This window comes from Furipterus horrens, unplaced genomic scaffold (assembly GCF_987537825.1).
Source record: "Furipterus horrens unplaced genomic scaffold, mFurHor1.1.pri manual_scaffold_4, whole genome shotgun sequence".
Taxonomy (NCBI): Eukaryota; Metazoa; Chordata; class Mammalia; order Chiroptera; family Furipteridae; genus Furipterus; species Furipterus horrens.
The window spans coordinates 67,107,849-67,216,126 of NW_028327174.1; the positions used below are offsets into that span (position 1 = coordinate 67,107,849).

The 108,278-nt window shown below is 40.2% G+C and overlaps 1 protein-coding gene and 1 long non-coding RNA gene across 3 annotated transcripts; one reads left to right on the forward strand and one right to left on the reverse strand.

The window, feature by feature from the left end:
* Window positions 1-9,866: 9,866 nt before the first annotated feature.
* On the reverse strand, window positions 9,867-59,116 carry BEST3 (bestrophin 3). 2 transcript variants are annotated; one of them, XM_090273600.1, is made up of 10 exons: window positions 58,965-59,116; window positions 57,188-57,357; window positions 53,658-53,752; window positions 52,979-53,212; window positions 42,579-42,733; window positions 41,424-41,501; window positions 41,169-41,321; window positions 33,742-33,822; window positions 31,864-32,015; window positions 9,867-13,321 (listed from the first exon to the last, which is right to left on the reverse strand). In XM_090273600.1, exons 2-10 carry the CDS (start codon window positions 57,337-57,339, stop codon window positions 12,382-12,384), a joined length of 2,040 nt encoding a protein of 679 aa, XP_090129726.1. In that variant the 5' UTR covers window positions 57,340-57,357; window positions 58,965-59,116; the 3' UTR covers window positions 9,867-12,381. The 2 variants fall into 2 exon arrangements, with proteins under 2 accessions (XP_090129726.1, XP_090129728.1); XM_090273602.1 differs by lacking the exons at window positions 53,658-53,752; window positions 58,965-59,116 and having other exon boundaries at window positions 57,188-57,238.
* Window positions 49,627-105,360, forward strand: LOC150012149 (uncharacterized). The gene is made up of 3 exons (XR_016510497.1): window positions 49,627-49,745; window positions 104,818-104,882; window positions 105,267-105,360. It is a non-coding gene; the product is annotated as an uncharacterized LOC150012149 (long non-coding RNA).
* The last annotated feature ends 2,918 nt before the right edge of the window (window positions 105,361-108,278 follow it).

Below are 108,278 nucleotides of genomic sequence, written 5' to 3' on the forward strand. Positions count from 1 at the left end.
TTCTGGAAGTGTTCCCCAGGTGTCCCTCCCAAGTTTTTTTAATGTGTAACTGTGCTTTCCACAAGCTGGCCACAGTTGCTGTTGCTGCTGTCACTGCTGCCGCCCTCACACTGCATCATTTCTGCCCCAGCTCCGCCCCTCCTACCTGTCCGGATGAGTATTTCTTCTTCATATTTTGCTGGATTTCCATGCAGCTTGATTTTCTGGAACTTCTGATTGTCTCCAGTTTTGAGGTAGTTGTATTCCTTCTTAGTTGTGGAGGGAGATGAAGTATGTCTAACTATGCCCCCATCTTGGCTAGAAGTCCCAAGCCATTATTATATGAAATATTAAGGGAACTTATTTAAGAAAAAGAAGATCAAAACTATGAACATTAAAATGACAACAAACTCACAACTATCAATAACAGAACCTAAAAAAACAAAAAAAAACCTAAGCAGACAACCAGAGTGGGAACAGAATTATAGGTATGGGGAGCAGGTGGAGGGGTGTCAGCTGGGAGGGGGCAGGGGGAGAAGTGGGGGAATGGTGCAGGGATTAAGAAGCATAGTAGGAGGGTGCAGAATAGACAGGAGGATATTAAGAATAGTACAGTAAAGGGTAAAGTCAAATAACTTCTATGCATGACCCATGGACATGAACTAAGCGGGATGGGACTGCTGGAGAGAGAGGAGTGCTGGGTGGAGGGGAGCAAAGGAAAAAGAAATTAGGACAACTGTAACAGCATAAATAAAATAAAATAAAAATCTTGGTTGTTGGATTTTCATACAGCTTGATTTTCTGACAGAGCTGGGTGATACTTGTTTTGTAGTCTAGTTGTAATTTTTGCTGTAGTTGTGAAAGGAGGTGAAGCATTTTTACCTGCACCTCCCTCTTGACTGGAAATCCCAAGTAACTTCTTCAATGAAGAATTTTTATTATAGCTAGATTCCAGTTATGGAAAAAATATGGAAAGGATAAAAGAAGATTGGAATGAAGCATGTTAAAATGCTAACGGTGGTTTTGATAATCGGCTATTTATTTTTCTTTCCATTTTTTTCCAAAGGGTTTACTTATATAATGAAAAACATATATATTTTAATCCCCCCTTTCCTTCTGAGATGACTTATTTCTATTTTAAGGAGTTAGAAAGGGACAGATGACCAGATGGAGACCAGCCAATCTCCTCTCCCCTTTGTGATTTTGAGTAAGTCTCCCAACTGCTTTGATCAGTTTCCCCATTTATAAAATTGTAGGACTTTATAGAGTTAGGATGAGCATTAAATAGGACAACCTGGGTTAAATTTTTATTACAAGGCTGTTCATGATAAATGCTCACTTGTTAGCTATCATGATCACTAACTCACTGATGGTGTTTTCTCATGAGCATCAATGTTATTATGACCACTGGAGGGCACTCCTGGCACAGAGAGTCCACCATTTCTCAGGGCACCAGGATTCCTGTATTGTGCTACCCTAGGTTAGACAGATGGGAGGTGAAAGGACAGAAATGCCCCTTCCTTGCTCGCTGACCTATAAATTTCCAGCCATGTGCTAGGAAGGAAATCAGCTTTAGAGTTGGAAGTGGCTGACTTTCTCTAGCAGTAGTAGAAGTTGACCCTGTTGCTCCCAGGAATGCACATTTGATTCAAGTCTTTCCTGTGGAGTTCCTATGGGCAAGGAGGGCAGGCATTCTTGCCTCAGGTTGGGAATGGGGACTCTCCTAGGGATGGTGGGGCTAGAGAAGGGAAAGGTGGGTGAGCCTGAGGTCTCTGCTGCTTGGTTGGGGTGTGGGGGGTGGAGGAAAGGTAGATGTTCTCTGTTCTACTGTCACTGACTCTGCCAGGCAACGTGGAAAGAGGGTGGGATCCTGGACTAGGCAAATTCCTAGGCAAGTTCAGTTATGTGGCTTCATTGTCAGTGAACTGAAGATCTGTTATTGGACTGGGGGCCTGTCCATGAGCGGGTCTGCCTAGGGCAGGCTGTAGTGTGTGGGTTCTTGACTTCACGTAAGAAAGATTTCACAACACAAGTCCAGGTGACCATGAGGGTACATTTATTAAAGCTGGGGACAGTAAAACAAGGAAGGCTTAGCATAGAAGCAACAAGAGAGCCTGGGCTGGGCTGCCTTAGCTCACTGGGAAGTCAGAGAAAAGGGGGCTTGGAGGACAGGTTCAGGGGATTAGGCTGGGATGAGGTGCCAGATGCCCATTGCCTTAGAATTTAGGAGACATGTGCCAGTGAAGAAAAAAGTGGGGGAAGAAGAGGGGAAAGTGAATGGCTGTAGCTGCCCCCCAGAGGGAGAGCATGTGCCCTAGGTCCTTTATCTTGAGGCTTTTCTCTCTCCCTTGCAGGTGGGGATCTTAGGGGAGGTCTCAGAGTGGGTTTCAGCAGAATATTCATCAGTTCTCCAGGTTCATAGTCTTCACTGATTGGTCAGTGGCAGGGCAGGGGTCTTCAGTCATTGCAGTTGGTTCTGGCATTGTCCACCTGGTTTTGCTGCTCTTCTGGGCCTGGAGCTGAAACACAACTGACGCCTGATGTTATATCCAGGGAGGAAAGTCCAGGGGAGGAAAGGTCACCCTTGTTTTCCCAGTTTTGTCCCTGCTGGATTTTCCACCCTGTTGACCATCTGCACCTGGCTGTAAATTGCTCAGCCATTATATTCAGCTATCTGTCTCAGTTTCCCTATTCCATTGCCAAGAAATTTCCCTAGCTTTTCACTATCCTGTCTCATTTCAAACCCTGACCTCTCCTCTAAGCCCAACTTGTCTGCAAATCCAGCTGTCTCTTTGATATGTCTACTTGGATGGGGTTTAATGTACCCAAAATGTAACTATTCCTCCACCAACAGTAACTATTACGACAAGTAAAACATAACAAATAAAAATAAGCCTACACTCTCAAAATGTCATCCACTTCTAAAACAAGTACTCCAGTGCAGACAGTGGGCCCACCCCTGGCACACAGCAGTGACAAAGAGGCTGATTCCCTCCTCAAGGGGCCACAGGAATAGACGCTGAGTGTCTGTAACAAGGAAGCTATGCCGCTCTGCTGTGCGCTGGTGACCAAATAAAACACAAAAAACATGAGAAGTATTGTGCTTACTTCTGGACACACATTTGAGTAGGCCCATTGTGAAATTATGACACTCCCATTAGAGAAAGATCAAGGTGGTGAAGAGTCTCAAGATCATGAGACGTAAAGAACAATTTTATTCTCGGTTTGGCAAGATTTGGTCTCACAAAAAAGTGTGTGTGTGTGTGTATGTGTGTGTGTTGGATGCTTATAAAACAGCAGCATAGCCCTGGCTGGTGTGGCTCAGTGGATTGAGCACTGGCTTGTGAACTGAAGGGCTGCTGGTTCGATTCCTAGTCAGGGCACATGCCTGGGTTGCGGGCCAGGTCTCTAGTTGAAGGCGTGCAAGAGGCAACCGATCAATTTCTCTTGCACATGGATGTTTCTCTCCCTCTTTTTCTCCCTTCCTTTCCCTCTCTCTTGACTGGCTCTGAGTGTGGGAAAGCATGAACTAAGCCAGTATGGACCCACAGGAGGAATGAGAGCCATTGGGGTTTGGTTGCCAGGAGGCAGCTTTCAGCTCAGCATGCAGTGTGATGTCACAGCTCACAGTGGTCACTGGGAGAGGAGAATGGTCTTTCACTGGAGTGATTCTTGCTGGTTGGCTCTTGGCAGAGCTAGTGTAGAGAATTCAGTCACACAATGGGCCACTGAATGAGGTGACACCAATATTTCCTTCCCACCACAAGGTTCTAGGAACTGGCAGATCACTGACATGAAGGCCAAATGTGAATGCATTTCCTGTAACCAGCCTGGTGCCAGTGGGCTCTCAGTAGCCTCTGAGGCCTGTTTCTCAGTGTCCTGCAGGTGAAGGGACTCTGTATTCCATAATGTCACATTGATTCAAAAAGCGGATCAGCTGGATCTGGGGGGCCCAAGATGTGGTGAAGGTTGATGCTCCTTGGCTCTGCTCAGACTGGTGTGGCAGACCTAGTGCTGCAGCCTTGCCTTCTGTCCCCGTCCTGACCTTCCTCCTCAACCTGACTTATATCCCCAGGTATTGAGCATACCTGGGAAGGTCACGTTGCATCACTTCCTGGATCTCAGATAACACGCTGGTCTTTATTGCATTGTTTTCTCTCCTGATGAGATTCTGAGCTGCCAATTTCTTGGAGTCTCTCTTTGATGAAGAGCCTATTTGGTAGAGATTTTAAATGTTAACAAAAAATTTAAGAATGTGTGTGTGACTGGGCTGTCCTCAGTCCCAATGTGGTAATGCCCTTGGATTGCAGGTCGGTGTTTGGGCCTTCTGTCTAGAATTTAAGGAGGAGATAGGCCACCGTGGCATAGGGGCTACTGAGTGGGCTTGGGAGATAGTGTCGGTCACCCCTCCCATCTTTGCATTTTCCCCTTTCCTCCTACACACAGGGAAGTAGGACCCAGACCCCTAGCAAGCCTTGCTCCCATCCCTCAAGCTCCTCCATTCTTGGAGCACCTTCTCTAAAGTTTTACATGTTCAAGCCCCTCCCTGGTGTTGGGGCTAGTGGGGGTTGCAATGCCATCCTGGCAGAGTATCTTGAGGCTCATGGGGTTGTCCTTTGGCCTGCATCAGCCCCCGGTTCCAGGAGGGGCTTGTCTGGTAAGTGGGTCACTCCCAGCGACCACTGTGGTTTTTAAGTTTTTCTTCTTTTTGTGTGTGTGAGAGTAGGTCTCCAGATAGGACATGCTGATTTGGGGTGACTTAAATTGTTTATGTAGACAGGGCCCCCAACCAAACTAGGGATGGTCCTGATCAGTCCCTAGCTGTGCCCATGTTCCAAATCTCCTCCCCCAGGGGCAATTTCTAGTGCCTCTGAGAACCTGTGACAGCCCTGAGGGATGACCATCTCTTCACCCTCAGTTTAGGTGCATGAACCTGGAGGATCCTCATCTGGGGCTTGTCATACTCAACATGCTAAAATATTGTCACTGGGAGGCAGGCTGGATGGGACCACTTGAGAAAATCCCACTTCTGTCCTCACTTTGGTCTTTGCTTCTGTAAATAGAGTTTGCTACATTCTGTTCCATCAAATTGGTCTAAGACAGAATATTTAAGAAATCATGTACCTAGAGCTTTAGACTCAGCAAAAGAGTCATTTTTATACCTTCAGGGAAGTAACATTAAACATTCTCAAATTTTACTTTTGCTCTAAAGTCAGGCTCATTTCATTAACTAATAATAAAGATAATGAGTAATCAGTTACAACCTTGCATCAGACAGTGTTAATTGCTTTATATCCACTGTTTCATTGGCATAAATGCATTTTATTGTTGATAAAATTGAGGCTAAGGCACAGCAGGTAAGTTGTCCTAGGTCACTCAGCTAGGAAGTGTCTGAGCCTGAATAGAATCCAATGTCCTGGCTCTCAGTCACCATACAATTTAATAACATAATGACATAATAATAACAGCAAGCATTAAGTGCTTACTACATGACAGGCCACATACTATGAGTTTTGTACAAATGAATTCATTAAATACCCACAACAATGGGGATTACTATTACCTCCATTTTATCTGTGAGGAAACCAAGGCGCAGAAAGGTGAAGTAACTTTTCACAAGCAGTGGCAAAGCCAGCACTTCAGCCCATACAGCCTGGTTCCCAAAGCTCACACTGTTACTCTTCTTGTTCAGAAGCTTCTTGACAAATGCTGGTTAGGCCATGTTTGGCATGTGGTTTTATGAGTGGAATATAAAGTGAAAACAAGTCCACTCTGCTCTCTGTGCCCCTGGTACACGGAGAACTCCAGAAGACTGTTGATTCATCTTATGTAACCTTCGCCATTGAAAAATACGTGGGGACGGTGTGTTCCTGGTACCCAGCTGGCATCATGCAGGGTGGTGTAATGCCCGCGTGGTCCTCACCTGCTCTTCTTGATTCCAGGAGGGATGGGACTGTGTGTGTCAGTGGTTTCAAGTTCTAGAGGTTGCCACCCACTCTGGACAGCAGCTCCGGGTCTTAGGAGCTGTGCTTATACCCCAATTTTACTGTGTGTTTGATGGGGTAACAACAGAGTGGTGTTTGCAAGAGCTGTGCGTGGAGGTGGCATGGATCCCCCTTGGCGTCAGGTCACAGAGGCAAAGCAGCTGCAGAGTGCTGTCCTGGCGGCTGGAGGCCCGCCCCCGCAGTGCGGATGGGACAGCTGAGGGGAAGTGTCGTTTCTGATCCGATGCTGGGCTTCCTGCTCTCTGTGCTCAGACTCCTCAGTGCCCCTCCCTCAGGCTCTCTGAGCTCCCCTGGAAGTGTACTCTGAGGAGGCCAACTCTGGCCTTGGTGTTGGCTACACAGGGCCAGTGTTCTTTCCTTTAAAGAAAAAATGTGTTCATTGATTTTGGAGAGAGAAGAAGGAAGAGAGAAAAATATCAATTTTTTCCTATACGTGCCCTGACCGGGGACTGAACCCGCAAGCCAGTTATGTGCCCTGACCGTGAATCAAACCGTGACCTTTTGGTGGACAGGATGACACTCCAACTGACTGAGGCACCCTGACCGGGACAGGAGTGTTCTTGCCTCTGGTATTTGGTGTTTCTCCTGAGATCCTGTCTTTTATCAGCTTCTGATCTTTTGTGGCTTTTAGAGACTCTGTTTCCCAAGCACTGAGAAAGTTTGATCTTCTTCCCAGACATCCGTTCCCCACAGCAACAGGGTTTACCAACTCTTAGCTGTTTTTAATTTCTCTACTTACTGACTCACCTTTTCCTTAGGAGAATGAAACTGGCTTTTAAAAATCACATATTTTTTCATTTCCCCACTCTTCACAGCTGCCCCTGCTATTCAGCTCCATGCCACTTGCTCTGAAGCTGACTCCAGAGTGACTGGCGGACCCTGAGGTGGATGCCTTGAAAATAGGCTCTGGGCTGCCTTTACCCATCGCAAGAGACCAACCAGCCTGCCAGTGACTGTGAACAGCAGCTGTGGCTACATGAACCCGAGTGGAGAGGCTCGAGTTACTCCAGTGGGAAAGACACAGAAATGACATGCTGTTCCCGGGTTGTCTGGGATCTGACATCCCTGCAAGGTCTGCTGCCAACAGGACCTGGTCAAGGGAGGTTATTAGTGCAGGGAGTCCCTGAGTCTCAAATGATTTGCACTGTCATGGAGCCAGGGAGAATACTAAGACTGTACAGTTCGGCCAGAGAGGCGGGTCAGGAAGAGAGAAGAACTCAGGTTTACATGTCTGAGTGGCAGCATGGGCTGCTGGGAGATTACAGCAGTAAGTAGAAAGATGACCTGAGGCTTTGGCTTTGCCTCTTCTTATTCTTTCCCTTGTTGCACAGTTAGGGAACAGACAGAGGTTGAGGTCTCCATGGAACTGGTGATGCTTTAGTAAAAGAATTGAAAATTCAAGATACCCACCAGGATCAAGCAGGGCACAAGTGAGTGAAGCAGGCCTAATGGAGGGCTGTAGGGAGTGGCAGAGACTGTGGTAAACTGGAGAATCCTGGTGAGGCGAGAGCATTCAGAAAATCAGGTTCAAACTACCAGCCACCAGTTTCCCACCAAAGACCAAAGTTTTATATCTAATTTTGTCTCAGATCACTAAGTAAAGGAATTGATTGGTAAGTATTATTCTTCTCAATGTATAATAAAAAATAATAGACAAAAAAGCACCAAATTCAATAAAACTGCTTTAAATACTTCTACTGTCCTACTTCTTCTCCATTGAAGCTGGTACTTCTGGAATGCCCAATATCAACTCTTGGGTAATGAACATATCAGTAACCTTGTATAGGGGTTACGCCCTACATTCAACACATTATGAGAAAATTAGTAGGGTGAAAATTACCATAAAAATATCTTAGAAGGGTACTATGTTGGGCACTAATAAAGTATGTTTCTCAGGAAGTCCCTAAGCCTGGATGCAAAAAATCAGTGAAGATTTTTTGGCAGAGAGGCAGCTAAAATGGTGAGCTTGCCTTTAGGAGCCAATCTGTTTGAGAAATTCTAGTGTTGTACCTTTAAATACCAGAATCTCTCTCAGCACATCAGAACTGAGGCTGGTTGAGTGGGATTCACATCTTCCACCTCCCTCTCACTCTGAGGTATGTGTTCCTTGGCGAGAAGGGTGGACATGAGGAGGCTTTTTTCTTTATACATGTATGTAAGTGCTTATCTTTCCTTTGTCAAGGTCATAGTTGAATTCATATAGGTACACACATTTAATGTGACTCCAGTGCTCTGAGGAGTGCACTGATGCATCACATGTGCACAGAGAAGGAATTCATGGTCTTGCACTGGATGTACAGACTAGTTTCAGGCAAATCAGCTTTGACTAATGACAGAGTACAATCCTATATTATATCCAAGAGTTTAAGTTGTTCCTGATGAAGGAAGGGATCATGTGAACAGGTATAACTGTATGGAAGGTGTTTATAGAGAAAGAAGCTCTAGGGTTGGGCTAGCCTTCAGGGAAATGATGTGTTTGCCTCATGGTTCATGTGCAGACCTGATTTTAAATCCCAGTTCTGCCGTTGAGCTCTGTGAAATGAGCACACTATTTCACTACCCTGAACCTCAGTTTCCTTACCTGTAAAATGAACAGAGTGACACCTCATAGTTTGTTATGAGAATTGTGCGATCATGTGTGTATAGCACTTGCCATAGCACCTGGCACATAATAGGTATTCAATAAATGTTGGCTTCCCAAGGTTCCCTGCCACCTTCCAAGGCTAAGTCAGTGGAGTTGGTTGGGTGACTGTGTAATTAACTGCTAATCTGTTCTTCTAGCTCATTGTTTTTTGGATGCAACATGGAATCGTAGAATCATCAATGAGCCTAAGAGACCTGGGTTCAAATCCCAGATTAAAACTTCAACTGTTGTGAAACTTTCAGCAAGTTATTTAGCTTTTCTATTTCCTCCCATGCAATGAGTGAGTACTTTGTGAAGATCGATTGAAGAAAAATATAAAAACACTTGGTATTAATTCTGCCCATTCCTTACCACATTCTTCTTTTTATTTCTTTCTCACCATTTGGGTCCATTTTCTCAATATTCATCATAACCTCCTTTTCCTTCTTCCCCCATATATAAAATCTCCAGAAATTGATTGGAATCTTAAATCACTTAGTTCAACTACTCATTTGAGAGCTAAGCAAGGTGAAGTCCAGAGTGTTCAAATAACTTGGTTGAGACCTCACAGCTAAGGTTGTGGTCATATTTGATTGAGATTTTAGGTTTCCTAACTTTGGATCTAGATAGTTTTATTAATCCATTCATTCATTATTTCTTTCAAGCATTCATTTATCTAATTTATTTTATTTTATTTTTGAGATGGTCAGGCACTTTCTGCAGCATGGGGTTGAACAAGACAGTGAGCAGAGTTTACATCCCAGTGGAAGGGACATGTCTGCTCCCTAAGACAGGAGAGAGTACATGCCCCACTTGTACTGTCCCTGTGAGCACTAGGTATCTCACCTGTTTCCCTCAGTCACACCTGGACCTTCTTCCCTGACAGAGCAGCAAGGGGCACATAGCTTCTGAATCCAGGCCAGCAGGAGCAAACTTGAAGAGAGGCGACTGTGTCATTAGTAATAAGAGTAATCAAAATCCATTTTTTACTGGGAAAAAAATCTGGTCCTCTGTTTGAAAGTGTTTTCTAATCTTGAAAGGTATTTTTTCCCTTTGGAATTTGTAGGGTCCAATGATCATGTGAATAAATAGTTTATTATTAATATCAAGAATGCTGCCAATTTCAGAAAGCTTCATTTCTTGAGGAATAAAGAGAAGATGAGATCAGTCTCTTCTGAAACTATCTGCAAGTATCCCAAGCATGGTAGTAAACACCCAGCATCTACCCGCCTTTGAGCACAGCCTGTTATAGGAGAGTAGAGACTGCGGCCTTGGGAAAGTCCCAGAGACCCAGGATGGATCTCAGCCAGAAAGAACAAGTGATGCTGGCCTTCTGGTATTTCTCCTCCACCTCTGTTGATTCCAGGCCCTAAATATAGTTTGATGGTGGACTCTACCTGTCTGGATTCCATTCTGCCTTCTTTTGAGTGTTGAAGGATCCTAAACTGCCCCTGTAACACCATCACTGTTTCTTTTTTAGCAAGAGTTCCTTATGTATCAGGCTTTACTCTTGCAGTTTAGGCTCAACTGGATCACAGAAAGTCCTGTTTTTAGTGGGTTTTTGCGTAGAGGAACATAAGAAGTTGACACACTCCAGGCACTGAAAGGAGAAAAAAGGTCACCAACTGGAAGATAAGAGAGGATGATACATTTAGAGAAATTTTGTATTCATTGGGGAGAAACTAGAGTTTTATGAGGTTAGGACTCAGCCATCTCTTTTCCATTCATATCACCCTATTTTTTAGTCTCTCTGATGCTATTTTATTTCATACCAGTGTATCTGAGTTGAAAGAAATTCATGAAACTTACAATTGGTCTTTTAGAAGTGTGATACTGGTACCTGATTACATAGTGTATTGGTAATGCTTTGGAAATATCAGTGCCTTCTGTTGACCAACACAGAAAACCATCAATGTATAGCATTTCTTCCAATATTATTTCCTTTCAGTCCTTGGAGAAAAGCCAGTTAAAGTAAATGAGGTGGTTTGTTTGGCTGCTGTGATGCCTTGTAAAAATGGGCTAATTATAACATCTCATATCAGGAGGAGTTGAGGAGGGGAAGGGAGGGTCCTGTCAACTTTCTTCTTTCGGAGAAACAAAGAGGACTATGGCTGGGCCTCCAAGGTGGAGCAATGCCCTCTTGTATGCATGCATAAAAGATGCAGGTAGACTTCAGCAGGGAGGCCTCCTGGGCTGGAGAGATTTAGGCATGGTTCTCCTAGGGTGTTCTCCTGAATTCTGGGCAAATTGATGGCAGATTCAGGGTCTTGCAGACAGCACAGTAAGGGAGCTCACTGGCTAAGTGTTTGTGCTCTTGAATCAGATAAATCTGGGTTTGAATTTGAGCCCTGCCACTTCCTGGCTCTGTTTTTAGTCAAAGTATTTTACCTCTCCAAAGCCTCTGTTTTGTTCATCTTGAAAAAGGAGACAATAGTATACCAACTTATAAGATTCCTGGGAGGTTTGATGAGGTCATCTGTGAGCCCTGCATGCTGCTCTTGGAACACCAAGCATGCAATAAATGGAACTATTAGGGTTCTTTTATTTCTTAAATCATACGTAGTCAAGCTTCACCGTATGACAGAAATATGAGAGCAGTGCTCATAAGACATGGCCTTCCAGACAAAATTGGGTGCACCCCCAAAGAGCCACCCCCAGAGCTCCTTGGGATGAGTCCATGCCCATCCCCACCGTGCAGTCCTGGACCTCCTTAACCTCCCAGCTCCAACATCCTACCTCATCCTGAACAACCTGGCAGGCACAGTAACTGGTCCCATGCTGTGACATGATTGGGATTTTTGCTTTCAGAGTTTGAGTTAAATACATTCAAGCTTTTGTTATTCTTTGGTTCCATAGCGTTTGGTTGTACAGGTTTCATGCCCATCTTGGTTTCAGTGTTCTCCAGTGCTCAAGATCTAGAGTGCATGCAGAGGGTGTGGCGGGATACCATCGGAACCCACATCCTTCCCACTGTGAAGCTGGAAGTGTATCAAGTTGGATTTTCTGACTCTATGGTTATTCTGTTGGAGACTTTGCCAATGTCTCATGTTTTGAAAGTCATGGCAAGAAGTAAGCAACAGGGTTGGCAGGAGAAAAATATTATAACCTGCAAGGTGGTACAGATTAGAGTCATTAGAGAAGGAGCAAGACTAAGAAGAAGGAAAGGAGAAGAGGACTGGAGAATAAAGGGGAAGAGAGAAAAATGAAGTTGTGAAAGTAGAAAAGGAAATTGGAGAGAGATGAAGCTTTCTGGTGCTGATAAAGCTTAAGAGTATGGAAGTAATAACAACAGTTTAGAGAGTGGGAGTGAAAACGGTTAGAAAGCCTCAGACAAAAAAAATCATAATTAGAAGTGGCCTCTGAGGCATTTTATGATCCATCTCCCTGTCATTACAACTGAAGGAAAGAAAGAAAGAAAAAAAAAGACAAATAGGAAATCCTTTGTCTCCCTATTGGCAAAATTAGGGGATTGGATTATGATCTATAAGGTGCTTTCTAAAGCTAATAATCTATGAACTTATAAGTCATAGACATATTTAAGATTGCTTATTAGGTTAAGATAAATCACTGCGGTCAGTGCAATGTCCATGAAAGCCACTTTTGTGACAAATGACATGAATGAGCTTGATTTTCTTAGTTCTGAAAAAGTCAGGATTATAATGCCCTTCAAAATTTTAAATAGCTTATACAGTATGTGCGTTCCCAAGAAAATTAACCAGTCCGCAGGTATGTTCTAGAACTAAGGTTGAACTTCTGGGAAAGTAAGAATTTAGACTAGAAGCAGGTCTTAGACCTTTCCGGCATTCCTCTGGGCGATTCCTCTGTTTGCTCGATGTTAAAGTCTATGATATCTGTTTCCTTGGTGTCCAGGTTTTCCATTAAATAGAGCACATCAGGAGAGACCTGAGAGGCAGCCACAAAGCTGATTCCACTGGTCTCTGAGGATGTCTCTGTGTCAAGTAAAAGAGTTGGCTCAGGATTCCTGGGCTCCAGGCCCTGGTCTGCCAGGGAGGTGTGGCTGGACTCCAGGAACCCCGGGAGGCTCCACCTTTTCGGAAACTTGTCATTCTCAAAAGGGTCTTCCTCCAAGGCAAACTTGAAAATATTTTTCTCAGCTTCTGCTGAAACAGCCTGGGGTCTGGGGCCTCGAGGAGGTGTCCCCTCCCCAGAGGGGAACAGGATCAATCTCACAGGGTCCTCCTGCTGCCCAGGGCTGTTTGGCTGAACCCCAGTGAACTTGTAGCTTTGAATGGAGGGAGTGGAGTCACGGTGGTGGTCATCGGATGTGGGCCCCGGTGCTGTGATCAGTACCTTGGGGACCTGTGGCATTTTGGTGGGGGAGACCCTCACACTGGACTGTGGGGACAGGCTCTGTAAGGTGCTCGTCCGGCTGGTCTCCCTGATCATGGACAGTTCCCCCAGGCTGGAATACAGCTTGGGGTTCACCTCTGGAGAGAGTTGCTTCCGGGAGGCTAAGACACGGTGGGAGCTTCTCAAGGGCACGTTCAGCAGGTGCTTGGCTGGGCTGAGGGATCTCTGAGGGAAGAACATGGAGCTGTCACTGGCCTGCCTCCCATAGTCTCTGCTCCGGGGGCTGGAGGGGTGCTCGTGGGCACTCAGGAATCTCTTGACTTTTCTAATCATGGAATGGCGATGGCCGTGCTTCTCATAATCCCACTGCCACTCGTCACTAGGGAAATCGGACCCAGACAGCCTGAAACACAGAATGACAGCTTCAGGGGCCTGTCTTTGGGGGAAGAGCTTCAAAGTTCAGCACAAGTGTGGTATTTTTGCACTACAGATTTTGAGATGGGTGGGGAGGGTGACTTTGACCAGAAATGATCTAGCACAGGTTCTCATAATGTTTGGTCTCAGGATCCTTTTAAACTCTTAAACATTATTGAGTACCCCAAAGAGATTTGTTAATGTGGGTTATAGCTATTGCTATTTGCTCTGTTAGAAGTAAAAATTGAGAGTATTAAAAAATGCATGAATGTACAAGTACACATTCCATTAACTGTTAAGTGATGATGTCATCATGTAGCATGTAGCCTCTGGAAAGTTCCACTGTACACTCATGAAAGAATGACAGTGCAAAAGGCAGTAACATTTTAGTATTATAAAAATCACTTTGCAATAGCTAGCACTGCTGTATGACATATAGGGAAGTTGTTAAGAGAGTGAATCCAAAGAGTTCTCATCACAAGGACCAAAAAAGTTTTTCCTTTATTCTTTTCTTCTTTCCCTTATTTTTATTGTATTTAGATGAGAAAATGGATGTCAGCTGTATCTACTGTGGTAATCGTTTCACAATATAAATCAAGTTCCAGAAAATAAGTGGATGTCCAACGTATGAAGTTATAAAGAAGTGGCACTCATCCAGACAGGTAGGAGGGGTAAAGCCGGGGAGGAGAGGTCAAGCTGTGCTGTCCACGGCAGCAGCAGCGACGGAGGCAGGACAGCAGTAAGCACAGACACCCGTATTTAAGGGGAGGCGAGAAGTGCCTGGGGAGCACCCCTGGCTGCAGACCAGACCCGTCAGCTAGCGATTCCAAAGCTGGGGAAGGCAGACCCCCATTGCCTTAGACTGTGAGGCCTGGTGTGGGTGGGGATGGAGGAGGAGGCTCCCGGTCTCTCAGCAGAGATTGAGTGATAGGAATCAATCTTGGACCCCCACCCCCGCAGAAAATACCTAGTTGTAATGAGTGCACAGGGCTCCCCCCACCCCCATAGCGTAAGAGGTGTGACAGCCCTGCCCAGCAAGCAAAGGTAAACACAAAACTGTTCAGGATGGCACAGATCATGATAGAGATCTCAGTGACAAAGCTGACCAGACAGCAAATATCTAATCTAATGAAGCAGCAGTTAGGAAATCTTTCTGAGGCACAGTTCAGAGCTTGGCTTATAAAAGCGCTTACAGATCTAACAGCAGATCTTAAGCAAGACAGGGAAGGAATGAGGGTAGTTATGCTGAAATGAACAAAAAAACATATGAAACTAGTGGTGAGAGCAAGAAAACCAGGGATCAAATCAACAAATCAGAACATAGGGAAGGAACAAACAGTCAACCAGTGCAGAAAGAGGAAACAAAAAAGTGAGGAAAATGAGGAGAAGCTCAGAAACCTCTGGGACAACTATAAGAGAACAAACATCCAAATTATAGGATTGCCATAAGGTGAAGAAGAGGAACTAGAAATTAAAAAATTATGTAAAAAGATAATGAAGTAGAACTTCCTTAACTTGGGGAAGGAAATAGACTTACAGGTCCAGGAAGCACAGAAATTTCCAAAAAAACTGGACCCAGGGAGAACCACACCAAGTCACATTATCATCAAAATGTCAAAAATTAAGGCTAAAGAGAGATATTAAAAGCAGCAAGACAGAAGAAGAGAATTACATACAAAGGGGTCCCAATAAGACTCTCAGCTGATTTCTCAAAAGAAACTCTGCAGGCGAGAAGGGACTGGCAAGAAATATTCAAAGGAATGAAAAGCAAAAATCTACAACCGTGATTACTCTATCCAGTGAAACTGTCATTCAGAATAGAAGGGCAGAGAAAGTGCTTCCAGGACAAAGTAAAACTGAAGGAGTTCATCAGATCCAAACCACTGTTATATTAAATGTTAAAGGGACTTCTTTAGGAGAAAGGACCAAAACTATGAACATTAAAATGAAAGTTATATCACAACAACCAACAACAGAAACTAGAGAACCGAAACAAAGGCAAACTAAGTAGGCAACGAGAGTGTGAAAAGAATTATAGGAATGGGGAACATATTGGGAGGAGGTCAGCTGGGAAGGGGAAGGGGAGAAAGGGAGGGAGATGGTACAGGAATTAGGAAGCATAGTAGGAGGGAGTGGAGTAGACAGGAAGATGTTGAGAGGATCTATATGCACAGCCAATGGGCATGGACTAAGAGGGAGTGGACAACTGGAGAGAGGGGTGTCACTGGGTGGAGGGGAACAGGGGGAAAAGAAATTGGAACACAACTGTAACAGCATAATCAATAAAGCATATTAAAAAAATATATATATATATATAAATCAAGCCATCATGCTGTCTACTTTTAACTTATATGGTGATACATAGCAATTATTTCTCAATAAAAGAAAATAACAGTTTTGACCTTAAGGACTTGGGTCTTGGGGATCTGTAGGGGTTCCCAGACCACACTTTGAGACTCACTGATCTAGAGACTTGAACATTAAAAGGAAGACATAGTATGTGTTCTTTCTCCCTTATTACAGATGAGCTTAGGTCATATTTTCCCAGGACTCATAAAACTCCTGAAACAATGGATCACAGCTAAATTTAAGACAGTGCAAGTAAGAGCCAACATTTACTGACATCTCATGCATTAATTCATTTAATTATCACAGTAATCCTGTGAGCTGGTATTGTTATTACTATTCACACTTTATGGATGAGGAAACTGAGGCCCAGAGGAAATCATTGAGACTGTGTAGCTAGTGAGGGCCAAACCCAGAAGTCTGACTCCAAAGTCTTTGTCTTTCATCACTTTGATACAAAGCTTGCAGAAGAAATATAAACCTTGAGGAAAGAGGACTTCCATCGAGGTGGTATGGACTCACACTGTGTGTGTGTGTGTGTGTGGGGGGGGGGGGGTGGGTGGGTGTCCCTGGGGAATTAAGTTTGATGGATTTCCTATTGCTGAGAATATTTAACATTTAAGACACAAAAAATTCAACCATTTTAAAACTTTTTCAAGGCTTAAATAAATGGATAATGGAGATGACGATAAGGGCTATTGGGTAGTAAGGCCTCCTCCAGCCTCCGATTACATGGTTATTTGTCTCACATCTCTGTGGGTTTACAGTCTTAACGAGGTTTGAAAAACTACTTACAGCCTTGCCTTTAAACTACAAGCGCTTATGTTGGCTTTGGGAGCAAGGTGATTGGGCTGTTTCGGTCCAGTGTTCATATTGACATCCATGGTGACTACATGCTTTAACTATGCCTGGTACATTTTGTGTGACAAAAGGAAAAAGTAAGGATGGCTTAAAATAGGTGTAACCTGAAAGGGCAAAGGGAGCAGTGAAAAGAAAACATCGTTCCTCATGTTGATGAATAAAAGATGGGTGATTGAGATGGTTCCTTGGCTAAATGTCTTGGGATGGCATCCGATTACAACCTCATGCTATTATTCTAAAGCCCTAGCTGTGCCCTTGGCTACCAGATAGCCTTCTGGCCCACTGTCTGCTGTGCATGGCTCAGATTCTGTTACGTTGACTTGAGAAATGCAGACTCATGCTTCAGCGGCCCTGTGACCCTGCTGGTTGGGTTTCATTAGGTCAGACCTCTGGTGACACCTCAGGAACCCATGCAGGCAGAGAGGACACTGAGGAGCAGCAAGCACAGCTGTTCACTAAGATTGCATCGCTGACATACTCTGGGAAGCGAGATGGGCAGGCCTCTAGCCTCCATTTGGGATCTTGACTTTATGTTCAGGATTTGTTTTCCCTAGCTCCTTCTAAACCACACAACCTTGTAAGAATGAAAAAACCTTCTAGGAAAAAATGTATTATTATTACTTCAAAATTTCAGGAGTCCTAAAAAAATTAACTCCCAAGTATGGTAGTTATGCACATTCAACTGAGGCAAAATGATTAAGGCCCCGGGTCACAAAGTGGGGAAAAATAGACCACATGCAAAGAGCAAACTGCGAAAAGGCCAATGCTCTTGCTAATGTTCTGCTGATTCTAGACCCTAATGCTCCTTCTTGCCTCATGAGAGAGTAGTGTGGACACATGAGATTTACCAACTTACCCAACCAAATTTATTAAGCATTTAGTATGAACAAATTTGTTGCATTAAGTACTGTATAACACAATTTAAAAGGAGGGTGAAGGCCTGTGCAGCTGACCCTTGAACAGCGTTGGGGTTAAAGGCACTATAAATCCACCTATAACTTTGAACTCTCCAAAAACTTAACTTACTAATATAATAGCCTGCTGTTGACTAGAAGCCTTATTGGTAACAAACACTCAGTTAATATATGTTTGGTAATGAAGTAAGCTAAATAATTTTATTAAGAAAATCATAAGGAAAATATATTTACAGTATTTATTGAAAAGAAATTCCCATATAAGTGGATCCATGCAGTCCAAACCTGTATTGTTCAAGGGTCATTTGCATATAAATAGCTACATTAGGAGCAAAGAAAGTTTTTGAGTTGAACTTTTGACACTGAGTAGGAATCAGCTAGGCAGAGAAAGGACAGAGTACTCAGGTGAAAGAAGTGACAAGTAAATAAGGTAGCAGGAGAGTTTAGGGTGTTTTGAGGAAATACTTGAGTTGGTGTGAAACACACAGGATAGTGTCAGGCCTAAGGTGAGAAAGGCAGCCTCGGACTGTGCTCTGAAGAGTCTTACATTCTAGATAGAGGAACTTGGACTCTGTCTTACAGACAGTGGAGAGCTCTGGACTGTCTTTGAGGAGGGAGAGCACAGTTAGACTTGTGCCATTTGGTGGTAGTGTCCAAGCAAGGAAAGCTACATGGAAAGCAACATTAATTATCATCAAAGAGAAATGTTTTGAATAAGAAATATGACTTGGAGACTTCTGGTCAAGATGGAGGCGTAGACAGACATGCGGTATCTCCCTTCACAACTAAGAAGAAATACAACTACCTCAAAACTAGAAAAAAGCAGAAGTTCTAGAAAATCAAACTGCATGGAAGTCCAGTAAACAAAGATATAAAAAAGAAATACTCATCCAGACAGGTAGGAGGGGCAGAGCTGGGGCGGAGAGGACGCGGTATGGTAGAGGCACCAGCGGCGGTGGTGGCAGGTCGGCAGAAAGTGCAGTCACACGTTTTAAAATCAGGAGGGACACCAGGGGCACATTCCCAGCTCCTCATCGGACCTAGCAGCTCATGGTCCCAGCACCAGGGAAAATCAAACCTCATTGCTTCTGACTGTGCAGACCAGTGGGGGTTGGGGTGGAGGCAGAAACTGTCAGTCTCTCAACAGAGTCCTCTTGTTTAAAGGGCCCCCATGGTCACAGAACATCCGCAGACCCACCCACTCTGGGAACAATGGCAAAGGCAGCAGCTAGAGGGGCACCAGTGGGAGAAGTGCCTGGAAAAGGGGCGAGTGCTGGGCAAGTGGCACTGTTCCCTCTTGGACCCCTCCCCCACATATAGCATCACAACGCGGTGAAACAGGTCGCCCTGCACTGACGAATCCCTAAGGTTCCACCCCGTATAACATAACAGGAGTGACAGCTCTACCTGGGATGCAGAGGCAAACAAACACAGAAGCCTGTCAGGATGAGGAGATAGAGAAGTATGGCCCAAAAGGGGGAACAGATCAAGGTTCCAGTGGGAGAACTAAGCGACGAGGAGACAGCCAACCTAATAGATGAGGAAATAGACAACTTAACAGATGCAGAATTCAAAACACTGGTGGTAAAGATGCTCACAGGCTTGACAGATATGCTTGAGTACGGCAAATGCATAAGGGAAGAAGTAAAGGCTATGCTAAGTGAAATGAAGGAAAATCCACACAAAACCAATGGTGAAGGGAGGAATCCGGGGTTCAAATCAACGATTTGGAACATAAGGAAGTAAAAAACAGTCAACCAGTGCAGAATGAGGAAGCAAGAATAGAAAAAAATGAGGAAAACTTCCCAAATTTTGTGAAGGAGATGGACATACAGGTCTGGGAAGCACTGAGGGTCCCAGGAGAGCTGGACCCAGAGGGGACCACACCAGGACACATCATGATTGAGATGTCAAAGGTGAAAGATAAAGAGAGAGTCCTGGGGGCAGCAAGAGAGAGGTGGAGAGTTGTCTACAGGGGGGTGCCTATAGGACTATCAGCTGATTTCTCAGAGGACATTTTGCAGGCAGGAAGGGACTGGCAAGCAGTATTCAATGTGATAAAAAGCAACCTACAACCAAGATTACTCCACCCAGCAAAGCTATCATTTGGAATGGAAGGGCAGATCAAGTGCTTCCCAGACAAGGAAAAGCTAAAGGAGTTCATCGTCATCAAGCCATTATTATATGAAATGTCAAAGGGACTTAAGAAAAAGATCAAAACTATGAACACTAAAATGACAACAAACTCACAACTATCAACAATTGCATCTAAAAAATAAAAACAAAATCCAACTAAGCAAACCAGAATAGGAACATAATCATAGGTATGGGGATTGATTGTTTGGGGGGTTATCAGCTGGGAGGGGGTAGGGGGAGAAATGGCGAAATGGTGCAGGAACTAAGAAGCATAAGCAGTTGGTACAAAATAGACAGGGGGGGGGGGGTGTTAAGAATAATATAGGAAAGGGTGAAGCCAAAGAACTTATATGCACGACCCTTGGACATGAACTAAAGGGTGGTGGGATTGTTGGAGGGAAGAGGAGTACTGGGCAGAGGGGAGTAAAGGAGAAAAAATTGAAACTACTGTAACAACATAATCGATAAAATATACTTTAAAAAAAAGAAATATGACTTTGGAACTTTCCACACCATCAGTCAGAAAATGGGTCTTTAGAAGAACATTCAGTGACTGAGATCTGTGATGCAGTTCTATGAATCTCATGCTGAAGTGATGAAGGAAGCTCTCGAGTCTCTATGCTACACAAGAGCAGTGTGATCCCCCATGATGAACCTCATGAACTTTCTTCTAAATGAAACCTTACATGAAGGACTCATTGCCAAGACTCCATGTCCATTCTATTTGTCTGGTAGTCATGTTTCCCGATCTGACAGCATAAACTGTGTTTTAAGAACAAGATTGTTTAAGGCTTAGAGCATACAGAATAGGATATGTAAATCTCCACTTAGCACCATCAATAGGTTCCGTGACTTTAAGTGAAATGACAAAGAAATCAATTTACTATAGGCTAATTGATATAAACACAAATCAAGTTTCTATAGCATCTCATTAACATTATAATAAAATGCTGCTGAATGAGATAACAGTATTCAAGGACTTGCTGTACTTGAAAAGATTTTTTATTTTCCAGTTGGGAGGCTTGGGTGTAACTTTTAGGTCCTTTTAGACTTTCTATTTCTCCTTATTTGATTTTCAAAATGTCCCCTTAGTATAGGCCCAAATATAATACCACTTAAAGTACCCCCAAACAATTATAGCAGAAATATCATATGATAGAATGTCAGCACCCTTATTATATTGCTATATATATTAGAGAAGGTCAGCTGAAAAAGCTGGGTCTTATATTCTGGAAGTTACTGAGCTAGGCAGGTAATCAGAGACAAGGGGACTTTCATGGCCAGTGCCATGCAGCCATTAGTGTCAAGAAGATGGAATTTGAGAATTGCCTCTGTGGTAAGAAAGAGAAGTCATTTATTGTGGGAGCTTGCAGGTTCAGAATGGCTGCTGCCCAGGCTGACAGTAACTAGCTGTGTGACCTTAGGAGACCTACTTAACCTCTCTGTGACTTAACATCATACTTGGTAAACTGGTGACAAGTTTACCTTACTCTACCTGCCCTACAGGTTGTTTGAAAGTTCAAAAGGAGTAATCTATATGTGGGAAAACTTTGAACAGTAGAAAGAGTATAAAAAGAACTCTTTCAATGACTGGCAAACTTTCAGAGGTGGTTTCCCACACCACGCGACTTCTCGCACGTGATTTGAGGAAATGACAGTGTCTGCCTCAGGGTCAGTTTCTCTTCTTCAAGACTGTCCTTTAAAAAATGTTACTACACCTTGGAGCTGCCACCTAACAGTGACCACATTTGACGGGGTGCTGCGACAGCCTTTCAATGGTGAGACCATGGCACTGGGTGAATGAAGAGGAAATATAAAGAAGAGGGGATGCTGGATTATTTGAGGGAAGGGAGAGAGGGCCAATCAATATTGTGTTTTGTGCCATTTGCAGACATTGCCAAACCCTGCAGTATACTTATATTGCACAACATAAATCAACTCTACAGAAATATAGAAAAAGTGGGCATCAGAAAGTTTGTACCGTGTATTGGGCTAGTTTTGAAAGGGAGAAGGGTCAGTGCAGGAGGGAGAATAGGTTGCATTAAGCTCATCAGGCTAGTTGGTTATAGTTTAGTCTAGAAGGATGGAAAGTATTAATTATTTCTACAGGTCATATTATTGTCTGGATTGGTATCTGTGTTCTTATTTGAATCTCAAAGTGTTAAAAAGATAACCACCCAATTTTTCAAAATATCTCTGGAGTCCCTACAAAACAGCCCCACAGTCTTTCTTGCCAATGACAAATCTCTGAGAGCAGGAGCAGCAGTGACTTAATTAAAGGCTCTTACGAGGATGCTTGGGCTGGTAAGGGGTGCAGAATACTCTTTGCATCTGGTTGTCATAACAAAGAAGAGGCAGGAGATAGGACAGTGGCAGATGGCAGCCCACTCTCAGACTTCCTGGGGTGTGTCTTAGATGGAAAGACCAAAACAGCCCCAATGACACTCAGTAGAGTGAATGCATTTTTTTTTTTTTTTTTTATTTCAAACAAGCTTTTTGCGAAGCAACCCTGTTCTCTAGTGTGATCAGGTAACTATAGGGCTTCAAAAGATTGAGGGATAAAATTTGATGATGCTTGCCTTTTTTTCCTCTGTGCCACTTTGAAAGCAGTGTTTTGACAATTTAGATTCAAATAATAAGAGGGCATTTTAACAGAATTGAAGTGAGAAATTTAGGAAAATGATATTTAATATGAGTTCTTTTCACATCAGATTTATCGTTTGCAAATTGCTAGTATACACAAAGTCAGGCTTGGAGAGAGCCTGGTAATTGGCCTGAAAATCTGTCAGGACAAAAAGGTAGAATGTGTGGAGGACCATTTATTCATAGGCAAAGCAAAACGTACTCTTCAAACCCATTAGAGTCAAATGTTGTTATTTTTAACTTTCTGCACTGCAGAATCACCATCAAAGCTGTAGTCAAGGGTTTATAAACTGAGCAAGGTAACCCTCAGGCTGAGCTGGGAGGTGGGGGGCAGAGCATTGTGAGGAAAATCCAGGGGACACAAGGCTGTATCCTCCCAGCCCTCCTCTCTGCTCCTTTACTGGGGATGCTTTCAAGCTAGTGGAGCATCATAAGAGGGGTGCTTAGCTCAGAAAGCTGCACACAGAGCTGGAAACCCTACCTCTGTCTCTCCGTTACAGCTCTGCTGGTTTGGACCAAGCATCACGGCAAATCTGGTTCAAGAATAGGCATAACTAGCCTCATGTTACCACTCTGGATATAGGCTTACCTAGTCTCTACTGGTCAATGCAAAGAGAAATTTTGACCCAAAGTAGGGGTTCACATACTGTCCACCACCTTTCAGTACTTCTGTGTTCTATAGTTCTGTTAGAAAAGAAAAATTAAGCCATCTATACCTCTCATACCTTTTAGATGGCTATATCTCTGATGGTCGCCCCACTTTAGCATATGAGAGAACCCCTGAGTAGGTTCTAAAATTATTAACTTAATGCACATTCATCTTGGGAGGTTCCATGTCTCCTTCCTTTCTGGCACATTAAGTGAAAATCAATGTTCCAAGAATACATTTTTGTTCAAGTCGGTGATTCAGAATTCAAGATATTTTTGGTTGTTTACGGCATATGCATGCAATGTTATATCTTTCTTTGTAGTTGGTTAAGAAAGAATTACTGAATAAAACATCCACCTAGAAATATATTTAACCATGCTTCAATAAAATCTTTCCTTGCAAAAATACATATTTTGGTATAATTGAACTAATATCACTAAGAATTACATCTGATCTACTATATCATTCTAAATGCTTTGTATACATTAAATACGTATTTGTGTAACTTCAAAAATGTAGTGGTATTGTCATATATTTTTAGAACTTTTGGAATGGGGATAGATAAGTAAAAGTCATTGTTTCTGGGTAAATAGTTATGGTTTTACATAAATCTTAAATAAATTCCTCAACTCTTAAATAGGAGAAACTTACAAAAACTGAGTATTTCTCCTCTTTACTAAGTGGGTCCTTAATTGACTTCATGGACACATTCCTTACAAGCACTGTAAGTGTGAGGAAATTCTGACATGTTTGCACCATGGCAGAAAGCCCAATGAAACAATGTTCTTTAAACAGGATGGCAGTCAGCAGTTTGAGGCTTCCAGGTGGAGCATGTGCTTTTGGATTAGGGCACTTAGAGTGCCTGCCCTCATACCCTCATGACACACTTGCATAATCCATTTCATAATTCTCCAGGATTCTGAATCCTTTAGTTGCTATGAATGGATATTTTTATCAGGGTTTTCCAATGCCTTTAAGGGATTATTGCTTCTTTGCTGTTGGCCATTTTGATTTTCAAGACAAAATTAAAGGGAGTTGAGAGACTTCAGGTCTTTAATTTCCATGTATTCCATTCCTCAGAGACTTTACAAGTTGTGTTAATGGATAATTCCAAATATTTAAAAAATTATAAAAATTTTGGAGTGACTCGTGATGGTATAATGTGAAGATAAGCACTCTACTTCAAGCTAGCTCTTGGTGGTTGGCTAGGTCTGGACCTCACTTTTTGTTTGTTTTAAACAGAAATTTATTTTCAGCAATGCTGCCTCCAGCTGAAGCATTCTAAGTCTGTTTCAGTGAAGTGAGGTTTATCAAGCATAGTGTTTACTTTTGCCCCGAGAAGACCCATTTTCATTCCAGAGCTTGGGTATGTTTTCTTATTGAGCATCTTATGGACACTTCTTCTGATTTTTTTCAGGAGGTTTTTTAAACCTTGGTTAATAGTGTCTCCATGGTTAAACTAATGAAAAGATGCCTTAATTAAAACAGCAGATCAGGAAGTGTTTCACATTATGACAAAAGAACATACTAATCAGATTCAAATAAAATCATCTCAGCTGTGTAATGAGGAAAGAGTTCAAGTAGGAAAGGTTTTTTTCATTGCTCAGTCAATTCATAGGACAGTTTATTACATGGACAGTACCAGCCATCACACTCCAGCGTCATCACAAGATGTCGATTCAACACGGGAGGAGACAGATACCGTGTCACTCCCGAGTCGGACTGCACAGCCATTCTCGGCGGTGCAGATAGACTCTTAAGAAGCTACACCATCGTCTCTCGAGACGGACGGCTGCCGACGACCAGCCATGCGATAATCAATACTATTTGTTAAATGCTCAAGACAGGCATATATATGAAAATAAATATTTTTGTAAATAAAAGTTTCTATTTTGGGTGCTCAGTTCAGATTTTCAACTGTCCTCTTTTCATTCAAAGGGGGCATTCTGAAGTTGATTTTTAATTCATGCCATACAAAGACTGGGAGATAAAAATTCAGCACTAATTTAGTGTTAGAAATTATAAAATATAGTTTCAAAACAGAATGTTTTTTGGTCTTGGATTGGAGAGAGAAAGATGGCCCTTGTTGAAGCTTCCTTTGGGTTAAGACGTGATGATAAGCAGATGTGGTGAGAACGTTGAGTCCCCCTTCACTAGCTGTGCAGGCTCCCGCTCCCACCGCCCCTTGCTCTCCATCCTCAAGTCCCTCCCTCCAGCTCAGGCGCTGAGGCCCCTCCGGGTGACCAGCCCCAGCCCCCCGTACTCCCCCATGTTTTCTCTGGGAATTTGCTCTGTCAACCCCCCAGCTCCCATGTCTTCCTTATCCTTCCGTGGGCTCATTTTGCTCAGCCTGTCCTTTTTTCCTTCCTTTTCGAGAACAAAAAAACTTATAATTTTATTTCTTTATTACATATTGCATCATCTCATAAAGGACTTGAGATGGCTTATAAAAATACATACAATACAATAATATATAAAATTAGGCTACTACAAGAGAGATAAATTAAAGAACAATGACAAGATTAGACCAACACAGTACCTAGAAATACATGTCCCCAAATCCCACAGACTTACTAAAGGTGGGCTACAAATTTGATTTTCAGCTTTCAGCAGCCAAACAAAAAGGAGACCATCATCAATGATAAAACTCACATTCTGTAAGATAAATAGTGATGTAGTTGCCTGAAAGAGGCAAAGCTTTCTTTATTTTCCTACTAATGTCTGAGATAAATTTTTCCCTGATGAAAGGTATGCTAAGTCACACAGTGGACAGTTCTACAGTAAATACTGTAAGGAATCTTCATGATCTGTCCAGACAAGACCAGGGCATAAAGTGAAATTTAGCAGAGATCATTAGAGAAATTCTACGGAATGATGGCAGGGTTGGGGAGGGCAGCTTCCCCTTTTCCTTTAAAAATGCATAATGTACTCCCATCCTTAAATGTTATTTAAAAAAATACAGCCCTGGCTGGTGTGGCTCAGTGGATTGAATGCCAGCCTGTGAACTAAAGGGTCGCCAGTTCAATTCCCAGTCAGGCATATGCCTGGGTTGCGGGCCAGGTCCCCAGTTGGGGGCATGCAAGAAGCAACCACACATTGATGTTTCCCTCTCTTTCTCCCTCCCTTCCCCTCTCTCTAAAAGCAAATAAATAAAATCTTAAAAAAATATATATATGCTATTACCCTTGACTTCATGTCTCTTATTGGATACTGTCTAGTCTGCCTCTTCCCCCAATCCAGATTTCTCCCTTCCAAAAAGTAGTCCATATTTTTTAATAAATAAAGGAATTATTGTGAGGTTAAATTTTTGTTTTATTTTTGCCTTTTAGTAAATGGACTTGTGACTATATTTGCTTCACAATGATCCAGAGGCAGGGAGGGTGAAGGTGCTGGGATTATGGATAAACCAAGCTTGACCATAATTTAATCATTGAAGGTGGGTCCCTGAAATTTTATGATGATTTGTTCTCTACTTTTATATATGTTTGAACTTTTCCACAATAAGATAATATTTAAAAACTAGTTTATACTGGCAGCCTCGATCTTCTTACCTCCTAATCATGCCTCAACTTACTGCCATTTAACTTCTGCCCAACACTCTCACTTGTCTCTCATGACCTTAAAATGCAAACTTCTATGACATTTGTCAGGCTTTACATTCAAGCTGTGCACCCTTGCCCTCTACAACAAGGGATTCTCTGGGTTCTTCTCCTGCATCCTTACTGACCATTTCTATGCTGACTCTTTCAAGGACTTCTTTTCCTCCAATCACCCTTTAAGTATTATTGTTCTATCTTTTGTCCTTGACGCTGTTCCTGGGTGCTCCCACCCACTCTTATGGTTCTAATAAAAACCCATGTACTGATTACAGTCAAATGCATTTCCTGCTGGTCATCTGTGAATTGCCCAGAGATGTCTCAAATTCAAAACAAGCACAAGGGAGCTCATCATCTTTTCCTATGAGCAGTTCCTATTTTTCTTCTCTCTGCCATCCTTTGTCCATCACCAGTCACACAGTTGTTCTCTCTGTCCTCCTTTCTTGAACCTGCCCCTTATGCTATCTCCACTGTCTATATCCCTTCTAATGCCAACCTAGTTCAGGCCTTTCTCTTCTCCTGTCTAAACTCTACTCACAGGCTACTAACTGTCCCTCTGGCTATAGTCTTATCCCCAGCCATCCATATTTTAGCTGGCTGCTAGGCTAACCTGTCTAAAACACAAATGTGACTATGCCATTTCATAGCTTTGGAAAAAGGCTGAAGCTCTTTACCCAGACTATTAAATTCTCCATTATCAGCCCTTGCTTCCCTCTCTGGATTTGTGTCTTGGCTCTTCACCTTTGCATAACAAATTGTTACTCGAATAGAAACAGAGAGCAGAAAATTGGTTGCCAGGGCCTGGGGTGAGGGTGGGGCAATGGGAGACATTGGTACAAGGATATAAAATTTCAGGTATCAGATAAATAAAGTCTGAGGATCTAATGTAAAACATGGTGGCTATCATTGATAACACTGTATGGTATAACTGAACTTTGCTAAAAGAGAACTTAAATATACTCACCCTCCCCTAAAAGAAAGGTAACTAGATGAGGTGATAGCTGTGATAATTAATTAGGTGGCAGAATCCTTTCACAATATATATGAATATTAAACCATCACAAGGTATACTTTAAATATCTTACAGGTTATATGTCAACAATACTTAAATAAAGTTGAAATTTTAAAGAATGCTACTCTAAAAATATTATAATTCCTTTCTGTCTTTGCTCACATTGGTCTGGAAGGTGCCCTCTGCTAAGTCTCCATACTTCTTAATTAGCTGCTAATTAATTCTTATAGATGCATATTAGGCCCCTCAACTCCAAGAAGGCTTCTCTGATTCATGAGGCTGGGAGAAATGTATCTTCACTGTGCTCCCATAAGACTCTTAAGCATTTCTCATTTACCACATTATAACTTGTCTCCTTGTTAAGAGTTTAAGAGATAGTTTTATTTTTTGCCTAACTTGAGCATCTGGCATGGAACCTACCATATCATAGGCCTTGAAAAAAATTTTACTTTAACGAATAAGTACATTCCATATGTGAAGATATAAGGGAAAACATAATATGTTAAATTTGTACTTGAGATGCAAAAGGGAAATAACTTATTTTATTTCAGTAATGTATATTTGATACATGCATAGAAAATAGGGCAATATTTTGAACATGTTCCTGAATATAGAGAACAAAAAAATTACCTCCAAGGAGTTTCCTTTTTATGTGGAAATGAATAGTCTGCTGAATGTGAAAGGAAAATGAGGTAGAGTAATTTCTCAGGTTGCCCTTGAATAGCACTTTTGCTCAGTTATTGAAGGGCATTAGCTTGATTTTAGAATTTCTGGGTCATGGGAATTGTAATTATAGATCTGAAATGTTGATATGAAGAGAAGGGAAATTTGATTTCTGAATTATATGTGCTGGAAACATACACTTTAAATAGAATAAGAAAAACACTTTTGTGAAATGTTTGCATCCATACTATGTTGACACCTTGTCTTCACCTTGATGCTAAGAGCTCAGTGGCTCAGTCACCGTCAGCAAAACCACCTGTGTTACAGTAATCCTCACTTTTATCTTCCCTTTCACCTGAGCCTCAGTCAGATGAATCCACTGATATTGACCTTGTATTTGATGAGTGAACAATTCAATGCTAAGGGAATTATATTTTATGATTTTAGAGGACATCTATTGTTTTGCCAGCTCAGCAAACCATTCACCCCTTTCCTGGTAATATCACCCTGATTTTTCCTAAGACATCATCTATTCCATGTGGTTGGTTGGGGCTGACCACACCCCTTGGTCCAAAGATGGACAGGGAAATCAGCCTTGGCTAATCAGAATGCTGAGTCTCCCTGCCCAAAGTGATTGGTTCAGAAATGAGCATGTTAGCCAAGCCCAGCCAATCACTGCAAATCCAATACTTTAGTTTTAAGAGTTGGACAGAGATGTGCTCTTTCCATCGGATTTGCTAAGAAGAAAGGTGTATACCTGGAGCTGCTGGCTGCCATCATGCCATTTTACCATCGAAAGGGGACAGCTGCCTGAAAGCTGAGCCAGTGGCGAGAAATGCAGAACTCAGAGACACTCACAAGTTAAAGAGGGAATTCCTGTGTACAGTGCCTTCCAAATGCCTGTATTCCTGCAGGGATCTTCCCTGGATTGTGAGGTTGCCCTTCAGTGGTCCTCATTCACACAGAAAATTGAGATCAAGTGAGCATTTGCCTAGGGTTTCTTTGGTTACTTGGCCCTAGTGGAGCTCATTTAAATGTCTCATGAAAACCTCCCTCAATATGCTCTGGCCTTGCTGGTGCCTGTCCTTGTCATGCTAGTAAATAGGCTGTCTCTGACAACTGATAATTTCTTGCTGCCTTCTTAAATACTGTATCTCCTGATTTTCTCTCAAGCATTTGTTTTCTGTCCCAAATTTCCAGCTTCGTTTAATCTTTCTGTACTTAAGTTTGATATCCACAATTAAGAGGCCTGGACTAGTTGATAATGCTCTATCGTTATATCTGGAGTTTTTATGTTTATAATCTTGTTTAATTTTCCCAACAATCTTTTGGGGTAGATATTTTCTCTGAGGTCTTGTAAAGCCTTAATTCTATGTTTCTATATTTAGATATAGGAGAAACACATATTTTAATACTTGCTAAAGGATGTGAACACTTAATAGGATTGTAAAATTATGATGATTAGGATGAATATGTAGATCAAGATAAAAAAAAACCTTGAACCCAAAAAACAACATTTTAACCATCATGCAAGAACAACTAAGTGGACACTAGGTCTGGAGCACAAGTAGCACTTAGAGACTAAACAGTCATCACTCTAGTTAACTGACCCCATCAAGGATGCTGGTGTCTCTTCTGTTACAAGTTAGATTACTTCTCATTAATCAATGATGGGAGTGGAGGGGAAGGTTAAAGAATATTTAATAATCTAAAACCAAACTCACAGAAAGAATCTGTTAATTTCCAAAATTTGCAAAGGCTGCCAGGTATCCATGAAATTGCCACTGCAAAATGCATTAAAAAATGCTGAGTAGTGCAAGCAACAGGAAATGACTATTGATAGAGACTGTGCCATCTGCTGGGGTGAGTATGAGCTCCCTGGCTGGTAGAGGCCCTGGATGGGAGAACCCAGGCTCAGCAGTCCTTCTGGAAGCAGAAGCAAGTCTAGCCTGGAGTAGGCGACCTTCTCTAAGATGTTCTTGGCTCCTAAATTGTCTTAATATATACCACAGCTCCCAAAATTTTACTTGTCATCCTTTTCTTTGGGCCTTGAAGGACTTTCAGCTTCAAGGCTCCTTTGGAGAATGAGCACTACAAATCACTATTTATGAGGGTTAGGAGACGTTAGGCTAAGAGTAAAGCCTTAAAGAAATAAAATTGAAGCTAGATATCCTGATAGTAGTGTTAAAAACAAGACAACAAGCCCCAAATGAAGGCCCTTTGCTAGGCCCCACATCACCACACGGAGACTGAAGTATAGTTTTGGCTCTCCTAGAAATGCAGTCTTAAGCCAGTCTATCAGAAATCTCCTAAACAGCCCCAGTTAGTTATCTGCCTGATAGGCCCCTGCTACCCCTAAAGAAAGTAACCTTGCAATAACCAACCTGCTTATGTTCTTCCTGCTGCTTTTGGCTTGTAAGTCATTTTGTACAGCTCCTTGGAGCTCCTGTCTCTCTGCTAAATTGAATGCTGCCTGATTCATGAATCATTGAGTAAAGCCAACAGAATCTTTAAGATGTTCTCAGTTGTGTGTGTGTGTGTGTGTGTGTGTGTGTGTGTGTGTGTTTTATTTTTATTTTTTTATTTTTTACAATAGGTAAAGAGAAGGGCTGAAAACTGTAGGGGCAGAGAGAGGAAGTGTCACACATGGCAATTACAGAATGCAAACTTGCTTTACAAATCTGCTTAGAGCTTGGCCTTAGGGAACAACAGGCCATAGTTTTTCCAAAAGTTATAAAACACATTCCACAAGTTTAAAATTTTTCTGTAATTTGGGAAGGTTTCTTCGTACTTTTCTAAATTTGTCCATATTCTTTTTAAGTTACTTGGAAACTGTGACATCTGTCTTCCGCAAATATACTTTAACTTCCCCCATATTCACACATTCCTCTAAAATCAAATACATTATCAGATTTAATAAAATTATTCAAGAACTGTGCATGATTTACTTCAGGCCTCAGCTCATTTATTTAAAGCTTGCTGTACATAGGGACAGATTGTTATGTTAAAACCATGGAACAGAGATTAATTTGTACACCTTAGGGAAAACTTTTGGTAAAACTCATCTCATTCCTTAAGATTCACTTAACTCCAAGTAGTCTAATACCATGCCTGCTCATGGTACATACATGCTCAATATGTGTTAAAAAATAAATTTAACCCTGGCCAAGTAGCTCAGTTAGTTAGAGTAGCATCCTGATATGCCATGGTTTTGGGTTTGATCCCAGGTCAGGGTACATACAAGAATCAACCAATGAATGCATAAATAAGTGGAACAATAAATCAATCTCTCTCTCTCTCTCTGTCTCTCCCACTTTCTCTTTCTAAAATCAATAAATGAAAAAATGCACTTAATTAAATAATAAATAACTACATAATTAAATAATTAAACTACTTTTCAATTTGCAAGAAAAAAGGGAGAACAGTTATACAACTATTGGAAAAGTTTGCTGTGGTATAAAAGCAATGTAAAATGCAAATTACCTGAAAACAAACATGCTCACATGCGTGCCCACACAAACATATACCAGAAAATACATCTCTTTACTCTCTAACTCCCTTGAGCATATTAATTATATCTGAAATTTATAAGATATTAATAATCAAAAGTTGTAATGAAAGTAACTTCAAGTAAATTATTATTTAATTATTATTAAAAGAGCAGACTTACTTATTTTCTAAATATTAATGATTTTTTAAAAATGCACTTACCCCATTTCGACTGTTGACCCCAGAAATGAGGGTATGCAGTAGTCAGCAGCTGCCAGTGTATACGGTGGTCGAGCAGCAGAATCGTCCCAGTAAATGTCCTTCTTCATCTTGGGTAAGCTCATGTGCATTTCATCCACAGCTAAAAGAGAGACCTAAAAATAAGTGTTACAGTGTTAGAATGATTCAGATGTGAACTGCATAAAGAGAATAAATTCCACAGGCTGGATGGGATTTGTAGTGGGACGGAACACAGCCTGATGAGTGTATACACAAATGTCTGTAGTTCTTATTTGCTGCAACCAGGGCACCCGCAGAGAGTTGCACATGTTGTTTACTGTATGAGAGCATTTGACAGCGGAGGGTAAGTGGGGCTGTGAAACTGCCCAGACTGGTTCATCAAGCCTCATGCCTCAAAGTGGAGCTGCTTCTTACCTGGAGGCATGAAAAGAACCTTTTTCTTCTTTGCTCAAAGTTACCATATTGTTCAGTGGCTATCCTGAGAGTCACCTCAAATCCCAGGCATTGCAGGAAGCTGAAGATTCTTAATACCCCATTCTGTTGATTCCATAAACACATTTATACTTGATACACATTTATACTTATGTGCCTTGAGCTTTTGTTTTGTTTGGAAAAGTAAATCAACACCCTATACTGCTTGGGGCTATCGTGGTCTCTCCTCTTGACTTTGACAAACTGATACATGAGTAAATGATATGTCCTCTGGGAATCCAATTTTTACAAAGAGTGAGTGGTGTAAGCATTATGCTTCCTCAGTAGCAGGCAGGCAGTGTGATTATTGAGGGAGATGATGGAGAGGATGTGGCCACCATTTGACCCAGGAGTTGGACCTGGAAGATTGGAGGCTCCTCACCCTGCTGTCTTGTCCTTGGAGGGTGTGTTCTGGTCACAGGGGGATCCCTTTTCAAAAATGCAGGCTTGAGAGAACATTGTGTTCTTGAGATCATCAGGACGATAGATTACACATGACTGAACCCAGCCAGTGAAGCCCTCTGTGTAAACTTCTGAGCTTCTGTCCGACAGGTGTGGAGATCTACTTATCTTGTGGTCGCCCAAGACTAGCCTTGTGTTTGAGTGACCCCCCTGCTTATTAAACCTGCCACCTGCCATTGTTTTCAGTCTCTCCTCCCCGCTCCCTCCCCTCCCCACACCATGTACAGGGGCCAGTTTGCGAACCAACAGTGACCGATGGTGAAATGTTTGAACCTGTTTAAGAGCTGAGTAAAGGCCTGAAACAAATCGACAAGCTGAAGGAAGACCTTTTCATGTCTGTGGTTCTCACGGTAGAGAATGATCTGAGGAGAGTCTTGCCTTAAAGAAAATTTATCTTATGCTGGTTCATCACAGAAAACCTCTCAGGAAAAATGCTTCGGGGTACAGGCCATGAAGTCCTTTGGGTGCAATTCAGGTGGATTAGAGATACAGGCCAGTGTGGCCCCTGCTCCCAGGGTCCAGCTGATGGACATCTGACTGCAGGGACCTATATGAGAGGAGTTTGGGAACTTACATCAGATCAGATCTGGCTGCCATTTTATGTCACTATTAACCTCTTTGGGTGGCAACAGAAAACAGATTAAAGACTGAATTAAAATATTGTTCTGTATAACACTAATAACAAAACTTACAAAAAAAAAACTGGCTTGAAATTCTACTTTAAAGGGGCTAAAGTTCACAGGTCACTGAGACCTAGGACCTGTGAGGCTCCAAAGGGACCTTAGACAACATACTGAAGGGCCAAACCTTCTTCATTTGTGGTTAGAGCTCTGAAGCTCAGGGCTCCGTTTTCAGAGTCTGTTTAGATTTAAAACATCACAAATAACTTATTATTAATGTTTGTAAAGGGAAAAATGTTCATCTCACCTGCAAATTTCTGTCAATGCACCAGTTAGTTTCAAAATCATCATCATCTTCTCCAAAAGGGTTGATAAGCTGCTCAGCTACCTGCAGCGGAGAACACAGAATAAGTCAGTCATGATGCTTGTGAAGACTAGGGATGAAGGCTGAAGATGTTTCCTGTTTCCCTCTCTGCTTTCTTTAGCTACTTTCATAATATGATGCCTAGAGGGGAGTAGGTTACTCTATAGACACAGTACACGTTATTTCTCAGCAAATGAGACTCGACTCTTAGACCATGAATGATGCACCTGCATGAGCAGGCTCTCCAAGGGATCTGTCTCTAGCTGGTGGCAATGCAGGCCCTTTGCAGGAGAAGCCATGTACTGTTTAGGGGTCAGATAATTGATTTTCAAATACAAATCAAACCAGTGCCTATTGAAGGAGCACTGACAATGTGTGAGGCCTGCACCAAGCACCTTGAGGGGTGCACAGTCTGTGCTCTTAAGAAATTTACAAAGGCCCAGGTGACAAGACAAAATGCAAACATGGGAAATGTTGAAACAGCAAAGGAAGGTTTAAATCACAATTAAAGAAAATAATACAAGGAGATTTCATAATTATTGGACATATGTAACTGTTAAATGAATGAGTAAGAGTGCTAGTAAGTCATAAAACTGGAATTTGTCTTAGTGTTATCCTAAAAGATCTACTGTTATCTAGTAGTTAGTTCTCCCACTGGGAAAACTTTAGGTAGCTTCTTATCATATACCTTCTAATAGTTGGTCAATATTATGTGTGCTTACCAGGCCTCTGAATTGAATAGACTTTTTTCTTTTAAGTATATTTTATTGATTATGTTGTTACAGTAGTCCCAATTTTTTCCCCCTTTTCTCCCTTCCACCCAGTACCCCGCTTCCCTCCAGCAAACTTACCCCACTTAGTACATGTCCATGGGTCATGCATATAAGTTCTTTGGTTTCACCCTTTCCTATATTATTCTTAACTTCCCCCTGTCTATTTTGTACCAACTGCTTATGCTCCTTAGTCCCTGCACCATTTCCCCATTTCTCCCCCTCCCAGCTGATAACCCTCCAAATGATCTCCATATCTATGATTCTGCTCCTATTCTGATTTGCTTAGTTGGATTTTGTTTTTATTTTTTAGAATCAGTTGTTGATAGCTGTGAGTTTGTTGCCATTTTAGTGTTCATAATTTTGATCTTCTTTTTCTCGAATAACTCCCTTTGACATTTCATATAATAATGGCTTGGTGACGATGAACTCCTTTAACTTTACCTTGTCTGGGAAGCACTTTCTCTGCCCTTTCATTCTAAATGTTAGCTTTGCTGGATAGAGTAATCTTGGTTGTAGGTCCCTGCTTTTCATCACTTTGAATACTTCTTGCCAGTCCCTTCTTGCCTGCAAAGTTTCTTTTCAGAAATCGGCTGACAGTTTTATAGGCACCCCTTTGTAGGTAACTCTGTTTTTCTCTTGCTGCTTTTAAGATTCTCTCTTTATCTTGAACCTTTGGCATTTTAATTATGTTGTGTCTTGGTGTGGTCCTCTTTGGATCTAGCTTGTTTGGGACTGTCCATGCTTCCTGGACTTATATATCTATTTCCTTCACCAAATTTGGGAAGTTTTCCTTTGTTACTTTTTCACTTAAGCTTTCAAATTCTTACTCTTCCTCTTCTCCTTCTGGCACCCCTATGATTCTGATGTTGGCATGTTTAAAGTTGTCCCAGAGGCTCCTAAGCCTCTCTACATTTTTTTCAATTCTTTCTTCCTCATTCTGTACTGGTTGACTTCATTTCTTCCTTATATTCCAAATCATTGATCTGAACCTCGGTTTCCTTTCCTTCACCATTGGTTTTGTGTGGATTTTCCTTCATTTCATTTAGCATAGTCTTCACTTCTTCCCTTATGTATTTGCTGTACTTAAGCATATCTGTCAAGCCTGTGAGCACCTTTATCACAAGTGTTTTGAACTCTGCATTGGTTAGGGTGGCTATCTCCTCATCTGTTAGTTTGGCTATCTCCCTGTCACTTAGTTCTCCCACTGGAACCTTGATTGGTTCCCTCTTTTGGGCCATACTTCTCTGTTTTCTCATCTTGACAGGCGCCTGTGTTTGTTTGTCTCTGTGTCTTAGGTAGAGGTGTAGCACCTGTTATGTTGTAAAGGGTGGTGCCTTAGGTATTCATCTGTATGGGGTGACTCGTTTCACCATGTTGTGTTACTGTATGTGGGGGAGGGGTCTGAGAGGAAATAATGCCGTTGCTTAGCACTCACCCCTTTTCAGCCACTTCTTCCACTTCCATATGGGACTGACGGCTCTCTAGCTGTTGCCCTGGCTGTTCTTCCCAGAGTGGGTTGGTCTGTGGACATTCTAGAACCATGGGGGCCCTTTAAACAAGCAAACTCTCCTGAGAGGCCAGCAGTTTCTTCCTCCACCCCGACCCCCACTGGTTTTCACAGTCAGAAGCAATGAGGCTTTATTGTGCCTGATGCTGGAACCATGAGCTGTGCAGTCTGGTCTGGTGCTGGGAACATGTCCCTCCCTACTTTTTAAAACATATTACTGTGTTTTCTCCTGGCCTGCCACTTCCACCACTGCTACTGCTGCTGCACCACATCTTCTCCGCCCCTCCTACCTGTATGGATGAGTTTTTCTTCTTTATATCTGTGTTTGTTGTACTTCCATGCAGCTTGATTTTCTGGAACTTCTGGTTGTCTCTAGTTTTGAGGTAGTTGTATTCCTTCTTAGTTGTGGAGAGAGACACAGCATGTCTGTCTAAGTCTCCATCTTGGCCAGAAGTCTGACTAGATTTCTTGATGAGAGATTTATAAGCCAAATGACCTGTTATTCTCATTTTTGAGCAATTCCTTTTGATTTATACTATTTCTGTGTGTGTGTGTAATTTTTCATTCGGCCTAGAATGGAAAAACTTACAAGTATAGAAAGTAAAGGCACCATTGATTAGTAGTTTCTAGATTCTGAAACTATTTGGTAGAAAACATGCCTACTTGTTTTTTAGGATTTAAGTCTAACCACTTAGAGCAGTGGTTCTCAACCTTGGCTGAACATCAAAATCACCCGTGGAGCTTTTAAAATAAGTAATGTCTGGGTCCCTCCCCCAGGAATTGGGGTTTAATGGATGTGAGGCTGAACCCAGGCATAGGTACTGGGTAAAAGACCCAGGAAATTTTCACGACTGGCCAGGGTTGAGAACCACTGTCTCTCATATTATGAGGGGCAGCTCTAGACAGGGCCTGAATTAGTCAGTTTCACAACACATCCGTGTCCAAGTCCTTTACTGCAAGTTCCAAGAGGCTAGCTACCCTTTCTTGCTTGGGGTTTTTCTTAAATTAAATGTGCCACTGGGTGGGTCTTGAAAATATTGTTGTTATATCCATAATTTCACTTTTATGGGATCAGTCCTGCATATAAAAGCAGAGTCCACAATAAACTACCAAAATGATATCTACGTCTCTGAATTAGCTATCTCACAAAAATATTTTTTACTTTCTTGGAGGCCCCATTTCCAGCAAATAACTAAACAATACACTGTTCATAAAGTTAGATGGATTTTCTATACCTTGAAAAGAGTTATAAATCTTAGAGTGGTCAAGATAAAACAGCTGTTCAGAAATTGCAATACAGTCTGTGGTGAAAAAACTCACTTCTCTTATAGTTGCCTGTCTCTTAACAGAGCTAAGATTGTCTTCTCATGTTTTTCCTTTAAAAATGTTTTATAATAGAACATTATGTTAGGGAACACATCAGAAGGCAGGCACTAACCGTTCCCTATAGGGTGCCTGAACACTTCAGATGGACACAAAGTAAAGAGTGAAAAGCTCAGCTCAACTCAGGGGCAAGAACAATAGAAGACCAGAATGATTAAGCATTTGGACCAATTTTGGTGATTTTTCTGTTTATAAAAGTAGAGTCTACTTTTTTCTCTAAGGGGAAATAAGAGTGATAGTTTCTCTTGTTCTTTTTCTGTCCTAACTGAGTAAAAATAATTAAGAATCACACAGGGGAACAATTTTTAACATAGTTCCTGTTGAGTTCGATTTTTCAGCTGTTTTAGACTTAAACAGGCATGCTGATTTCAAAATTGCAGTTAGTTGTCAAGTTTTCCTCTATAGCTTATCTTAATGCGACCACTCTAGGCTGGATCAAGCCTGGATCGAGGGAAGCACTAGTACTCTCCTACTGGTTGAGAGCAAACCTGCCTCAAGTGGGGAGGTGTGGGGGACGTCCTTGGAGACCAGTGACAGGCTCATACTTGTCCAGGCTATTCAGTTACACGTGAGACAGTGTGGTGAGAGGTTGTGTGCCACTCTATATAGTGAATTGTATTCTGAAGTGCAGTCCGAGTTCTTGTCTGTATACAAGGAGTTAGCAGAATTTTTTTTTATTTACATACATACTTATTTCTTTTCCTTCAGATCATGTCTGCCTCTGCTATTTCTCGTTGTAAGTGCCTAACAACCCTGATTCATTTTGTTCTATCTGTGGCTGTTTCACCATTCCCAGTCAAAGCACAAACATCAGTGCATTTGTCAGGCAAGCCTATTTTGCATATTTTAAACTAAAACTTGCTGATCAAGATAAGTCTTGGGCCCCTCACAAGGTGTGCAAGCAGTGTATTGAGAGTTTATGGATGTGGATGAAGGGAACACATGATAAATTGCCATTTGGTATACCTATGGTTTGGCAAGAGCCCAAAGATCATTCAAGTGACCGTTCCTTTTGTACAGTGAAAACATCAGGATATAACAAGAAAAATAAATGTAAAATAGAGTATCCTAGTCTACCATCAGCTATACACCCAGTGCCTCATTCAGCTGAAATCCCAGGGCCAGTTTTAATTGAACTACCCTCTTTCAAAAAACAGGAGTATGATGAAGAACTAAGTGACAGCAATGATGAAGATTTTGAGATGAGATGACTCATTTCATAAGGGATTTGATCAGCATAAGTTGAATGATTTGGCACGAGATTTGGGACTATCCAAAAAAGCTTCAGAACGCCTAGCATCAAGACTGCAGGAGAAAAACTTGCTTGAAAAAGGAGCAAAGGCATCCTACTTTTGATCAAGAGAAAGTTCATTTCTGTAGTACTTTCAAAGTCATGGTGGCTTTGTGTATTACCATAACATACATGGTTTAATGGAGGAATTGGGAATTCCAGTCTATAATGCAACTGAATGGCGACTGTTCATTGATAGCTCAAAGCGGAGCTTGAAGTGTGTCCTCATCCACAATGGCAATTTATTTGGTGCAGTCCCAAATGGCCATTCAGTTTGTTTTCATGAAGAGTATGAAGACATAAAGAGAGTCACTGATCTGTCGCAATATCACAAGCACAACTGGATCATCTGTGTTGACCTCAAAATGGTCTGCTTCCTTTTTGGTCAGCAATGAGGATACACCAAGTATCCCTGTTTTCTGTGTATGTGGTACAGCAGAGCTCGTGAGAAGCATTGGGTGGAGTTGAATTGGCCTCCAAGATCTAACCTCAAACCTGGTGATCCAAACATTCTACATGAGCCACTTGTTGACAGAAAGAACATTATATTCCCACCTCTGCACATAAAACTGGGTCTCATGAAGCCATTTGTGAAAGCTTTGCCAACTGAAGGAGACTGTTTGTTTCAAGTATGTCATTTTGGCATTTCCTAGCCTGTCTTTTGAAAAGATAAAATACTTTAATATGTATGTTTTGTAGCAGAACTTTACTGTAAGTAACAATATATAACCTTTATATGAATAAAATAACTCTAAATAAACAGTACAGTATATTCAGGTAATTTTTTCCTTATTTTCCTTTGTATGTACACTTTGTATAAATTTTGGGACAAAGGGAGGGTGTCCTACACCTTAAAAAGTTGATACGATAGAGAAAAACTGGTCATTTTTGGATTCAGATGCCAAAAGTTAGTTAAAAACAAGTGTCAGATCTAACTCAACGAAAATTATGTTCTCCAGTGTTATTGCCATCTGGTTAAAAATGTTTTTTGCCATTTATAAAAAATATGCCTTTACTCTTTGAAGTATAATTTGAAATGCCAACATAATTTATTTTATTTTTTCTGGTTAAAATTGAACCAATGAAAGTAAAGGATCTGCAGGGAAAACGCCACTGCCACATGGAAGACCCTGAAGGTGTGCTCCAACACGCGGCTGCTTGGCAGGTCAAACGTTTGGAAATTCTATGTTATTAACGTCATCTTCAAACTGTCACTAGGTTTCAGTTAGCCTAATTTAGCCAAAGTCTCCAATATTTTTTCATAACATACTGTATGTCTCTTGAAAGTTCCCAAAAGATATGGAAGAATCGGACCTCTGATATTTATACATTCATCTGAGTGAGAGGTGAGAGGAGGTGGTGGTAAGAACAAATAAATTTTACAGTAAGGATAGGACAAGTTATCCTCACTCTTCTAACTTAAAAAAATTATTATTTATTTTTAAGGAGGGAAGGGGAAAGAGAAAGAAATGGAGAGAAACATCAATGTGTGGTTGCCTCTCATACACCCCCAACTGGGGACCTGGCCTGCCTCCCAGGCATGTGCCCTGACTGGGAATCGAACCTTGACCCTTGAGTGCTGGCACTCAATCCACTGAGCCACCCCAGCCAGGGCCTAACTTGTTTTTAATTTACTGGCAAACCAGATGTTGTCATTAGTTCTGGTGTTTCTGGTTTTGATTTCGATAAATTATTTTCTTAAAAATAAAGATTTTATTTATTTATTTTTAGAGAGAGAGGAAGGAAGGGAGAAAGAGAGGGAGAGAAACATTGGGGACTGAACCCGCAACCCAGGCAGGTACCCTGAGCAGGAACCGAACCAGCGATCCTTCGCCTTGTGGGATGACGCCCAACCAACTGAGCTACACTGGCCAGGGTACGATGAATTCTTTTCTGAGTCTCAGTTTTGGTTTTTAAAATGGGATGCATTTAATGTTGTGGAACAGCTAATGGGATTTCAGGGAACTGCAGCCAACTAGAGTTGAGAAGAATCAAGATAATAATACAATTTTAACGCTTAAGTCTAATATACAAGACTTCTTATTTACTCTTTTACCACCTACTTGCTTATTGTGGTATAAAATATCAATGCAGGTACAGTTATTGTTTTACTTACATTATTGTAATCCTAATGGGAGCACCCAAAGACTTTAAAAAAATCAATAGCCATAAAAGAGTCTTCTTATCTCTTTGCATAAATGAGTCACTTCAGCTGCTGCAATGCAGTCCTCACCTACATCCCTGACACTTTAATCCCTGGTTGAAAAGTAATGACATTTCTGAGCTATTAAATATTAAATCTACCTATGACTCACTCAGGAATGATTTGCTAGACTCAGTGAAGGATCTGCGCCTGGAGTTTGGAACATGACGGAAATTATAGAGGGGGTCTCATGACACTGGGACTTAGGGTTACCTTGAGCCATCCTGCATAGAAGAAGAACTGTAGAAGAGTGAAGATTGGAATGTAAAGATCCAAGTCATGCCCCGCGTAGCCTACGGTGGGATCCAAAAACTGGCGTCCAATGAGGCATGCAAAGAAGAAAGTGTAAACGGCCAGAGTGACGACCTGGAACAGAGAGAAATCCAAGTGAAAGCATGGTCCTGGCTGCCACAGTGAGTGCCATGGCGGGCATGCAGAAACGAAAGTCGCGTGCGCAGTGCCTGATACCTGGGTGTAAACCAGCGGGATCCCAACCCAGTCATAACCGAATAAGAGGCTGCACCAAGAGCGGTATCGGTTCATTTCCTAAGCCAAAAACAGATAAAACATGATTTACTAAAGTCACAGGTGTGGTAATAAATATTTATTAGGATTAGGAATGTGGCCATGTCTTTTATGACTATGTCTGTAAAATGATGGGACCGACTTTGGAAGGCTAATAAATTGGTTCTGAAGGCTGACCCCAAAGGAAAATTCTGAAAATAACAAGCAATGAACAGCATTCAACAGTGTAAGAAAAGAAGTACATTTGAATATATATTTTAATATTAAGATAAATCAGGACTTTACTGAAGTATCTCCAGCTCTTCAGAATTTATAATTTCCAACATGACATTGGTCCAAAGTAGTGATGGGAAAGCAATGGTTAATATCTTCAATAAGTCATTTCTAGCTATTTTGGTAAATTGTGTAGAGAGCAGGTACTTTTGTTGTTTTTCTCCTTTGAAAACATACTTAATATAGATCTTAGAAAAAAGAAATAAATCCATTCTAACCCTCAACCCCACCCCCTTTTCAGAGCAGGAAGTACTGGGATCTGTTGATTCTTTCCCCCACTGTTGCACATAAATTATTATCTGAGACTGGGAAGAAAAGTTCACATTTATTTGGGAACTATTTTAAAATCATTTACTTCTCTTAGCCTAATTCAGGCAGGAGACTACCATGGTATAAACCTATCTAGCCCTTATATTAATTTGTTTCTTAGGTGAATTTAGGGTTATTTTGTTGAATGAAAACACAATCCTGTTTCCTGGAGCATCTGAAAAGCTGGCTTAACCTTGAAATATTTCAATTTGGGGACGTGACTGGGGAGGTCCTGGAGCCAAGGATGCACCAGGTCTTGCAGAGCCCTTGGCAGACATGGCCAGTCAATCAAGGGACACTTTCTTACAGAGCATAGTACAAGCCTAATTCTGTCTAATAGTTTCCAAGCAACCGCTGCCAATCCCTCTGAGTTAGAACCTGTGTGCTGTCCTTGTCCTGCATGTTGAGGGCTCTGAATTAAATGAACCAAATTCATCCTGGTACAGCAGTCACATCCAGGTCACTCTTGGTCTCTGATTAGCATTTTTGTTTTTTGGAAGTTTACAATGTACTTACAGTCATCAATGATTGCAGATCAACACTGTCTCTGATTCTACCTTCCTTCCGGGCTTTAGCTGCCAGATTTCCAAACCAGATGAATGGAACCCAGTATTTCAGATGAGGAGATTTGAGGTGGTCAAATAATTTTCTTTCATCTGTTGTCATAAAACCTTTACACAAAACAAAAACAGCTGGATTATACAGACTTAGTTTAGCATTAATACATTACCATAAATATTTCAGTGTCTCCTATGTAAGTGTATAATGGGGGAATATTAAAGAAATACAGAAGCTCATGTCACAAGTAGTGTACACTTGTATTAGAGATAAGGAATGTGTATTCATGAGAACAGACATACAAACACACTCATGGTGCAGGAACATACAATTTATACACCACTACATGAGGCAATGTGTGTTGGCAATCCCTAACAGAGATGGCCAGCAGGGAGTAAAGAGATCTTAAATGTGAATTAATACATCTGGGGAAAGTGTCTTCTTTAAGTTCTGATTTATTTATCTAAAATTGGGACAAGAATACTTAGAAGTGTTAGAATTAAAAGAATAAAAGGTGATCATGTATACAAAGCACTTAGTATAGTGTGGAAACATGAACCGCGTGACTTTTCTCCTGACCAGTCCCTTCAAAGTCATAATTAACCAGGACCTCATCTGTGAAGCCTTCCTCCCTGGGACTTCCCTCCTTCAATTCTCCCACCATAGGGCTCTCTCTTGCTTTGTATTTTGGTATGTTATACATAAATGTTTTCCCTGCTAAGCTCCTTGGGAAGGACAAAGAGCATATTACTGTCATAATTTTCACAAAATTTTATATCTACTTGAAAGGTGTTTCCTTAACTTTGTGTGTCTGTGTAGGTGTATGTCTCTCTGTGTGTCTTTAACACAACTTGCTTGAGTTTGCAGAGAACTCTCTCAGCCTCAGTTTTCTCATGTGTGAAAGAGAGCTGGTAATATATACTTCACTGTAATGTTGTAGGATTACAACATGACAAGAGATTGACAATGCCTAGCACATACTTAGCGCTCAATTAGAGCTGAGGTATAATGTATTATGAGAAACTTTAGCTATCCACCCCCTCCCACCTACACACCAAGGAAAGGAGAGATTTGAGTAATAGGAGGAATAATGTAACAGGTTTATTTGATAAACAACACTTATTGAATGTCTACTGTATACCAGGGTTTGATCATACAAAGATTCAATTAAAAGGCTTACAGTTCACACTTAACCTTTTATTTAAAAATTTTTTTTGATCGAGTAATTCAAACAGTACAAAAATCCAAAAGGGCTAAAGGAATGGTGATGGGGACAGAGAGTCTGATTTTCTCAGCCACACAGTTTCTCTCTCTGAAGGAAATCTCTACAACCAGTTTGTTGTATATCTTCCTAGAGAAATACCACAAATTTAATACAGGCCTAATTTTAAAAACACACATGACTTTATATGACATACATATCTATCATTTGCTTCTATTTTCAGTTATATCTTTGAGATATTATTTGTTACTATATACAGAGGAGTATTATTCTTTTCAATGGCTGCATCCTAGTTAAGTGTATATAATATTTATTTAATTAGTCCCCCTTTGAACAGACATTTAAGTTGATTTAAAATTTTTGTATTAAAAATAATGCTGCCATGACTATTCTTGTACTTACCTCGTTGGCTTTTTAAGTGGACATTTAAGTATTTATTATGAATTAGTATAAATAATATTTTCTGAATTAAAGTTTATTTCTGAAACCAATATCTTGTGAGACAGTAATTTTGAGTTACTTTCGTCTCAGCAATGCAATTATTTATAAAATTCTGATAACACATGTAGATAAAAATCTACTTTTGTCCTAATGTAACACATTTTTTATCCTTAAGCATCTTAATCAGTTTATGAATCTGGGCATCCTGTTTAAAGACTGAGTTTTACTTAAGAGGTGTTGCTATAGCACAAAAAAGTGAAAGGAGAAGTGAGATTTGCTCATTTTGAGAGTCACTAATTCATAGAGCTTTGGTATTACCTAGATTTTTTATATAACCTAGGCCAGTGTGTTTGAGAATAAAGTCCAAGGGTCCTGGGCATGGGAATCACATGACAGCTATACCTGGAGGAGCTGAGTCCCACCTTCACCTACTGAGTCACTCAATAGGGCAGGACTTCAGGACCTAGGCCTGCACCTTACAGTCTCGTGTGGATACTTTTAGAAAATAACAACACATGGGCCTTATCCCCAGAGACTGACTAAACTGGTCTAGAGTGAGATCCAGGCATCAGCAGTTCTTTTCAATATTTGGTGATTTAATGGAACTAGGCTCAGGAAGCTGCATGTTTACCCAGGTTGGCAGGAAATTCTGACCTACAGTAATGTTTGAAAATCACTGCCTCACTGACTGAAGATGTTGTTTATTTGTACTTGAAATAAACAGTAACAACTACAAAGCCAATATCTACGAACAGGAGACTAGTTTTAGACAATAGTCAGGTTATTTATGTTAGCTCAGAAGAGTTCTGTCCATGCCTGGGGAATTAGATTCTTTGGAGGTCAAAAATAAAACTGAGCCTGATAATCCTCTTCTTGTTGCTCAGTGCATCTCAAAGTTGTTGCATGAGCCAGATAATTACTTTTTTAAGACTTGCAGAGCATGATTAATTATTACAAGAAGTTAATAAACTTGTGCTGCTTTGGCTCTCTGCCTCAAGACTTGTTGCAGTACATCATCCTTTACCTGGAAACTATTCTAAGACATTTCATATCAATTATCCAACAGTTATATTCTTGGGATTACAGTGCAATTTTCAAAAATAACCCCATTTATATACTGGCTGTAATCATTATCATTTAATCAAAGAATAACTTTACTTCTGGTTAGTTTTTATTCAGGGGTATGGATCAAATTGTGCTAGCAAGTCCTCTCTTGGCTTCTTAGCCAAAAGCAAATGAGAAGAGCAAGGGTTTTTTAGTGCAAATGTCAAAGCTAGAGCTAGGGCCTCCCCACCATACAGTACTCTCACCACTGACTGGAACGGGCCATGCGGAGCAAGGAAAGCTGATGGGTTTTCATTTTAGCCCAAATTTATTGAGTTCTTTGCTGTGAAAGATGAATGATTAACCAGACATTAATATGTCCTCCAAGAATGAACAGGCAGAATAATTTTTGTTATTTCCTGCAGGGTCACACATCCTATCCAAAGTGACCCCATCTTTGGAAAACGAGTTTTTGGTTGAGTGAAAGAAAATCTCTATACTGTTGTTCAAATCAATCACAGAGCATTTGCTATCAAATGAAATGTTATCCTCATCAGCACTTCAGGCCATTTTAACCAGAGACCGAGGATCTTTTTCCAAATGCGGTCATCACCCTCATCTCTAAAGCTATTTAACCACAGGTATTGATTTGCTACAGTTTGGCTGCACTGTCAGTTGGCTGGTCCTCACACCACCCTGTCTCCTTCCATGCCTGTCTTCATGCCGCGCTCCCTCAGGCCCTGTCCATACCCCTGACATAGCTATTTTCTTTTGCCGTGGCACCTGCCTAGAGTTTCTCCTGTTAATCTTTGCTTCCAGCTTTCTGGCTGGTTCAGCTCTGCTCAGCAATTTTCCTGCTGCTTATCCCAAAGAATCCTCCCTAATATTTCAAATCAGAATAAACATATATGCACACAGATACATATATATGTTTGTATTTACTTGCAACTTGAATTGTGGTTTGATGACATAGAATCTGCTACTTCAAGGCAAAACTTTATTGTCCTCAAGCCAAAGGACCAATTAAATCAATTGATAAACAAAATGCCAGTTATCATAGATTTTGTCTGCACAGTTGATTTATTTTTCCTTATTTGAAGCTGAGGCAGATGTCTTTTGCCTTTAAGGGAAAATGTGCAAATGAGGCTCTATTACCAGAAGAGCTAAAAGCTCTGCATCTCAAAACTTGAAGGCAGGATGGCTTTGTTGCCAGTTCTTTCTGAAAGAGAAAGTTGTGCATTCAGCAACTGAGCCCTTCCCAGAGCGATGACTTTTTCAGGAACATCGCAAGGTGCCTGGCTCATTTTCATCTTTATATTTTCCAAATAAATGGAAAGAAGCCACCAGATTCAACTACAGCTGTCTTTAAATTCAATGGTAGAGGGTTAGAAATCCTTGGCAAGTGGGAAAACCAAGAAGAAGCAAATGAGATTGAGAGAGAGATGGAATCTCATTGTGAAGCCATTGTGTAAGGCTGTGTCGGACATTTTTTACCATGAACCACAGTAAGATATGTGTGGCTCACAAAACAATGACTGGCTCTTCTTCATGATATTCTCTCTGCTGTTTTCCATGCCATTAAAAATGCTGGTTGTAGCCCTTTAAAATGACTTAAGAACCCAATAATAAGTTACAATTTACAGTTTGAAAAGCTCACAGTTGGAGTAAAATCAGTTTGGGGAGTAGCAATACTACATAAAGACAGAGAAACTCCTCTGTTTTCCTGATGTGAGCAGAACATCTCTAGTCAGCCATACCCCCATCCTTAAATTAGTATCCTATTTGGTGATTCACTGCCTTATACACAGGACACACAAGAAATATAACACACCTGCCGAGGTGGCCGAGAATTTCATTTGCCCTTGGTAAATAGATCTGAAGCAATTTGCAGATAAAGTTAAGGAGTTAACAGAGGCACCCTAGAGCAGTGGTTCCTAAATTTTGCTGCATATTAGCATGGTTTGGGGAGCTTTAAACACCACCGATGTGCCCTATTTCTATTGAACCTAATGTCTGGGAATGAGAGCCAGACATAGGATTTTTAAAAGATCTCCACTGATTCCAGTTCAGTAAGCTGGCCACATCAGCCTTTTTGTCTGGGTCCAACATCCTGCAGTGCTGCTGGGGAGCTTGTTTCAAATTTGGATTCCCAGGTCTTAAGCCCCAGAGATTCTGATTCTATAGGTTGCCTGGGAACCTGCAACTGAAATCAAAGTGCCCTTGATAAATCAATGAATATAGTCTACGATCATACCTAGAGAAAGATGGAGGTGGTAGTCTTGATTTAACTCCTAAAACAGAACTGCAGGGAGCCTTCAAATGCTGACCAGCTGAGACTGCCCATGCATGGCATTAATCATGGAGGGCTAGTTCTACTTGTGCATTTTCTCTCCTGTGTAATGCAAGTGTGCATAGGTGAGTCAACTTTCACTCACAGAATGACATTCTGTCTGTTTTGGGCTCATCATGTGAGACTCAAAGGGAAACTGACTCAGCCTGGAACAGTTCATCCAACAGAGGAAAAACTAGCACAGCTATGAACACCACTGTCCCCTTGATCATCTCTCCTGTGACACAGAGCAGTGGGAGAAATATTCCAGCATCTTGAATAGGGCTAGTCTTCCAGCCAGTGCATCTGAAGTTAGAATTGTTATCTCAATAGCCACTTAACAATTGGGAGCTTGCTTAGTTGTATTGATGTTTGTCAACAATAAGCATTAATAAATATTCCCATCACAGAGCTCCCATCGAGCTCTTTCCAGTCATAGAAGAAGCTCAAGGAACTTCATGTAAAGATTTCAGGGCTTTAGGAAAATAAAGAATGCCCTTTCTTGAAATTTTACTGTCTTCTAACCATTCTTACAGGTACAGAAAGAAATTACTTTAGAGAAGTAGAAATGCAGTATAGAGATATAAAATTTAGCTGCAACTATACTTGTTCTTATCTCTGAAAATGATTCATGTAAGAAAAGATTTGTAATAATTTTTACTGATCCTTGAGGATAGGGACCCTATCTGTCCTTGCTTACAGCTGTGTTCCAATGCCCAACACAATGCCTGGCATACAGTATACATGCAATAAATCTTTGCCGAATGAGCAAATACATGGCAGATTTAGCAACAGTCTTAGTAATTTTTGTTTTTTTAGAGGAATGTATATAATTTCCCATGGACTATCTTTGTGCTCTGGTGAGTAAATTTGGAAGGGAAATCTTTTCTTTTCCTGATCACTGTGAAACACTAGATAAAATATTTCAATTCAGTGTCATGCTATAATGTAAGCCCCTGATTAAGGCCATACTTGAATCAGCAAAGACCTGGAATTGTGCACCTGGCTTGACTTGGATAAGTGACATCTTCCAAGGCAGGTGATTGGAATTATCAGATTTTTCCAGGGCAGGTTTACAGTCAATAGGTAAAATAACAGAGACTGGATTGCCATCCCTCTGGTAAACAATTATTTGACAACAGACCCGTTCAGGGAATTTTCAGCATAATAGACATTATGTAGCATTCAGTTGTTATATTTCTACTTTCATGTGAGCAGAAATGAATAACCTTTATTTTTAAATTGAGAACTTTCACCTGTAACATCAAAGCATATGTATTCCCCCAGTTGTATGCATTTTGGTCTTTTTAATTTTCCAGAATATTAGAACATGAGCGTCCAACCCACAGGCAAAGGAAGTTCAGGGGTTAGCAAGTGAGTGACCATTAGCTCATCAGGCTTTAGTCTGGCGATTGCCAGATGGTTCAGAAAGAGATGCTGCTCTTCATTCTCTCTGCTCTCCCACTCATTTCCTCCTGGCCAGCCCTGAATCTCTGTGCCAGGGACCCTCCCTAAAGCAAGAGGAGAGGCTGGAGGGAAACCCTGATTTCCTTAAAGTCCATTTTTTCTCAGAGTGGGATCCAGGGACCACCTGCCTCACAGTTTCCAGAAGCTTGTTAAATACACGTTCCTGGACCTCACTCACCCCAGACCTACTCAACCAGAATCTCTGGGATGGCATTTTGGAATCTGCATTTTTAGCAGTTGATTTTTAATAATATCTAATGCACACTGAAGTTTGAGAACAGGGACTTTTCCAGACCAGTGATACTATATAGGGAAGTCACCTGACAAGAGGGGTTTTTTTGTGCCCGTGCCATTGCGTCCTGCCTTTGCCCTCACCCGTTTGGTGCCCCTGCACTTTAGTTCTCAACCCTCTCTGCGGGGCAGGTGCCCTGGCTCTGGGCTCAGGGGATCTGCCAAGTATTTTCCGCCATCCCTGAACTTCCTGTTCTTCCCAGAAACCTTGGCACAGGCAAACGACAGTCAGAGAGTGGCAGAGGCACGAGTCCAAAGGGAGAGATTGGAAACAGACTCCACGTGCAGACTGAGTCAGCCTTCTCCACCCGGGAAAGAAGCAAGAAGTCGGGTGAGTTGATGCTGCCGGGGACACAGAGGGGTCCACCCACGTGGCAGGCCGTGGGGCAGCCAGGAAGGACCCCGCTTCTGAAGCGGCTCTCGCAGCTTCAAGGGCTGCGGCTTGAAACCTTTGTTCTGCCGCCTGACACACAAACCTTCTGCTCCGCGGGGCACAAGCTGTTCCATTCCCCCTTTTCCTGCTGTTGCAAGAAAACACATAGGAATGAAAAGAGAGCAGTAGAGATCTTGTTCCTGCAATAATCAGTGATGGCCCCAGAGGGCGAAGCAAAGGCTGTAGCCACCTCCTATCTCCCTCAGCTACTCCACATAGAATGATACTCCACCTCCTATCTCCCTCAGCTACTCCACATAGAATGATACTCGTATGTTCAATCAGGTCTAATGAAGTCTTCTGCACAGGAGCCTCTGGCCAGACCGCTGCCCCAAAGCCCCTCTATACTTCTGGAGCCTCTAGCATGGCCGAAACCTTGAATTCAGTCTCTCTCTCTCTTTTTAAATTTAATTTTTATTTTTATTGATGAAGGGGTTGGAGGAGAGGTGGGAGTTGGGGGTGGGGCAGAGACAGACAGACAGACAGAGACACTGATTTCTTGCTTCACTTATTGATGCATTCATTGGTTAATTCTTGTATGTGCCCTAAAGGGGATGGAATCTACCACCTTGTCATATGGGGATGACGCTCTAACCCACTGAACTACCTGGCCAGGGCCTAATTCACTCTCTTAATCCTTGCTGCTTTGTTAATAGTAATGAATTTCTTGATGGTTGCCAAAACCTCTTACCCCAGGGGTGACAAAAAGGTTTTTAAAAATAAACATCCCAGACAAGACTCAATACTTCTCAAACTTCGGTGTATAACACAGCAGCAGAGGAGCATGTTTAAATGCAGGTTGCCTAGGCTTTCAATCCAATGGTTCTGATTCAGTAGGTCTGAGATGGGGCCCAGGAACATTTTAAATAAACAACTCAAGTTATTCAAGATGTGAAGGGCCTATGGGTCTGGGGGGTCACACCTTGAGACACCCTCATTTAAATGCACTTGAAGGAGTGAATGACTGATTTCCAGACTCCTTTGGAATGGTTGGGGTATTCCAATATTCCAACAGCCTTAGAAAGCAAAAAGGTACACACAAGTACATGGCAGGTGTTTGCACAAATTTGACAAGGAATAAGCTTTGTTATTATAAAAAGGAAATGCGATCTCATCATTCTCTTACTCAGCTCCCCCTTTCTGCTTTCTCCTTAGACCTGAGCACAGCTCAGCCTTCTTGAGCTCAGGTCTGACTAGAGGCCCCCGAACCTCTCCATCACCAGCCATCCTGGCTTCCTCCTGGTGTGCTTTTAATATGAAGATGACGCTTAGAGGATAAGATTTGTTTTGAGAATTGGGCCTGGTGTCTGGTTCCTGTCAGAATGCACTCTTCATTTCAAGGATGCATCAGGACTAGAGAAATATCACCTTTATTCTTCCAAGTAAACTTTAGCTCTCACTCATCACTTTGGAATGGGTCTAACCTTTCTCGTTTATTTTTAGGTCTTTCTTCAGATGTGGCAATTCTTATTGCATTTGATTCTTATAGACATTAGGGTAAGAAAATTAAGTTATCATGTTGTATTTTCAACTTGGTCATTCTGAAGAAGTATTCAAGTTTTAAATTTGGAGGAGGTGTGATAGTTAATTTTTTTTAAGTTCCTACTGGTTTTACATCATAATACATATACCTGTACATTCACCAGGTCATTAGTAACATCCACCTGGATTTTTAACTAACTCATTGCACCCTGTTACTTTCTCACATCTGTAACTCCAACAATATCCTCTGCACCCCTCCTTCTCTATTTCTACCTCGACTTTCCCAACTCCCCAGTCATTTTGTTTAAGAAGACCTGGGATGCCATGTGAAATGAGTCTTCTAAAGTGACCAAAAGACTATGTTACACTGTTGTACTAGATGAGTTCATTATTACTAGCAAGAACTCATGTGACACTTACCATGTGCCAGATATTTCTCTAAACACTTTGTAAATGTGAACTTATTTAATCCTCACAACAAGCCAATGAGGTATATGAAGTAGGTAGTATTATAACTTACTATAAACTTATTTTATGGATGAGAGAACTGAAGCATAGAAAGGTTAAATAACTTATCAAGGTCACATAGCTAGTAAGTAACTGGTGGAGTAAGAATTTGAACTCTGTGTTCTTAGCCAATGTCTATATTATCCATCTAAGAAGGCAAAACCAAACCAACGCCCCCACCCCCCCAAAAAACCCTCCAAGAACAAACAAAAAATGCTATTCTTAAAAAAAAACAAACAAAAAACTATTTTCAAGGACATTTCAGAGAAGGAGAATAAACAGAGCAACCTAATTTGAGAGCATACTCAGTATAAAGATAGAATTGTCTCATGATTCTTTTATCTTCTATACATTCATTAACCCATTTCAACAAAGTATTAGATCTATTAACAAGAACCTAGTACAACAACCAATATTTATTCAGCACATGCCAAGAATGATCTAATTTAATCCTCATTCCATAAAAGGCTGCTTTAACAGCTTCTTCACTAAATATTAACACACCAAGGAGAATCATCATTCCAACACAATTCGTACTCAGCATGGTGTGTCTAAGGAGCCCAGATAGAATGATTGTGTCTACCTTGAGGAACAGGAGAGACAAGAGAGACAAAAGACCCATACTAAAGTAGCCTTTTACTTCCACCTCTCACGGTCTGCTTAGGTAAAAACCCACATCACTGGTTCCTACCAGAATCTCCTTATGTTTTGGGAAAAATATTAATTTAGGAGTTCTGAGCCTGAATTATAACTGTGTGCTGTGTGATCAGTTTCTAAATCTGTTTTCTACCTTACTCATTCTTTTTAATGCCCAAGTGAAATAATATTTATGAAAATGGAGAAACTGTAAAAGGGCAGAAAATGTAAGGTAGGTGGTTTAAATAAATAGGATAATAATTATTATATTTACCTAAAGGTCATGTGACTGCTGCTTCTCCCCCTCCACCCCCTCAAGTAAACTTTTTGAGGGTAGGAACCATGTCTTACTCATTTTTTGCCTCTTATAACGGTTTCTGGCACATAGTAGGTAATCAATAAATGGTTTTGAATGAATGAATAAGTAAAAGAGATTTTCAAAGGGGTGTTGAAGGTTCCCATCTAGGCTGAGTGGAGGTCATGGAAGGAAAGGCCATTCACAATACCTGCTTCAACCACATGGTCCATCGTTGGAAACCTTTTGTACACAGCTGTGCTCACTGAGCGGAAGATGAGCAGGGACGTGAGATTGACATAGCGCATCAGGGTCCTCCTGAGTAGGCGCCCGTGCTCGTCCCTTCCGTGAACGCTGCTAGAGATGAGGAACATCAGCCTGTCTGGCCAGGGCAGGTTCACGAACTGGTTCCACCATCGGTTCACTACCAGAGTAACATAAAACCCTGTAGAATAACAGGAAACTATAAAACAATTTCTTAGAGCAGACACGCTTTTAGCAGAATTTTAGCCTTTTGGGGGTTGGGGTGTAAAAATATGTTGTTATTCATACCTTATGATTTTGCCCTCCAGAAAAAACATGTAATTTGTGCTTGGCAATGCCATAGCACCCAGTGAGTGGCTATTAGAACTCAAATATTGACAGCGAAAATGGAGGGTTAGTGAAGAGAAAGCTTCATTGTCCAATAGCAGATTATTACCTCAAACTGTTTGGTGTTAATTTAGCAAAAGCGGCCCTGAAGGCGAACCTTATGGATGGTTTTTGTTCTATTGCAAGCGGTGGCTTTTCAGGCATGCCTCTCAGCTTGGAAGCACTCCCATGCAGAGTCATCGGTGTCATCCTAATGGAGACAGCTGGGTGGCTGCATTCTGCGTGTGACCTATACTTACCAAGCACAAAGGTTACTGGAATTTGTTCAGCATATCTGTCACAGTAAATTGATAATTTTTCAAAGTAACGTTTTTGGGCTCCTGTAAGTAACAATCTGGAGCAAAAATAAAATGCACAGCCCTTTATGATATTATACTTCTGCACCTGCTTTGCAAGTGATATTCAGTGCAAACAATTAAGCACAAATAATTTTTTTTAAGGAGCAATAACTTTTTCTTTTCTACTAAGCTGATGTATCTCAAAAGCTGAATATTTCAAGTACTAACATTTGTAGTACATAAATGTTATTGGCATTAGACAGATTCATTAAACATTTTATTTTTAAATACTTTATATTTTAAAACTTTTATACGATTAATGCTTTGGATTTGGAGCATAATACCTCATAAAAGAGTCTGTTTTTCAATCATTCATTAAGTGTACTCAAAGAAAAAGAAGAGTGTCTTGATTAAAAGGGTTACAGTTATTACATGATTAAATAATAGTCCTGAATTTGATATCTTAATCTTACTTTTTCCTGAATATGCTACTCAGCACATTCTTGATTTTCTGTGTTATACTTCAAAGGATATCATAATTTTTTTAAAGCCTGAAGTTATTTAAAATATAACAGATTTAATAATTAGATGTGGAAATTTTTATTATTATATTTGGTGGGTTTATATTAATATATTAAAATTTATATTGAGTATATTTAACAATATATTAAAATGTATTAAAATTTATATTATAGATCTGACCCAAATCCATCTCATAGTATTGTTTAACATAAACTTATTTAATAGAACTATTATTGATATTTATGTTGTAGGGAGTAGATTCAGAGTCAGAAGAAATGTCTCAAGGCAGGTTAATAATAATGATCAAAATCTGGAAAGCAAAGCAACAGAGATGAATTTATATCAATGAATGAGTGTAGCTGTTCCAAAGAAAAAGGACTCCTTTGGAAAAATCCATGTTAACATACTTCAAAGGCCTATTAGGTTCTTAGAACTTTGGTAAAGGAAGCAGAGGGATAACGAGGTAACAGTGAGCCAACAATCAGATTGCAGATGAAGAAATGGAAGCTGGTGCTGACAAAGAAGGGGTGCAGGGTATGGGGTGTGGGGTGGGTTTGCTGTTATTGCCTCTGCTTTGGAGGAGGTATCAGAAATTCTGAAGTCAGGAAAAGCTGACAAGGGAGCATCGCCTGATTGCACAGTCCTCTCACAGTCATGCTGATGAAAAGTTACAGCCAGAACAGTTTCTGACACTCAAACAGAAATGACCAAAGAGGATTTCATTGTGGAAAGTAGACCAAAGGGTCAGGGGAAGTTGGGTTTGAATTCTAGATCTGCCACTTATAGATTTGGAATTTGAGCATATTTTAAAATCTCTCTCAGCCTCTGTTTTCTCACTTGTAAGTGAGGATAATAACATCTATGCAACAGGGACATTATAAGGATTAAAGAATATATGTTATATAAAACAGTATAACATATGGTGTTGTGCTTAGTCAATAGCAAAGTGATTGTTATTATTAATAATTGGCCAAAGAAAAACAATTTGGCTAATAGACACATAGAAATTTTACTAGTTAGAAAGTGCTACAGCAATTATTTCATCAAATCCATACCAAAAATAGGAAGAGATATAACCAAATTAATGAATTCTGGTGCTGTCTTATGATTTTCACTAAGTATATTTATTTGCTTTTAATAGGACCAAAAACACTTAGAGTCATCAGTAGACATGAGTCAGAAACTATGTCTATATTTTTCTACACATATATTTGACTTTCTTGACAAATTCAGCCTATAGTTCTTGGTAAACCTTTGATCAAGATATTAGGACCTATTTTAACAAGCCTTTACAGTTGGACTTCAAAAAGTGAAGAATGACTTAACTAATGGCTATTGTTATAAGTGTAATCACTCTTTGGCTTTTAGGAAAAATATATGCATATAATTTTGTGGGGTATAAATAAGACATTGGAGCAAAAGTTAAGAGTCCATGGAGCATTTCTGGCTACAATGCAAGTGTTCTAAGAGCTATTCTATTCTAAGAAGCAGTAGCAGCAATAACTTCATATTAGTAAAAATAAATTGAGACAATTAACATCATGTGTCTTCCACTATCTTATGTTTTGAAGGATTAGGTGACACATAAGTAAGTTGTCAAAAATATTATAAGACAGATCTGAAAAATTGTTAGAGGTTTTTAATAAAACATTCAACTTAAAGACATTTTGCCAATATATATATAGCTAATATATTTAGCTAAATAGATCTTCCTATTTTACTTTTGATAATTATCTGCCAACCAAATTAACATCCCTCTTCTTCAAATGGGGTCCTATTGCTGCAAGGAAGAATGTAGGTGAGAGCAATGCTATACAAATTTGTTCATTTGTATGCAGAAGGAAAATAACAAACTGATGTACATAGAAAAGGTGGAAATACAGCCTCAAAAACCTTTGGCTTTTCTATTTTAAGTTTTAATTCCTCCCCACGGAAGAAATGTACGCAATCAATTTTAATTTAAAACCCTTATAAAGCTTCTCTTTTATAATATGGATAAAATTTTATTAAGAATATAATGTTTAGCCTTGACTGGTATGGCTCAATTGTTTGGGCATTGTACCACAAAGTAAAAGGTACCTGGTTCTATTCCTGTTCAGGGCACATGCCTGGGTTGTGGGCCTGGTCCCCCAATGGGGCGCATGTGAGAGGCAACTGATCAATGTTTCTCTCCATCTCTTTCTCCCTCTCTTCCTCCCTCTCTCAAAATAAATTAAAAAATATTTTTAAAAAGTATAATTTTTAGTCATAAGAGTATTTCTTAGACATAATATTGACCAAGTTTTATGTCAATCTGACAGACATAGGTTGTGAAGTTATAAAGAATAAATATGTCCTTTTGTGAATATGACATGCTCCAAAATCAGCAGATATAAAGAAAATACATTAGTTTTCAGGCCTCTTCTTTAATTGAGGTATTGGTAAGGTTGATGGGCACGATCCTGGGTAAGATCTTGTCATTCCAGGCAAAAGGAAGGGAAGTTCCTATGTAAGGTGTATATGCCTGATGGACGTTATTCACAAACATGTTAATTACATAGGTAGTTGCTACAAGCTCTCAAATCACAAAATTCAAACTATGAGCAACACAGCTGAGAGAGACACAAGTAATTATTCACTTGTAGACTTTGCCATTCAAAATCATTATGTAGCGAGGATCTAAGTATAAATCTTTCATTTTGTGCCTATAGCAACACTCTTGACACACCACCAATACCTCATCATGACCACTTCATGTGGGGCTGGAATGAGAACCACCTGAACATGATGGTTAGAGTCTACTTAACATCCTAAAAATGGTTGGTGCAGGTTCAACTACCCTGTCCCAGGGAGAAGGAGGCAACAGAGAGGATCATGCAAAAGAGGCTACATATGCAGAAGTCAGCAGCAACCGCGGGGCTCAGATTTTTGAGACTGTATTCTCACTTGATATCTGATGGCCACTTAAGGAGACATGCAAAGGAAAGTACCTGTACACCAAACTTATTGCTGTGTAAAAAACAGCAAAAACAATAAATTCCCTGTACAGTAGTTTGTAGATGCTGCCTCTCCACTTGAGGAGTAACCTATGAAATCCAAAAAAAGTCGCATTGGCTACTTTACTGGAGTAAGTCACAGTCATCTTGGATAGTTTTTTTTTCTAGAAGAGCAAGAAGACAAAATACAAGTAAGAAGCCATGTTTAAGACCAAGCAGAAATCTGTATCTCAAAGGAAACCCACACCAGCAACCAGTCCAGCCAGCTCCCCCTTTGTTGCCCTTTTCAATTTGTACAACTTGGAATTTGGAGATAACCACCATCTTGGTGCTAAATTGTTTAGTAGAAAAAAAGGAGGAAAAGCATTTCTGGAAAGGGTAATATTAGAAATTGTAAGCTTGCCTTAATTTCTAAGTATTACTTTAAGATTATATAGCCAGTGCTCTATAAATATTTGAGTGAATAAATGAGACATATGAGATTTGTTGTAATGTTACCTGTCATATACTTTCTTCACCAACAGGAAGATTTAGGGTACTGATATGCTATATTGATCGACATTTTCAAAAGCAGTAGCCAAACTTATTCTTTGGGGCTTTATTTGCTGAAGTATGTAAAGAGGTATTTATTTCACACATAAACTTCCTAAGGGGAAATTATGGTCCTCTTCTTCAAAATCAGGAGATATTGCTAGAAATAAACAAGCTCCTTGTGGGAATTTAATGGGTGGGTTATTTTTGCTGGTTTTCGTTGGGTGTGGGTGTCTCTCTAATGGAGCTCCAAGTGCATAGTTAGCACTCTAGGTACTTCAAAAGGTGGACAGAATGCTGGGCTGCAGTGATACTAAGAAAGGGGCGCTTTCCCATGGGAAAGTGTAGCGCAAAATGCTTGGGGATGGTTCACTTTCTGTTTGGAGCTGAAAAAAACAAGGCCATTCTTTAAGGCTCTTTCCAGTTGGATCTGTTCCATGGATGCAAGTGGGATGAGAGCTGGGCCGCAAAGCTCAGTTTTCAGTAAGTTCTCTGGAATTCCATTGCTTTTCACCAAGAGATTAAACATTCAGGTTTTGCAAAGAAGGCCCAAAGCTAATCTGTTTGAAAATCCTGCTCCCTAACATGGCACACACTCAGATCAAATGAGACTTCTTTGAAACCTTTTGGTTTTCCCAAAGGAATCTATAAGGAGAGTCTTATGGAGCTACATAGACTGAAATTATAGAGCTCTTAGGTAGCATTGTATGAGACACAAGAAATAAATCAGACAGACAACTTCTTGTATAAAGTAGCATACATTTAACTATAAACAAGAAAATGTTCTGCTTTTATTCAGAACTAAGGAAACAATCCAATTCTAATTTGCCAATTTCCCTAAGGAAATAACACCCTGGAATTATATTCATAGTTTTTTTTTTTTTTAATCACAAACATAACCCTTCCACATAACTAATTTTAATTTTAAAAATGCTCAGAGCCTTTTGGCATGAGTAAGTGGCATTACAGAAGGATGGGACTCATGCCACAAAACAGGTTTTATATTTCCATCTTTACCTTGTCTATTTATCTAATGTAAATACAGCCAAAATTGGGAGAGGACCGTAATAAATGCAGCCCATTTCATAATTTGTTCTCATAGTAGTTTTAAATAACAGTCCTCAAGTAACTGTCTTTCATGGAACAGTTCAGCCTTCTCATTAAGCTCTGTCAGAAAACAAAGATCCGATAGAGTAGAGGTAAGAATTAAAATGCAGATGTACACTCTTTGAGCACTAACCTATTTATTTGATTTGGAGTCTCCGATAGGAAAGAAAATCTTCAGGCTCCCCCTGAACAGGTGCCTCCAGGCCGGTGTGGCAGTCTCGGTTTCACCCTTCGCTCATGCACAGTCAGGTTTTCTTTCTCTTCTCTGGCCACTGAGAGGACCCAGACAAGGACAGGGGTTAAATGATTTTCCACTTGTGGAGGACTGTTTATGCCAATTTTCCCACTGGTGACAGTTATAGCCAGGAACAAACAGGAGCAGCAGCTGCTGATGTGGCTTTTTTAAAATCTATAATTATAACTCCACCTGCCGCCTCAAGTACCTCTTTCAATGTGAAGTCGGAGGTGACGTGAAGGAGGCTGCGCCATTTAAGTCTGTTATTTTCATTTTTGACTTTGCCCTGGGAACAATGAAGAAAGAGCCACTCCCCCCCCCCCCGCCCCCCGAAGAGCTCTGAAGAGGCTCCACCACCACAAAAAAAAAAAAAAAAAAAAAAAAAAAAAGGGAATTAGGACAGTCTGTGTATGCTCAAAACAGATTACATTCTTGTGAAGCCATAAACTGGGGTAGGCAAGTGTATAAACAGGATTTACACTCACTGTAGAGGTATTGAGAATGCTCTTCCATTAAAAGTATCAAGCAGGCATGTTTGAGAGAGACAGAAGCATCTTTTAGAAGAACGGAATTATTCCATGTTATGGCTTAATGTAGTGAGAAATGATTACACACATTCATTATCATTGTTCTTTTTATATGGTTAACTAGGGAAAGTTTTTAATTATTCACAATGTTTTCTCTTAAATTATGCCTCCAAATTTTTCTTCTTGAAAGAGAGAGTCCAAGAAAGCATTATTTCAGGACCAATTCAGAAGGTTTTCTAACCTTCTGAAGTAACATGTGCACCAAGCATTTTAAGCTTAAGAAAATGACTACAAAAAACATGTATTTTTGTCGGGAAAGCTGTAGAAAAAATCCTTTTTCTAAAACTGGGAATATACATGGAAAAGTTTTTCTACAGTATTCTTGAGTTTCCAATGCATTAGACTGGTTTCTTTATGAGACAAACTCTATGCACCTTCGAGCAAAGGCAGTTGTAGGTGTCTGATTTCTTGCTGCATACCTTATCATAGTTCCAGCATGGAGCCCTGTGTATAATGGATATCTAATATGTATTTATTTTTTGATTATTACCTAATCTTCACTATGATACTTCTGTTAGTACATTTGCGGGAATTTGTGGACATTTTACAAGCATATGTACAATGGCGCACATTTTATATTTGTGTTGCTGTAAAAAGTGATAGGACAGACCTTGATGTTGCATTTATAAAGGTTTTCAAGACTGATTAATGCTATAAAATTTTAGTAATTCTAAAATTTTAGTAATTCTAAACTCAAGTGCTTATGAAATAGAAACATTGGAGGCTTTTTTTTTCTTCTAATTTTGTGTGTTTTCTTGGATGTGTGGCAGCCCTGAAATGTGGCCTGATTCCTGGCAGTCATGACCACGTAACTGGTCATCTGACTCTTCTGTGAGACACTGTGGCTGGTTTCACTTCGGAACAGGGGTGATTATGTTCGTGTCTCCCCTCAGGCTGTTTTGAGGAATGACTAATTAATGGTTGAGATAATATTCTAAATTCAAATTAGTCAACAATAATTAGATTGAATGAACAAACTCTCATTGTTGAGCTCTGAGTCTGGTGGCTATTTTTAACAGGTACCGAAAGATGTCAGTTAGAAATTAACTCATTAGAGGGGACAAGCCACTATAGCCTTTTTCAAAATATTTAACAAACATCAAATTGCAAAGGTGGTTGGTTTTGGTTTTTGTTCATATGACTTTTTGAAGAAAACTTTAAAGTTAATTGTTAAAAATAGACATTTTTCCGGGTTCTAAACGTATTATGTGATTATTAAAAGATAAAGGGTAAAATAACAGGTAAAGAACAAAGTGGTACTTTATCATGCTACCGTAGAGGGTGACAATATTTGGCATAAAGTTCTTATTTATAGACGTCTGTAGAACATATTTTAATTCCTATAATTAACAGCAAACAATGTGATAGACAGGCAATTTCAGGGCTTTATGAAATAACACAACCCGTCACATTTTCTTTTGACAGCAAGCATCAAGTTATGTGATTCTGACCACTCTGATTTTCAACAATCCTGATAAACGCATCTGTTTTTGATTCCAGTAAAACTCCAGTGATAGGACAATTCACAAAAAAGAAAAACAGATCATTTCTAAGTGATGGGAATAATAATATTTAATCCATAGATGTCAGGAGAAATCACCTTTGTTCCTTAAGGGAACAGAAAACAACAAGTTCAAGTATCCATAAACTGCCACGTCCTAAAGGAGAACAGGTTATTTTATTATTTTATTTGCTTTTTTAAATTTATTTTTTTAGTATATTTTATTGATTATGCTATTACAGTTGTTCCAATTTTCTCCCCTTTGCCCTCCTCCACCTGGTATCCACCTTCCCTCCAGCAATCCTCCCTCCTTAGGTCATATCCATAGGTCATGCATATATGTTCTTTGGTTCCTCCATTCCTTGTACTATTCATAACATCCACCTGTCTATTTTGTACCTACAAATTATTTTTCTTAATTCCAGTACCATTTCTCCCATTCTCTCCTTCCCCCTCACCGCTGCTAACCCTCTACATGATCTACATATGTATGATTCTGTTTCTGTAACAGGTATGTGCTTAGTTTGTTTTTTAGATTCAGTTGTTGATAGTTATGAGTTTGTTGTCATTTTAGTGTTTATAGTTTGGATCTTCTTCTTTTTCTTAAATAAGTTCATTTAAAATTTTATATAATACGGGCTTTGTGATGATGAACTCCTTTAGCTTTACCTTGTTTGGGAAGCACTTTATCTGCCCTTCCATTGTAAATGATAGCTTTGCTGGATAGAGTAATCTTGGTTGTAGACCCTTGCTTTTCATCACTTTGAATATTTCTTGCCAGTCCCTTCTTGCCTGCAAAGTTTCTTTTCAGAAATCGGCTGATAGTTTTATAGGCACCCCTTTGTAGGTAACTCTCTGTTTTTCTCTTGCTGCTTTTAAGATTCTCTCTTTATCTTGAACCTTTGACATTTTATTTATGGTGTGTCTTGGTGTGGTCTTCTTTAGGTCTAGCTTGTTTGGGACGCACGGTGCTTCCAGGAATTGTATGCCTATTTCCTTTGCTAAATTAAAGACACTTTTGTTCATTATTTTTTCAAATAAGTGTTCAATTTCTTACTCTTCCTCTCCTCCTTCTGGCATCCCTGTGACTTGGATGTTGGTATTTTTGGAGACGTCCTAGCACCTTCTTATTCTTTCCTCATTTTTTAAAAAAACTCTTGTTTCTTTTTTTCTGGTCTGGTTCACTGTTTATTTCTTCCTTATGTTCCAAATCATTGATTTGAACCCTGGCTTCCTTTCCTTAACTACTGGTTCCATGTGGATTTTTTCTTTATTTCACTTAATGTAGCCTTCATTTCTTTCCTTATGTGTTTGCCTGTACTCAATGAGTTCTCTGAGCATCCTTATCACCAGTGTTTCAAACTCTGCATCTAATAAGTTGGCTCCATTTCGTTTAGTTCTTTTTCTGGGGTCTTGTTCTTTTCTTTCATTTGGCCCATATTTCTTTGTCTCCTCAATTTGTAACCTCCCTGTGTTTGTTTCTGTGTATTAAGACTCCCTGTCTTAGTGCACCTGTTAAGTTGTATGGGGAGGAGCCTTAGGTATTTGCTAGGGTGGGGCAACTTCTTCACCACTTTGTGGCTCTGTATGTGGGAGAGGTCTTGGAGAATGCCACTGCCTGGCTATTGGAATCTTGCTTGGTGCTTGCCCTGTTTCCAGTCACTTCACCTCCTTCCCGTATGTGACTGGCGCCCTTCTTTCTGGCTGTTGCCCTGATGGTGGTTCCCAGAGTGGGTGGGCTTGTGTACATTTTAGGACCATGTGGGCCCTTTAAATGGACTCTCCTGAGAGACTGGCAGTTTTTTTCTGCTGCCCCAACCCCCTTTGGCTTTCACAGCCAGAAGTTATGAGGCTTTATTCTCCTGGCACTGGAACCCTGGGCTGCATGGTTGACCTGGGGCTTGGATTTCTTGCTCCCAAGGTATCCCTCCTGATATTTTACCAACCACATGTGAATGTGGAGCCATCCATTTTGCCAGCCGATGCTGCCAACACCGCCTTACTGCCACCACACCACATCCTTTCTGACATGGCTCCCCATCTTCATGCCTCCTACTCATCTGAATGCATATGGCTTCTTTAAATCCTTGGTTATTGGACTTCCATACAGTTTGATTTTCTGGCAGTTTGGGTGTTTTCTGTTTTGAGGTTAGTTGTGATTCTTCTTATGTTTGCGCAAGGAAGCAAAGCGTGCCTACCTACACCTCCATCTTGACTGAAAGTAGAGAACTTGTTATTTTAAAAGCCCACATTCACTTTAAACTGATCTACTTATTTCATTGATGTGAGAAATCTTTTGCCAAATTTCTTTCGAATGCTTATTATATATATAGTTATGTGTATGCAAAACTTTTTGTTCAAATATTAACCAAAGACCAGAAATTGTTCTATTTTGGATGAGTTGATTCTGACTTTTGGATGTTATTAAATGATAACTCTGGGTTATTATTAAATGGGGAATAAGGAATCACTAACATTTTGGACAGGAAAGGGGCTTGAAGAGATCTGTGTTGCAGAAAGGTGAGTCTGTGAAAAGGGTGACTTATAGATTTGATTGGGCAGGAACTATAGGAAGGGCCTCAGTTTGAAGGTTATTGGGGTCGTCCTGGTATGAACCGGGGTGGTCAGTGAGTGGAATGCAGAGGTAGGATGGTAAGAGAGAGCCCAGAAGAAAACTACCACTGGAATGTGGAGGAGAAGAGGGAGGTGGGGGAGGGAGAGTAGGAAAGAGAAGCCAGATGTAACTTTTGCTTTGTCCTTTGAGCCCATCTGCTGATGAAGAACGAAAAGTACGGGATATGATTTCAAATTTGTCCAGGTGACACAGTTCTTTGCAGGGTGCCATGCAATTTTGAAATTATTTTATTTGATCCTGTGAAAAAGAACATTTCATCAGCAAAAATAGACACAAAGTAAAATCACAAGTAGGAGCTCATATGTCCCCTCAAATCAAGTTGTTGAACTAGTTGTTGAACTAAATATAATGAGCTGATCCTCAGTTTTTCTGTTAATAACTGTTTCTAGGACTTATTCATTTTGCTGTGTTATGGATATCTTTAAAAAAAAACAGTAGTTCAGTGCCAAAATTTCAAGAAAAATTCATAGAGTAAACTTTCAATTGAGAGCATACATTAAGTTTTTTTTTCTTTTCCATAGCAAAATATCTTGGTTCAGTTTGCTTGAGAACTACTTACAGTGATATTTTTTTCCTGCAGGTAAATTTTTATTGGTTCAGTGGGACTGTAAGTTTCTTGAGAATGCATGCCTTGCTCTTTCTTGTTTTTTTCTTTTTACTGGTTGCCTTGATGGATCCGTACCTGCATAACCAGCAGCTGACTGAAATAAGTCATGTGTCCCTCTAGATGTGTGGAGGTGTCTGATACATGTTGCAGATAAAACTCTGCCCAAAATCAAACAAAATGATGGGAAACCTCCTCAATTAATTTTTTTCTCTTTGATTTCAGGGGAGAAATAGCAAACTCCTAGGACTAGAAAGATGATTGAGTTTCATTACTGCTAAAGCTCTAAACTCATAAGAAACTGGATATTTGAGGCATCATTACTTTCCTTATATAGAATAATTGCCAGCTCAACAAAACAGAAATGCATTAGTTCAAATTCTGAAGGTCATTGTTTTCTAATGGAAGGTACAGAAACTTTGTGCTATTTTAGGATAAAAGCTTAGAGTTAGAGAATTATTACTATGGTGCATAAAGTGTACCCTGTACTTTATAATCAATACACTTCTTAAATAGATGGTACTGCTTAGCTTTGCCCTGGCTGGTTTAGCTCAGTGGATTGAGCGTCGGCCTGCGAGCTAAGTGTCGCTGGTTCGATCTTCCAGTCAGGGTACATCAGAGAAGGAAAACTCTGACTCCAAAAAACCTCCGCTGCCTTGCGGCATACCTCTTCAGGGGAAAGGCTAAGGGAGTAAACCCCGACAGAAAATCCGGAGCCGGAGTCCCTAAGGCGGTTTGACGTTGTAGTCAACACCGGCAACTCCTGCGGCGCACCTGAACCCAAGCTGTATCGACTCCGTCTTTCCCTTGGACCCTTCAGCTGCGAAGAGAGGGGGGGTCTGCTGCATGGGCAACAGCAGACCCTCCATATTACCCTGCCCAGGCTCTGTAGCTTCAGCGTCATCGCAAGATGTCGATTCAACACGGGAGGAGACAGATACCATGTCACTCCCGAGTCGGACTGCACAGCCATTCTTGGCGGTGCAGATAGACTCTGAAGAAGCTACACCATCGTCTCTCGAGACGGACGGCTGCCGACGACTGCTTAGCTCAGATGCATTCCAGACTACTAAAGAAAGTGCAACATAGAACTAGTTAAAAATCAGTTTTATTTCACATAAAAAGGTATGCAAATCTAAGTATATTGTTTATTCTAAACAGTTGTGGAATTCTGTTACTTTACCATCATCACAATAGAAGGTAGCCATTCTGGAAATTATATTACTGTGTGGGTAAATGGAAGATATAAATATATAGGAAGAATTATACACATAAATACTTGGACAATTCTAAAACACCTTTTCTTATGTGGTAAGATGCATGTGGAAATGAAAAACAATGGTTGGTTCTGGTTCTCAGATAAGGTGCATCGAGCACTCTGAATCTTTTTAGTTTCTTAACACATAGTAGGTCCTTAATAATGATTACTGCTGAGGAGAGTAGTGGGCTTGGAGCAAGGGAGTGAAGGAGAAACTTCAGTTTTATTCCATATAATTTTGTATTTTTCAAGTAACATCTGTATTTTCATATTAATCATGTGCTATAAAAATCTTATTTGATACCACTTCCAAATTTAGTCCTCCAGCCCAGAGAGTTTACCTAAATCCAGACTTAATACTTGACATCCCCTTAAAGATCTCAAACCCAATATGCCTAGAACTGAGCTCTTGATCTTTTCCCCAAAACATGCTCTGTCTTCAAGCTTTCATTTCAGTTGAAGGTTCCTCCCTTCCAAAGGCCGAAAACTATGGACTAGGCCTCAGTTCCTCTCTTTCTCTCACACCATAGCGCACTCTTTCAGCAAATTCTGTTGGCTCCAACAACAAAATGCGCCCTGAATCCGTCCCCTCAGTCTCTCATCTCAGCTCTGTCCCCACTGCTCCCAGGTCGTCAGAGCCACTACCCTCCGTCTCCCCGCAGCTCTCCCCACTTCTCCACCTGCCCCCACTTCTCCACCTGCCCCCTCCAGTCTGTTTGGACAGAAAGGCAGAGCATCTGATTAAAGGTGAGGCAGGTGAGTCAAGTCACTCCTCGGCTCAAAACCCCACAGGGGTTCTCGATCTCAGAGTAAAAAGCCTACGTTCTTATATGGTCTGCAAGGTCTTTCATGACTTGTTCTCATTTCAACTAGAGTCTCATTTCCTGAACTATGGTCTCCGCGGCAGCCACCCCACTCTGCTTTCCTTCCTGGAACCTCTCAGGCGTCCCTCTATCTTAAAGCCTTAAGAATGGCTAGTCTTCCTGCCTGGAATACTTTTCTTCCAGGTCTCTGAGGGGCTATCTTCCTCACCTCTTTCAAATCTTGCTCAAATATATTTTCAATGAACTGATCACCTTATTTAAAATTGCTGCTGACACTGCATTTTTGAGGAGCGCTCCCTCTCCATGGCATTCCTGAGCCCTCTACTTCTGCTTTTTATCCAGCCCACTTATCTCCTCTGAATACAAGGTGGGGCAAAAGTAGGTTCACAGTTGTTCATATGGAAAACAGTGCAATAATTAAGAAATAATAATACAAGTATAAACAGTGTTTCACGTACTCGCAGCTGTAAACCTTCTTTTTCACCACCTCATATATCATATAGTTTATGCAATTATTGTGTTTATTGTCTATTTATCCTAACTAGAAATTTCATGAGGGCAGGGAGCTGTTTTGTTCACTGATGAAAATGAAATACCTCCAGTTCAATACCTATGTATTGAATGAATGAATACATTGAAAAAGAGACTAAGAAAATTTCCACTTTTTCTCACAATACTAAATTTCATGAGGACAAGTTCCATGACTATTTGGTTAATTGCTTTATATCCAATGCCCAGAAAAGCATGTGGCCTTTAGTAGAAATCCTATGAATATCTGTGGAATGAGTAAATAAACATACATTTAGATTCAGAGGCTAGCCCATCTTTTTCATATGAATAGTTTTTATAGAATAAGAAAGAAAAGGACTCCACATGTTTCCTGTGGAGGTACAAGTCTTTCAGCACTTCAGAAAGCTAAAGACAGGTATCATCCAAGGGTACCAACTCTGCATTCTGGGAGTACTGTGGAATACTACAGCTGTATCCTGTGTGGTCAATTCTCTTCTGAGTGTCCCTGTCCTTAGCTAACAACTAACTCAGGGCTTCCAGTAGGGGTGTGAATGGATTCTTCCAGGCAATCCATCTGCAACATTACCTCTCACTAGTTTTTTTCTGACCTCAAGGAGATTCAGAGTAGGAGACTGCTGCACACTAAGGAACAACAAAATACTTGAAAATGGGTAGAGCTAGATATATTGTAAATTGATTTCTTCTACTTCCTGTTGACCACTCCAGAGCCTCATATTGTACCAGGCATGGGACTCAGCACTCGTTTGGCTAGTGACAAATTCATTGCACACTCCTTAAGATAACAGTGTAATGAAAGGATAAAGACAGTTAATGTTCTTTGATGATGGTCTAGGTGGTGATGATATCATTCTTGTGTTTCAGAAGGTGACTTGGGGTTCCTGACCTTGAATGCCCTTCTGGGATAGGGGATATAATTCTTGGTGAAGATTAAATTATGAAAGTTCTTTAGAGGAATTTCAATGACTAAATCCAAATAGTAGATTGCTGGTACAATTCCCAGTCAGGGCACATAACTGGGTTACACGTCAGGTCCCCAGTTGGGGGCATAAGTGAGAGGCAACCACACGGTGATGTTTCTCTCCCTCTCTTTCTCCTTTTCCTTCTCTCTAAAAATAAACAAACAAACAAATAAATTATTTAAAAAAATCCAAATAGTAGAGTAATAAGTCATATTGACATTAGGACTCCTAAAATGATGTAGTAAGAAAGACAAAATCTCACTTCTATGATATTCTTGCCCCAAATGCATAACTGCAATCTAATCATGAGAAAACAGACAAACATAAATTGAGGGACTTTTTTTTTTTTTCAGGACTGGTTAGTTTTATTTTCAAAGAATGTCATCAAAGAGGGACCAGGACAAGGCTGATCTGCCCTGGGATGGTCTGGAAGGTTTTACATTAGTTAAGGAATGTAATAATCAGGCTTTGGGCGTCCTTACTCAAGAACATGAAGGAAAAAACAGACCTATAGCCTATTATTGCTTACAGTTGGACCCAGTGGCCAGGGCATACCAAAACTGTTTAAAGGCAGTAGTTGTAGCAGTTAATTGGAGAATCCTTGAAAGTTGTTCAGAAATGAATTATATTTACAGGTTCCTCAGGCTGCAGAAAGTTTGCTAAACATTGAGCATCTACACCATTTCTCAGCCAGTAGACTAACATGAGATTCTATTCCTACTTCCTTTGCTACAACTCACTCAACTGTGCTACCCTCTTGGCTTTATCTGATTTTTTAAAAGTCTATTTTATTGATTATGTTGTTACATTTTTAATTTTTTCCCCTTTGCTCCCTTCCGCCCAGTACACCCCTTCCCTCCAACAATCCCTCCCCCCCTTAGTTCATGTCCATCGGTCGTGCATTTAAGTTCTTTGGCTTCACCCTTTCTTATATTATGCTTAACTTCCCCCTGTCTATTTTGTACCAGCTGATTATGCTTCTTGACTCCTGCACCATTTCCCCATTTCTCCCCCTTTCCCCTCCCAGCTGATAACCCAATTGAAGGACATATAAAAAAACAATCGACCAGTACTCTTCAAAAGTGTCAAGGTCATAAAAGACAAAGATCGAAGAGCTGTTATACATTGAGTGAGACAGGAAACAAGACAACTGGATTTGAACCCGAAAAAGAACATTAGTGAGACCACTGGTAAAATTTGGATAAGGTCTGAGCATTAGTTAATAGTATTGTATCAATGCTAAATTCCTGATTTTGACCAGGTACTATGGTTAGGTAAGATGCTAACATTATGAGAAGCTAGGTGAAGAGTATATGGGAATTCTGTACTATTAGTGCAACTTTTCTCCAAGTCTAAAAAATGTCCGAATAATAAGTTAAAAACAAAAAAGTCTTTCTCACTTAAATTTTTTTCTGTTTATCTTGTTTGCATCCACATTTAGCTGGGCCAAGATTTTGAAAATATTTGTAGAATGACATTAATTTGTCCTTTCAAAAAATTTAAGGGATTAAGGAAAAAAATTGAGACTATGTAGTTAAGTTGTTTTGGTCCCTCTCCATTCCTAGAAAAAAGATTTAATTTATGCAGAAAAATGGGGCAGGATGTGGGTAAAGGGATGCAGTGGGATGGAATGATGTGGGGAAATGTTACCATTCCTCTGCCTGAATGAGAGAGGGGCGGGAGTACATAGCATAACCTGGAGAAGGTAGCTGAATAAAGAGAATGCTGGACAGGACTCGTGTTCCTCAAGGGCCTGCCCAGGACACAGCATCTCATAGTAACAAGCGATGGAGCCAGGTGAACAAACGGTCCAATCTTAATACCCACCTGTCTTCCATGCTCCTGCCAGGGCCTCTCATTGGCTGCACCCACCAAGAAGCCAGAGGCCAAGGGAGCCCAGTGATGCAGTTTAAACATATCTACCTCTAGGGACCCAGGGCAGAGTGAAGTTTGGAGAGCAGACCAGGAGGGAAAAAAGGAAAGGTATCTAGCATTGAAATCAATTAGTCTGTCCCTCTCGTTTTGCAGATGAGAAAAATAAGCCTTGAAGACAGAACAGATTTATCTGAGGGAACATATTTATCCAAGGTCACAATAAAAGGCACTGTGGTAGAGCTGAAAACCCACTGGTCTGCAAGCAGGATGGCCTAGGTTCTAGTCTTGGCTTGGCTGCTACACTGGGCTTCAGTTTCCATATCTATGAATAAATGAGGTGGACTAAAGCAATAGTCTTCAAACTGTGGTACACGTACCCCTGGGTATACATGAGAGTTTCCAGGAGGTAAGGGGATGGATAGTTTTAACTGAATGGTTTTTCCAGATTTACAACTTCCTTATATACATTCTCTCCTCAAATAATCTGCTTTCCTTTCATAATCAAACTCCCATTTGACAATAGAAAAAATTTCTCTCATCCATCTCAAATATTATACCGCAGTTACTCCAGGATGTAAAAATTTGGGCACACCAAGCAAAGGGACTTTTTGAAATTGCACAGCTTCTGGGCAGCACCTGCTTGTGGCAAGTGTGCATCTGTACATAGCCTTTCTGAGAAGGGTTTAAGTCTCACAAACAAACCTTTCAGACATAAGGCTGAAAGTGCGTCTTTATCCACTTGGAGGAAAGAAGGTTCTAAGGTGATTCAGAGGATGAGCAGCTAGAGCTCTTCCAGGAACGGGTTATGCCACATTCCAGGCTGACTGGAGCAACTGCAGGTGATGATACACAATTATCTCTTCCTTTGATGCACATGGTTTATTTCATTCTTGAGTGGAGCACTTGTGTCTTCACGGAAAAACCAGCTCATGATGAGCTATACAGAGTCAGGAGCTTCCAAGGCCAGTTGTCATGCTTAAACCTGGACGTAGGAATTTTCCCGCTGGGTCAGCCTCATGGTTCATCCACTCTGTTGCCTGCTCTGACAGCAGCAGGTATCTCCTTGAAGCCAACTTTAAAGTTTATAATTTCCAAGTTTCTCTTAGCTGCTTCTACCTTTTTTACATTTCTCTAACTTACCCATCCATGCTTGAAAACAGCATTACTCTGTTATTAAAATGACTATAGGCTCACTATAAGAATTCAAACAATTCAGAATGTGCAAAAACGAAAAACATTCTAAATTCACCCATCAACAGTAACTGTTACCATTTGGTGACTGGTGCCTAGATACACATGTATATTATTTCCCATAAATGAGACCATATTATACATGCTGTGCGATAATCTGCTCTTTTCCTAAACAATATGCTGTGAAGTGTATGCTGCGTATCACGCTTTGTGTACATGCTCGACACTCCCTTAATTGAAGTCCATTTAGACTGTTGTCGATTTTTCACATTCAAACAATGCTGTGATGAGCATCCTTGTCTTTCTTTCTTTTCATGTTTCTGCCAGCGTGTCCTTCATTAATGGATTGTATTATTTTGGATCACAGGCACCTTTGATAATCTAATGAAAGCTGTGGATCACCTTCCTTGCAAAATGCACATATGGGGTAGGCAAAAGTAGGTTTACAGTGTGAGCAAGTGAAACACAGAGTTAATAAAGCTATTGAAATAATCATAACCTGCATGTCTTTTTCCATACGAACAACTGCAAACCTACTTTACCCACTCCTGTATTCATGTACCTAATTTTGACGTTGATTTTTTCCTTTGGTTCACAAATATACATCTGACATACATCCTTGGACTTGCTAAGGATTTATGTATCTCCAGATAGAGAATCCCTACTTCAGGGTTAATTTTAAGATATAAATTTTTAATAGCCTTTATATTTATTTATATTAATTTATCACTTGTGTGGTGTATTCATATGCCCCTCTGTCTCTTTTAAATGGCTTAACCCTCCAATCTGTGTCCAACTCTGGAGGTTTGTTGACACAATAAATAATCAGATTACGTAAATTTCCATTGGCTGCCAATGGGGACTGAAGGGATTTTGATCACAAAAAAAGTACATTTCACCTTACTTTGTAGGCCTAAAGAAAGTTTCATATACAAATTTTTTCGTAGGTTAAAAAATGTATCTGAACATTTGTTTCTTCATTCAACAAATAGATATTGATTAAGAACTGTGTGCCAGGTTTGGTGTGAGGAGCTAGGGATTTAAGATGGATAAGACTCCATCCCTTCCTTCAAGGAATTCACTGCCTGGAAGGGGAGACAGACATATAAACAAACCCTTGTTAGGCAGGGAGAGAGCACATTCTACTATTTACAAAAATGTGAAATTGCAGGGTACTCAGGGCACATCAGGAACAAGGGCAGATTTAACAGCGGGCGCACCTGGTGTGCGCCCTGGACCCGGACTTCTGAAAGGCCTCACAAAACCCCAACTTTATACTTTTTTCTAATGACACCAAGTTTGGTTTCATTACTATGCTGCATAAAATATGGTTAACATGTATTTGTATTTTCCCTGTCTCTCTCTTTTTTTTTTAAGGGGCCCAATATTTTTTTCTGCGTCTGGGGCCTCAACCGACCTTAATCCACATCTGATCAGGAGGTCAGTGCACAGAACAGTCTCTATCAGGAGGTGCATTAGCAAACCTGCTCCCTTCACATGGCCCATTCTTCACCCCCACATATCAAACCTTCCCTTCTCTATGGGCAATATTAACTTCACTTCTCAGGGAGACTCCATGTGAACTTGAAATTCAACAATCTCTAAGATGGCTGAAGAGAATGTAGGAAGCAAAACAGTCTTCTGGACATACTTAGGTCACATCCAGCAATGTAGCTAGGCTCTTTGATGATAACATTCATCTCTGCAGAATGCAGCTCTAGTTGTCATAGCTATTAAATCATTCCTGTAGATAAGAAGCAGGAGAAATCACAGGTCAAGTTCCTATATATGGTAAGTAGATTGTTTGCTGTCCAGGGCAGTGTGTCATTATTGTAAACACTAAGAAGCTCACTTTGTAAAATTTTTGCCATATGCTGTTTTTGTTGTCTTGGACTTAATAATCAGTACCCTTAGGAATAAGCCATTTCACTGTTTCCACCATAGCCTAGGGATCTTCAGTAGCTTGATTTCTCTTAAAGATAGATGAATTTTACCTATCTGCTGTGGCTTGCATGCATTTTAGTTCTCTCTTTATATCCACCTCTCATTTCCCCCTATGTCTGTATATTTCCTCTTCCTTCATTGACCACCATCTCCGCTTTCTCTGGGCATCTCACAGATGGATTGACATTTATTGGTAAATTCTTCTAGTTCTCCACATTTACAAATAATAATACTCCTGGTCAATAATTAGCATGAATATATGCTAATATATTGTGATATAACCCTGGCTGGTTTGGCTCAGTGGATTGAGCGTCGGCCTGCGAGCTAAGTGTCGCTGGTTCGATCTTCCAGTCAGGGCACATCAGAGAAGGAAAACTCTGACTCCAAAAAACCTCCGCTGCCTTGCGGCATACCTCTTCAGGGGAAAAGCTAAGGGAGTAAACCCCGACAGAAAATCCGGAGCCGGAGTCCCTAAGGCGGTTTGACGTTGTAGTCAACACCGGCAACTCCTGCGGCGCACCTGAAGCCAAGCTGTATTGACTCCGTCTTTCCCTTGGACCCTTCAGCTGCGAAGAGAGGGGGGGTCTGCTGCATGGGCAACAGCAGACCCTCCATATCACCCTGCCCAGGCTCTGTAGCTTCAGCTCCACTGGAGAGGACACTCCAGCGTCATCACAAGATGTCGATTCAACACGGGAGGAGACAGATACCGTGTCACTCCCGAGTCGGACTGCACAGCCATTCTTGGCGGTGCAGATAGACTCTTAAGAAGCTACACCATCGTCTCTCGAGACGGGCGGCTGCCGACGACAGTCTCCAATTTTCTTCCTGAGTCAGGCCTGGGAATTCCTAGGACATGGTAGGACACCATCGCTCAGCTAAGGTCTTCCCTATGTTGCAGAAAGAGGAGGAAGAACATGAGTGTAACTTTTTCCTCCAGCATCCTATTTCTTAAGAACAGCACTCATAAAAATATTTCAGTTATATTGACTTCCTGAAGGATTTTGATGTATGGGGTTCTCAGGATAAAGATTGATTTTTAAAAGAAGTGAATGTGTGTGCACTTTTCATTCAAAATGAAAGTATATATTGTTGCATACAACGTTTTTAATATATTTATTATTTACCAATATGAGTCCCAGGTGTCGGAGACCAAGTTTCGCCTATTGAGAACAGAAATGAATGATCTCCAGGTGGCACAGAGGAGGACGGCCGCACCACCTGTCACCATCCCTGTCACTCGTCTAGCTTAGTGACAGTCTTTTTCCTAAGACTTCATGATGCACAGAAGACCATTTGAAGATCTCTACATTATTTCATGCACATTTAATGTTGACAAAAGCTTTATGTTAGTGTCTAATTGTTACCGTAATTTGTGGATCGGAGACGCAGAGGCAAATTCCAGCAGGCAGAATGAGTGGCCAGCAATGGACGGAGGGCTGTAGCTCGCTCAGGCCATCAGCAGACTAACAGTCCAGCCGTTCCTTTTATTGGGTTACAAAAATTGCTAAAAATAGAATCGATAGGGTATACGTGTACATTCCTTATGTGATTATGGAGCAGCATAGCTTCTCCAGATAGGTTAGAGATTAAACTATTAGGCCTACAATACTAAACTACATTTTATCTATAAACTACAAAGTAAGGTAATAAGTGACAAGGGTCTGTTCCACCTCAGATGTTATCACTATGCGAAAGGAGACACAGTCCCTTAGGACTTCTTTGTTCCCAGGGGCTTGTGACCTGGCCACCAGGAGCCACATGCAGCTGCTGGCGTCAGTGAGACTCGCTTGCAAGTGCTGGCAGGCTGAGTCACCAACTGGGGGGTGGGGCTTGTATGCAAGCCCCCCTATGGATGCCATTTGGCTTTCCTCTTCATCTAATGTTACTTATTTTGTTTTCTATGCAAAATGTAATTTATTCCCATTAAGTTTTTATGTTTTACTGATGTGGAAATGCATTGTGTTATGTTTTCCAAATCTGGTTCACACCTATAGCCAGGGATACCTCTCCCCTTTTTTTAGGTTTGACCAGTATCACATGTTATGTTTTTATAATTACTATATCTTCTTTAGTTCTTCATAATAAAAGGAGGATCTCAGTAGGGCTGTCAAAGCGTTACAGGGTTGCCAAAAGTTTAAACAAATTAATACATATAATGACAGCAACAGCTAACATTACTTGAGTATTTTCCCCGTGCCAGGCAACACATGAAGTGCTTTATTGGCCCTGGCCAGTGTGGCTCAGCTGGATGGAGCATCATCCAGTAAACTGAAAGGTTGCAGGTTCCATTCCTGGTCAGGGACATGCCTAGGTTTTGGGTTTGGTCCCTGGTGGGGGCGTGTACCAGAAGATGCATAGATGTTTCTCTTCCTCTCTTTCTCTCCCCCTCCCTTTTCCTTTACCTAAAATCAGTACACATGTCCACAGGTGAGAATTTAAAAAATAAGTGCTTTATCTGTATTACCTCATTTATTTGGTAAGTATTATTATCATACCCACCCCTTTATTTTTTACAAATGAGGAAACTGAGGGCACTGAGCATTTGAGTAATGTTCCTAGGTTACATGGTGGCAAATGGCAGAGCTCAGGCAGATGAATTCTACTGAGCTATACTGACTTTCGGGTAAAACAGTTGCTAAAAGAGCCACGTGGAAATTTTTATTTAAAAAAAGTATAGCTTTGGCCAGTATGGGCCAGTTGTTTGGAACATCGTCCCATACACCAATAGGTCATGGGTTCAATTCTTGATCAGGGCAAATACCTAGGTTGCGGGTTCAATCCCCAATCAGGGCGCATGTGAAAGGCAGCAGATAGATATTTCTCTTTCACATGGATGTTCCTCTCCCACCTTTGGCCCTCTCTCTAAAAATAAATAAATAAAATCTTTTTTTTTTTTTAAGTATATTCTAGAGCAGATAAAATGAATGTTTTCATGTTACTGATGCTCAGTGTAGTCTGGCTAAGCCATCTCTAATACTTAATGGCTGCTATTTTAGTAAGTTTTTCAGGTTTCGCCCTTCCTCCTTTTCCTGAATGCTTTTAAACATCTGATTTCAGGTTAAAGCCTGTTAATGGAGAGAACATGAGGTTTTGAATCAGAAAAGGGCTTGATTCCTTACCAACTGTGTGATCTGGAGCAAGTTATATGTCTTACTGAACCATTTTCTTATCTGTAAAGATTACAATAATACCTGCTTTAGCTCCTACAATAGGAGGCATAAAATAATTAAATATTCAAACACTGAGGAAGACATTTAGGAGACTAAACGATGAATATGGAATTTGACACCTAAAGACTAGGACTGAGAGCATTGTCTTAACTGCCTCCCTGCTCAAAGTTTTGCCAATTCTTGATGAGGATGGAAATTAATAGGATCAAGATGACTATCACTATGTTGTTGCTTATATACTTATGTTTTAAATTCTCTCTATAGAAAATTGTATATTGTTTTCATTTCATAATTCATGTAATAATTCTTAGTGTATCTATTTGTTTTTCTTTTGTGTGTGTCTGATTTTATCTTTTTAAAGTATATTTTATTGATTATACATAAAGCTGTATTAGAATTAACTGGTATTAAAACTAAAGGGAGAGGACCACCAGATAGTACTAGTTAGTTTCTTTTTTAAGTATACTTTATTGATTATGCTGTTACAGTTGTCCCAATTTTTCCCCCTTTGCCCCCTCCCTCCTGGTACCCCCTTCCCTCCAGCAATCTTCCCCCTTGGTTCATGTCCATAGGTCATGCATATAAGTTCTTTGGCTTCTCCATTTCTTCAACTGTTCTTAAAATCCCCCTGTCTATTATGTACCTACCGATTATGCTTCTTAATCCTGGCACCTTTTTCTCCATTCTCCCCCTGCCCCCTCAATGCTGATAACCTTCCATATGATTCCCATACCTATGATTCTGTTTCTGTTCTGGTTATTTGCTTAGTTTGTTTTTGTTTTTGCTTTTTAGATTCAGTTGTTGATAGTTGTGAGTTTGTTGTCACTTTAGTGTTCATAGTTTTTATCTTCTTTTTATTCTTAAATAAGTCTCTTTAACATTTCGTATAATACGGGCTTTGTGATGATGAACTCCTTTAGCTTTACCTTGTCTGGGAAGCACTTTATCTGCCCTTCCATTTTAAATGATATCTTTGCTGGATAGAGTAATCTTGGTTGTAGGTCCTTGCTTTTCATCATTTTGGATACTTCTTTCCAGTCCCTTCTTGCCTGCAGTTTCTGTAGTCTTATGAGAACTCCATTGTAGATAACTCTCTGATTTTTTTTGTTGTTGTTGCTTTTAATATTCTTTATCTTTAATCTTTGGCATTTAATTATGATGTGACTTGATGTGGTCCTCTTTGGGTTTAGCTTGTTTGGGACTCTCTGTGTTTCCAGGACTTGTATGTCTATTTTCTTCATCAAATTGAGGAAGTTTTCTTTCATTATTTTTTCCAATAAGTTTCAATTTCTTGCTCTTCCTCTTCTCTTTCAGCAATCCCTAAGATTTGGATGTTGGCACTTTTGGAGATGTCCCAGAGTTTTCTTATAGTTTCCTAATTTTTTTCTTTTTTTATTGTTTCTTCATTCTGGTCTGGTTTACTGTTTATTTCTTCCTTATGTTCCAAGTCATTAATTTGAACCCTGGTTTCCTTTCCTTCACTGTTGGTTCCATGTGGATTTTTCTTTATTTCACTTACTGTAGGCTTCATTTCTTCCCTCGTGCTTTTGCCATACTCAATGAGTTCTCTGAGCATCATGATCACCAGTGTTTTGAAATCTGCACCTGATAAATTGACTTTCTCTGTTTCGTTTAGTTCTTTTTCTTGGGTTTTGTTCTGTTCTTTCATTTGGCCCATATTTCTTTGTCTCCTCAATTTGGCAGCCTCCCTGTGTTTGTTTCTGTGTATTAAGTAGAGCTGCTTTGACTCCCTGCCTTAGTGCACCTGTTAAGTTATAGGGAGGGGGGAGCCTTAGGTATTTACTAGGGTGGGGTAACCTGCTTAACCACTTTGTGGCTCTGTATGTAGGGAAGGGGTTGGAGAGGGGACTGTGCCACTGCCTGGCTGTTGGAGGCTTGTGTGGTGCTCATCTCTATTCCAGTCACTTCACCCCCTTCCAGTATGTAACTGGCATCACTCTAGCCACCGTCATGGTGGAGGTTCCCAGAGTGAGTGGGTTTGTGTACATTCTAGGATGGTTTTGACCCTTTAAACAGACTCATGAGAGACTGGCAGTTTCTTCTGCCACTGAACTCCCACTGGTTTTTACAGCCAGAAGTTAATGAGGCTTTATTTTCCCAGTGCTGGAACCCTGGTCTGTGCAGTCTGGCCTTGGGCTGGGATTGCTATTTTCCAGGTATCCTCCTGATTTTTATCCACCACAAGTGAACATGGGACTGCCATTCCACTGGCTTCTGCCAATGCCACCTCACTGCTGCTGCCTCACCTCTGCCACACTGTGTCCATTTTGACCTGGCTCCTCAGCTCCATTGCTCCTACCTGTCTGGATGAATACGGCTTCTTTATTTTTAATTTTTTTAAAAAGTGTATTCTATTGGTTATGTTGTTACAGTAGTCCCAATTTCGTTCCCTTTCCTCCCTTCTGCCCAGTACCCCCCTTCTCTCCAGCAATCCCACCGCCTTAGTTCATGTCCATCAGTTGTGCATATAAGTTATTTGGCTTCACCTTTTTCTATATTATTCTTAACATCCCCCTATTTTGTACCAACGGATTATGCTTTTTAATCCCTGCACCATTTCCCCATTTATCCCCCTTTCCCCTTCCAGCTGATAACCCTCCAAATGATCCCTATACCTGATTCTGTGCCTATTCTGGTTTGCTTTGTTGGATTTTGTTTTTATTTTTTAGATTCAGTTGTTGATAGTTGTGAATTTGTTGTCATTTTCATGTTCGTAGTTTTGGACTTCTTTTTCTTAAGTAAGTCCCTTTGACATTTCATATAATAATGGCTTGGTGATGATGAACCTTTAAAGCTTTACCTTGTCCGGGAAGCACTTTCTCTGCCCTTTCATTCTAAATGATAGCTTTCCAGGATAGAGTAATCTTGGTTGTAGGTCCTTGTTTTTCATCACTTTGAATACTTCTTGCCTACAAAGTTTCTTTTCAGAAATCGGATGATAGTCCTTTAGGCACCCCTTTGTAGGTAAGTCTCTGCTTTTCTCTTGCTGCTTTTAAGATTCTCTCTTTATCTTGAACTTTTGGCACTTTAATTATGATGTGTCTTGGTGTGGTCCTCCTTGGGTCTAGCTTGTTTGGGACTGTCTATGCTTCCTGGACTTGTATGTCTATTTCCTTCACCAAATTTGGGGAGTTTTCCTTCATTATTTTTTCACATAGGCTTTCAATTTTGTGCTGTTCCTCTTGTCTTTCTGGCACCCCCATAATTCAGATGTTGGCTGCTTTTTTTTTTTTCCCTTATGTTCCAAATCATTGATTTGAACCCTGGTTTCCTTCTCTTCACCACTGGTTTTGTGTGTATTTTCCTTCATTTCACTTAGCATAGCCTTCACTTCTTCTCTGATGCATTTGCCATACTCAAGTATATCTGTCAAGCCTGTGATCATCTTTATCACTAGTGTTTTGAACTCTGCATCTGTTAGGTTGGCTATCCCCTCATGGCTTAGTCCTCCCACTGGAACCTTGATCTGTTCCCTCTCTTGTGCCACACTTCTGTGTCTCCTTATCTTGACAGGCTCCTGTGTTTGTTTTCCTCTGTGTCTTAGGTAGAGCTGTCGCACCTGTGATGTTGTAAGCGGTGGAGCCTTAGGTATTTGTCAGTACAGGGTGACCTGTTTCACCAGGTTGTGGCACTGTGTGTGGGGGAGGGGTCTGAGAGGGAACAATGCCTTTGCTCAGCACTTTCCCCCTTTCCAGGCACCTCTCCCACTTCTGTATGGGCCTGGCGCCTCTCTAGCTGTTGTCCTGGCTGTCATTCCCAGAGTGGGTGGGTCTGTGGATGTTCTAGGACCATGGAGGCCCTTTAACAAGCAGACTCTGCTGAGAGACTGGCATTTTCTGCCTCTGCCCCAATCCCCACTGGTTTTCACAGTCAGAAGCAATGAGGCTTTATTTTTCCCAGCACTGGGACTGTGATCTGGGCTGTCTTGTCTGGGGCTGGGTACACTCCCCAGGTGCCTCTCCCAAGTTTCTAAAATGTGTGCCAGCCTGCCGCTGCTGCTGCTGCCGCCACCATACTGCATCCTTTCTGCCCTGACTCTGTCCCTCCTATCTGTCTGGATGAGTATTTCTTCTTTATATCTTTGCTTGTTGGACTTCCATGTAGCTTGATTTTCTGGAACTTCTGGTTGTCTCTAGTTTTGAGGTAGTTGTATTCCTTTTTAGTTTTGGAGGGCGATGCAGCATGTCTGTCTAGGCCTCCATCTTGGCTGGAAGTCGAATATGGCTTCTTTAAATCCATGGTTGTCTTACCTCATTGCAGTTCAATTACTGGCAGTTCTGGATGTTTCTTCTTTTGAGGTTAGTAATGATCCTTTTTATAGTTTACAAGGATGTGAAGCATGTCTGCCTGTGCCTCTGTCGTGACTGAAAGTTTTGTTATATTTATCAAGTCTGAACATAAAGAATATTTTTAGGCATGCTATACATATGTCTAACCTATCTTGCTAGTAAAAATTGTGATGTATAAAAGGTATAAACAAATAATTTATAGAATAGAAGATATATCTGCCAGCATATCAGCAAGTCTCTCTAGAAATCAAAGAAATGCATTATTAAAAACATATCATGTTTCACATATGAAAATATTTATGCTCATGAGGGTCATATTTATTATTCATGGTTATATATGAACAAGGTCTGCCAGAAAAAGTCCAACCACTGTTAATATAATGAGAACAGTTTGCATGACATTAATGTAACCTGGCAGCCAAGGAGAGTGACTGGAATGCACATACATGAACAATGATGACTACACTGTACTACTCAGTGGGGGTGGTAGATGCCATTGAGTGAGCATGTATACTGCGTGGCCATTTCATTCAAAATGACTGAGCAAGTAGAGTTATGAATCTGCATCAGATTTTGCATTAAGCTTGAATGTTCTTCCATGAAAGCTCTTCAGATGATTCAGAAGGCCACAGCTATAGGCAGCCGGTGATGGGCAGTTTCATTACAACAATGCACCCACTCATGTATCACATCTCATGCAGAGTTTTTTGGTGAAACATCAAATCATCACCCAGGTGACTCTGTCCCCCTACAACCCAGATTTGGTGCCCTGTGACTTCTGGCTTTTCCCAAAACTAAACTCACCTTTGAAAGGGAAGAGATTTTAGACTGTTGATCAAATTCAGGAAAATACAACAGGGCAGCTGATGGTGATTGGGAGAACTGTGTGATGTCCCAAGGTGCCTACTTTGCAGTGGATTGAGGTGTCATTGTCCTATGTACAATGTTTCGTGTATCTTCTTCAATAAATATCTCTATTTTTCATAGTACATGGCTGGACACTTTCTAGACAGACCTCAAAACTGCATTAAAACCTGTTGGAAGACATTTTTAATATTTAACAAGAATCTTAAATATGTTATCATATTTTAAGATAATTTCTAGCATCAAGAAAAATATGAAGTAAAGAAATGCCTTTTAGTATAAACTGTTCATTGTTGTTTATTTATAATAAGAAGTTGGAAACAACCTAAATGCCCTATTTATTGGTAATAGTTAGATAAACAAGATGTTCTCCACATAATAGATTACTGTATAGTTACTTAAATTATGCTTAAATAATTTAAAACAACATGGGGAAATACATGTAATGTAATTTAAGTGCAAAGCAAGATATGTTTTATTACAGTATGAACACAAGTAAAAAAATAGCTGTTTAAGTACAAATATTTTCAAATAAATACACCAGAATGCTAAAAATAGTTACCCATGAGGTGATGATTATGGATGGTTTATTTTACTGCTTTTAACTTTTCTATATTTTTTCAACGTTTTTTCACAATGAGTACATGTTATTTTATAACATTAAAACACAAAACAAATGCTGTGTGAGTAAGGATTTTGGTGCCAGGGTGAGCTGCAGTATCTGTTCAGTATGATGCCTTAACGAGGAAGAGTCCCCTCAGCCGTGCTCCATACTACTCTGCTCCACCATCAGGTTTATAGAATAATGAAATATTCCATGACATATAACCAGGAGAGTATAGACTACTATCTAGTAAGAAACTGTTATAGAAAATTAAAAATTTACGTCTTTACATAAGAGATGGGGAGGTACATTACGAAAGGATTTTTTTTTACATTTCCAAGAATTCAGTCTCTTTAGGGAGCAATTTTTTTTATGCATCCTATAGTATGTAACTTCTCACAAATATTTCCTTTTGGTGTGATGTAAGGATATATTTGTATGGACTGGAATCTTTAGCAGAAGCAGACTAAGGAAGAAAAACAAACTTTTATTCAGTCAGCTGTTTCTTTCAAAGTTTTCATCCCTTATTTGGTGGTGTTAAGCAGGGTCCTGGTTTAGCCAGGGCAATTCTGGTTTACCCTTGTTGTCTTATCATAATTAGTAATAGTGCCCTCTTTTCCTCTCAAAGTTGCTCTGGTTCGAACAATAAGTTATATGGTCACCCTAGCAATATCAGACATGGGGAGAAGGGAGAAAAGAGTGGTACCCTCTGGATGCTGACCCTTGAGTGGAAGGGGTGTGTGTCGGAGGGGCAGTTATCTTCTCACAGCCAGAATCTAGGGGAACCAGCCAGCAGCAACTCTGGGAGGTTCAGAAACCAGCCCAGTTGACAATAAACACTGGCCCACTGGCTGTATTGGTTAGTCTACATTAATTGTCTATTACTTGACAGTGAGTCTGACAGCCTTGGCTTTATCTGAAGATGGAACAGAAAAGCTATCTAGTTGATTTAAGATACTAAACACACACCTGGCACAGGATTCTCTTCCATCAGCCCATTCTGGTGCCTGGCACTTCCACCATTACAATTATTAGGAAATGTTTTTTAAATAATCAAATCCTTATCTAGAAAAAGCAGCACAAAAGGACAGGGGAAACAGCATAGTTAAGTGTTGGAAGCATCTGCAGGCAGACTCTGCTCTTCCCAGTTGAATGAGCCCAGGCAAAGCACTCAGCTTCTCTGAGGTTCAGTCTCTCCAGGAGTATAAAAAGGAAAATGAAGCCTGCCCTTCATGTCTCTTGGCGTAGCAATGTGAACAAAATGTTTACTGTGTATGAGGGAGAATGCTGTTACTACATGTGAAACTGTTCATACAAAAGCACTCTGCAAATATCAGAGTATGGCATTATGAAGTTATTACAATAAGGTAACACATTACCAGTGAGCATAGCCTGGGAAAAAAGACACAAATTAGGCAAATTTTGATGGGTGATAACAAGAAAGAGAGAGAGGACTGATTCATCTAAACCGTCTGGAGAGCTTTTTAGAAAATAATAACAGCAATAACAACAACAAGAACACAGATTAGTAGCCTCCATCCTAACAGCTTGAGATTCAGCTCACCAGACATATAGCCCAGAGTAGGCAGTTTGAGGGGCTGAGGGTGGGAAAGCTGCTGAGCATGATATAAACAGGACCAGGCAAGACTAGAAAGAGAATGATGGAGGAAGAAAATAACAGAATTTTGTTGCCTTGACAATTTTTTTCAGAGTTAGCCTTGCTAGAAAACTAAAAGCTAAAATAAATTTTTGAAAAATTTCGTAACTGCCCCTGTCAATCCACTTCCCACAATTCTAGAACAGCAGCTCCATGTGGGTGGAGACTTTTATCCCTTTGCTTCTCTGCTGAACTCCAAGCTTTTAGAACACATCCTTGGGCGTAGTATCACGATAATAAAAATTGCGTAAATGAATGTCATTGGCCTGTGTCAACTGTTCTCCCCACTCATGCCTGTAATTTACAGTTGGCTATGCTTTGTTACCACAGTTCTGGAGCTACTACAGGGAAGGTTGTCAGACCAGGTTTAGGATGAGAGCCTTGATCTAGGTCATGGCTTCACATGTGGTAACTGCTACTCCACCACCAGCCTTAATTCTTTGTTGGTGACTTGTCAGTTTCTGTTGTTGTAATATCTGACTTACACTCTTCAACACCAGGATTACCCTACCAAGAACAGAATTCTTTTTAAAGTTGTGTTTAATTGGTTATAGCTGGAAATAATATTGGAAACAGGAGTCTGAGTTTTCAATTCTCATTGAAGTTTGTTGCTATTCTTCAGAATATCCAGTGCAATAGGATAAAGATACAGTTTGGTGACTTTTTAATAGTAACTTTACTGCTAGCCTTCAGCTTTTTGGATAAAAGTGATTCATATTTTTTTTTGAAAATATGAATCAACTCCTCTGCTATTATTTAACCTACTACCAGATGTGTAATATATACATTTTAGGTTGAGATGAGTGGATCTAATCAGTTCAATTCTAGAAATGTTTATTAAGTGCCTGCTATGAGCAGGTATCATGTTAGGAGCTGAGAATATGAAGATAAATACATAAATATTACTTCAGCCTCTAGGGAGATGCATGACACCAGAATATATGTACATATTTATGTACATACATATTATTTTGTATAAAATTAGATACACACACATTAACATACAATCAGCCCAGGATACTTTTAAAGACAATTAATGAAACACCCAATTTAAAATGTCAAAGAGTGAGCATATTTATTATTCACAAATCAAGAATTTGGAGGGGTGGGAGTCTCATGGTTGCTTAATACACTGCCTTGACAATATCATGGCTCTGGCCTGCATCTCTGCACTCTTTTAAGTGTAGAGACGCTTGCTCCTCATACTCCCACAATGACAAGGCAACAATTGGAAGTGTAACTGGGGTCTGCCAATAAGAAAGAAGTGTGTGTGAGGGGGTGGTGGGGTGGTAGTGGTGGCTGTGTCTGAGTGAGTGAGTAGGGAGACTGATCAACTGACACACCCAGATTAAACAGTTAGGTATATTATAGACTAATTTTGCCTGAGAAATATAATGACTTAATACACAGAAACATGCAAAAGAGTGAAACAAGGAAGTGTATGCTAGGCTTATTAATATATAGCATGATTTAATGGTATTATTATTTAGCTTAATACACAAAAATAACAAATGGTCATTAAAAGTGTAAGCAGCAAAAGCAGACCATTGCTTAAGATCTGATGTTTACCTTTTCCACAGTTCTGTGCATTCCCAAATGAAGTCTTAGGTGTAGGCGCATGTATATCCATTCACCAAAAAATGTAGATATAGCCTCAATCTCTAGTTTGCTTGTGTTCTTAGCCCAGATCCTTTAGACAGGAGAACCAGACAGAATGATTAAAGTGTGGCCACTTTATTTGTGAAATGCAAGCTAAGGATGGTGACAATGAAGAAACAATAGCTGCAAGGTGATAAAGAGGCAAAGTAATGCGACGTATCACTTCACTGGCCACCGTTTCACAACTAGATCTGCAAAGACATAGCAGGTGTTTGGCAGGTGTGTCCACTTGGCATGCAGGGCTCCCCTGGAAAGGCTGCATGAAGAAACCACATGCAGGGCAGTCCATTGCAGGAAGGAAGGGGAGGGAATTTTTCTGCTCAGATCCCTCCTGTCTCTCATTTCCCATGGGCCAAGTTTCACCCCATGGGGAAGAACTCCCTATATTTTCAACCCTTGGCAGCTGCTCAGGAAGCCAGTTCCCATGCTCTATAGTGTGGCAGCTCATCCAAATCTAGAGTGATGATTCAATGCCAATAGGGCTCATTGTGGAAAGAGTAATGGCTATGCAGGCTTGGGGTTCCAACTTGAGCTTCAGCTATCTCAGGGAGCTCAGCAAAGGCAGTGGTCATGGCCTGAGAAATGCTCCGAGATTGCAATCAATGACTTGGTTTGCAAAATGGCATCGTATACACATTGTTCTGACATTTGTTTTGTTAAAAAATAAAAGATTGCCATTTATTCCAGTCAGCATTTTGAGATAAAAATCATTGTTTCTAACGGATGCCTAAGATTTTAGAGAATGGATCTGTCATAATTTATTTTTCCACTTCCTTATTGAGGGACATGCAGGTTGTTCTCAGTTTTCCACATGATAGAAATTATCCTTCAACTACATGTACAAGTCCTTGTGCAGGACATAAAGTGCTAAAAGTAACTTGAAAAGAAAAAAATCTTATTTAACCTCAGTCCCCACACCCACCTGGAGCATTACTGATTTGATCCTTGGGACCTTGGGACTGCATTCATCCTGCACTGCATTTTTCCCAGTGCATTTTGCCCAGGGCCCCGCAGTGCAGAGTTTGTGCTCCTGGCTAGGTTCTGTGGGCTTTTCAAATGGAGGTTGCAACACTGAGAAAGCCTGCTGTGCTCCCAGGAGGCTTCCAACTCCCAGAGGAGATGACTTCCCATTTTTGCATACAGCCATAGCCTTTTCATTTGAATTCTCTTGTCAGTGAATAAGTGTCTTGAATAAATAAATAAATGAAATTCTATGCATTCTGACCTTGCCCAGCCAGATGTGATCAGTCAGGCTGCAGCCTTGGGGTGGGACCTGACAGGGGGTTTGAAGTGTTTGTTGATTAAAACAAGCAAACAAACAAATAAAAAACACCTCCACCTGGGGAATTTTACATATCTGCTACATTAAAAATCACCTTAGCTCTGGCTGCTGTGGCTCAGTGGATTGAGCGTCGGCCTCCGAACCAAGTGTCGCTAGTTTGATTCCCAGTCACGGCACATGACTAGGTTGCATGCCAGGTCCCCAGTTGGGGGCGCTAGAGAGGCAACTGCACATTGATGTTTCTCTCCCTCTGTTTTTCCCTTCCCTTCTCTCTAAAAACAGATAAATAAAATAAAGTAACCTTGTTAAAAAATAAAAAAATTAATTGATTAAACAAACAAAAAAATCATAGTAGGTTTCAGGCCTGTTTTAGAGGAAAACTCTTTTACCTTATTTGTTTATTATGTTAATGCTTTCACATCTTGACAGTTTTGAAGATAATGACCCTTATGGGAAGCAACGGGGACTCCCTCTGTTTTTCTTCTTTTCTAGACAGTGTCTCTCTCAGTCTCCAGTGGGTGGATGGCCACAGCCTTTGAAGTTACTCCAGTACCCTTTTTCCACTTTCTCTAAATTGGTTAACTGGCATTTCCAAAACCTGCAACTTTCCTGACTTTACTAAACCCATCACTTTACAAGTCAACTAACCCCTCAGACAATAGGTTTTATTATCTTAGAATAGAAAAAAATTCTTTATTCTAGTGCCCTTTTGATTTCTTTCTCAGAGGCTCAATAACATAGACTTGCTATAAAATAAAAATCAAATTCTGCATGAAACTATGTAAAATATTGATCAGACCAAATAGGAAAGACAAAGCTATTATTGTAACTTAGCCCTTAAAGTGCCTGTCTAGCAATGCTGAATGAAAGAAAGAATGCTTCTAGAAATCTGACCTCTGAATTTAGAATCAGAGAATAATGTATTATGTTTTTATTTTACATAATACTACTTAATATTTTTAATGCAAACATCTTATACCACTTTATTATCATATTAAGCCTGAAGAATTAGTCAATAATTCCAAGTGAACAAATTATATCTATTTTTTAGTTACCATAGACTAATAATGGAGTATATTTTGTGGTTTTTAGGGGTAAAACAAGTTCATAAATTACTTTCTAGATTCAGTGACTAAAATCAGGAAAGGCCTAGAACTTCCTTATTCTTGGAATCTGTACTTAGCCTCTGTGTCTTTAAAATGCTTCTCCTTTCTTTATTAATCAAAGTTGTATAAAACCATATCACACTGCTGATCAGCATAATTCATACTACACCAGCTCAAAGCTAGAAACACATTTCTGTTTGCTTGTACAGTCTTATCAAGGATAAACACACAATATTTACGTGATATATGTTTTGGAAGTGCTGAAAATAGTTCATTGAGCTTCCAACTACCTCTGAGCATCCTCAGGGATCCAGAGACTCAGACTGGCAGCCATTGCCTTAGGCAGAGTCTGACACCGATTCTTGGATTAAACTTGTACCCTGTCTAGTAACAGTGACTGTTTGATACTTAAGTCTCCCAAAGTGGCCCCCAAAAGGCAATTTAAAAATTATTCAATTCCTGAGTCACTGTCAGAAAACAGGAGAGAGTTAGAAGAGAGAGGTTTCGTACTGATTTCCTTGGTTCCTATCTTGCTGAGTCATCAGAGGCTAGTTGCATCCCTACTGAACGGGACAGCTCCCATCACACAGCCCTCTTCATATAGTTCCTTGTTTCCTGGTTCAGGTAACTGTCATCTTCCTTACATAAATTGTTGAACCAGGTGTATGTTTGGTTTGTTTCCAATATTCTTCTGTTGATAATGCTGAAATGAATAACTTTGTGTGTATGTGTGTACATACACACACACACACACACATACACACACACACAAATTATATAATATATAAGGGATCAAAGGATTGTTGGAGTTGGGCTACTAAAGGGAGTAAACTGGAAAGACAGAAAGTGAGATGTCAGAAAATAGAATGAAGAAATTAAGATTATGAAGTTATTGACAGTGACAAGGTCTAGAGCATGAGTATGAGGTGAGTGACTGAGGTATGGTGAAGAACGTCATTTTAGTGATGGATTTAAAAAAACTGAAAGACTATGGCATCAGAAGGATCACCTAAAATATTGACTGAAATTACCAAGAATTAAGACTAAAGAGAGAGCATATTAGACTGGAGTTAATATCATTGAAAACTATTGCAGCATTATTTATAATAGACGAGATATAGAAGCAATCTAAGTGCCCATCAATAGACAAATGGGTAGAGATGACAGGTACATATACACAATGGAATATTACTCAGCCATAAAAAAGGAATGAAACCTTACCATTTGCCACATGGATGGACCTAGAGGGTATTATGCTAAGTGAAATAAGACAAAGACAAATACCATACAATTTCACTTACAGGTGAAAACTAAGAAACAAAATAAAAATAAACTCATAGATTCGGAGAACCGATGGTAGCCAGATGGGAGGCGTATTGGGAGGATGGGTGAAAAGAATGAAAGTAATTGAGAAGTACAAATTGCCAGTTATGAAAACAGTCATGGGGATGTAAAGTACAGCATAAGGAATATCGGCAGCCGTCCGTCTCGAGAGACGATGGTGTAGCTTCTTAAGAGTCTATCTGCACCGCCGAGAATGGCTGTGCAGTCCGACTCGGGAGTGACATGGTAGTATCTGTCTCCTCCCGTGTTGAATCGACATCTTGCGATGACGCTGAAGCTACAGAGCCTGGGCAGGGTAATATGGAGGGTCTGCTGTTGCCCATGCAGCAGACCCCCCCTCTCTTCGCAGCTGAAGGGTCCAAGGGAAAGACGGAGTCGATACAGCTTGGGTTCAGGTGCGCCGCAGGAGTTGCCAGTGTTGACTACAACGTCAAACCGCCTTAGGGACTCCGGCTCCCGATTTTCTGTCGGGGTTTACTCCCTTAGCCTTTCCCCTGAAGAGGTATGCCGCAAGGCAGCGGAGGTTTTTTGGAGTCAGAGTTTTCCTTCTCTGATGTACCCTGACTGGAAGATCGAACCAGCGACACTTAGCTCGCAGGCCGACGCTCAATCCACTGAGCAAACCAGCCAGGGCTTAGCATAAGGAATATAGTCAGTAATACTGTAATAACTATGTATTGTGTCAGATGGGTACTAGACTTATTGGGATGATCACTTGGTAAAACTTGTAAATGTCTAATCACTATGTCATATACCTGGAACTAATAAAATATTGTATGTCAACTATAATTGAAAAATAAACTTAAAAAATTAAAAGTAAAAGTTTTAAATGAGGAAAATAATAAAAATGACAACATAACAGGCAAAAAAAAGGAAAAAGAAAAACAAGAAAAGCAATAAATGACAGCAAAAATGAACATTATTGGGTGAACTAATCTAATAACATGAGGTTTAAAGCTAGAGAATTCAGGGAGGGGAGTGAGAAAAGTCTGAAAGTGACAGTGAGAGCAAAGAGGTGACCCACCCCACCCCTGGGCCCACATAGAGGTTTATGGGAGAAAAGACAGCCACTATGCAATGGGAAGCAGTATCCTCAGGGGAGGGCCAGTCTTCTAGAGCAAGAAGATGAATGAAACACTCAGGCTGAGGACATAGGGACACCAACTGAAGATGATGGATGAATTCCAGAGGGCTCAATAAGCGGATTTTATTGAACCATACAATGTTCACAAGCAGTCCTTCTGCTGTAGTTTTGCCGGTTATCTTTTTTTTTTAGTCTAAGGTTCATCTTTCAGCAGTTTTCTTAAGAAAAACGATTGTAATAGGAACAATGTTACCATGGGTTTTGCATATTAAAAACTGTCTATGGTCTTTATACTTGAAAGACAATTTGGCTAGACAGAAGTGTTTGTATCCATTTCTTATATTTAAGTATCTTGTGTATGTTCCTCCGGTGTCTTCTTGTAGTAAACATAGCTGTACAGAAATCTAAGGACAGCCTGTTTCCCCTTTATAAGTGACTTGATTATTTGTAACCTCCCCAAAAGGATTATTTCTTTCTCTTTGTAGTTAGTAGCTATACCCTGGCATACAATACATTATTTCAATAAAGAGAGGATTTCTTTTAGTTGAGCAAAGTTTTCTTCAATTATATTTTTAAATATTTGTTTTGTTCCATTATTTTGGGTCTTTTCCTTGGACACCAAATATAAATTTAAAAAAATATCCTTTGCCTGTTTTCTATATAATTTTTTTTCTAATCTTTTTGACTTGATTTTTATTTTATTTTGCTTGTTTTCTCATTTCTTTTCTCTATATTAATTGCTTTTTATAAGTTTATCTTCTTTGTCACTTTCCTTCTAATTTTAATTCATTTCTGTGTTTTTTTCCTACTGCTTCTCTTCTGAATTCTTCTCTCTCTGATTTCATCACCTCCTGCTATCTCACTATATCTTCCTTGAATTACTGAATTTCTGCTTTATGATTTTCTTTTTATAGAGGTGATTGCCTCATCCTGCTACCCCCCACCCTCCAATTCATTTTTCAAAAGTTCATCTGCCATAGCAACATTTTACTGGTAAATTATTCTTTATATGTTAAGTTTTGCTCCTGTTTTTCCAAAATTTCTTATAGTTTCTTTATATTGGTATTGTGCTACTTCATTTCTTATATCCCATCATTGAACGAAGTGTGTTTTCCTGGCCCTGGTATTTGCAAGAGCTGTTTTTTCACTAAGTACAGGGTCTCTTCTCTGCTACCACATGAACAGATAGCTTCTTGCAAATAGAGGTTATCTGAGATTTTTTGTGCAGACTTTTTGAATCAAACTGTGTACAAGGTTGTTGCTCGCATGCCTTGCTTGCCCCGGTTTCCACGCCCCCTCTTGCAAACAAAGCATAAAGTTTCTGTAACTCAGAGTGTGCACCTTACCTGCAGGAATTACACTTTTGCTAGCAATGTCTAGCTGGGCTTTCTTGCTGTTGAGCACTGTCTCTGTTTCTTCTCTACTTTCTCTCACACCATCTCTGTTCAATCTCAGCTGCTTTGGCAACCTTTAGACATGTTTTAGGATCTGAGCAGTACATTTGTATCCTGGTTTGCAAAAGAAAGAAAGGAAGTAAGAAAAAGGTTTGTGGATTTGGGGGAATGTAGATTGTGTTTTTATCCTTGTAGCTTTTAAATAATTTTTAAAGAAAGAGAAAATACTAACATAGCGAGTCACATTCACACTAGAGTCTTCTCTAATTCTTTAGAATAGTGATGTCTATATTTTACAGACAATCAGAAAATCATATGTGTATGGCTTGAATTCTCTTCTAGTGATATTCAAAACTATGAATTTTTAGGATAATATATAAGGAGTCCTTCAAAATGATTTAGTCAACGATTAATAAAAGTGTACATATAGCCTACTGAAACAAGGGATGATTCATATCTTTTGGTTAGGTTCTTACTTGAAGCATCATTATCACAAAACGCTGGAAATTTAAAGACCCTAAGAGACAAACTAATTAAGGGTCTGTATTGTTCATTTACTCCTTATAAGAGATCATGCTAAGCAATATTTAGAGGTTTCCCATACTGCTTCCAGTTCTTCCCCTCAAGGTCAGATTCTACAATTACCTGAATTATCTGGGCCTTGAACTGGCATTGCTGGCGTTGAATTGGGGACAGATGTCTATTCTTTGCAGCCAAAAGTGTCTGCCTGTTTGGCAACATTTATTTCACATGGGGATGATGTCAGTATTTCTGGTCCTGAAAGATACTTATCTAAAGCAAGAACTCATTGACTAATTTTGATTATGTCAATGACAATACAGTTATGTATTTGATAGAGCAGTTCTTGAGACATCTGGACTGTATTCAAGTGGAATATAGCTGAATTTCTGCTGCAAATTTTTTGTTTTTGATGGTTGCAATCAGCCTGGATTTCATCCGTTTCATGAAAGAGAAGTATGTAGACAGAAATTTAGGAAAATTTTGTGATTCATATGCCACTTTTCAAATTCTAATTGTGTCTATTTTGATAGCATAATTTTCTTTCAGATCTGTGACTTTAAATTCCTCTTTAACCAAGCTGTACTGAGAGGAGGGATACTTGGTAACTCAAATACATCTTGAAGTTCGCATACCCAAAGCAGCTGCAGAAACTTAAAGTATGTTTCATATTCATCAAAATATGTCTTCTGAAATTTGGACTTGATGTCTGCCAAAACAGTATAGCAACTCCTCAAAAATCTTTAATTCTATTAAGCTTAGAAAAGTTGCCATGAGCTTCAATTCATATGCCTGGTTTGAGCTCAAGATCTTCATTTCCTGAAACAAAAGCTCTTTCTTTCCCCTGGGATTTCAAGCTCAGTATATTCAGATGTTTCATCAGAACAGCAAGAAATCACACTGTCTGGGGGCCTTGCATGTTGAGTAAGTTGGGCCTCTCGCCTTTTCATCCCCAAAGTCCTTGACCTCAAAACAGCTCTTAAACAGAACAGACAAATACAACAAAAAATCTCTTAAACAAGTTCTCATAACCTAGACTTCTGAGAGCATTAAAATAAACCCAGACTGCACACATTGCTTTGTCTCTGTCCAGTCTGGTGATGGTAAGGGGCACAGGCAAAGAAAATGTTGACAACCCCAATAACTTCCATTCTTGAGAAAGAAAAGACTTTCTCATGGCTCACATAAAAAACTGGCCTGATGTAAGGAGCATCAGACTTCTCTTTTGTCTTGAATTAGTACTGAAGCATTTCCCCCTCTTTCATTGCAGTACCCCACCTACAGTAAACATCCACGTTTACACCCAACTTCTCAAATTCCTTACTGGCAGAGATGGTCCTTGAAGTGTTTCTGTGTTTTAGCTAATCAAGGTCAGTGAGTCATCTACTGGATACTGCTGCTTTATAGCATTTCATTCCCTACATGTGGCATATGGGCTTGAATCTTATACTTAAAATAAAATAAATACTTTTACATTGCTGTTTAAGTGTGTGTGTGTCACAGTGATTTCTAAACCTTTTTTTTTTTTTTTAACATCTGGAAGTTCAACATGTAAAAGACATAAAAGAAAAAGCTGTAGGAAAAGGAGGCTGTTAACAAAGAAGCATTCCCCCTGCCTGTGAGACATAAAATCCCCAGACTTGTTGGAAGTCCATTTTGATATAGTCCATTTTGGGGAATAGTCCATGGGCATATGAAAAGAAGATATATTCTTATTCTGTTTCTCATATGTTTATATATATTTATAACTATATAAACTTAGGTATATAATCTACCTTATTATGTTATTTAGGTCTTATTTTATTGCTTATTTTATTATTTATGACCACATGATCCATTCTGTGTGAGAGGTAAATTAATTGGTCAGGGATTCTGTTGATTTCTCATTGAATTTCTTGTAATTTTTGCTTTATGAATTTAAATGATGTTATTTGGTATATAGATATTCATAGTGTGAAATCTTAATTTTACACTTCACACTTCATTGTTTAAAGTACTGTCTTTGTCTTATTTTATGGTTTTTTCCTAAATTATGCTTTGTTTGAGGTAAAAATTTTCATTTGCCTGGTATGCCTTTGTCACTTTGTTTTCATTATCTTATGTAGACAGCATAAATTTGGGCTTTGATTTGACATTCTATTTGAGAAAAATTTCCAATTAATTAGTAAGTTTAATTTTTTTACATATATTGAAGTGAAAGTTATGTTTTTAGTCAACCTACAATTTTTTGTTATGCTTTTAGTTTATATTGTTCATTTAATTTTTTCACAATATAACCTGGATACTTTTTATGTATGTATGTTTTTATTTTTCATGTGAAAGGCATGTATTTTTGTTTCAGTGGATCTTAATAACTTTATAACTATTTTAAGATATTATTTAAAGTCGTCGGCAGCCGTCCGTCTCGAGAGACGATGGTGTAGCTTCTTAAGAGTCTATCTGCACCGCCGAGAATGGCTGTGCAGTCCGATTCGGGAGTGACATGGTATCTGTCTCCTCCCGTGTTGAATCGACATCTTGTGATGACGCTGAAGCTACAGAGCCTGGGCAGGGTAATATGGAGGGTCTGCTGTTGCCCATGCAGCAGACCCCCCCTCTCTTCGCAGCTGAAGGGTCCAAGGGAAAGACGGAGTCAATACAGCTTGGGTTCAGGTGCGCCGCAGGAGTTGCCGGTGTTGACTACAACGTCAAACTGCCTTAGGGACTCTGGCTCCGGATTTTCTGTCGGGGTTTACTCCCTTAGCCTTTCCCCTGAAGAGGTATGCCGCAAGGCAGCGGAGGTTTTTTGGAGTCAGAGTTTTCCTTCTCTGATGTACCCTGACTGGAAGATCGAACCAGCGACACTTTTATTTAAAGTAGTGGGTAGTATATTTCCTGTTCCTCCCCTCCTTATTCCCTAACAATATAATTTTCTGTAATGTTTACCTTATTTCTTTTTTTCTCAACTTCTATTGGTTGTTTCATTGCTATATTGCCAGGATTTTATAACACTTATTTTCTGTTTTACGATCATAATTCTCACACGTATTTTAGACCTAATTCTACAGAAAAATGGAATCAATGGTCACTATAATTTTTTTTCCCTAAGTTTCTTGGTTGGTTGATGTTCATCTTCAACTAATGTCCTATAATAGATTCATGAAAACCACATTGGCCCTGGCTGGTGTGGCTCAGTGGATTGAGTGCCAGTCTGTGGGGCACATGCCTGGGTTGCAGGCTGGGTCCCTGGTTGGGGGCATGTAAGAGGCAGCCGGTTGATGTATCTCTCCCACATCAATGTTTCTCTCCCTCTCTTTATCCCTCCCTTCCCCTCTCTCTAAAAACAAATAAATAAAATCTTAAAAAGAAAAGCATACTGCTTGCATACTCAAAAATGTTTTCTATTACATTTGTACTTGAACAAGTTTCTCTGATATAAAATTCCTGGGTACAAATTTCTTTGGGTTACGTTTTTTATATTTTTTCCCTTACAAATGACTTGATCATTTTCATCTAGATATCCAAAAGATTTTTATTAGGTTTGAAAATCCAGTAGCTTTACTAGAATATTCTGTGCCATTTTTTTCCCCTTTGGGATATTACATGCCCTTTCTAGCTATAGATTTGAGTCTTGTTTTATTTCTGAAGTCTCTTAAAATATATATTTAAGCTTTTTCTTTGGTTCAAACTTCTAGATTCTTTCTTGGTCTTCTGTCCTGATTATGAATATATTTGATTTACACAATTTTTCTCTCATCCTTTTAAACAGTTTGTTCATTTCTATTTCAATTTACTTGCTTTTCTGAAGTATTCCATGACTTTTTAAAAATATTTTTTAGTTTTTTCCTTCCAATGGTTTATTGTCCTTTGTTCTATTTCAAAATGTGTGTTCATTTTTGAAGTAGTTTCATTTCTTTTCTCCCACTTCTTTCAATTCATGTTTGAGCTCCTTTTGTGGTTTTGCTTCATTAAAAATGAATTTCAGATGAAGAGAGTTAGGAAAGTTTAGTTAATCATGCTTATCAGTACATGCTGTATTATCATGGCAGGCCAGTTTTATTTAATTTTTCCCCTTTTTATTCTCCCACTCCTTCCTTAGAGGCAACAAACAGTATGTAAGTTTTTTGTTGTAAAATGTATATTTTTAATTTACACACTTTAAAATGTATATACATAGTATTTATTGACCATGTATCTCATTTTTCAAGTATGTGTTATTGATTATGCTATTACAGCTGTCCCATTTTTCCCTTTTTGCCCCCTTCTCCCCAGCACTCCCCTTTCCTCCAGTAATCCCTTCCCCTCACCTTAGGTCATGTCCATGGGTAGTGCATATAAGTTATTTGGCTTCTCTATTTTCTATACTATTGTTAACATACCCCTGTCTATTTTGTACCTACTAATTATGCTTCTTAATCCCTGTGCTTTTCCCCCTATTCTCCCCCTTTGCCTCCCTGCAGATAACCTTCCAAATGCTCTACAAAGCTATGGTTCTGTTCCTGTTCTAGTTTCCTTAGTTTGTTTCAGCTTCTGTTTTTGTTTTTTAGATTCAGTTGTTGATCATTGTGAGTTTGTCGTAATTTTAATGTTCATAGTTTTGATCTTCTTTTTCTTAAATAAGTCCCTTTAACATTTCATATAATAAGGGCTTGGTGATGATGAACTCCTTTAGCTTTACCTTGTCTGGGAAGCACTTTATCTGCCCTTCCATTCTAAATGATAGCTTTGCTGGATAGCGTAATCTAGGTTGTAGGTCCTTGCTCTTCATCACTTTGAATATTTCTTGCCAGTCTCTTCTTGCCTGAAGAGTTTCTTTTGAGAAATCAGCTGATAGTCTTATGGGAACTCCTCTGTAGGTAAAACTCTGCTTTCCTCTTGCTGCTTTTAAAATTCTCTATTTTAAACCTTTAGCATTTTAATGATGATGTGTCTTGGTGTGGCCCTCTTTGGGTCTAGCTTGTTTGGAACTGTCTGTGTTTCCTGGACTTGTATGTCTATTTCCTTCACTAAATTTGGGAAGTTTTCCTTCATTATTTTGTCATATAAGATTTCAATTTCTTGCTCTTCATCTTCTTCTGGCACCCCTGTGGTTTGGATGTTGGCATGTTTAAAGTTGTCACAGAGGTTCCTAAGCCTCTCCTCATTTTTTTTCAATTCTTGTTTCCCCATTCTGTATTGGTTGACTGTTTTTTTCTTATGTTCTAAATCATTGATTTGAACCCTGGTTTTCTTTCCTTCACCATTGGTTTTATGCAGATTTTCCTTAGTTTCTCTTAGCATAGCCTTTATTTCTTCTCTTATGCGTCTGCTGTACTCAAGCATATCTTTCAAGCCTGTGAGCATCTTTATCACCAGTGTTTCAAACTCTGCATCTGTTAGGTTGGCTATCTCCTTGTTTGTTAGGTTGGTTATCTCCTCATTGCTTAGTTCTCCCACTGGAACCTTGATCCATTCTCCCTTTTGGGCCATACTTCTGTGTCTCCTCATCTTATTAGGCTCCGGTGTTTATTTGCCTCTGTATCTTAGGTGGAGCTGTCGCTCTTGTTATGTTTTAAGGGGCAAAGCCTTAGGATTTGTCAGTACAGGGCGACCTGTTTCACCACGTTGTGGCGCTGTATGTGGGGGAGGGGTCTGAGAGAGAACAATGTTGCTTGCTCAGCACTCACCCTTTTCCAGGCACTTCTCCCACTTCTGTATGGGCCTGGCGCCTCTCTAGCTGTTGCCGTGGCCATTGTTCCCAGAGTGGGTGGATCTGAAGATGTTCAGGATTGTGGGGGCTCTTTAAACAAACGAACTCTACTGAGAGACCGGCAGTTTCTTCCTCCGCCCCAACCCCTACTAGTGTGCACAGTCAAAAGCAATGAGGCTTTATTTTCCCCAGTGCTGAGACTGTGAGCTGCGTGGTCTGACCCGGTGCTGATGCTGGTGCTGGCAGTGCTCCCCAGGTGTACCTCCCTATTTTTTAAAACAAGTGGCTGTGTTTTTCACTCGCCTGCCGCTGCTGCCGCTGCTGCTACTGCCACCGCTCCTGCCGCCGTCGCCACTCTTGCTGCCACCATACCACATCCCCTCCACCCGGGCTCTGCCCCTCCTACCTGTCTGGATGAGTATTTCTTCTTTATATCTTTGTTTGTTGGGCTTCCATACAGCTCAGTTTTCTAGAACTTTTGGTTATCTCTAGTTTTGAGGTAGTTATATTCCTTCTTTGTCATGGAGGGAGATGCAGTGTGTCTGTCTGGGTCTTGATCTTGGATTTTGGCACTTTTGAAGATGTCTAAGGGTCTTCTTATACTATCCTCATTTTTTTGAATTTTTGTTCCTTCTTTTTGTTCTGGTTGAATGTTTATTTCTTCCTTATGTTTCAAATCATTGATTTGAGTTCTGGGTTTCTTTTCTTCAGTGTGGTTCCCTGTATCTTATTCTTTATTTCACTTAATGTAACCTTCATTTGTTCTTTTATGTTGTTGCAGTACTAAATTTTTTCTCTGAGCATCCTTATTTGAACTCTGCATTGTTTTGAATTCTGCATCTGATAGGCTGACTATTTTTATTTTGTTTAGTTCTTTTCCTGGGGTTTTGTTCTGTTCTTTCATTTGGGCCTTATTTCCTTTTCTCCTCAATTTGGCAGACTCCCTGTGTTTGTTTCTGTGTATTAGGTAGAGCTGCTTTGATTTCCTGTCTTAATGAACCTGTTAAGTTGTATGGGGTGGAACCTTGAGTAATTGCCAATTTGGGCAACCCACTTCAGTGCTTTGTGGCTTTATATGTAGGGTAGAGGTTGGAGAGGGGACAATGCCACTGCCTGGCTTCTGGAGGTTTGCTCGGCACTTGCCCCATTTCCAGTCATTTCACCCACTTCCCGTATGCAACTGGGGCCCTTGCAACTGCTGTCCTGGTGATGAATGCCAGAGTGGGTGGGTTTGTGTATGTTCTAAGTCCATGCAGGCCCTTTAAACAGACTCTCCTTAGAAACTGGCTGTTTCTTCCATCACCCAACCCCCACTTGTTTTTACAGCCATAAGTTATGGTGCTTTATTTTCCTGGTGTTTGAGTCCTGTGCTGTGAGGTCTGGCCTGGGGCTGGGATTGCTTAATCTCAAGGTATCTTTTCCAATTTTTATCTACCACATGTGAATGTGGGACTGTCCATTCCAATGCTGCCACCACCTCTCCATGCCACACCGTGTCTCCTTGCCTCTCCACCCCAACACTGCACCTCTGCCCCTCCTACCCATCTGGGCAAGTGTGGCTTCTATAAGTCCATGGTTGTTGGGCTTCCATACAGTTTGATTTTCTGGCAGTTCTGGGTGTTATACACATTGAGGTTAATTGTAGTTGCTTGAGGAGGCAAAGTGTGTCCACCTATGCCCCGACCTTGACCAGAAGTCCTAATTTTTTTTCACTTAGCACTATGTTTAAGATCCATTCATGTTGCTCTGTGGCCTCTAATCAGTCACTTCTAACTGCATAATCCTCTGTGATGTGCATCTACCATTTTTTACCTGTTCACTCTCCTGGTAATAGATACCAGAGTGCTTCCGACTTTGAGCAACCACAAATAACCCAGCTGTCTTAGTCTTAGTTTGTTATGGGTGCTATAACAAAACGCCATAGACTGGGTGGCTTTTAAAGAACAGAAATTTATTTCTCACAGTTCTGGAGGCTAGAAGTCCAAGGTCAGGGTACCAGCATGGTTGGTTGTGGTGACAACTCTTCCATGTCATACTTTTAACTTTTAAAGTTTATGGCTATATGTGCAGTTAAACATTTCTTTTGCTTAACGGAAACAATATTTTAAAATGTTGATTGATTTTAAAGAGTTAATGAGAGAGAGTGAAACATCAGTGTGAGAAACATTGATTGATTGCCTACTATACGTGCCCCAACCAGGGACTGAAACCACAACCCTGACTGGGAGTGTAACCCTCAACTTTTCAGTTCTACGACGGTGCTCCAACCAACTGAACCACAGCGGCCAGCCAGAGCAATGGCAACAATTTTCTTGATGAGAATTTAATTTGCCACTTTTTCCTATTTCCTCCTTCCTTTTTTCTTATCTTTGTATGCTTTTTTTTTTTTTTTTTTGATTGATTACTCATCTTTGAAGGAAGAAAGGTTTTTCCAAGATATGCTATTTGCTAAGGTTTGTGCTAAGGAGGGGCCTGAACTGTGTTCCAGTCTAACAGAAATTCTTCTCATGACACAAAGGTTGTGTGGATGAATTACTTCAGCTTCTATTTCTTCTTTTTTTAAAAAAAATTTTTTTTTGAGAGAGAAGAGAAGGGAGAGTGAAAGAGAGGGAAAGAAACATTAATAAGTGACAGAAACATTGATAGGTTGCCTCTCGCATGCCCTCAACTGGGGACCTGGCCCACAACCCATGCAGGGGCCCTGACGGCGAATCAAACCAGTGACCTTTCGGTTTGCAGGACAACCCCAACCCACGGAGCCACACCAGTCAGGCTCAGCTTTTACTTCTAAGAGAGGTTGGCAGTTGCAGGGCCGGCCACATTGCAGAGTCTATTAGAGCTGTGTTCTCCACATTGCTTCCACAGCAGAGAGCTTCCTGCATGCATGGCACATCTGAGCGTTCCTCTTTCAGCCTCTCTCTTATAATAAATCAGGTTGCCTCCTTCTCTTTTATAATAAATCAGGTTAAGGAGAGGCACTGCTGCCAAACCGAGTACTTGGCTCCCTTGTTTCAAATGAAAAATTGTTGGTTTTGCCCATAAGGTGAGTCACTTAATTGTGTGAAGTGTGGTTTGTTGATGTTTTCTGAGGTGTGTAGCCTTGAACATCTTTTATCAGAGTCTTCCTGCTCTTCACTGTACTTCAGGATATACTTTACTTCAGGGTTTTGGGTGTCTTTTGTTTTCAGTGAAAATAAATTTTGCATTTTTGCTTGTCATTATACTTGCCACTTGGCAATTTCTGAGAGGAGGAGGAGTAGCGGATGCTATATTTATTTTACCATTTTAATTCTGAAAGTTTCTCCAGAGCATATTTAAAAAATTGCTGCTTTATGTGTATATTACATTATTCCATCTAGATTAGAATTTTGGGACCTTTCTGCATTCCTTTACTTTCCTTATATTCTTTACTATTGATTCTTAAAGTTTAGTATCATAAAAATTGCTTCCAATGTTTGTTAAAAATGTTAGTAATTAGCCTCAATCATTTCAGGTGATTCTGATGCTAGAAGTTCACCAACTGCACCTTGTAGGTGGCTACTCAGTGATAATAGCTGATTTACAAGGGCATGGGTATTTGGATGAAATGTCTTGGTATATGTATTAGAATACATACTGTTTTATACATAATGAGATAGGATAGCAAGAAGTTAGGAAAATTCCCTGGCAATGGAATAGGGAAGCTGAGATAGCTGAACACAATGGCCAAGCGATTTACAATCAGCTGCAGATGGTCACCAGGGTGGAAAGTCCCAAATTGGGAAAATAAGGACCTCACCTCCAGGATGACCTTTCCTTGCCTGGCCTTTCCTCCCTGGAGATAATATATAGGCTTCAGTTGTGTTTCAGCTCCAGACCCAGAAAAGCAGCAAAACCAGGTGGGTAACTGCAGGACCAACTGCAATGACTCAAGATCCCCTGTCCTGCCACTGACCAATCAGTGGAGATCATGATCCCAAAAAGGCACAACTGGAGAACTGATGAATATTCTGCTGAACCCCTCCCCTGAGACCACCCCTAATATTCCCACCTGCAAGGGAGAGATAAAAGCCTCAAGACAAAGGACCCAGGGTACATGCTCTCCCTTTAGGGAGCAGCTCCAGCCATTCCCTTCTCCCTCTTCTCCCCTCATTTCTTTCTTCCCAGGCACACATCTCCTAAACTCTAAGGCAATGGGCAGCTGGTGGCTTGTCCCAGGCTAATCCCCTGAACCTCTCTCCCACACCCCCTATTCTCTGACTTCCCAGTGAGCTAAGGCAGCCTAGAATTTCCTATTGCTTCTTCTATGCTAAGCCCTTCCTTACTTCATTGTCCCCAGCTTTAATAAATGTACCCTCACTTGGACTTCTGTTGTGAAATCTTTCCTATAGGAAGTCAAGAAAACCCACATTACTTCTGGCCTTAGGGCAACCCATTCAAGGCCAGGCCCTGTCTGATAACGATAAGACTGGCAGAGATAGCATATGTAGCAATAGAGAAGGTACTGAGGCAGGGATCATTTTTGAGAATGGAGAAACATTTTTGTCTTCGAACTCAGCAATAGTCTGTGATCTGTTCAACTGAGTGGCTTTTAGCACATTACCAGATACACCATAAATGTTGATGAATGGCAACATCAAAATAGGGTAAAGTTTAATAGACAAAAATTCTCAGACTTCCTGAAAGTGACTGAAGAAATTCTAGTTGTCTACATGTTATCTGACTAACCAGGCAAGTTCTCTCTTATGGTCAATTTAAGTATAGGGTGGATTGTGTGTTAATTTGTGAATGTATTAGGCACAGTATAGTGTAACTTACCCCATTTTTCTTTCCCTGGCATTGCATTCTCTGTGGCAGACTACTAGCCCTCCCTTCGTCCAGGGCAGATGACTTTCCACTTAGATTACATTTCCCAGCCCCCCCTACAGCCACATTTGGCCATGTCACCAAATCCTTGAGTTATTAGTCCTGCTTTATTTTTCTTCATAGCATGCATCATTCCTACCATTATATATCTATCTCTGTGCTGACTGTCACCTCCACTGGAATGTCAGGGCCATAAAGTTAGGTGCTCTGTCATATTCCCAGCATTTGCCATGCAAGGGATGCATAAAGCAATAACTGCAAAGATATAGAAATTGTTAGATATTACAGGACATGTGGGTCCCAGTACTCCTACCATGAAGAGGAATAATAGGTCTCAACCAGGACAGTTTATGCTGATTTGGGTTACCAGTTGAGCTTGAATGACCACCTCCTCTGTACACACTTAGCATTCAGATTTTCAAAGAGAGGGAAACTTACTGGGTTGATTCCAGTCAACAAAGTGGAGGATCCCTGTTGTGGAGAGCTTCAGTGACTCTTCAGAAGGTTGACCTTTCTTGTATCCAAACTAACCACACAGCTGGTTTTTGGCTCAAGTATCTATCTAGGTCCAGTTATTAGTGGCCAACACAACTCTGTTGGTTTCACTTAATACACAGTGGCATGAGTCAGAGCAACACTGTGCAGAAAGATCATCTCTCCTCATGAAAATGGGATGAATGTTGCTGGCCCTGCCATGCTTTCAAAATGAATATTGTTCTTTCAAAATACTCACTTCGTAGGGAGTTATATTTGAAAACATTTTTTAGATGTCCTGTTTTGAAGTGTCAGAGTGATACAATGGAAATACATAGACTAGCATTCCAAAGATCTGGGTTCAAGAACAGCACATATCCTCTCTATGACTTTGGATAAATCGTTTCATCTTTCTGGGCCTCAGTTTTCTCATTTGTTAAAATAGGTGGTGAGGTGAGATGACTGGAAGTTCTCGTGCAGCTCCAAAATGTTATGACTCTGTAATTACTTTCAAAGGTTTCATAGCATAATTTGTGATCATTTCCAAGTATACCAAACATCCTCTCTTTGAATGAAGATTTGATTTTTTTTTTGAAACAGATAAAATATATCAGTGCCATGTCTGTTAATATCAGGTATGGCAAAGGTAGATGATACTGTTTTTAAAACTTGGAATTGCTGTTGATGCCTTCTTTGCCTTTATTTCTGCATATTCAGTTCCAAGTAGCAGAAACCCAACACAGACTGGCTTACCAAAGAGAAAATTACTGGCTCATGTAACTAAAAAGTTCAGGTTCTTCAACTAGTTACAGCTTGATCCAGGAAGTCAAATAATGTCTTCAGGAGTTATACTTGGTTTTCTTATCTCATATCTGCCTTCGGCCTGTTTCATTCTCAGCCATGTTTTCCATTGGGTGGCAGCGGAAGACATGGCTGAGAATGTTGGCTCTGCTTGAGGTATTTGCTAGTTATGAAATAATCATAGAGACCAGAGTATTCTTGAATGGGTTATATACCTGGGTAACATGCTCACCCTTGAAGCAGGGAGAATTCAGTTCTACTTGAATCACATGAACCAAATGTGGTAAAAAGACACTTCCCCAAATAAAGTATTGTGTTGATCCCAGAAAGGTATAATGGATGCTGGACATGAAGAGAGAGAGAAGAAGGGAGAGAAGAAGAAGGGAGGGAGGGAGAGAGAGAGACCTAATCACTTGTATTAAATTTTATTCCTTGAAATGTTTCTTCTTTCCTGTTTTTATTGCAGCATGAGCATTAACTATCTCATAGTAGCTTTCTATCTAATTTCTTTGTCTCTAGTCATTCCCCACTCAAGTACATTCTAGGCATTGCTACCACATCACTCTTCCTAAAGCAATTATTTCATCATTTGACTATCCAGCTCAGAATCTTTCAGGAACTCTGACGACCAAATTCCACATTCTTCAGTCTGGCATTTATGATCTTTTGCAATATGGCTCCCACATCTGTCTATCTACCTTATCTCTCTACCTGTACTTGTTCCATATGCTAACTAATCTGCATTGCTCAATATCACTGAACACACTGCATGTCTTCCTTACAATGCCTTTGCTCTATTTGTATATTTTACCCCATCATGATTTCTCTCATCCCAAGTTGGAGCTCAGACGACAAGCCAAAGATGGCTAGTTGTCTCCCTTTCTCCTTTAGTATTAGAAGCACTGACTTTCCACTGGGCACATGGCCACTTAATAGAGACTACATGTTTCAACATCACTTACAGTTAACTTATGATCAAACAAGGTGTAAGTGTAGTGATGTATACAACTTCTGCAAGTGTTCTTAAATAGGGTATGTGTTCTTCTCTGCCCTTATAGCTTTTCTGCTATTTGGAAATAAGGATGTGATGACTGGAACTTGAGCAGCCACCATGGACCATAAGGTAGAACCTACATGTTCACTGTATGGTAAAGACACATGATAACAGGATCCTGTGTCTGTGTTGATCAGAGAGCTACCATACCAACCCTGGACTACTTACACTTAGATGAAAGGAGTAAATTTTATTTTGTTTAAGCCACTGTTATTTTGAGTTTTTAACTGCTACCAAAAACCAATCTCACCATGAAAATATATTATTTTCCATTCAAAATCTATGCTTAGTCGGGGAATTATTTTAAAGATGTAAAGATTTCTCATAGACTCTATGAGCAGGGATAAAGGTAGTCTCAGAAAGAAACTAGAGCCTGGGACTGAAACACTGTGAGGAAGCTATGAGTCCTCTCATTAAGTCTCATCTCTCTCTCTCTCTTTCCTCCCGCTGCAGATTATTTATGTACTTGGCATAGAGAAGCAATACATAAATGTGTTTAATGGATGGCAACTTGTGTGTCTGTGAAATAAACTGGATTCAAAGATAATTCTCAAAACATTTCCTTATATGTATGTAACTTGTTAAAGTGACTCTTTTGAAGGAAACCTTATTTTTTAGAGTCTAAGCTCTTCTGTCAACTTTCTTTTAGCCCTCAGATCTTTTCAGTTATTTCAACATCAGAAAAAGGGCCTGAACTACAGTGTTATCCACAACTGAGCTAATAAGAGACACTTTAGAGACAGTTCTACTTTTGTACAGGAGTTGCAAAGGCAAAATTTTATGGGAATATGTGCAGTGAGCATGGGCCCTGAAAAACTATTTTGCTAGACAAGAAAATGATAGAGTGCTTCTCGTATATATTTGTTAAATCTGTAACCAGCTTTTTTTTTTTTTTTTTTTTTAATTACATTGTTATTATTTACTGTCTGGGGTCCTGCTTTTACCTAGTTTTTGCCCTTGAGAGTTTCTTATGTTCTTGTCAGCTTATTGATATGTTTGATAAGGTGTTTTACATATTTTATCTAGCATTTTGAGTTACTTTTGGTAGGAGAATTAACGAATCTCTAGTCTGCCATACTGTGGTACATGATGTCCAGTATGCCTTTTAAAGAGTTTTAATTTCATTTGTTTGTAAGGTATTACCCTGCATTCTGACAACAAGAGCCCTAAATCTGGTGGTCTAAGCTCCCCATCTGTAAAGAGAAAGAATAACTACTTTTCTACCCATGTCAAATTATTTTTTGTAAAGGACCCATGAGATAATTTTGTGAAGTTAGTTAGAAATTGGAAAGTACCATGTAAATATACGTTTTCTGAGCTTTGAAAACAAAACAGAGGTAGGCAAGCCATAAAAGTTATAAATAAGAGTAACAACCTTAGAATAATTTGTTCAATTTTAAATTTCTAAATATTTATACTCATCTCCTTTGTTTTCTGACCCAGGTATGGATGGGAAAGTCTTAAGATTAAAAAAAATATATTATTTTATATGTTATATTTGGCATTAGTTGTATAACATTTTTTAATGAAAGAGGAGGCAAACTCAAGCACACTACAAAATCTATCATCATGTTTTTAAAATGTCTATCTATCTTTTTAATACATAGTTGAGCAATCTAACTTAAGATGCTCACAGCACTTTATATATTTTGCAGGCTGAGATTCTGGGTGTCTAACACTGCAAGGACACTGAAGTGTGATTATAGGCAACTATTCACATCATTCTTCATATTCTCAAATTACACTAGCAGGTTAATTATGTGAGAGAAAACACCTCTAAGTATGTTCCAAAGAGCCTCAGGGATGGTGCGTGGTTTGTAAAAAAACCAACATAGGATTTAGGCATATGGCTATTGCTTACTATTTCCTATAGATGCATGATGTCTGAGGTCCTATGTAGAGTATTGCATAGGGCCTGTCCTCTAAACATTTATATACCAAGACAGTACACCTCCATTAATATCATTCATTCATTCTGCATTTATTGAGCCAGTCCTACTATATGTCAGGCCTTGTGCCTGTTCTCAAGCTCATAGTAATTAGGAAAACAGACAAAACTACAAATACCATTCTATGTGATAAGAGATAGAAAGAGATAAGGTAGTAGGAGAACACAATTAGGGCCACCTGGCTCAAATTGGGGTGTGGACGGAATAGGGCTGGGTGGCAAGCCATAGGGAAAGGCTGACAACAGAACTGATGCCTGGGCTGAATAATGAAGGATAAGCAGGAATTGGGTAGGTAAGGAAGAGGTGTAAGGTCAGAATGTAACAAGAAAAAGGAGCAGCATATGCAAAAACAAGATACTTAAGAGTGTGGCAAGATGGGGGAACCCAAGTAGTTTGCTGTATGTTGAGTTTATCGATTCTACTTAGTTGTTATTGACATGTTTATCTCCCTATGTTTGTGGTAGAGATTGTGTGTAATGGTTTTTCTGTCCCCATGTCCAGTAGTAGGCACAAAGATGGACCACAATAAATGTTTGAATGAATGAATGATATTCATTCATGACATTACATGAACAGCATAGTATAAGGGAGTTAGGAGTACATTAATGAGGAAGGTCATATTCTGTGGCAGTGAATATGAGATGCGACAGATTTAAGAATCATTTGAAAATTAGAATGGATAGGACATATTTTAAAGATGAAGTATAAATGGTTTTTGTTTGGATTATAGGTGGATGATAATAACAATGTTATTAATGATTAAAACTAATATTCATTAGGCACTCAATGTCATGTAGTACACCAAATGTTTTATATGTATTAAATCATTTAATCTCAACGACTCAATGAGGTAGGTACTCTTAACTATCTGCATTTACTCTTGAGAAAACTGGGGCTATTAGAGATCAACTTATCCAAGGTCACACAGCTAGAGGTGGCAAATTAAAATCCAGGAATTATGATTCCTATGGACATACTCATAATCTACTCTTCACTGCCTCTAAAAGATAAGATCAATATATAGAATTATGGCCCTGGTCCATATGTGTATCCCGTAAATTGTATGTACCCCTTTTAGACACATACTGTGGACTGTCTCTTTTGATCAGATTTTGGGAGCTTGGTTCTGTATTTTCACTGTTCCTATTTGGAGGACCTAAAGTGGGGTGGAAATTTGGTAACAATTGAAACAAAAGATGAGAAGGCAGGTACAGAAACGACGTTCTCGAATGCTCCAGCAGCTGCTGGAAGGACAGGATCTAGGTTCTATCACCCTTTTCCTCCTCCCATCCCCCACCCCCACTTCCGACACAGACACACACATTGTAAGTTACATATATTTATGGACGCCAAGTCTCAGATTGGTTCTAGCAGTCCTTAACTCACATCGAAGATTCACTCTGCCACTTCTGGTGAGCCCGGAACACTCAAAGTGAACTCGAGACTGCCCGTTGTGCCCCAGGGAAACACGCCTTGGAGCCCGCCTGCTCACGTTCCCAGGGAAACGGCCCGCGGA

Excerpts from the sequence above, each read along its gene's own strand:
- BEST3 (XM_090273600.1), bottom strand. The coding sequence starts at position 57,339 with ATGACTGTGACTTACTCCAGTAAAGTAGCCAATGCGACTTTTTTTGGA. Across the intron at positions 53,213-53,657 it reads TCCAGTAACCTTTGTGCTTG|GGTTTTATGTTACTCTGGTA; the intron begins GTAAGTATAGGT and ends GTTATTCTACAG. Across the intron at positions 41,322-41,423 it reads TCCCGCTGGTTTACACCCAG|GTCGTCACTCTGGCCGTTTA; the intron begins GTATCAGGCACT and ends TCTCTGTTCCAG.